Source organism: Phoenix dactylifera, chromosome 2, assembly GCF_009389715.1.
Source record: "Phoenix dactylifera cultivar Barhee BC4 chromosome 2, palm_55x_up_171113_PBpolish2nd_filt_p, whole genome shotgun sequence".
Lineage (NCBI taxonomy): Eukaryota > Viridiplantae > Streptophyta > Magnoliopsida > Arecales > Arecaceae > Phoenix > Phoenix dactylifera.
The window spans coordinates 25,754,468-25,897,475 of NC_052393.1; the positions used below are offsets into that span (position 1 = coordinate 25,754,468).

At 43.0% G+C, this 143,008-nt stretch overlaps 8 protein-coding genes and 1 long non-coding RNA gene across 10 annotated transcripts; 7 read left to right on the forward strand and 2 right to left on the reverse strand.

Moving 5' to 3' along the window:
• The first annotated feature begins 13,712 nt into the window (after nt 1-13,712).
• LOC103722918 lies at nt 13,713-24,164 on the forward strand. 2 transcript variants are annotated; one of them, XR_003382810.2, is made up of 8 exons: nt 13,713-14,895; nt 15,019-15,386; nt 18,640-19,854; nt 19,948-20,127; nt 20,280-20,369; nt 20,506-20,619; nt 20,698-20,768; nt 20,858-20,877. XR_003382810.2 is itself a non-coding variant. In XM_008813649.4 (8 exons), exons 1-8 carry the CDS (start codon nt 14,046-14,048, stop codon nt 23,791-23,793), a joined length of 3,513 nt encoding a protein of 1,170 aa, XP_008811871.2. In that variant the 5' UTR covers nt 13,716-14,045; the 3' UTR covers nt 23,794-24,164. The 2 variants fall into 2 exon arrangements, 1 of the variants encoding a protein (XP_008811871.2); XM_008813649.4 differs by adding an exon at nt 23,428-24,164 and having other exon boundaries at nt 13,716-14,895; nt 20,280-20,619; nt 20,858-20,980.
• A 3,178-nt stretch (nt 24,165-27,342) lies between these two features.
• On the forward strand, nt 27,343-30,582 carry LOC103722925 (pentatricopeptide repeat-containing protein At1g05600). Its single transcript, XM_026799900.2, is given in 2 exon segments — nt 27,343-29,054; nt 29,056-30,582. Coding segments are annotated over 2 exon segments (1,521 nt in total). The 5' UTR covers nt 27,343-28,810; the 3' UTR covers nt 30,333-30,582.
• Nucleotides 30,583-36,350: 5,768 nt separating this feature from the next.
• Nucleotides 36,351-58,822, forward strand: LOC103722919 (ubiquitin carboxyl-terminal hydrolase 9-like). Its single transcript, XM_008813650.4, has 13 exons — nt 36,351-36,833; nt 40,050-40,274; nt 41,097-41,241; nt 42,769-42,828; nt 42,927-43,022; nt 43,931-44,329; nt 44,468-44,608; nt 50,032-50,202; nt 52,500-52,757; nt 52,841-52,989; nt 56,732-57,298; nt 57,390-57,666; nt 57,895-58,822. Exons 1-13 carry the CDS (start codon nt 36,685-36,687, stop codon nt 58,060-58,062), a joined length of 2,805 nt encoding a protein of 934 aa, XP_008811872.2. The 5' UTR covers nt 36,351-36,684; the 3' UTR covers nt 58,063-58,822.
• A 4,861-nt stretch (nt 58,823-63,683) lies between these two features.
• Nucleotides 63,684-68,597, forward strand: LOC103722920 (alcohol dehydrogenase-like 4). The gene is given in 12 exon segments (XM_039123764.1): nt 63,684-63,850; nt 63,925-64,037; nt 64,039-64,065; nt 64,256-64,305; nt 64,392-64,674; nt 64,676-64,736; nt 65,928-66,010; nt 66,122-66,197; nt 66,756-66,817; nt 67,163-67,258; nt 67,857-68,018; nt 68,206-68,597. Coding segments are annotated over 12 exon segments (1,236 nt in total). The 5' UTR covers nt 63,684-63,744; the 3' UTR covers nt 68,323-68,597.
• An 8,317-nt stretch (nt 68,598-76,914) lies between these two features.
• On the forward strand, nt 76,915-78,720 carry LOC120104483. Its single transcript, XR_005506879.1, has 2 exons — nt 76,915-78,305; nt 78,409-78,720. It is a non-coding gene; the product is annotated as an uncharacterized LOC120104483 (long non-coding RNA).
• A 1,841-nt stretch (nt 78,721-80,561) lies between these two features.
• On the reverse strand, nt 80,562-82,121 carry LOC103722926 (NAC domain-containing protein 43-like). Its single transcript, XM_008813660.2, has 3 exons — nt 81,919-82,121; nt 81,541-81,821; nt 80,562-81,450 (listed from the first exon to the last, which is right to left on the reverse strand). Exons 1-3 carry the CDS (start codon nt 82,088-82,090, stop codon nt 80,815-80,817), a joined length of 1,089 nt encoding a protein of 362 aa, XP_008811882.2. The 5' UTR covers nt 82,091-82,121; the 3' UTR covers nt 80,562-80,814.
• A 13,311-nt stretch (nt 82,122-95,432) lies between these two features.
• Nucleotides 95,433-96,765, reverse strand: LOC103722921 (small heat shock protein, chloroplastic). The gene is made up of 2 exons (XM_008813654.3): nt 96,345-96,765; nt 95,433-96,248 (listed from the first exon to the last, which is right to left on the reverse strand). The coding sequence occupies exons 1-2, from the start codon at nt 96,607-96,609 to the stop codon at nt 95,803-95,805; spliced, it is 711 nt and encodes a 236-aa protein (XP_008811876.1). The 5' UTR covers nt 96,610-96,765; the 3' UTR covers nt 95,433-95,802.
• Nucleotides 96,766-118,783: 22,018 nt separating this feature from the next.
• LOC103696898 lies at nt 118,784-120,368 on the forward strand. Its single transcript, XM_008778618.4, has one exon. The coding sequence runs from the start codon at nt 119,537-119,539 to the stop codon at nt 120,086-120,088; it is 552 nt and encodes a 183-aa protein (XP_008776840.1). The 5' UTR covers nt 118,784-119,536; the 3' UTR covers nt 120,089-120,368.
• A 15,890-nt stretch (nt 120,369-136,258) lies between these two features.
• Nucleotides 136,259-137,502, forward strand: LOC103696897 (uncharacterized protein At5g39865). Its single transcript, XM_017840542.2, has one exon. It carries the CDS (start codon nt 136,427-136,429, stop codon nt 137,396-137,398), a length of 972 nt encoding a protein of 323 aa, XP_017696031.2. The 5' UTR covers nt 136,259-136,426; the 3' UTR covers nt 137,399-137,502.
• The last annotated feature ends 5,506 nt before the right edge of the window (nt 137,503-143,008 follow it).

Consider the following 143,008-nt stretch of genomic DNA (forward strand, 5'->3'; position numbering starts at 1 on the left):
GGGTCGGATTGCTGGACCAAGGGGCAGCCGACTCGGGGTCGGGCTGCGGAGCCGAAGATATCCGACCCGAGGTCGGATTGCTGGATCAAGGGGCAGCCGTAGTCTTCCTGGGCGCGCGTGCCGGTCACGTGGGGCATGGTGGCTAAGTTCCCCCGTAACAGTAGCCCCCCACTTCCGAGCCTGGAACCAGGAGGGGAACGGGTGAAGGGAGTGATGCTTCGAGATTGCCGCCATCCCTCGGAAAGGCGCGCGCGCTCCGAGCTCCCCGCCTTCTTTATGGCGTATGGCGGTTGTCGCTGATCTGGCGGTCTGCGGATTTCGGCGGACATCCTTCCTTAATGGCGTCGATTCGCCTTTGGGGCGCGAACGATCCTTCGGTAGCCAGGTGTCCTCTGGCGTCACCGAGGCGTCACCCGCCTTGCTGCCGTTGCCGTCGGACTGTTCGTTCGCTCCTCCTTTGACGCTCTCGGAGCCGTTCTTCCTTCCCTTCCGGTGAGTTGCCCCACTCTTCAATTTAGGGCTCTCCGTACTTTCTCCTTTCGTATTAGTGTACCCCAGTCGTTCCGGTCCCTTCTCCCCTCTTGACCCCGTCCTGACCGTAGATTCACTGGCCGTTAGGGATGGACGAAGTAAGAGCGGACCGCATTCAGTCGGAGCTGGTCCCCGAAGACCTAGATAGGTTCGTGGCCCGGTACCACCTTCCCGAAGCCTGCAACGTTACGCTTCCGGGGCCTGAGAAGAGGATGTCCCATCCTCCTCCAGGAAAGGTCGCCATCAATGAGGACATCCTTCGGGCTGGGTTCCGCTTTCCCCTCTCGAACTTAGTCGTGCAGGTGCTTCGAGGTTTAAGAGTTGCGCCGACGCAACTGGTGCCGAACTCATGGCGTACCCTGACGGCCTTCCAGGTTCTCTGCCGCATGCACGAGGTTCCCGCCACCCTGAACGTCTTTTGGGAATGCTACGGCCTGAACGGCCACCCCCGGGACAGAGGGTGGTGGTGCTTTGCGGCGCGGCGAGGGTGCGGCCTCGTCAAGGAGGCTCCTTCCTCCATTCATGGCTGGAAGGAGCGTTTCTTTTTCATCGACGTAGATCCCTCTTGGGGAATCGGGACAACCTGGGAGACGCCGATGAAATCCCCGATCGGCCTATCGAGGTTGTCGAGGGAGGAGTCCGATGGCGTCGCCGTCTTGAGGGGGTTGGTTGCCGAGGGCCGGCTCCCCCCGGTGGCTCGCCTTATTTCCGAGGATGCCTTGGTGAACGTCGGTCTGAGCTCGGTCCCCGCCGACCGTGAGCCCGCCACTACTTCTTCTTTTTAGCTCTTTTCTCCTCTTTCATTTCTTCTTTCCATCAGTTTCTCGGTTTCTAACCATCTCGTCCTTTTTGCAGAAATCGACGACGTCATGCAGTCGGACAAGGCAATGGCTGTTAGTAGGGCGTCCCTACTGGAAGCGGTCCGGAGGAAGAAACGGACTCCTCCGAGCGGGGTCCCACCGGCGAAGAAGCCCCGCCAGCAGGCGACTCCGACGCCGACAGACGGGTCCGGGCCCACCGATCAGGGGGACGCCGCGGGCTCGGACCGACAGTTGACGCCGCATCAGCCCTCCGGTGATGAGACTACCGTTTTTCTGGAGGTGTCATCCGGGCGCGCCCGAGACGGCCGGGTCGGACGCGGTCGGTCCCCAGCCCGTCCTTCGACTCGGTCAGCTTCGGATGATACGGGAAGGAGGGGCGCGCCGAGGCCCCGGCCGAGCGGGACCCTGTCGATTTCTGGCGCGGCCCCCGCCCCGAGCGCGGTCGGCATGACTCTCCCCCAAGCGATGGGTAAGGGTAAGGCTGCAGAACCACCATCCGGCTCCAGGGCGAAGTCGGGGTCGGCCTTCACTTTCGCCGGCGCCCGAAACCTCGTCGAGACGGTGCTGCTGGAGGGGGACCGTAGGCAGGTCCGGCAAATGGGTATCCCTGAAGTTGGAGCTGCCAGCTGCGTCTGTCTCATGTCGGTGAGTGTTCTTTTGGTCGCTTTCGTCATTTATAGGCTCTATTAATCCCCGTCTGACGCTCTCATTTTTCCTACCTCTTAGCTCGCCCAATACATGATCCGCCTGGAGGAGGGCCACGAGGAACAGGCGAGGCTTCTGGCGAGGGCCGAGAGCCGATTGAAAGCTGTAGAGGAGGGAGGCCGGGCTGCGGCGGGGAGGACGACCAGGGACCTCGAGACGAGGCTCCAGGTGGCCGAAGAGCGGGCACTCGGCTTCGCCGCCCTCGAGAGGCAACTGTTGGAGGCTCAGGAGCAACTCAAGGTTGCCTCGGGTCTCGAAAGCGAGATCAGGAAGGCAGAGGAGCGGGCCGAAAAGCAGTCCCGGAAGGCTGCCGACTTCCGGGAGAGGTGGGAGAAGGCCCAGCAGTCGGCCGACAACGCCCGCAACCGAACCCGATCTCTTGAAGCCAAGCTGGCCGAATTGGAGTCGGCCTTTGAGGGGACTCGTGCGAGCAACCAGGAGCTTCATTCGCGCCTGGAGGAGGCTGAGGCTGCTCGCGTCGCTGCCGAGGCGAAGCACATGGAGGCTCGGGCCGATCTGCTGAGGGTCTCCTCCGAGGCGGACGACCGGATTGTGGCGAAGGTCATGGAAGCGAAAGCTCAGATTACGGAGCGAGCGGAGGCGGCGCTGGCCGAGAAGAGCGCGGAAATCGGGCGTCAGGCGGTACAGGCCTATCGTCAGTCCGCCGAGTTCATCCGTGACATGTCGGACGCGGGGTCCGACTCCTTTGCCTTAGGCTTCGATGAAGGCCTGGCAAGGGTGTCCGCTAAATACCCCGGAATTGACCTGAGTGGGGTCTCCCTCCTCGACTCCCCTCCGATGCCATTGCCTGCCGATTCTCCAACCGTCTCCCTACCCTTCGCGGACGCGCTCGCCGTTCCCGACCCAGGGGTTCCTCCAAGCTGACTCTCTGTACTTTTCTTTGTTCTTTTCTTTGTATGTTGGCGTTTTGCCACGTTGTATGGGTCTCGACCCTGATGCAACGAAAGTTAATGCAAACAAAGTGTTTCCTCATTTCACTTTCGTCCTTCCTCTTTTTAACTCCTGGTAGCGCCTCGCCGACTCCTGACTCTTGAAGTTCTTCCGGCGCTAGGCCAGGCATCCGAGGGTTAGGCCTCAGGAAATTCTTCCGGCGCTAGGCCAGGCATCCGAGGGTTAGGCCTCAGAAAATTCTTCCGGCGCTAGGCCAGGCATCCGAGGGTTAGGCCTCAGAAAATTCTTCCGGCGCTAGGCCCGGCATCCGAGGGTTAGGCCTCAGAAAATTCTTCCGGCGCTAGGCCAGGCATCCGAGGGTTAGGCCTCAGGAAATTCCGCTCGTTGGTCGGCCAAGGCTGCGGCAAGCCGAGGCGACCGGTCGGGGCTTCAGGCTAGTCTGCTCCCGGGATGATCATCGGGTTAGCCTGGCATCCGAGGGCCGAGCCTCGGAGAATTCTGCTCGTTGGTCGGCCAAGGCTGGCGCAAGCCGAGGCGACCGATCGGGGCTTCAGGCTAGTCTGCTCCCGGGATGGTCATCGGGTTAGCCTGGCATCCGAGGACCAAGCCTCGGGGAATTCCGCTCGTTGGTTGGCCAAGGCTGGCGCAAGCCGAGGCGACTGGTCAGGGCTTCAGGCTAGTCTGCTCCCGGGATGGTCATCGGGTTAGCCTGGCATCCGAGGACCAAGCCTCGGGGAATTCCGCTCGTTGGTCGGCCAAGGCTGGCGCAAGCCGAGGCGACCGGTCGGGGCTTCAGGCTAGTCTGCTCCCGGGATGATCATCGGGTTAGCCTGGCATCCGAGGGCCGAGCCTCGGGGAAATCCGCTCGTTGGTCGGCCAAGGCTGGCGCAGGCCGAGGCGACCGGTCGGGGCTTCAGGCTAGTCTGCTCCCAGGATGGTCATCGGGTTAGCCTGGCATCCGAGGGCCGAGCCTCGGAGAATTCCGCTCGTTGGTCGGCCAAGGCTGGCGCAAGCCGAGGCGACCGGTCGGGGCTTCAGGCTAGTCTGCTCTCGGGATGGTCATCGGGTTAGCCTGGCATCCGAGGACCAAGCCTCGGGGAATTCCGCTCGTTGGTCGGCCAAGGCTGGCGCAAGCCGAGGCGACCGGTCGGGGCTTCAGGCTAGTCTGCTCCCGGGATGATCATCGGGTTAGCCTGGCATCCGAGGGCCAAGCCTCGGGGAATTCCGCTCGTTGGTCGCGCCCCTATCACTTGCCGCTCGACGGGGTTTCTCCGTGGCCAGCTGCGATCGTGTTTCTCCTCCTCTCGAAGCGTCGCCTGGGGAACACCAGAAGGCCATTAAATGCTAATTGAGGCGTTACCTGGGAAATCGGACCGGCCAGTTGCTGCTTGCGAGGAGTGCCAGTTAAGCGGCCGCGATACGCGTGTTCTTCGAGGCGGATGCGGCCTGGACGCGTGCGGAGATATGTGGGCCGCGGGATACACGCCGCCCGGAGTGTCCTGCACGAAGAATGCAATTAAGGAGAACGACGCTTAGAAGATCGTGGGGGGATAAACCTCGAGAGCCGGAACGGCTCCTGATTCGATGTGCCCGCATTTATTGGAGCCACCCGCATCGGGACGACCAGGGGGCCACAGTTTGGCTATAAATATAAGCGCAGGTGCGGTGGAGCCTGCCAAGCCGGAGCTGTTCAGGTTGCCATGGATCGTGGACCTCCTCTCCGGCGCGTGGCTGGGAAACCCCCGCCGGAGGAACGGGAGGCGCGCCCCTCGCAACTTCCGCCAACTAGTCGTTTCATCTAGGATCAACAGGGAGATTCTCTCCGGTGGAACTCCGCTCTAGGCGTTTCATCCGGGATCACAACCCCCTCTTTTCAGTCCCACCTCCCGATTGAGCTCTGCGCTAGACGCTTCATCCGGGATCGCGCCTCCTCGCGCTCTTCTCCCTTGTATTCCTTTCCTCCCCTTCTCCAGGGGAGGACCGGAATATCCCTTGGATGTGGCGTTCCTCTAGAAGCAGTGCGAACTTCTTCGTCCGCGCCGGCTCTTCGTCTTTTGCGTGAGGCGTCGATGGCGCCTCCTGGGGGAAGCACCCACGTCCGGTGGGATTGCAGCTGCTTCGGATGGAGGGCTCAGGATCCCGGATCTTCAGCTCCACGGAGTCCCCACCTCTTTCTTACTTTCTTTACTCCCCAATTCCCCTCCGGAAATTCTTTGTAATCACACGAACACGCCATTGTAACCAGGAATTATTAAGATGAAAAGGACTATACATTTTTTGAACTGTCTTTCTGGCTTTGTCTTTCTACTGGCAATATACCCGCAGGTTAGCGGAATTCCAGCTCCTTGGAATTTCTCGACCATCTAGGGCCTCCAACTGATAGGAGCCAGGTCGGTTTATCCAGCGAACCCTATACGGGCCTTCCCAATTTGGCGCCAGCTTCCCACCTTCCGCGGGTTAAGATGCTTTGGCCCGCCTTAGCACCAGATCTCTGATTCTGAAAAGTTTTGGTCGGACCTTGGAGTTATAATATCGGGCCACCCTCCGCTGATACATCGCCATCCGGACCTGCGCCATTTCCCTCGCTTCTTCCAAGAGGTCCAGGTTCCCTCGGAGTTGCTCCGAATTGGCCTCGGGTCGGTGCGCAGCCACCCGGGGCGAGGGGAGTCCGAGCTCCACGGGGACAACCGCTTCCGTGCCATAGGTTAGGCTGAAAGGCGTCTCCCCGGTAGGGGTCCGATGCGTGGTCCGATACGCCCAAAGGACGTTCTCGAGTTCTTCGACCCAAGCTTGCCCCGTCCGACCGATTCGCGCCTTAATTCCTTGGAGGATTGTCCGGTTTGTCACCTCGGCCTCACCGTTGGTTTGGGAATGCGACACAGATATGAACCGATGCTCGATCCCGAACTCCTCGCAGAAGTCACGGAAATGCTTGTTGTGAACTGTCGACCATTATCCGAGATGAGGACCCGGGGTACCCCAAATCGGACAATGATGTTTTTCTTCACGAACTTCCGGACTTGCGCCTCCGTGATAGTGGCCAGCGGCTCTGCCTCCACCCACTTGGTGAAGTAGTCGATTGCAACAATCAAGAATTTCCGCTGGGCTGAAGCGACGGGGAATGGTCCGAGGATATCCATTCCCCACTGTGCGAAGGGCCAGGGTGCGGTGATTGGTGCCAAGGGGACAGAAGGGACTCTCTGGACGTTGGCGTGGCGCTGGCAGGCGTCGCATTTCCGTACATAATCCTTTGAGTCCTCCAACAAGGTAGGCCAATAATAGCCTTGCCTCATGATCTTGTGCGCCAAGGACCTAGCCCCCGAGTGGGATCCGCAGACGCCCTCGTGGACTTCGTCGAGGACGTAGGCCGCCTCCGAGGGGCGGAGGCACCTTAAGAGGGGGGCGGTAAACGAGGCCCGATACAGCCTCCCTTCATAGAGTACGTAGTGAGCGGACATCTTGACAAGTCACCGAGCTTGATCTTCGTCTTCAGGGAGGATCCCTTCGGCGAGGTAGGCGACGAGCGGGTCCATCCAAGACGGCTCCGGATCAATCACCATCACCGCTCCAGCCTCGCCGATGCTCGGGGCATCCAGGGTCTCCAGGTAGATTGCCCTCGACAAGTTGTGCGCCTCTGCGCCCACCAAGCGGGACAACCTGTCGGCCCTGGCATTTTCGCTTCTGGGGACCTGCTGGATGTCGACACCGCCGAGGTCGGGAATGAGTGCTTGCACCTTCCGGACGTAGTTCTGCATGGTCGGGCTCCGGGCCTCGAACTCCCCACGGACCTGCCCGACCACCAGCTGGGAGTCGGTGAAGACCTTCAAACGCCGGATGCCGAGCTCCCCGGTGAGTTTGAGTCCCGCGACTAGGGCCTCGTATTCCGCCTCGTTGTTGGTAACTAAAAATCCAAACCTCAAGGCATACTCGGCTATCACTCCATCAGGACTGGTAAGGACCAGCCCGGCCCCTCCACCCTCGGGGTTCGACGACCCATCGATGTGAAGCGTCCAGGTCGGGAGGTCGAGGCTGGGCGTTTCCGGCGGTCTAGGTTCCGCCTCCTGCACCGTGCACTCAGCGAGGAAGTCCGCGAGCACCTGGGCCTTGATGGCGGGTCGAGGCTGGTAGCGGATGTCGAATTCACCGAGTTCTACTGCCCACTTCACCAGCCATCCCGCATTCTCGGGGTTGCTGAAGATCTGTCGTAACGGTTGATCAGTTAAGAGGGTGACAGAATGGGCCTGGAAATAGGGGCAGAGCCTCTTGGTCGCGGTCAGCAGCGCGAAGGCGATCTTTTCAGCCTTCGTATACCGCGTCTCGGCGTTCCGTAGGACCCGGCTGATGTAGTACACAGGCTTCTGGAGCTTTGCCTCTTCCCGAACCAGCACCGCACTGACCGCGGTTGGGGAGACCGCCAGATAGAGGTAGAGCATCTCCCCTTCCTGCGGCTTGGATAGCAGGGGAGGAGACGCCAGGTATTCCTTGAGCTGGTCGAACGCTGCTTGACATTCGGCCGTCCAGAGGAAGTCTTTCGGACGTTTTAACACCTTGAAGAATGGTTGGCAGCGTTCGGCCGATTTTGCCACAAATCGTCCGAGCGCGGCGACCCTTCCAGCGAGCTCCTGAACCTCCTTCACTTTGGTCGGAGGGGACATACCTTGGATAGCCTTGATTTTGTCCGGGTTGGCTTCGATACCCCGCTGGTTGACAATGAAACCGAGGAACCTCCCGGCCGAAGCGCCAAAGGCGCACTTCGCTGGGTTCAGCTTCATGCGAAACTTCCGCAAGGTGGTGAAAGTCTCCTCCAGATCCACGATGTGCTGGTCTGCCTGGCGGCTCTTCACCAGCATATCGTCCACGTACACCTCCATGTTCCGGCCGATTTGCTCTTTGAAGATTTTGTTGACAAGGCGCTGGTAAGTGGCGCCAGCGTTCTTCAGACCGAAGGGCATTACCTTGTAGCAGTACAGCCCCCGGTCCGTTATAAAGGCAGTTTTCTCCTCGTCCTGTGGGGCCATCATTATCTGGTTGTAACCGGAGAAGGCGTCCATGAAAGACAGCAGCTGATATCCGGAAGTCGCGTCGACCAGTTGGTCTATCCGCGGAAGCGGAAAGCTATCCTTAGGGCACGCCTTGTTCAGGTCGGTATAGTCGACGCACATCCTCCACTTCCCGCTCGCCTTCCGGACAAGTACAACATTTGCCAGCCACTCGGGGTAACTCACCTCCCTTATGAATCCTGCCTCCAAGAGTTTGTCTACCTCCTGGTCGACCACCCGGATCCGATCCGGGGCACAGTGTCTCTTCTTCTGCTTCACTGGCCGGTGGGTCGGGTCGACGTTGAGGGCGTGAGAAATGACCTCCGGGTCGATCCCAGGTACATCGGCCGCCGACCAGGCAAATACATCGGCATTGGCTCGGAGGAATTCCACCAACCGGGCCCGAGCTCCCGGGTCGAGATTGGCGCCGACCCGGACCACCCGGTCCCAGCGGCCTTCCTCGAGGGGAACTTCGACCACACCCTCGACCGGCTCCCCCTGCCGCAAGGCCACCTCGTCTCTGGCATCAAGGGACTCGACGCTTAGGGCTTCTGCGGGCTTCTTCCCTTTGAGGGTCGCTAGGAAACATTGCCGTGCGGTCGGTTGGTCGCCTCGGACCTCCCCGATCCCGACCGCCGTGGGGAACCGCATGAGCAAGTGGTACGTAGAGACCACCGCGCGAAGGGCGTTCAGTCCGGGTCGTCCGAGGATAGCGTTGTAGGCCGAGGGAACACGGACGACCAAGAACCCGAGTCGCACCGTGGCTTCTGCGGGTGCGACGCCCGCAGTCACAGGCAGCTCAACGACACCTTCCGCCGGGACAGCGTCACCGGTGAATCCTATGAGGGGGGTGGATATTTTGTGCAACAATTGTCTGGACAAGCCCATCTTTTGGAAGGCCTCGTAAAACAAGATATCAGCTGAGCTTCCACTATCCACAAGAACACGCCTTACATCATAGTTTGCCATAGTGAGGGAGATCACCATGGCGTCATCGTGGGGGGTCTGAACCCCCTTTACATCCTCATCACAAAAGGTGATTACATTGCCGACCCTCTGCCTCTTTGCGACGGCCTCCCCTGACGCCTCCGTCGAGCCCCCTGCGTTCCTCACGGGCCGGGGGCAGCCCCCAGTGATAGTGTGGATCACCCCCGCAACGGGTCGATTCTGCTCCCGAGGCTCCGGAGGAGCCGGGTCGGCCGGACGCGGGTCTGCGGGGGGACGTCGGTCGCTCACATATCGACCGAGACGCCCCCGACTGATGAGAGCCTCGATCTCGTCCCGAAGCTGGAAGCAGTCCTCTGTGTCGTGGCCGTGGTCTCGGTGGTACTCACAGTACGCCCGGGAGGGCCTCTTCCCAGGTATCCTGTACATCTGTCTCGGGGCCGGGAGGTCCTCCCGCCCCTTGATCTCCATAAGGATCTAGGCCCGGGGAGTCAGGAGAGGGGTGTACCGGTTGAAACGTCGGGGCGGAGAACGAGGGCGTGGGGCGCCGTGGTTCTTCGCCGGCGACGGGCTTCTGCGCCGACGCTGGGGCGTCGGGCTCCTCCTCTGGCGTGCCTCTTTCCGCCTTTTCTTCCCAAGCTTTGGAGGGATCTCGACGGCCTCCTTGCTCCGGTGGGCGGCCGCCTCCTCGGCGTCCGCATACTGGTTCGCCCGGGACAACAGCTCTGGGAAGCTCCGCGGCAGGCGTTTGTCCAGGGAGAAGGTGAGTCTGCCCTTCCGGAAGCCACGCTTCAGGGCTGAAAGAGCTACCTCCTGACTCAGGTTCCGGACCTCCAGCGTAGCCCTGTTGAAGCGGGTAAGATAATCCCGCAGGCTTTCTCCCTCGTTTTGCCGGACATCAAAGAGGGAGTCGGAGACCAGTCGCCGCCGGCTACTGACAGCGAAATGAGTGATGAAGAGGCGGGTGAACTGGTCGAAGGACCGGATTGAGTCAGCCTCCAGCCCGGCGAACCACGCCCTCGCCGGGCCACGGAGGGTTGCCGGGAAAGCCTTGCATAGAAGGGGATCTGATGCTCCGTGGAGGAGCATAAGGGTCCTGAAACTCTCGACGTGATCCCGCGGGTCCGCCGCCCCGTCATAGGGCTCGATCGCCGGCATTTTGAACCCCGGCGGATTCGGGGTCCGCAGGATCCTCAAGGCAAGCGCAGGCTGGGAGGAGATCTCTAAGTCGGCGAAGGGATCTTTGGAATGGCCCTTCAGGACCTGGAGTTGTCGGTGGAGATCGTCCACCCACCGGTCCAGGGAGCGCGACCGGTGGGTGGGAGACAAGGAGCGGCGAGAGGGGGACCGACTGGAGCGCGGGTTCCTCGAGGACTGGGGGGTCTGGGAACGCGCCCGGGCCCGCCTCTCGTACCCCGCGCAGCTCCGGTGGGAAGGTCCCGGCAGAATGGAGTGTGCTCGAGAATCCTCCTCGCGCCGGCGCTCCTCCCCATGGGAGAGGAAGGAGCGCGGGTTGAGGAGGACAGGCGAACGCTCAGGCAGCGGCGGCTCCTGAGCCCGCTGCGGCGCCCGGGACATCGCACCCTGCAGATTCTGCACCGCCTCCGCGAGGGTGCGAACCTGCTGGGTTAGCTGGTCGAACTGGGCGGCTTCGACCGTCTGAATGGGCGGTGGGGCGGTGGAGTGTTGCTGAGAGTGTGTTGGAGATGCAGCGGCCTCCCGGCCAGAGGCGCGAGAGGCCCCGCGACCGGGAGCATTGGAAGCTCCACAACCACCTCGCCGTGCCATTACGATCGCTCTGAGATCCGGTCCCTTCATCTAGCGCCAACTGTTGCTGGGGGTCCAAACCGAGAACGATTGGCACAGCGGTGTGAATGGGGTTCCCTTGGAATTACTTCGGTTGCGCTCCGCCTTCCGCCGGGAGACCTGCAAGCAAGCCTCGCACCACCACCGGGGTAGTGGGGGCCCTCCGACGATCAAGTTAGGGGAGATCGAAGGAGAAGAAGAGGTAGCAGGTAAGATAATACTCTGAAAAATCTTGCTTACCCTCCCCTTCCCCCCCAGCCGCATATATATCAGGCTGGAGGGTTTTTTTGGGGATTGGTCATCGTGTGGCACGATGGGGTTGCCACTGACATGGTCGTTACAGGGCGTCGTGGGGCAGCGCCGGGTACGGCCATGGCAGGGCGTAGTGGAGCTCCGCTTTGTACGGCTGTTACAGGGGATCGTGGGGCAGCGCCGGATATGGCCGTTGCAGGGAGTAGTGGAGCAGGGGGCCGCGGCGTGCCTCAGAGGAACAGTCTGTTGTTGTCAAGAGATTGCCGACTTGGGGTCGGATTGCTGGATCAAGGGGCACCCGACTCGGAGTCGGGCTGCGGAGCCGAAGATATCCGACCCGAGGTCGGATTGCTGGATCAAGGGGCACCCGACTCGGGGTCGGGCTGCGGAGCCGAAGATATCCGACCCGAGGTCGGATTGCTGGATCAAGGGGCAGCCGACCCGGGGTCGGGCTGCGGAGCCGAAGCTATCCGACCCGGGGTCGGATTGCTGGACCAAGGGGCAGCCGACTCGGGGTCGGGCTGCGGAGCCGAAGATATCCGACCCGAGGTCGGATTGCTGGATCAAGGGGCAGCCGTAGTCTTCCTGGGCGCGCGTGCCGGTCACGTGGGGCATGGTGGCTAAGTTCCCCCGTAACACAAACTAATTAGACCTTTCTTTTCTAATCCCACTATGGAAATATATCTTTTTTAGAATTCTGCCGTCTTTCATTCTAAGTAATCCTCTTGAAATATCAAATAATAAAAGAAGAAGTATATAACTTACTTTTACTTTCTATTTCACAAATAGAAGCTAGAGATAAAATTAGGATACTAGAAGAGGAGGATCACTATATATAATACAAAATTTCTCCTCCAATTCTCTCTAGTTGAGCTTCTCAATCTATCATTATACCTCAAGACATAGAAACACTTATAATTCCCATTCCACCTAAAATTATAGGAATTTGTTGATAGTTGGAATAAATTCGTAAATTGGGTCGATCAATAAGCTTTATATTTAATCAGAAGTTTCATTTATCCAAAACTCTTCTAATCAAAACTAAGCTTTTATGATCAAAAGATTCATTAATTAAAAAAAATATTTTTTATATAAAAATTTTAATCCTTGCGTACTTGCACGTGCATTGCACTTGCAAAATGCTAATATTATACTAAAGAAATGACTGGAATTGCGCATATGAAGAGGAACTCTAAAAGAAGCGGAGCCCCTACAAGTTTTGTTTTGTTTTTTTTTACTAGGGCCTATGGTTGCTGGAACTATTTTCTTCCTAGGACTTGCACTCTAAATATATGAGAAAAAAAAAATCAATTGAGCATCTCCATTGCATACTTCAGTTTTCAGACTTTTATCATGAGCTTGAATTTTCTTTGGATCTTGAATCCTAACCTTTCAAGAGGATAGGGTAATCTAGGTTTTACTATTATGAACATGTGAGATTGTATTTCACTCTCAGTACTCAAGAGGATATCAGTAGGACCATTTTAAACTTTAACTAGGATGTAAAATGTGAGAGAATCACTTGGAGGAATCAAATTATAGCACAAGTTCTAATTTTCTTTCCATTTAGAAATTCTTTCTTTAGACATCTCAAATGACTTATGTTACTTTTTCCAATTTTCCCACCCCCTTTGATGCCACAGTGATAGCGATGAGAGCCCCATAATGATAGTGATGAGAGCTATAACTAATGCCTTATACTTGATGTGGGCCAGATACTCGGAAAGATCTTTGATAGCTAGGAAAATTCAAGATCCCATACTTGCAGACCTTGCGATTTATATGGTTTACTTCTCTTAAAAACCTCTATTCTTCAGCTTTTTCAAAATCAACTTCAATGGCAATTTGAACAACAGAAGTTATTCCAGTAGAGAAAGCTTTGTTATGTAAGATTTTGTATCGTCATCGGTGGCGGCCGGTGGAGCGTCACTGTTTGATATAACAATTTCTTTTGTTCAATTGGGGCTGCGTGGAAAGGACTCATTTATGCTATCTTTGGTTTACGGGTGGACATGTTGACTCTAGAAGGGGACTCTAAGATAGTAATATCGCAGATAAATGTAGAAATGGAGTATTGTAATATCTATCTTCTTTACTGATTGACGTTCACAAACTCATAGCTAGATACACTTCTTGTTGGGCAACCTATATCTACTGAGACACCAATAATGCGGCCAATTAGGTAGCATCCTTGATAGCAAAGTATAGTAGCTTGGTGCTATGGGAGTTCTCGGCAAAGCTTACTCAAGGGCTCCGTAAAGTAGTTGGTTCATAAAATAAAGATGCCAAGTAATTTGGATTGGTGGGGCTTAGCTTGGAAAAAGAATGGTCTAGGTTTAGCTCAAAACTAGATGGACCCAGCTCTATATTTTATTTTCTTTTACTTTTTCTTTAAATATTTTTTTAGTATAGGTATATTTCCGAATTTTTAAACATATTATTAAAATATAATAAGTAAGGTATTGTTATTTATATTTTTAATAAAATTTTAAAATTATATTTTCACGTGCATACCACGGACCAATGACCAGCGGGTTACAAATATTTTCCTGGGCGAAACCGCGTTCTACTAAAGCGGCCACCATACCGGACGCCAACACCGTCGTTAAACCGGAACCGAATGTCCCTCCGAGTCCGCTCCTCCGTGTGGGGGAAGCCATCTTACGCGTGGATAGACATGAACCGGCCGCGCTATTCTTCCCCTGTTTCCAAACCGTTGAGAAAAAAAAAAAGAAGGGAAGAGCGAGCCGGAAACGAGAGGGAGAGAGAGAGAGAAAGAGAGAGAGAGCGCCCCAGAGAACAAAGAACGCGCACCCTCGCCCCGCCTTCCCCTGTTCTCCAAAATCCCAAGCCATTTTCATCAGATCCCTCGCCCAATAAGCAGAAACCTCCGCCAAAAAAACCCCTTTTTTCTCCAATTAGGGTATTCCCTACAAAAGCAAACCCTCTCAATTTAGGGCTAGATCCAGAGACCAAGATCCTCTTATAAAGGGAAATTAGGGATTTTCTCAGAAGCCAAGAATCTTTGACCGGCATGAAGGGGCGCTCGCACCGCCTGCCGCCGTCGGAGCCGCCGGACGACTGGGGCGACGGCTCCTGGACGGTGGATTGCTCCTGCGGCGTGACCTTCGACGACGGGGAGGAGATGGTCAGTTGCGACGAGTGCGGAGTCTGGGTCCACACCCGCTGCTCCCGCTTCACCAAGGGCGAGGCCTCCTTCGCCTGCCACAACTGCAAGGCCGCCGCCGCAGCGGCCAACAGGCGCCCCCGCCGGTCGCCTTCCTTCCCTTCTGACGATACCGAGGAGACCGAGGTCGCCCAGTTCCTCATCGAGCTCCCCACCAAGACCGATCCCTTCCTGCCGCCTCACCGCCCCCCCTTCCGCCTCTGGACCGACGTTCCCATCGAGGACCGGGTCCATGTCCAGGGGGTCCCTGGCGGCGACCCGGGTCTCTTCCAGGGCCTCTCGTCGGTCTTCACCTCCGAGCTGTGGCGGTGCACCGGGTACGTTCCCAAGAAGTTTAATTTCCGGTACAGGGAGTTTCCTTGCTGGGACGAGGAGGACGGCGAGAACCAGGCCAGCAGGGGGGCGGACGTGCTGTTCTCCCTGTCGAAGGAGAAGGAGGCTGTCCCTTGTGTACCCGTGAGGACTTTTGAGAGGAAAGTGTCTCCGGACAGGGTCAGGAAGGCAGAGGGAGAGAAAGCTTCAAGCGGTGGCGGCTGCTCGTTGAGTTCTGGGAAGAAGGAGAGGAGCAAGCTTCGCACTTTCGGGGCTTCTTCGGGTAAGAAGAGGAAGGAAGAGGCAGGGGAGGGGAAGGACCGGAGCGCAAAGAAGAAATCTAGGATTGATGTCGACAAAGCTTTGGGTGATAGTAAGAAGAGAGGTCAGTATTGCATAAATTGTTTGTAAATTTTGAGAAAATGTTAAACTGTTCTTGATTTTTTTTATTTGTTTATTGATTATTCAAGAATTTGGTTTTGTTGTTTTTTGGGGTTTAATGTAACAGGTTCTGTTCCGATCATTGATGTGAACAAAACTGAACTCCGGGAGGATGGTGATTTCCAGGTTGCAGACTCTGGTATTCCAGATAGGAAGAGCGGAGATAGGAAGGAAGAGATGCCGATGGAGCCCAGCTCTACTGATCACCCGGAAGGTACAGATAATGGCGTTGATCACAAACACCTAATTGATGTAAAGGCTTCTGTGGAGGCATTTTCTGGACAGGGGATGAAACAAAAGAGTTCAATGGAAATACCCATGAAGATCGAGAAAGCTATTCAGCCAGATCCCGTAAGAACTGAAATTCCTCAAAAAACTGATGTTGGATCTGACGGGAAAGGAAGTGTTCTACCTGAGGAATCTGTGAAGGAAGAGGTATGTTTTCACTTGATTGTTTTTACTGTATACATCTGCATGGAGAAATTGTTTTATTCGGAAACTATTACTTACACAGCATTACATGAGGTGAATTCTGAAAGGACTACCTCTATATCAGTCCTATAATCTTCAAAGATGATGGAAGCTGTAAACAGAATGAAACTACGATACCCACTTAAACAGAAAGTAGAGCCCTCTTAGTAGGTCCATGCAACTCGATCTAATGATAAAGTGTTACCGGATTCTTTTCTTTTCCTTGTGTGTCAAACAAAAGGAGAGTGATAGAAAAAATGTGCCATTTGATTATTTAACAATCTTAAAAGAGGAGCGGGATACTCATAGCTAGCACAAACAAAAATAGGAATATGATCTGGTGTGATGCATATATAGTGGTCTAGCAGAGTTCTTGGTAAAAGACAATATGGTAAGATGGTGATCTTATTTCTGAATGTGAAGACCTAGATTGGTGTAAATCTATAATTTTGAGTGGTAAAAGTTGAGATAATTTTATAATTTAGACTAAAAGAAAGTTGTGGTGGCTTCAGCAATGATGGAAAGAGATACTACAAGGCATATCAATTCAAATACATGCATAATACATAGACATATACATGCAGATATACTTATGTATGTATATGTAGATAATGACGAAGCAAGCTTCCTTGGATTAGATAACAAATGTATATCTAACACCCCCCTCTCGGCGCGCCCAAAAAAGAAAGTATATTGTTTCCTAAATACTGATATATACTACAGAATTTGAATAAAGGTATGCTTCTGAAAAGTAAGAATAAGATGATGCAAAAGTGGGTAGAATACCATGAAATCTAAATTATAGGTTATGCTGTGAAGCTATTTTGGTTGTACTACAGAATTTGAATATAGTACAAAAATGTAAGAATAAGAGGAAGAAAAAGTGGGTAGCATAACATGAAATCCAAATTATAGGTTATGCCCATGAATCTTTTTTGGATGATAAAATATTATTTGGTAAAAGTATTAGGGATGTCTAAAACTACTTTGGCTTCATAATAGAATGATGAAGTAATCGGGCAATTTCTTGCCTAGCAATTGATTGGAAATTTTAATCTGATTTGAGAAAGGTTAATGATGATACAAAGAGAGCATTTATGATGGGTCATGAGTTAGGCAGCTTGGATGGCATATTGACTATCAGCTTGAAAGCAATGTTAAGTATGCAAACCATTACTGGAGAGAGGAGGTAGTTCCTAGCAGTCATATGTGCTCACCATATGTCACTTAGCCTAAAGTTCAGCAAATGCTTTTTGGTTATTATTTTAATCACCATCATTCTTATATCTATGCGTGACAGACCTCAGCAAAGATCATTTTGAGATGTGTACCCTATGTAGTTCTTGTGGGTACCCAAAGTTTGGCTAATTATTTGTCATATTCATTGATTGAATTGTTTTGACATATTCTTATAATATTGAACTAACTATATATGAATTATTTAACAATTTAAGATTGTTTCAGTGTATTTATTGATTATTCAAGAATTATAATGAGATATCCATTTGTTAATTCAAGGATTTGCAATTGCACTGATTGTTGTGGGTGACTAATATAGGTAAAACTTGAAGTTGTCCATACTAACCTTTTTTTAGAAATCTCACTTTGATTGCATCCTTGCTTTCAATAATTTTTCAGTTATTTTATATATAATTTTCATTTTCAACCTCAAGATCATGACAATAAAGTTTTTTGGTAGCAAAACTTGACTATGAATCTGTTCACTTCCAGATGCCTTATTCTTAAATCAAACAGCGTATGTTGCTGCCACATCCTATTAAAGCATCATTTTATTATCAAACTTTATATATTCTATTTTTCTGTTAAAATTTAATCATTCTTTGAAAAAAGGCACCTTGATGTGTTCCATACAATTTTAACTCCTTAGGTTTACTAATTGCTATACATGAACAATTCATTAGTTAAGAATGCTTGAATTACATACTAAAACATAGCCACAATACATTTTATGTTATAAAAGATATTTTTGGAATTGGGGAATATTGTACTCTGACTCCATCTATCATATTTTCTGCGAAAAATGCCCTTCAGATTTTCGTATAAGAAATAACTGATCACACCAAAATAAACCCAGCCATTTTAAAAAAAAAGAAAATAATTAAAATGCTCATCTCTTGTTGATCTCTCCTCAAATTTTTGTCCATGACAACTCTCCACCCACCTTTTCTCTCTCACCTCTTCTTATTTGGGTGGAAAAAGGTAAGGTAATCCTGATTCAAGATCCAATGGATTTTACTATCTATTTTTTAAGGAAACAAATTTCTGGTGCCCTTTCTTCACTTTGATTCGAAGTTAGATTGATTCCACATCCTACTTTTAAAGGAGACCAAAAAGGAAAATATAAGAGAGATCCCACTATTCTCTTATGCAAATTCCGTACAACGCAAAATTTCTGGCACCCCCTATTCTTCTTTGATCCATCTAGCTTTTAAAAAATAGAAAAAAATCCAATTGGATTCCAATTCTTGTTCTTTAGGCAGACAATTAAGAACCAAAATGTAAGAGGGGCTTTCTTTTACAAATTTTACCTGACCCAAAATTTCTCTAGCTCATTCTTCCTTCTTATCTGAACCTAGTTTGATTCTAATTGTAGCAAAAATTCAAATCTATCTAAGTAACAAATGCCTTGCTTTTCTAGAGAATAGATGTGGGTTATATTAACTAAATTAAAGAGAGGTACTTGAGTTTGTGTTGAATGTTGTAAGAAAAGAAGAGGAAGAACTAAATTAGCATAAATGGATGTGAAGAAGGATGTGGAGAAACTTGGAATAACATTTCAGGTGGCTTAAGATAGGAATACTTGGCAAATGAGGATCCAATCCAAAATATTTGGGAAAAGGCTGGATGATTATGAATATGATCATGATTATGAGTATGTTGTGCCTCATAGACCATCATGTACAATTTTGAACATGAGGAATTTGAGCTATCAAAGGATTGATTAGGCCAGAACCAAATCACATTTCTTCTTTCAGTTGATAGGTTTTTCTTTATAATTCTTGATTAATCTGAGAAATATTTCTTTTCTAAGTTGAGGAATTATTTGATCAACGCAACTATACTTGATTATGCTTTTTAAAAGGTCCCAAAACTGATTTAGGTGAAGTTAATGGACAATCCTTTCTTCTTGTATTTCTGTTGCAGAAAACTTATGTCTTGTGAATAACAATTTTTTCTCCTTCATACATTTGACTAGGTTGTTGGCAAAGCTGGACATGTTTTGAAACAACCGAAGGATGAAAGCCATTTCGAAGGGGGTGTAAATGGAAGTGCATGCAGTATAATGTTGGAATTGGAGAATTCAAAGCCTGCTACTGGTGATCTCACGAATAGTCATCATGCTGTGCTTGAAACTCCGAATCTTTCTGAGTCAAGTAGTTTGATTTTACCTAGCTCAAAACTGGATAAAACTGAAGTGAAGATTGAAATGGGTGATCACCAATCTGCAGGAAACTCAAAATCACCATTTTATCCTGTTACTGATGGGAAGTTGCATAGCATGGATCACTTGCCCTATAATCTTCAAAAGCCACCTGGTCAATCATCTGAGAGTCTTCGGGACATTTTAAGTGTTACTGCTTCGCCATTTGATGAACCGAAAGCACATGATGTTAAAAAAGAACCAGAACTAAGTCATCAAGGTTGTGACAATATGACAGAAGCAACATTTGCTAGTTTTAATGACCATAATCAATGCGGGTTGGAAGTAGAGTCAGCAACATCTCCACCAGAACAGGTTTCCTCAGAACTGAGGCATTGTTTAGTAAATGTTGATGGAACCATGAAATCTGATTCTCAAAATCAGAGCCATTCAGTGTCTGGTGGACGGAAGTTGGTGTTAGGTGCTGGAAAAGCCTCTTCAACTTCATCTGTACCTGTCATATCAAGATCTGTTTCCGGTATTTACAAGTCACAGAGCATCATGACATCTTCAACATCTAGAAAGGCTGTTCATTTAATTAAACATCGAGTAAAGGTGAGTGCGTGTACAGTCAGCAAGAAAGACAATGCAGCAACCGCTGTATCTTCTGAAGAAAGCACGCAAGAGGTTTCAAGACAACCAGCAAAAGGCCATCCAAAAGGATCAATATCTTCTGGATCTAAATCATCTCAAACAAGCAGAACTTTTGTTTCTGCTTCTAAGCATACTTTATCAGATTCAAAAGAACAACTACTTTGTCCATCATCAAAAGCAGAAGAGACAACAGTTGTGTTAGGCTCTGGTGAAACAAATGAATCATCACAGACTCAAACTGCCTCTGTTCAAATCAAGATGTCTTCAAACTCAAGCCAGAAAAATGAAAAGACCCATCAACCAATTCCCCTACCCTCATCAAAAGTGTTCAATAGTTCAATGCCTATGCATCCGCCAGCACCTGTTAATGCTACCACAACATTAAGTGATGAAGAGGTGAGAGTGAAACTGCATTTGCTATGTAACATATTTGATAAAGGAGAAAAATGAATTGTCAGGTTTCTCATATTCGCTACCTCTGTTTGACAGCTTGCACTACTTCTGCATCAAGAGCTAAACAGCTCTCCTAGGGTTCCTAGGGTACCACGTGTGCGGCAGGCAGCTGGCATGCAGTTGGCTCCAACTACGAGTGTGCTTTCAAAACGCTCTTCTGGGTCTAGTGGAAAGGATCAACGTTCTTCTCGGTCTGGTGGAAAGGATCATGTTTCGGTAAGACTAGTTTCCCATAAACTGTCCATCTAGAAGTATCGCCTGCAGTAACGTCAGTTTCCTTTGCTCTGTGCTACAGTATCGTTATTTAGATGATCTTTTTTATTGTATTTATGTGGGTTAATTGATCTGGGCTTTAGTGCATTTTGTAGGGTTCTAAAAGGAAGGATAAAGAAGATGCATCCAGAGAGAGTTCCCGTAATTCTCGTGAGATAAATGATGAAACCAGAAGGATCTGCAAGGTACAGTCTTCACCTGAGTGGAAACATCAAGAATCTTCCTTCATGTCCGATGGTTCTGCCAAGAAGGATACACAGAATAGATCTTCTGATACTGTGACATCAGTGAAGAAAAATATTCCTCTTGCCTCCACTGTAGGTACAAACAGTGGTCCTCCTTCATCTGAGGCCACTGGATCAACTTCATCAATACGTAACTCACCTAAGGATGTTCCGAGTGATGATGGTACTCTTGCTTCACGCACTTTGCCAGGTACGTCCAGTTTTGCTTAAAGTGCAACAGATCAAATCATTGGCTCTATCACAAATATTTCCTATACTTGATTTTCAGGGTTAATTGACGAGATAATGAGTAAGAACAGGCACATTACATATGAGGAGCTATGTGACGCCGTTCACCCTGTATGACTTTACCATCCTATCAGATGCTGCTAACCTTACGTGTTTGCTATAGTTCTGATCTTGTCTGTTGCTTTGTGTGTTATTTGCAGTACTGGAATGATCTGAGAAAGCCAAATGGGGAACGTTATGCTTATCCTAGTCATTTACATGCTGTTCATGATTGTCTGAGAAACAGGAGTGAATGGGCTCATCTCATTGATCTAGCCCCGAAGGTATGCAACCAATATCAGTTCCATCTGTATTGATCTATACTATTTCATTCTTCTTTATTTTTCTTTGGCAATACCCTTATTTTAGGCAACCAGCCTTACTAATGGATTAGTTTATAGCTTTGACGCCTGATTATTAGATGCAGTCGTTATTCTATTATGTTTTTCTATTTCAACTAGTAATACTACAGGATAAGGGGTACCCATATGCCAGGTAATTGTGAGAATAATTGGATTCCATTGCAAGTGTTTTGCTGTTGCTTCCTCCTTCGATGACCGCCCATTCAGGCGGGATTAAAGTTGGTAGGTTGATGCAATGATATTTATTCCTCATTGCTGGAGACCTTGAAATAAATGACAAATGACAGTGAATGCTTCTGTGAATAGAAGTATATTAATGACTTGTTTGTATGCCCAAGTACTCTAGCGTCTATCCATGACTTCTTCCTTGCAGGTGGGGCTGCTAAGTAGTGAAAGGGAATGAATATACGAATAGGAGGACTCAGCATAGGCTGTTTTCCTCAGCCATGAATGTCTTCAGGATACTGGAATGCATCTAACAAATTTTTTTCTTTCTTTTTTTCTTTTTGTGAGAATGGGAAGGGCCTCTACCACCACCCCATCCCACTCTAAGGAGTGGAGAAAAAAGAAGACAAAAAAACCCTCCCCCCACCCCAAATCCCCTTAGCTGGCTGAAGCCCCGATCTCCAGGCAGACTGAGCCTAGCATTCATGATACCAGGGAATTGACTTAACAGGCACTGAAACAGGGAGGACACCCTGGTTAATCGAACCCCTGCCTGTTGCCTAAAGTGGCAAGGGATTGTACCATCCGAGCTAAAGTTTGGTGGTTTAACAATGTGCTTCTAGTCTTTCTAGTGGGTCCTATAGATTCCTGCATTGCCTCCATCATTTTTATCCTTTTGGCTTGGCTCTTCACACCTTCCAACATGCATTTATCATATAGATAAATGGGTTGGCTGTCCAGACAGGCTGTATATAGAATTAGCGAATGTGCATTTTTTTTTACCAAGCCAGAATTTTGCTGTCCAGTTTACAAGTGGTCCTTGACTGGAATATAATACACCTAGCAATTAGTTGAAAGCCATGCAAATCTGAAAGTTGGGTCATAACACATCATAAAGTGCTACAGCCAAGAAGTTTATGTTATTCATTTTTAGGTTTTTTTGTATGTATACCCTCCTAAATATATGAAATTGCATGAATATCCTTGTAAATTTATTATTTGCACTTATATCTTTTTTTTTTTGGCATATGTATCCGTACCATCTAACGTCGTTAAAAAATAAATAGTTAAAACTAAAATGACTGAAATACCCTTATGGGTAGATATGCAAAATAAAGTTATAAGGGTATACAAAAATAGTAACTTTATGAAGGTATACATTCAAAAAATTCATTAAAAAAAAGATCCGAACTTGGTTGAAACTTGCTAAGTCTTTTACAATTTAGTTGGATTGACAAGTCAAAAAAAAATTAAGCCACATTGTCAAAGTTCTTTTTTAAGATCATGATTCAGTCAAATTGGAATATTAGGTAATCATTTTGGTAATGCTATTCTCCATTTGATTTTGATATAATTATCAATATTGAATCTATGATTTCTATATATTCTTCATTATTTTTAAAAGATTGAAGTATATCAAATTTAAATTAATTATAGATGCTTAGATTAGTAAAATACTTTTTAGTGGTTTGTAAATATTGAGTTATTGTTTGTTTTTGAGGTGAGAATTTTATAAAAACAGCATGATTGATTCTATAAGAGTTGATATTAATATGAGATCATGTGATATAATATGATAATATTAGTTTTTTTTTTGCCATCTTTTTCTATTAAGAACAACTATATTATCTTTACTAATTTTTGATCATTTTTTATTGGATGTTTCTAAGTGTATACCCTCCTAAATATGCGTAATTGTATGAATATCCTTGCAAAATTACTATTTACATGTGTATTCTTATAAAGTTTTTTTTTTGCATGTCTATTTGTAAAGGTATTTCAGTCATTTTAAATTTAAATCGTTTATTTTTTCAACAATGTTGGATGGTATGGGTACATATATACAAAAGAAAGAAAAAGAAGGGCATACAAGCAAAATAAGTATTTTATGAGGATATACATATAAGTAGCAATTTTATGAAGGTATTCATACAATCTTGTATATTTTGAAGGGCATACATGCAAAAAAAAAAAATTCTTTTTTTGGTATGGTTCTGTTGTCCATCTTAGATGACTGATCGGCTGTTACTGGTTCCTGAAACATGGTCTTCGGCTGCTGTACATGGATATTGTCATTGCATCACATTCTTTTTATCAAACTTTATGATCAGAGCTGCATTATCAAAGCCTGTTATGAATCACTTGGTTAAATTTTTCTGCACTTGGCTGCGTAAAAGATATGAATAGAATAGTATCTGTTTCAGACCAATTCCAGCAAGAAGAGGCGAAAGCTTGATTCTGACATGCCAACCACAGAATCAGAAAATGAAAAGGCCAAGAACAAGGCATCCGGGAAGGTAGAAGATAGGGGTGCGGAGTCACATCATGAAGATTTCCCAAAGGGCAAGCGAAAGGCCCGAAAGCGGAGATGGCTTGAACTGCGAGGCAGGGGTGTGAAGGAGGCCCGGAAGAGACGCAATCAGGATGCTGCTTCCGATGATGATCCTGATACCTTCTCTCATTCTAGCAACGAGGGTAAAGAAAACCTATTTAGCGAGGATGAAAGCCCGGCAGTTGGGTCACATGCTGTTGGAGCCGATCTCTCCAGTTCTAGCTCCGATGATACTTAGTGAAGCAATGCTGATGTTGTTTTTTTTTAGAAACACATCATCAAGAACATGGATACTTAGTTGATGTTTGGTTTGCAGACTCGTTGCACTGCCCACCCACAAATTTACCCTGGATCTGTCTCAGGAGATGCCGATACCACAGGTGTGAGAAAGTAATTTTGACAGCACCTCCCTCTGACAAGGAAGAATATCACCCAATTTTTGGACATTAAATGTTGTATCGTGGGCTTGGGACGTCCGTCTGCGAGTGTAACATTAGTGTATATGTAAAATTGCATCTTAAACCTAGTTGCTGCCAGCTTTCGCAGCAGTGTAGTGAACAGAAGAGCTTGAGTTCTCTCAATAATAGCAGCAATCCTTCTTTATGACAATGGTTGGTACTCTTCTTTTTCCTGTACCTTGTCTTCCAATTTTAACAGCAGGGAAACAGCAAAGAACTTATGCAAGAGCAAGGTGCATTATCAGCAAAAATGGCTCTCAATTTGGCTGGCCAAGGAGCATGGTCCTATCACTGATGATATGAATGTCTTTAAATCCAACAAGAAGATTGATGCGGTCTTGAAACAGGGTATAGAAGTTGAAGGGGATAAACTCGCCCGTCTGATAGTGTATGGTAAAATGAGATGATCGCTTTCAATCTCTACAGTAAGGTTCCTGAGTCATTAGGATTCTTCTTGTAACATCCAACTTTGGGGCATCTTATTCATGATTACTTGTATGATGATCTGGATATTTAGCAGCTTATATCTATGTAATCTATTTAATATTGGACGCTGAAAGATTTGTCTAGCCGTGTCGTCCTTGTCAGGAAGAAAAGGTGGCAAGAAGAGTGTATGAGCCCGTGCTCGTACCCAAGAGACCGTGGGAAGGCTTCTCTGTGGATTTAGTTAGTCTTTGGACTACCAACGCTATGATTATTATATAATAATAATAATGTTAGTAGTCGATCGATTCCCCTTCATGGCAGTCAAATATTCGCGGATGATCGTGAATGATGCAGTGGAGCCTGGTTTTTTTGGGATGCAGGAGGGAATAAGATGGCAAAGTTCCGGTGATTCTTTCTAAAATGAATTGGTTGACAATAGGTTTACTTCAAAAATCCGCTCTAAATTTTTGTCTTTCTACACCATTAATGGATCGGCTTACCAAGCAAGATGTGTCCTTTGGTGCATCCTATTTGCTGATGTTATAGTTTTAGCTGACAAAATTAAGATCAGAGTTTATCATAAGTTGGAATTACGGAAGGGTGCATTAAAATCTAATGATTTTAGGGTAAGGAGGCTAAGACAGAATATATGGAATGTAGTTTTAATAAAATTTAAAATAGAGAATAAGATGTAATGAAAACTAATTGTTGTAAAGTGTCTAACACTGATTATTTTCTCGATATTTAGGATAGATTATTAATAAAGAAGTGAAAATTTAAGAGGATATTATCGATAACATTAAAGTAAGACGGATAAAATGAAGTATAGTTGGGATATGATATGATGGTAGGATTCTTGCCAAGTTGAAGGGATAATTTTATAAGATAGTTATATGACCAAGAACGTGGCTGAAATGAGAATATTGAATTGGATTCATAATAACAAAAGAAAAGATAAAATAACAAATGAGGTCATCCATAAAAAAAAGAAGTAGAGATAGTACTAATTAAGAATAAAATACAGAGAAGGATGACTTGGATGGTTTGGTATATACATCGTAGGCCGACAGATGTACCGGTAGGAATGATTTGATACATATAAAAGAAAAGATGGGTAGAGGTACACTAAAAATTACATGGAATAAAGTGGTAAGGAAGAACTTGTACATCTTTTAAAACTTGTGATTCTAAACAAAGCAGCATGGATGAAAATGATTCATGTAGCTGATCCTAGCTAGCTTGGAATTAAGGCTTAGTTGAGTTGGGTTGTATGTAATCTATATAGAAGTAAATTTACTTATGTAGGCTTATATTAAAGATACAGATGATGCATTAGGACTAAAATGTTAGTGCAACCAAGACCCTAAGTATAATTAAGAAAAATCCAAGGGCAATCATAAATATCCAATAGTTAGACCATCTCAAGCTTCCTAGTGAGCTACCATATCATGCATGGGATTGAGATGCTATCTCATGCTTCTTTGGTGAGCTACTACTTCTATCTTACCTATTAAACAACCACCTCATACTTGTTGGCACCTCATGCTTGCTTTAGAACTACCAACTTGAGCTTTCTAATATGTTGCCATCTCATGCTCTTTTGCTAAGCTATTACATCATGCTTATCACTATTAAAATAGCCACCTTATTTACAAGTGAATCACATAGCTTGCCTTAGTTTGACACCTAATTATTACCTTATAATATTTGGACACTTGATCAAAATTAACCTCCTAGAAATAGGAGGATGTAGCAATCCCTCAATATTTTTTCCTACAGCAAAGAGCAATAACAACTATAGAGCAAAGTAGTGAGAGGATGTACCAAAAAATAATAGTAGTGAGAGGAAAGAGAGAGCAAAAAAGACAAAATAAAAAATGGGTAATCAGCTAGAATAAAAGAAGACGATTTTGATCCAAGACTTTTAGGCCTCTATAAGTAAGTACCACTGCACAATTAATATAATATTTTGCAAGTGATTGTTTTATATTTGCATATATTAGAATGTGTTTTCTCAATCTCTTTGTTTATAATCAGTTTATACAGCTTTGTCTTATTAGAAATGCAATTACTGTATAGGCTTTAATTCTAGAAAGTTATTTGGTTAAAGGGCATTAAGGCTGCATTTTTTTTAGCATAAGGAATGAAATAAGGCTTATGCCTTCCAAACAGTCTTAAAATTTCTGGCATAAATGAGGAATTGTTATGCCAGTCAAAGTTCTTTAAGACAGGCATAACTATTCTAAGAAAACCCTGTCATAAATGATGTAATTTATGTATGTCCTATTTTTACAACAGACGAAACTACACTCCTCTCCTTCACCACATTCTACCCAAGCTTGCAATTTTCTCTTGACACCCCTTGATGGAAGGTGGGTGCCTCTTCATTCTCCATTCCATCGGGTATGTGTTTATCTTAAATTTGAGAAATAAGGGGCATGTGACATAGGTGAGCATGCAATTACACATCTCGTTAACATTATTGCTATTTGAGATCATGGAAAGCTAATTACTATTTTCAAAAATTATTTTTCCTTTAACTACGAGCAAATACATAATTTTTCGTTCTTATATATGCATATTATTGGCACATTTATTGGTTGCTTGATTATTTATTTAAACAAAATGCTTAGAAAGCATATATATACAGATACATATATACATACTAAGTGAACATCTCTGGATCAGACTTTTGGCGTGGGCGGAAAGGCTTCAACCGAAGCCTAAGCCAGCTTGACCCCAAGCCTATTAAACATCCACCTAGCCCCATGCCCCCCTCATTTTCCCCACCTCTCTCTCTTTCTCTATGTCTTTCTATCTCTTCCTCATGATCTCTCTCTTCTCTTTCCCCTAATACCCCCTTTCTACCGATCTCTCTCCCTCCCTCCATGTCTCCCAGTCTCCTCTTACTGTCCTTCTTCATGTTCTCTCCATCTCATTATCCACACACTCTCTCCCCTCTTTCCTAGAGACTCTCTCACGACCTCTCAATCCTTACCCTTTCTTCATGATGTCCTCTTTTCTCTCCATCTCTCTCCTCTTTTTTTTTTTTTGGTACATCGGTGACTCACACACAACGAGTGTAGGTGCTACCCATAAGATCAAGAAGGAGAAGAGAATATAATGGAGACGAAACCGAGGAGTGGTTGTCCCAAATAAAGCCTCCGGAATACTGAGCCATAAAGGATGCCACCCAATCTGATACATTATTTGTCTCTCTGTAGGCATGAGCAGTTCGATAGAATGCGCACTCACCCAAAAGTTGACAGGTATCGTGAATCAGCGGCATCCCACCGAGGCCTTCTCTTCTCTCTTTCATACACGTTTTGCATAGTCCAGCAGGAATGTAGTTGGATGGCACAACGGTGATTTACTTTTGTTTCTTAAATGGGTTAGGTTTGGGAATTGTGCCGTGCCAAGCTTTTCAGCCCGGTCGACTTACTTACATTGGAGTCATCCAGGTTTCAGGCTAGTCTTGGCCCAAGCCTAGTCCAAAGCCCAAAATATCTTCTCGAGCTGGGACTAAGCGGTAGAAGATCCCAACCTAACCGTTCCAACCCTATGAAACACTAGTTAGATTTGGGTGGGGTGAAGTAGTTGCAACCATGTATGAGGTGCCAAGAATACGTATGATGGAATGGAGGTGAAGTGGCCCAATCGAGTCCTTTTTCTCTCTTCCTTCAGATCCATCCGCTTCCTCCTCTTTCTTCTTCTACTTCATCTTTCTAGAGTGAAATCCAGGACATGGGGAAGTGAGGCGATGCATGGGGAAGCAAGGAAGATATGGTTTTCTTTTAGAAAAAGTCCAGAGAAGATATAAGTTTTCTATGATCGAGATTAGGAGGCCGCAAGGTAACATTTGGTATCTGGTCCAATTGTGATTAATTTGCAATTGAACCAAAAACTCATTCTTAGCCACCACAGCATTATGCATATATTTTTAAAAAATAACATTGGTTAATAATTTGTACATATATTTTTTAAAATAAGACTATCTTAATATATAGTTTTCATGCATGCAGCCACACATCCATAACAAGGACAAACACACATAAGAGAGAGAGAGATTTGGCTACATTTTCTTGCTTTTGCAATATTTCTCATTGTGTGGGATCGTTGTCTCATTGTTTTTTTTTTTGATGATATTTCATGTAAAACTTTTGTAATCCACTCAAACCAAACAAAAAAACTTCCTGAATATTGTTACTTATGCTCGTGTCGTTAGGCCACTTTATATGAGTTCAATGACCCCAATGAAATTGTTATTTGCCAAAGAAAACCTTAATTATTTTATTTTTACCAAAGAGAAAATAGAAGGCTGTGATGAAGATTGTACCTTAAAATCTCTCTCCTCGTCCTCCAGTCCCCGCCATGGCTACCGTCCGGTGGCCGCGGGTCCTGACGCCTACCTACCTCGCCCAGCTGATCCGCCGGCAAAAGAACCCCGTGACCGCCCTCCACCTCTTCCGGACCGCCCCTCTCCGCTACCCCGCGTACCGCCACAACTCCGTCGTCTACGCCGCCATGGCCGACCAACTCCTCTCCAACTACCCCCTCCCCGCCTCCCCCTCCTCCACTCCCTCCTCTCCCAGATGGCCCTCGACTCCTCCCCCGTCTCCGATCCCATCTTCGCCCGCGCCATCTCCTCCTCCCCCTCCCCCGCCGCCGCCCTCCCCCTCTTCCGCCTCCTCCCCTCTCCAACTGCCCCTCCTGGCCCCTCTCCTTCCTCGCCCTTCTCCGGCTTCTCCTCTCCCTCAACCCCGCCGACGGCCTCCCCCACGCCCTCCGCCTCCTCGCCGCCTTCGCTGGCCGCCGCGAGGCCTCCCTCGGCGCCCCCGCCCTCAACCTCCTCGTCGCTGCCCTCTGCCGCGCCCGCCGCCCGGACCTCGCCCTCCACGTCTTCGCCGACCTCGGCGCCCACTGCTGCTACCCCGACCGCGACACCTACCGCGCCCTTATGCGCGGCCTCTGCGACGCCGGCCGCCTCGACGACGCCGTCCACCTCCTCTACTCCATGCTCCGCCGCATCTCCCAGAAGGGCTGCGACGCCGACGTCGTCGTCTACCGCACCCTCCTCGAGGCCCTCTGCGCCGCCGACCGCGTCGCCGAGGCCGAGCACCTCCTCGCCAAGGTCCTCTTGAAAGGGCTCCGGTACCCCCGGCGGCGCCGCGCGTTCCGGCCGCCGGAGCTCCAGGGCCGGAGCCTGGAGGACATGAAGAGCATCATCGGCGACGCCTTGGTGTCTGGCGGCGTGCGGAGCCTCGCGAGCTACAAAGCGATGGTCGTTGATCTGTATGCCGAGGGGAAGCTCGGGCACGCGGATAAGCTGTTCGATGAAATGATTCAGAGAGGGTTCCGGCCACCGGTTTCGGTGTTCGTGTCCAAGATCGCCGCGCTGTGTAAAGAAGGAAGAGTGGAGGATGGAGCGAGGGTGGTAGAGGTGGAGATGATGGAGAGGGATTGCGTCCCGACTGTGAGAGCTTATAATTTGGTGATGGATGGGCTCTGCAAGGGAGGGAAGGCGACGAGGGCGGCCGGATACTTGGACAGGATGGACAGGCAGGTGGGTTGTGTTGCGAGCAAGGAGAGTTTTGAGCTTTTGGTTGATGGCTTGTGCTCGGAAGGCCGGTTTCTTGAGGCGGCTCGAATTCTGGAGAGGATGCTGAGGAGGAGGTATTGGCCTCAGAGTGCCATCTTTGATAATGTGATTCGAGGACTTTGTTCCAGTGGAAGAAGTTATGAAGCTGTGCTGTGGCTGGAGGAAATGATCAGCCAAGGGAAGATCCCTCAAGCTGATGTCTGGACCTCATTGGTGTCCATGGTATGTTTGGTTGATGACTTGGTGAAATCTTCTTCATTTTGGGATCTTCTGGAACATGAGCCTAGCTGTTGACTTTGCCGTACCAACCATACTATACCAGTATTAAACTGGTAAGTAGTATGAAGGGCATACTGATACTCGGTATGCTGAATCAATCTCTGTGCCGGACGTGATAGAATGATATCGGCACAGAGTCTGGTACCACGACGGCGAACTTTGACTATAAATATTTAATACTGCTGTAAAAAACATAAATGTAATTATGAAAAATCCATATGATTTATCAAGAAATAAGATGACAAGTTTTTTTTTCTTTTGGTTATGAAAATAAAATTTTGTTTGGTAACCCGACAATTATTTGCTTTTGAGGATCTAGTAACTGCCTTGAGTGGTCTCTTTTGAATTAAGGCATGCTCAGCTTTTCTGACTGACTTTAGAGGTAAGTGACATTCAACATATATGATGTTAATTGATTGGGAATTTACAGGTATTTAGGTACCATGTATCCCTAGTACTAACATAGGTTGTCATTTTAAATTGCCCATATTGATTTTGCATCCAGCGCATTGAGGTATAATGCTCTACCAACATCTATATATGGGAAGAGATGGTCTACTCTTTTCACAAAAGGATTGAAGCCATGTATAAGTAAAAATATTTTTTCTTTGGAAGCCTTGTATCTATGTATCAAATGTGAAACAGAAAGAAAAGAATGGTACTACTGGTGCTAGTGTGGTAAATTATATAAAATGATATACACAATAAAAACTCATACCATTGATCGTAAATACGTTGAATGCAGTGGTAGGTTGAAATCCAACAAATTTGGATGAGGGTGCCAACTGCTATCGGTTGGTAAAATCACTAGAGGTTGGGTATTGATGGCCTGAGTTCAGGTCCCCAAGTCTCACTTCTACAGCAATTCATCTTATTGAGCCATCAAAATAGTCCATTTTTGGACCTTTTAGATATTTTTTATAATATAAATTATGATTAATGATGTGGAATCTCCATTCAGATTATTCATCAATGATTTTGTATTGCTATGTTTGAGACTACAATCCTCTAGATGCATCAAATCATCCTAGAATAAATAGACTTTTAATTTCAAAATAAAAGTTTATATCTTGGAAGACTTGATGTATAAGCAACTTTAATCATTGAATTTCATAATAAGTATTCAAGGAAACAACATTCTTTTCTAATCCACTTAAATCCATTTGCATGAAAAGATCTACTAGGAGAGATCTCTACCTTACATGTGACTTTCTTATACTATGCCTGTGCATCAATGGTCAAATTCTTTTCTAACATGTGAGAGAGCACTGTATCAGAACAATAGAGGAATTTATCTTACGTTTGAGAAAAAACAAATTATAGCTTCATTTTTCTTTCCTCCTTTGATCACTGTGGTAAATATGGAGGTTAACGAAGGTGAAGTTAGTGGAGAATTACAATTTCAGTGTAGTATTTTGACAGCAATATGTTTGGTTGCAAGCAGAGATCTGGAAAATGAAAAGAAAATGGATCTTTTTTAGTGGAGAAATCCCAGTTGAAAGTCTTTGGTTTATAAAATAAGAAAATTAGAAATTTAAAAATATTTCGATTTTACTTTTCTAGGAGGGCCTTAATTCTGTTTTTCATTTGTTAAATATTTTTGATAGAAAATGAAAAAGACTAGTTATGCCCAAAATCCAGGAAAAAATGTTTTCTAAATATTTGCTTTTCTATTGAACCAAATATATGAAATTTTATATTTTTTGAAAAAATGTAGTTTTTAGTTATTTTCCTTGCAACCAAGCAGGCCCTATTAAATTATTTAAATTCATATGTTCCTTTTTTTCAAAAGTTGTTCTTTGATATTGGCATGGACCCTTGCTGCTACTACTACTAAGGTGTTTTTCAGTTGATAATTTTCTTTTTTCTATTTCTTCTGGTATAAATGTTGATTATTAAAAAAAAATTCTTCTTTGGTTAAAGGGTAACATCTATATCTGCCCCAGTTAAATTTTTTTGTATCTCTTAGACTATGCACCTGAAATATCAAAATACAAAACTTGAGTTAGCTCAATATGATTTCTATTGACCAATTTGAATCAAAGGCCAACTCACTACCAAATAATAGGAAGCAAAAGCCTAATGTGATTTATAGCATTGTAATTCCTCTAAGGAATCCTCTTCTCCCCTCTAACAATGAAGACAAGGGTGAGAGAAGCACTTCCGACGATGAGCTCAATGGATGTGCAGCTCCACTACTTTCTCTAGAGCTGCTATATTTATATGTGCTTCAGCTAGAATCCTTCTAGTCCTTGTAAAAGGCAATTGACCTAGGGGCGGAAATCGGGTCAGGTCGGATTAGATACAGGTTGTATTGGATATATAACGGGTCAAAATTTATCCATTTGAATCTGACTTTTTTTATTGGGCATGTCAAAAATTCAAACCCTAACTTAATATTTTATTAAACTGGTAACCTCGAGATTTTAACTTTGTCATGGAAAATTTTGCCATTTCTTGGCTTCCATACCATCAAAAGCAAACAAGATATATAGGCCAAGAATAATCATTTTCCGTTGCCATAAAAAAGAAGCCAAGCTCCTTCACTCCAATCATTGCGGCTAAGCTCATGTAGGTCCGGGTTGCTTCTAAATTTTTCACAAACATTCCTGACATATCTAAAAGGACCATTACCTAATTATTGTTCCGACAATCGGGGATCTGAGGGGTAAAGTGAAGACAAACCTAATCTTTGGTGTTTGTTTTGTATAAAGTGGCTGTCCCATGACTCAAATCTATATTATTGTGCTTCTAAGTCTTTTGCTCTTGCATCAAACAAAGGCCACTCTTTTTAGCATGCTTGCATTGGAGAAAAGATGAGGAGTGTTCTCCTCATCAAGGTGACACATATAAGATCAGGTCGGAGGTGCAAATTATGAAGGTCCTCATATGTGGAAAGGCAGCCCTAAAGCAATTTCTAAAGTCTACTCTCTAGGTGGTACAACGAATCTTCCATAAGATATCCCAACTCTTCGACGAAGACATGCAAGTATACACACTTTCCTTGCTGGAATTAGGGATGGCAATTGGATCAGATCGGATACAGGCAAGGTTGGATGTGGGGTGGGTTAAAAAATTGTGAATTTGAACTTAGCTTGTTTATTAAACATGTCAAAAATCCAAATCTAAATTCGACCTGTTTATTAAATAGGTAACACGATCCAATTTACATAATCCGTTTATTAAATATGTTAAGTTAAGCAGATTTTAAATATGTTAAGCATGTGTTAAATGGGTCGGGCTATGATTCAATGGGTAAAAATGGGTTAAACGGGTTAAAGGTTTAAATATGAATCCAGCTTATTTATAAATAGGTTTGGAAGAGTTGACCCATTTACGATCCAAACCTTTTTATCTATGTCAAATCTGAACCTATTTAAAATAGGTTGTTTGTGAGTCGGGTTGACAGGTGGGGTCATAAATTGCTACCTTTGATTGGAATCTTAAACCCACACCTCCCTTTCCTTCACGCTACAACCAGAAATGGAGCAATAAGACAAACAAATGATGGAGCCAAAATCAGCTTTCAACTTATAGGGTTCCATGGACCCAAAAAGGCAATTAGCCACCCTAAGATTTTGATCCTCAAAAGTTAGGTTTGTAGGATATGGGATTTTTGAGGCCCATGATAGGATCCCTATAAGAAGACCACTTCAATTCTTAGGCAGCCTCGGAATATCCCAATTAACATGATCCATGCCCCTTCTAGCATCATTTTTCCCACAAAAATCTATGGACAAGGTTGCTAATCAACAGAAGAACTGAATTGAGCATCCAAGAACATGCTGGTCAATAGTTAAAGATCAAGTTGAGCAATGAGTTGGCAAGGAATCATGTCCCTCTTCCACCTAGCAAGTTTATAGTTCATCTTGACAAATGAGAATATCATGATCAAAACTAGATATCTAGGCACTTGAAAGTTTAACACACCAAGGTTAGTAGGAGGAGAAAAAAAATGGCATCAATATCAATTTTTTGAGCCTTGGATAGAAGCAGTTGGGGAAGAAAAGCTGTGATTTTTCATTTTTTCACTTGTTGTTGATGGCCTCATAATTACAATAACAACATCATCCAAAAGCCAAATATCTACCAGCGTACATCATATGATTAAAAGATTTGCAAGCAAAGAATGAACATATAGATGACACATTTAGATTAATCATAGTAGAAAAGGATACGGTAGAATGCATCTAACCCATTCTACACGTTACCTGAATGACGACCCCTAGATTAGTCTCCTGTATATCCTCCAAATTCATCTTTGTAAACATAGTTTGGTTCCTTCCTTTCTTGTTTCGAAGAGAATAGGCAATGTCATTAGGTAATGGAATATATTCACTCACACTTGCCAACAAAACCCCGCTCCCTTCCAGTGGTAGAATTTAACCAAGGGTTGCATTAAGTTCCTCAATAATAGAAAAATAAATGATTAGTCTTGAAAAATCCAGTCATTTGGGAACAAATTTAAGTCTTCATTTATGTTTGATTTGATTGAGTGTGGGAATTGAAATGGTAGGGGACAAAACTTAAGAAGACCATGTGTGAAAAAAGGGAGTCATTCTTGATCCTAACACGACTTGTTTTCGTGATTAGGTCTAATCTTGGACCGAGACTCAGGCTCACGAAAAATATCTTAGAGTTAATAGGTCATTCGTATCATGGAATGATTTGGAGCCAACTCGAGATGCTCATGTTAGAGTCGATTGGTCCGGGTCTATAGTTTGGATCAAATATTTAGCTATTCTTTTACGACTAAAAATATAATAATTACTAATAAATTATTAAAATTTAAAAATAAATCTACATGAAAGCCATCTTAAATATGAATGTTTATTTAAAAAGCTTTTTGAATTTGTTCCCAAGATACTAGTCATTCTTAAAGTACAAGTTTATAAAGTATAAATTTTTATAAAATAAATATTGATATACTTGAGAATATTATAAATAAGAATATATTGAAATAAATAATAAATATTTAAATATAATTAAATTAGAATAAGTAAGAGTAGATGAGGCTTTTTGGATGAGCAAAGAGAATTAATTTAGGTGAAGGCTCACTCGATATATTGGAAAATACATTTAGAAAGAGAAAGAGTACTACATGATTTGGATATTTGGATTTGATTGGGCTGAATTTGAGTTGAGTTCTTGACCCAATTTTGACTCTTGACGAAATGTGAGTTGGGTTTTAGTTAGAAATTATAAAATCTAGAACCAACTCAATTTTCAAAATGGGTCCGGTTTTTAACCCCAATCTGGCCTATAGGTCTCTAAAAATAGATTTAGAGGGATCCAATTAGGTCGAGCGGCACGTTGATTAACCCATCGGCAGTCCTATTCTTATTGAAAACTATATGATTGTATTCTAATTTTTTTTCTTTTTCTGAATAATAAATGATCCATTCACCATCTGGTTCTCCCTTTTTCTTCTAGCTTTCTTTCTCCTCGACTCTTTTTTTTTTTTTGGTTTGTTAATTTCTTTCATTATATAGTTCGATCTTCTTTTCTTGCCACAATACCATACCTGCAGCATAAACAGTGCGCATTCCAAGGAATAGTAAAAGAAGAGTTCTAAGATTTGAGGGGCAGGAGAAATGAAATATATAAATAAGAGAAAGAGGATCTTTTAAATTTTAAATAAATTTCAATTGGTTGGGATTAAATAAAGGAGTAGTTTGATACGAGGATTATGTATCTAAATTTTGATTACATTTTTTTAATCCAAATATTGGTTAAAAAAGGAATATTTATAATTTTTTAATAATATATTATAGTTACTAATATGTTTTTAATCCCATCTTGGACAGTGGTGTCTTTGAAAAGTCCATGCGGTCAAATTGACTGCTCTTCGAGCATTCAATCCATGACCTTCCCCACCTACTAAAATTTTAAAATAATCAAGCTATTTAAATTAAAAAAAAATTACATCGTTTTTGTGGTTCCGGGAAGCATGCAAGTATGCAAGAAACCCCCCCACTTATTCTTTCCAGATGGCCTCCTTATACGCAACAATTATCCAACTTTCTTGTTTAACCTGACCGTCTAGAGGGATCGTTGGTTCCGGGTCCGAAGCGGCTTCCTCTTTCTATTCCGCATCGGCTTCGCTCTACCCGCGCCCCTTCTCTTCTCTCGATCTCTCCGTTCCCAAATCCCTCCGCCTTCCCTTTTTTATTGCCTTCGATCTAGGGTTTCGAATCTTGATCTCTCCCCATCCCTTGCCCTTGATTTTTTTTTCAACGTCTCCCAATCTCTCTCTGTCTACTGATACCTTTTCGATTTAAGAAGCGTTCTTTCCTGGCTGGAATTGGAGAGCTAGGGGTTTTGTTTGATTGGATTCTTGTACCGAATTTGGTTTTGGCTGATAGGGATGACGATTGCCAATTCGGAGGGCTTCCTCTCGGTGGGAAGCTGCCTGCCGTGCACTCCCGAGGAAGAGAAAGAGATTGTATTGGAGTTGACGAGAGTCGCCGAGGCTAATCAGAAGGAAGGGGATCTGTACTACGTTGTATCTCAAAGGTGATTCTTTTGATTGTTTTCTTCGGCAATGTTTGATATCTCTATAGCTTTTGTTTGAATTGGTTGGATTGTTGATTGGGATTGGAACTTTGTCAAAATTTTGTATCTTTACGTGAATATGGTTAATGTAGTCGAAAATTCATGTGATTTTAGTTTCTTGTGAATAATGCAATGCGTGCGCCTTAAATTTGGTATGTATACATTCTTACGATGAAAAATGTGTGATAAAGCTTTTTTTTTTTTTTGTTTCTTTCTTGTGCCAATTAATTGAGATGCTGGCGGCGTGCCTGTGTCATGATGAATATCTTCGTAATTGTTGAAGGAGAGTGCTTTAGATGAGTTTCCTTTGCCTGATAGTGACAAGTCTAAATAAGATAAGGCAGCCTGTGAAGGCAGCTTGTGGAATAAGTCGTTGGAAAGAGGGAGATAATATCCGAGTGGTCATATGTTCATTGGATGGAATTGGATCAGGTTATGCAAATCATCAGATCATGTAGAATAAAGTGTTAGAAAAAGGGTGGCTCATGCGATTATGCTGGATGTGTATCGGATGGGATTGGATGATGTTATGCAAATAAATCCGTTCTTTGTAGAGAATGAGAGGAGTGGGATCTAACATTAGCAGTAGTGCACATGGAGAGACAGTGAGAAAAGGTTTTGAGAGAGAGATGTACCCATGCTTCTACTCTTTCATAATCTATCCATCCTTATTAAATCCTATTAGATCCCTTCTTCATGCCCCCCACCCCCCCCCCCCCCCCCCCCCCCCCCCAATTAAAGTCTCCATATGTTCATTTTGAGTTTTTCCTTACTAAGGTTTATTAATTCGTGGAGTACTTAATAAGAGGGGTTAGCAACGATTTCAAGAGTGAGGGGGCTAGGTGACATGAAGTACGAAATCATTTAAAAGACTACTATGATATACTAATTATATGGTAACTTGGTAATCTAAATTGGGTGTGACCAAAGGAGGGGTAGGGAAAAACACTACCAAACATTCTTTTTTCTTTCCCCTTTTAAGAGTAGTATAGACTAGCTACTACATGTGAAATACACATGGGCAATCGGTAGATTATACAAGATCTAGGTTCTATCATGTGAAATGCATCTTAAAAATATTACGGATGGCTGTCATTCCCCAATGGTGACAAATGAGGCAAGAAAATGCATCACGATGAGCTTTCAGTCTGCATTTTCTTCACCATGGTAATGATGCATATTAAAGCTAGAAGCTTAAGTGGCCGGAATAAAGTTTGAGCAACTTTCTCAGTCCACCACTGGCACACAATCTGATGTTACACTTTCAATCCAGCAGATAATCTTAACAAAAAGCTGGCATTTGTTATTTTTGAAGAACACACTATTTGAAACCCGAGGAAGAAAGAACAGAAGAAAACACATGAAAAAAATGAAATAGCTTAGTTAGGGATTTAGCTTAAGTTCTAAGCAACCTATTTCCTTTTCAAGACTCTGTTATAAAGTTGCCTTTGATTTAATTTTGAATATTACATAATAGATAGGAAAACCACAAATTACCCCTTGCTTATCTCCTACTTTACACTAAATGTGTCACTTCTATTTGACCATATTTGATAAATTAAAAGGTTTGCTAATTAAACTTAGAAAGGAATCTATTGCCCGCTTAAATTCTAATTCCATCATGATATAACTATTTTTAGGCTCTAGATGTTGGAGGAAATGGGTTTCAGCATAATTGTCATTGTGGAGACTTTATATAGGCGACATTTTACCCATGGTGCTTATGCACCATTAGTGCCATCAGTTTCCAGCTTGAACCTCAAGAACTGCAAACAAGCTATTCAGGAGAAATGAAAGAAGCGCTGAAGTTGTCTAGCTTTCAATTTGAAGAAGTGTGTTGCTTGTATGAGATGTGCCTCAGACATTCGCTGTAGTTGTCTAGCTTTCTTTGAAGTAGTGGGTTGCTTGTATAAGATGTGCCATAGACATTGTCTAGTAGCCCTGGGTTATGATGGAAAGAAAGAAGGAAGCATGGAAGGCTAAGTTATTTAGCATGCCAACTGTAAGGAGCTGTTGATGCTGGACAATTTTTTTATTATCTGATGAGGATAAGGAAATAAAGCTGCATTTTTTGTTGTTGATATTGCATTGTTTGCTAAATATGGAAGTTCAGTGAATCTTCTCTTCAAAGAGCTTGTGTGTAATGTTGATCTTTTAGATATCTTGAGATAACCTTTCTAGGTCCTCATTTTAATTGGTAAGGCCATCGTACTTGAGAAGAAATCCCGGGAATCATGAGAGAAAGAGGAGTTAGCATGTCCATTGCAGGCCTTAGCTTAAGTCTGCAGGTGGTTTGCTTGGCTGTAACCCTGCTTCCTAATTTTCTTTGGATCATGAAACCATCTCATGCAATATTTTACTTTCTTATTGAGGAAACTTGACAAAATATCCTTAAAAAGCGGTATTTTAGAGATTCTAGATGGGACATTTAAGGTTTAGAGTTTTTTTTTTTTGGGTAAACTATGCTTTTGTTGATAAACAAGCTTCAGGCTCTTTTACTGTTTCAATTTCTAGGTTTTCAAGAAGACATAATTTCAGAAGGACATCTAATAATTCAGACGTTTCTCAAGTTTTCAAATTTGGGCCGAGTCATCCCTGAACGATTGTGGAAGTTAATCTACTCCGGGAATCTCTACTAACTTCAGATTCGAGTGATGTTTATTTTGATTTCCAAATCAGGTCTTCCTTTCAATGCCTTATAGTCTTTGATACAAAGTTTCAGGAAGTGCCGAGTTCTATGGTTGGCATGATAGGATGCAGTCAATACATATTCGGATGAATTTTCTTCTGGTAGTTAGGTTTTTTCAGCACTTGTACTTAGATATAAATAACAGGTTTATGCTTGAATTTGACTTGATAACAAGGGTTGCCTATGCTCTGGCTTCAGAGTTGAGAATATTTTAACAGCAAGAGGAATAATTATGCTTCTTACTGATCAAACATCTACGTAGGATGCATCTTTTCTTTTTCTTTAATCATATTGTCAAATATTTGGAATGTATATTTTTTCTTAGCTTGAGAGTACATTGTTGCTCTTTTTAGGTTATACTAGTTATATAACTCTCTTAGTCAACCATATTTTTCCCCCCTTGTTGAAAAAAAGCAACTAAGCAAATTTTTTACTTAGAAGTTTCTGTTGCATGATTTCATTCAAATATGTGGCTGTTGCTTGTGCAGATGGTGGAGGGACTGGCAAGAATATGTGGGGTTAGACAGTTTCAGTGAGAATTCTAGCCAGGGCAATCTAAGTGCCCTGCCAAGACCTGGAAAAATAGATAATTCTAAGCTTGTATTAAATGGCATCGATGCAGAAGGTATTGAACTTGATCTTCAGAGGAATCTGCAGGAAGGAGAAGATTATACTTTGGTGCCCCATGAAGTTTGGAAGAAGCTCTTTGAATGGTATTTCATAGTGTAACCTTTTTTAGGAACAGTTTGATTTTTGTTATCAAATGCATATTTGAAAAATGGACATCTTATACTTTGTTTCATCAACTTGATATACATGTCGAACTGTTGAGATTTTGAATTTTATCGGAAATTCTTTGACATGTCAAACTGTCAATCTATTGTTCAATCCAGTGATGATTGCAGTGTTATTCCATACGGCTTGCCGCTGATCCCTAAAAATGATGAATTCATAGAAAAACAGCTCTAACTCTGAAAATGAACTTGAGATATCTCAAACAATTATGGAAATCTATCAAAAGTTTCAGAAATCGTGAAAGAGACTTTAAGACATAAAATCTTGAAAGGGATGTAAACAAGTACACGGAAGAAGTTCCTGGAGTAAACTGAAAAAATCCAAAAATTCTTCTTTAGTTCTTGAGAATTCTGAGAATTATTAAAATGCATGGATGTCCAGTAACTTTCAGAACTTAAAAAAAAGGTTTTTTTGGTTAATCATTGGAACTCTGTGTGTTTTTTTAAATTTGCAATTCGGTAATCTTTATTGGTAAGTGATGGGTGTTGTAATTAATGTGATTAGTAGTCTGGATTCTATAAGACATACTCAATGTTGCAGATTTATTTATTTATTTATTCATTCATTCAATTCTGTATTTTGCTGAGATCCAGCTTTCATATATTATGATTGGTGTTATTAAGCCTCATATTAACAGTCGACAATTTACTAATTTTTTCTCCTATAATCTATGTTAATGTATTCTTATTTTTTCTCTCCATACACTTATTTATTTTTACTCATTCTGGGTTTTATGACAGGTACAAGGGAGGACCAGAACTACCTAGGAAAGTTATTTCTGAGGGCATTATTGTCAAAGAATTCAGAGTAGAAGTTTATCCCCTCTGCCTTAAATTAACTGATGCAAGAGATAACTCCCAAAGAACAATTAGGATTAGCAGAAAGGTACTTCCTGAATTTTTTCCTTCAGCCTTGATGTATGCTACCTAAGATGTTTCAATTCGTGCACTGTGGCCATCATGCGCAAGAGGTGTCTACCTTTTACATATGGGGACCTCAGACATACTTTTCTAAAGTGGTTCTTGTTAGTTGTCTTTTTCATATTGTAGTAATTTCATGTACTTTGGCGTTCCTGTGAACATAATTCATTAACCTCTTATGTGTGTATATTGTGTTTGCTATATTGCTCTAAATTCAGTTCTTTGCTATTTCTTATCTTATTAGTTAAATTCGTATCTGATTTTTGATAACCATTTCCTGCTGTATCAAAGAAAGTTCATGCCACTGACTGAATAGCAACACTTTTAAAAAATTACTTTTGATATCTTCATCAATTTTATACAGCATCCTAAGCTTTATCAATTTAGTTATCTACTTACCTCTCTCACATATCACCGTCTTTTATCTGTTCAATCAATGGGACTATCTGTGTCATAACCGTAACAACAACCAATCCTTGTCCTAAATATTTTGGGGTTGGCTTTGTGAATGAGCAACCAAACTATCATTTCTGACTAATTGTTGTATCATGTGCAAATAATGTCTTGCCCACTACAAGCCTTCCAACAAAAACCATCAATTAGGCATGCCATTTTTTTCATTTTGCAGGAATAATCAGGATTGCTGCTATAAATTGTCTGTTATAGCAGAACGTCTTCTTTCTCCTTCATTCTTTCTTCTCTCTCATCTAAGCTGGTTTTTTACCTTTTAAGTGGTGTTGCTGATTGCCCTTTGTCCTGTTTACTCTTTTTTTCATCCGTTCTATTGTTCATAATTTCTAGCTGAATCATCAGAAACCTTACAAGGGTGCCATTTGCCTTTGGATCCAGGGATTGTGTTTGATGTACTTGATAAGAGGGCCTATGACTCAGTGATTGACAAGAATACTTTTAGCTTTTAGGTTATGAATCTCAGGCCATATAAAATAATTAAGATAATTAAAGATATTATACAGACCCTGTAAGTGCTCACTTTGTCGTGATGGCTTGTGTATCAAAATATTTTTGCCATTTGCATGTGGTACTAGCAGCTTGAGCTAGCAATTACAAGACATTGGACACATTTAAACTAATGCATCTTTTCATCTATTAAATTCTCAGTTCCAGTTCTATTATTGGTGATAATTCACGAGTCTCTTTAGTACGTTATGTTTTTTCGCTTGTGATATATATTTTTACCATTCGGAGTTTGTGATTTTCTGGGATCACTGAAAATTGAAAGAAGTTTCTTTCTTTTACTTTCGGCAGGTTTGCTCTATGGCTTTCAATTGTAACCCAGACATGCATGTACCCTTGTGCGCAAATGCATACACAAACATGCATTTAACTACCATCTAATGCCTCATAATCATGTTACAAACTGACTACATAGTAAATGAGCTGAGATTTTCTATAGAATGAACTTTCTTAACTCTGATCAAACTTGTAGAATTCGCAAATAAAATGTCAGATACTGATGATCTGTTTGTTTCAGGCTACAGTCAGGGAGCTTTACAAAACTGTTTGCACTCTCCTTGAGCTAGAACAGTCAAAGGCATGTCTCATGATTGTCAAACTGTGAGTTCACTCTAAAGTCTAAACACATATGAAATCACTTAAACTAATTTTACTCTTTTTTTTTTTCAATTTCAGGCCTGTATTTGGGATTATTATGAAAAGAGCAAAAATCATATTTTGAATAGCTTTGATCAAACCTTAGAAGAAGCTCAGTTGCAGATGGACCAGGAGGTAAGTATTCTAAGTTATGGTATATTTGGGGACTTATTGGGGTTGTAACTCATTGTAGAAGTAACCAGTATTCTAGGGAATGAACTTAGAGACTATAAATATTGCAACATACTTTTTCTCAGATAGTGGATCACTGCTGAGCTTTATCACAGCTCTATCTCTTTTCCACATTTACTTGTAAACAAGAATAACTCATTACAGCATTTAAAAGAAATAACTACTCAGGTCCAAAACTACATCTCTTTGGAGTTACTAAAGCACTTTGTCCTCCTTCAACATCATTGGTTAGATATTTTCTCCATGTCTATTCTTATGATAATTCTATCCTCCCAACAAAATTACCAGTTCTTTCTTTTCTTCTTTTAATATGTTTTGATACACCAAGAGTATTTGATGAAGATTCACTGTGCTGTTTTCTGAAAACATGGCTTGACTTGTCATGTTTAGTGCTATGTTAAGCTACCTTTAGAAGGAGCACCCATATAATATCATTACCTGTATTTATATAAATGTTAAATGGGTTCAACAAATGTTTATAGCATGTCATGTTTTGAGTGGTCATTAAACTCAAATCCCAATTTGTTAGGCCTTATGACGTGTCCAGTTCTGGTTTAAATTTGTAAATTCTCTTAACCGTGGTAAAAGTTCTATCATGTATCAAGCATCTGAGCTGCCAGTTAGATTATCATAAGGTTAATTAATCTTAATGTATATTCTACTCTATATGCATTCGGAAGTCCAATTTTGCAAATTATTTCTTTAGATGGGTGAACTCAACTTTTATATTTTATGTTTCTGATATGTGATTTATAACTAAAATTAGGCAATATAGATATGCCAGACTTTTTAATGTTCTGACATAGCAAGTTTGTCTACATGTTAATCTGCAAAGGCATTTACTTGTGCAGATTCTTTTGGAGGTGCAGCCTGATGAGCTTTGGCCTTCTAGTTTTGACACAAATACAACAGGAAATGAATTTGCTTTGGTCCCACTAGAACCTTCCAGGTCATCTATTACAATAGCTGGAGGCCCCACTTTATCAAATGGTTATGCAACTGGTTTCGGCACTCATTTGCTACAGGGGAATAGTTTCAGTTTGCCACTAAGGGATGCAGAGGATGGTCATGACAGTTTAAACAATGGGGCAAAAGTAGATGGTCGCGGACTGACAGGATTGCATAATCTGGGTAACACTTGTTTCATGAACAGTGCCATTCAATGTTTAGTTCACACAGCCCCTCTGGTAGAGTACTTTTTGAAAGATTCCAGCGAAGAGATAAACAGGGAGAATCCTTTGGGAATGCAAGTAAGATCCTTTATCATTTGGCACTTAGTCATTTACTTATTTCGTATTCAGTCCATCAGGGAGCTATTCAAAAATTTATTAGGAGATTTCTTATGGGGCACCTCTATTACAAAGTTAAGAATTTCTGATATTGTGCAGGGTGAGCTTGCAATTGCATTTGGAGAGTTACTAAGGAAATTATGGGCATCAGGACGGACATCTATAGCACCACGTGCATTTAAAGCAAAGCTAGCTCGGTTTGCTCCCCAGTTTAGTGGATATAATCAACATGATTCTCAAGTCAGTATTGTCATTTCCTTCATATGCTTAATTATCAATAGAACTTAATTTCCTTTCATTATCGCAGATTATATGGCCTTTGCTAGTGTATTGATGGTCTTGAATAACTTTTCCATATGATCAAATTAAACTTGACGTTAGTGGAGAAATTGAAATATAGAATAGGAAGTTGCATGCATATTATATGTATGAAATGTCTCTAATTTGTGGCAAGGATATGAGACTAATGATTTGTTCAATTGCAATACTGGATCTGCTGAGTGCTCAGTGAAACACAGTTGTGTGTGAAGATTCAATGCTACTTGTTCATATCTTTTTTGTCAAAATTTTGTATGTGGGATGTGGCTTGCACTCTAGAATATTGCTCTTGTTCATTTGTTTGTCATTATGAACCTACATACTAGGTCTTGTCGAAGGCTACTGTAATGAGGATAATGTTTGTTCAATTCATCTTATTCATCATTTTCTGAATCTATCCATAAGTGTACTCTAAATTTGTCTACTGAATTAACTAAATTCATTATCATAAAATTATATAAAAGCCATAACATTCTCCAAATTTTTATGCCTTTCAGTCCAAGTATTGTTGTATTGGTATCAGGATCCAAACCAGTTGCCTGGAGATATAGTATGGTACGGTACCTTACCGTGCTGATCCGCGGTGCACCGACAAGGCGGGAGTCAAAGAGGGAGGGGGAGGGAGAAGGAGAGGGAGGAAAAGAGACGGAGAGAAGGGGAGGGAGAGAGAGATAGGGAGGAAAGGGGGGAGGAAGGAAGAGGGAGGGGGAGAAGGGGAGGGAGGGAGAGGGAGAGGGAGGAAGTGAGGGAGAGAGAGGGAAGGGGAGGAAGGGACGAAGGGAGAGGGGGGCAGAGAGAAGTCGAGAGAGGTGGGGGGGGGGGGGGGCAGAACTCTCAAGTTCGAAACAGGGGCTGGGCTCTTTTTTTTTTTTTTTTAATTTTGTCGATTCAAATTGAAGTTGTCAAGTGCTACCTCCTTCCCGAACGAAACAGGGGAACCCGAGGGTTGCAGCTCCCCCTTTGGCTCTCTCGCCCCCTCCCTCTCCCTCTCTCTCCCTCCCACCCGTCCTCCCTTCCTCCTCTCCTTCCCTCTTTCTCTCTCTCTTTTTCTCCCTCTCCTTTTCCACGTCGGATTTCTTGTACCGAGGGGTGTAACCGTGCTGGTTTGCACCCGGTATGGTTCAGTATGCCCCGAACTGGATGGTTCGATATGCCCCGAACTGGATGGTTCGGAACGGCACTGCCTTCCTTGCTTTAGTCTCACAATGTTTCTTTTTTAGCAATTCCCCTTAAAAAGCCTAGCACTACTTATGTCCTTAAATTATTATTATTTCTTAAAAGCTGAAACAGATCACTTTGAATAATCTAATGCTTAGTGACTAACAGGCACTCCTTTTACTCCATTTTGATTTCCCTCTATTACTAGGCTAGGACTCCCATGCCTAGGCCTCTAAAACAGGCTTCTCTTATTAATCTTTTGGCTTTCGTATAAAGAGACTGACATTATATGTGAGCTGTATAAGATCTTCCACCAACCATTGTGTTCTTCACATGCCAGGTCGCCGATGTGCAGGGAACTGATGAGCCATGTGTCTTTCATTGCATTCATTTTCTTGAGTAGCTGGAAAGCTCTCCAGAAGTATGGAACATGAGTTGCTCTGACCGGTAACTAGAGAAAGGAGAGACATGAATTAGTTTTATATATGTTATGTTTCTTAAAATTAAATCTTTTATTTTTATGTCTGCTTCCTTAATTTATATAAGAATTTTGTTATTCTTTCATAATCTCTACTTTAAAGGGATTATGGTCCAAATTTTTTGTTTTGCTTATTTAATAATGATTTCTTATACACGAGCTTGTAAACAGTAGGTATTTCAAGTTTGAATTTGTAAACAGAATTTGAAGTTCAGATTTTCTGCTTCAAAGTCAAATTTAGTTTTTGATTTGGTCATTCTTTTTCTCATACTCTATAATGCTTATAAGGGAACACAATAATATTTTTCCTATGTTTTATGGAGTCTTGAATCTTGATAGTTAAATTCTGTTTTGAGTTCTCTTCATCCTTCACAACGAAAACTTACACTATCTTTTAATACCCGTGCTACTTCATTTCTCTGCTAAGACTCCTCTTTCTCTCTCCCCTCCCCCTTTTTTTTTTTGAAAGATGGGTGCTGTGCGTGTATGTAATGGGCTTCTTGATCTGGCTCTCATCAATGGGAAAGGATGTGCATGGAATCTTAGTACACTATCTTTCAATACCCGTGCTACTTCATTTCTCTCCTAAGACCCCTCTTTCTCTTTGTCATGGAAGTTGAGGGCTATTTGTGTATGTAATATGCTTGTAGATCTGGCTTTCATCAATGAGAAATAAGGGTGTATGGGATTTTGCCTACCGAATTCTTTTAATTGATGAATTTGACAACTAACAAACTGACTAAGTCATCTAATTACCCAAGAGGCTCTAAACCACTAATTTTTTGTCTTGAATCATGGAATTTATATTTATCATTTCTTTTGTTCATAATAATATGTAGACGTGCATGAGCACATGCATCATAAGTAAACACTTAAACTGAGGTTTCTTTCACGTATGTAATCTGTCATGATGGTCATATGATTGTAAAAGTTCCAGACATAGTATTTGATCAGGTATTTATATAGCCATTTTTCTTAAGGTTTGAGAAGCTTGATGGACTTGTGATGAACAGCTCATCTCCATAATGGAGAGCTGAAAAATGAATTATTAGTTTTTTTTTGCTACCCCCTTCCCTTTCTAGGGGGTTTGTGTTTCCTCCTTTTCTTCCTCCAACATTTTATCATACGCTTTAAGCCCATCATGTTATAGCTTGTAAGGTTTACATAATTACCTCTTTTTGGCATTAGATTTGAATATTCCTTCATATGTATGGAGTACATGCCAATCATAGAAGTTGAAATCTAACACAACAATGTTTAGCAAGTTTAGGAAAACTGTGGTCAGAGAGATTAAAAGCTCATTGGTCTTTATAAATAAATTTTAACCACGAGGTATGACAATCTACTTGCCTAGCTCATGACTGCGTGCTTTGCTAGAGAGTCATTTTTTGCCTATGAATTCTTCCATCTCGTCTCCAGCTTTACTCCTTTAGATTTGATTAATTGAGATCCACATCACTGAAACTCTTTTCATATGTCATGATGTTGCTTCAGATAACAAAAAGGTAAATACATCATGCTCCTATATAAATATGTACATGTGCATGAATGCATGTACACCTGCACGAGAAGAAGGCATTCAAGATTGTCCTAATCTTGAAGAAAAAAACATATAAATATAGTTTTATTAATTTCGGTTATCATATTACCTTATTCAATGATTGAATCCTTGAGCTATGATCACGAGGATTCCTTCACAAGGGACATCATCAAGGAGCTAGTGGAGACATTCTTTGTTACAGCATCATCTGTTGCTCCATATGCTTCTGAATGATCTTTTCTTAAGCCATTTGTAAGTGACATCTGCTGTCTGCATCCTATTTCCCAACAGCACTAACAGTTTATTTTCATCTCAGCAAACAGACCGATATTGGAGGGGCCAGGATAGCCCATTAATCCTCAAATCCTTATTCTTTCAGGGATTAAGTGAATCCAACATTGGTGATTTATACTATCCCTAATCACTGGCGGATCAATAGACTTCCCCCAATCCTCTAGCTTCTCCATTTTCTAGCCACTTAAAAGTGTTCCTCCCACCTCTTTTGGAGACATCACCTGGGTGTGGGCTTCTGGCATGTAGACAGATCTTGAGGATATGTTATGTACCTCTTTATAGCTTGAGGGGGATCACGATTCATAGTCAGTTCTATCCATGATCCTTATGAAAAACTGATGCTTACAAAACCTTTCTTCAGATCTTTCAGAGAACATGATTGCCAACATTTTAAAGGGACATGATTGTCAAGAGTACAGCAAGGTTTTGTTTTAGTTATCCCTTATAATCACAGCATGGATGATTTGAATGGTTCTTTCATGAGTCCCAAGTAATGGTGAGGATGAGAACCATGCATTAGAAGCAACTGATGCAAAATCTGTTTGTAAATCAAGAATATGAGTTCTGTTGCCTTGGAAGGCTAACTTGATGGATACTTGCATTAGTGTGCTACTGCTCCCTGGGTAGAGAACTTTTAAATAACATATTTGAAGCTTTGGGGTTCCTCACGTTATTTGTATTTGGGACCCAACATTATTTAAGATTGAGTGATTAACCTAGGACTTTAGGTCCGGGAAAGCTTGATGTTGCATTTATGGCTAGACAACTCACTCCCCTGTCCCCTTCTCCCCTTTCTTTTTGGTGGCAATACTGCTTTTGTACTTGTGCACCTGGTCTATCTCTGCATCTGCTCTCTTTTCAAGCAGCATAATTACTATATCTGACTATGAGGGCATTGCAGTTGTTTTAAGTAAGAAGTAGAACTTTGTTGTATCCTTGGGTTTCATGTAAGGGAAAAAAATTATATGCTTGATGTGATTTTATGTATAGCATTGGCTGTTTAAAGCTCTTTGTAAGTTTAAGTTAACTGCAGCAGACTTAACGACATGATATTAGATTTCCTACATTCTGAGAAATTTTTTTGCCTTCCGTCACTGCTTATGTCTTGCATTTGATGAGCAGCAACATGATTATCATGCCATCTACAAATCTTTATTAAGAAAATTGTCCCATTTGAATCAGCTGCTTATGTTTGCTGAACAGGCAGTGGCAATGAGGCATGGAGAAGGCAAAAATCTAAATAAGGAGTGAATTTGTGATCTTGAAAATCTTTTGTAGTCAATGTTCACGTCATGTCTCCAATTCTATAAATTCATTTATACCTGTTCAATTTGGCTCTGCATCTTAAAAAAAATGTCAAGCATACTTTGTTTCTCCTGTGTAATTTTTCATTTGTCCTGTGAATACATGTAGCGTAGTCTAGTAGACACTAATATTTCTCCTGTAGATCTTGTCTATTTCACGATTGTGTTATGATCTGCCGTACCGATCGGTATGGGCCGGTACGTACTGGTACCGGACGGAACCGGTATGGTACATATATATTTTTTGGTTCCGATTATTCGCAACCCACACCGGCCCGTACCGATCTCATTTTTTTGGCTTTTGGCCCAAACCAGCTGAATCGGTACGGTACCGGTTCGGTTCGATATGGTACCGGTACTGGTGCCCACCGGTACGCCGGTACGGTCGGTACAACGGATCTTAGATTGTGTAAACATTTACATTGGGCACTTGCTTTAGTAATAAGCCTAGATACATCCGTCTTGGCCTTTAATAGCAAGTTTTACAACTGCTATTGTCTGCACAGGAAGATTTCTATCCATTTCATTCAAAAATAATTTCGACGTTGACAATTGGCATTTCTTTTCTCAGGAACTTCTTGCATTTCTATTGGATGGGCTGCATGAAGATTTAAACCGGGTAAGAAACAAACCCTATATCGAAACAAAAGATGCAGATGGTCGTCCAGATGAGGAATTTGCTGATGAATGTTGGAAGAACCACAAGGCTAGGAATGATTCTATTATTGTGGATTTTTGCCAGGTAGGTTCTTGCTTCTTTGCTGTTTTCTGTTTTTGTCCTCACAACATTGGGATTCATGTTTCTTGGCTTCTAAAGTCGAAGATTTCTTTCAGTTCTATGTCCACTTAGTTCTCATATGTTATTATAAAAGTTACCTATGCATTTGTTCCTTTTCGATAAATGAAAGAGGGGATGTTGTCCTCGTATAGTTAGACATACTTCTGGCTTTAGGGTGGATCTCATCTGTCTTTTGTCATATTCAAACGTAAGGGTGTATTTGGTGTTGCTTCAGTTACCTCTGCATTTGTTCCTTTTCGATAAATGAAAGATGGGATGTTGTCCTCGTATAGTTAGACATACTTCTGGCTTTAGGGGGGATCTCATCTGTCTTTTGTCATATTCAAACGGAAGGGTGTATTGGTGTTGCTTCTGCTTCTTATAAAACTCATTCTAAAAATCAGTTTCATTTGAGTTCTTAAATAGTACTTTTTTGTATGTTTGATGTTTGATAATCACATAATATACAACTAATTTTTATGGATAAGCATTACCATATTTGAATGACGTGGAGCAATCTCATTAAAAAAAAATAGAAGCTAGTTTTTATAGCTTCTCCTAGAAGTGCTTTTTGATTTCTGCTTTTTCTAGATGTACTTCCAAGTTCCAATGATGCTACCAATCTTTTACTTGGTTTTACTTTAAAAGCTGCAAAAGGACTTTTTTTAAGCAACAGCAAACCTTCCCTGAGGCTACTTAAGCTGAACTCTTTTGCTATAGTTAAGTTTCTTTTATTTTTTAAGTATTTTTTTCAAGAAAGGTGCATAGGAACAACTTCCATAACTGCATATATGCTCAAATTATTTGAAATAGTGTTATCCAGCATTAGTAAAAGTTAAACAAATACTAAGAGTCACATGATTGTAATCAGTTTTACGATAGACTAAGATCAAATAAGGATAAGCATGTGAGACATAGTTATGCAACCGGACATAATTTTTTTAATATTTTCACTAATTTGTGCCATTAAGATATTTTTATGCAAATGATTTTTTTGAAAAAAGTTGATGGCAATTTAAGTAGTTAACTTGATAGATGCATGCACATAAAAACACAACGCAGACACAGACCCACATACAACACATGCACACACAAACACAGAGACAGGCACAGGCATAGACACAGACACAGATAAATACAGAGAGAGAGGGTCACGTCTTGAGTGTGCAGCTGCGCACGCTTCATCCAGTATGCTGCTGCTCTCCACCGACACTTGGATAATGGACACGAATCTGCTAATACATCTCTTAACATCTTGCGAAAATATTAAGAAAAACAATCGGTGGATTTAGGAAAAGGAGAGAGGGAAGTGATCACTGTCCCCACCACCTCCAATTTATTGTTGCTGGAGGCCTAACGGCACTGCCAGTTCTTGACACAGTGACACTGAGTTCATTGGACACTTTCTTCTCTTCCTTTGTTTTTTACTTTATTTGTAGTTAGTTTTATAAATGTATAGAAATCTGTGAGGAGGGGATGTATATTAGTGTATTCATCTTTGAAACTTTGATTTTGACTAATGTCTCTTTACCAGTGGTGCCACATTTGTTGTGATCCCTATTATAGAAATATTATAAAGGGAAAGAAGTTTGTATCTTAACTGATAAAGGGAAATAAATATAATAAAAATATTAGAAACAAAGAGAAGAACATTGCCACCTCTACTGGCTTTGCCGTACTGTCCATTGGTGAATGCAAACGGCATATGGGGACAGACTTTTTTCTTAACCTATTCTAACTAGGGTTTAGTTTCAGCCTCATCGTGACCTCTTAGTTTTGTTTTGTTGTTATTTCTAAGCATTCCTAAAAACACATTAATAAATGAAGTTAGGAAAATAGTGATAGGATGCTTTATTTTTGTGTCATCCATGTGTCAAGGGAGCGAGCCTTGCACTGGTTGAAGTGTGCACAGCCAAGCACTGGATGAAGCGTGCACAGCCGAGCACTGGATGAAGTGTGCACAGCCGAGCACCCAACACGCCTGAGAAAGAGACTCCTACTGTCAGGAATGGAACCCCATATTCTAATATTGCAAATCACTGTCAAATAATCTTATATAAATATACACTTGGTTGATGGTTGCCTGCAACTCAGTGCCTAGAAACAAAAATAGAAATATGAAGTCTTGAGGTCTCTTTCTTATGTCTTAAATGGACACGAGGATAAGTAGTTTCAATGCTGTAATTCAATGTTTTGATTTGGTTTACGGTTTAGAAGATTTTCACAAGATTATTAACAGTGATAATGATGGAAATCTCCAGGGTCAATACAAGTCAACATTGGTATGCCCAGTTTGCAGCAAAGTTTCTGTGACTTTTGACCCCTTCATGTACTTGTCATTGCCACTACCTTCAACAGTTACACGGATGATGACTGTTACTGTATTCAGTGGTGATGGGAGTGCTCTCCCCATGCCTTTCACTGTAACAGTACCAAAACATGGATGTTGTAAAGATCTAATTCGAGCCTTGAGTACATCTTGTTGCTTAAAGAGTTCTGAAGCATTATTGCTTGCAGAGGTAAGATATTGCGGTTGTTCACCATCTTCAGCCTTTTCAGTTGTAATACAACATAATTATGGCATCTACTTTCTGCTTTTCAGGTTTATGACCACCGTATCTATCGCTACCTAGAGAATCCTTTTGAGTCACTATCTAGTGTAAAAGATGAGGAGCATATTGTGGCCTACAGAGTTCCCATAAATCATGATAAATTACTGAGACTAGAGATAATGCATAGGAAAACAGACAGGTAAAGTCTTCAGGATCATGTTCAATGATAATCCATACTACCTCTGGTGTTTTACTGATGCCTCATCTTTAATCTTTATATTAGTAAAGTTTTTACTGATCACGCTTTATTTTTATCTTGAAAATTTTTTATATTTGCCAACATGTGGAATGCTAACTAGGTTTGCTTGTACATGCATGCATTCTGATCCAACCTGCAGTTTCTGTTTTGTTTGTGATGTCTTTTACTATCTTTTGATGTCTTTCGGAGCAAGAATGGTTTTCCTCTGATGTTTTTAATGCTAGCTAGCTGCAATTGTTTCATCATGACTTTTTTTTAACAATTTATGTCTTCTCCAGTTTTCCTAAAATAATTCTGGTTCTGTAATTCCGCCTGCCTGCATGCATGGGCACATATGGATGGACTCATGTGAGAATGCGGCTGATTCATATTGTTGTGCACTTTTATCAGACCAGTAATCATGGGTATTTTGATCATTTAGTCTTGAATTCCGAAATCTTTGATGCATGGTCATTGGGTTGCAACCATAACTGCACCATCAGATGGATGAGATCATCACTGCCCATCTTATAGTCCTTTCTCTTGAGTCAAGGCATGTGAATGGAAATGTATGGAGAACTCTTAGCATTTTATAGACTAGATACAGTAGTAATCATGCATGTGCATATTCATGTGGATATGAAGGTAATTTTTTTCCCTGAATATCATGAATGGTGTTCATTATTAATTTTTTAAGAGAGAGAGGGGGGGATCCACTTGCACTATAATGCAGCAATATTTAAATATGCTTGTGTGTGTGTGAGAGAGAGAGAGTTTTAAGTATAAATATCTAAATAAAGATTTGGAGGAAGATGACACAATTGCAACTAATAAATCTTTCTTATGATCTAATCCAAACTATTTGTTTGACTCTATCCGTTGGGCTCAAATGACCCTTTAGACATATTGCAATGACTTGTGCAAAGGCTTAAATATAATCCACACATGAAACTTGAAACAAAGTTAAAATATTACTCATGCATTGTAACCTTTTTAATTTTACCCTCATTGTATTATTCAATGTATTTTACTGGCTCCAAGGGAATGGCTATGCGAATATTGATTATTATTTTGCAAAAGAGAAGTATAGACATTCAGAATAAACTTTTTTTTTTTTTAAATATGTTTCTCTTTTGCATATATACCCTTATGAGCTTAGATCTTACATGTTTAATACCTTTGTGAATTGTCTTTTGTTGCAGCTGAAACACTGTTATCAGCATTTGTGCTATAATGTTGGGTTAATCTTCCCCACAAAATTACTGCTAAATGCAATATTGAAATCTAATCATTCACGATATCTCTAAAATTATTTATGCAAATGTAGAAAGATAAATTAGAGCTTTATGGGTTCGATTCTTGGGTGGTTCATCCAAAAATATCTAGACCAGGGTAATTATAGTGCGGGTATGTCTCCCTCCCTCCCTCTCTCTCTCTCTCTCTCTCTTAGAAAAAAAAACAAGAAAAGATTTTATATATTGTCAACTCTTATATCTTATGACCTAACTCAACAGATATAAGCCTGAAATCTTCTTACTGTATCTAATAGGAATAACTTGAGGCAGGTTTCGCATTGCTGGCCTCCACGACATAAAGCCACGCAACTCTGAGTTTTCTTTTTCTTTGTTTACCTTTTGTTAAGCGAGTATGGAAACCTTCTTGGAGTTCTTGTTGGACTCCTGTATTATTTTTCATATAGAACTTTGTCTCCTGTTGTAGTCTAAAAATTTCTATTCCATGTCTTCCTTAACCATTATGCGAAGGAAATTACAGTGGAGCCAAACTTTTTTTTTCCCTAGAGGTTCTATTTTGCATGTGCATTGCAGGAAATATAATTAATACATGAAACATGAAAGAACTCCATGACATACTGTATCAAGAAAAAGAAATACTCGAAGACATTATAATTTGTGGCAGGCTTCACATCGCTGGCCTCTATGAGATAAAGCCATGTGAGTCCGAGTTTTCTTTTTCCTTGCTTACCTTTTGTGTGACAGAGTGTGGAATCCATTTCGGAGTACTTGGTGGACTCCTCTATTATTGTTCATATACACCATTGTCTCTTGTGTTAACCACCATGCCAAGGAAATTACAGAGGAGCCCCCCCTCCCCCTTCAGGAAAAGGTTCTATTTTGCATGTGCGTCACATGAAATACAATTAATACATGAAACATGAAACAAAACTCGAAGTATAAAAAATCTGAAGCATTAAAAAAAATCTGAAAAGAAGAAGAAACATGGAAACAAATCATTAAGCAGTAATCTTTTCTTAAATAGAACCCATAATTTACCAACTTTAACTAAAAAAATAGAAGCAAAAATTGCCATGTGTATATTTCTTGTTGCTTCTAACTCAAATCTCTTTGCCCTTCTTTTCCCATCTCAAGGATCGCATCCAATGAATCTTAATATGTCCAACATATCAGTTGTGGCTGGGAATTCTCAAATAGCCAGGACTTATTGCATGGAGGTTTTCTTTTTCTTTTCATGCTTGCTAATCTATTAGGAAGAGTGACAAAAATAGAATTTTGTTTGAGGCCAAGTTTTTTAAACATGTGATCTTTGCCACCTTGGTGAGTGGCTGATATGAGCAACCTCCAATTAATTAAGCTCATCAAGTCCGATGCAACATTTTCAGTGGAAAATATCAGAGGCTTAAGATTTATCCACACACATACATACATACAATGAACCGAGGCAGCTAAGAAATTTTTATGAGCAAACTTTTTAAACATGAGATCTTTTGCCATCTTACCTGTATTGATACAACTCAAAATCTTGGCTAAGATCCCAGCAAAGGTTAAAAACTTATTCTTGACCTGTGAAGGGCTCCATGTTAACAAGAAATACAAAATTACTTTGGATTTGGATATGCTCTATAAGGTTGGATTTTGACATGCTCTGTTGGTTGGAGAGGAGTTCAGGATTTATTCTTTTTTTTTCTTTTGCATTGAGGTTTCCAAGACCTCCAAGGAATATTTTATACCGCTTGGAAATTTCCAAGATGTCCAAAGAATAATATATAAGGCTGAGAAGTCCATTAGCATCAGTCATGTACTTCTTTTAAAAGGAATCTTATGAAATGTTATATGATATATATTTCCACATATAACAGGAGAGTTGGAGATGGAGTGAAAGCCTTATGTATGACGTTGATGTTCTTGTTATTTTGACAGTTCTGATTAGCTAATTAGATCAGATGGTCATAAACGCTTCTGGACAGAAATTATTGGTGTTTTTGTAATAGTTAGAACATGTTTCATGTTGTTGTTGACTGTTTGTTTTTTCAAAACATGTGCCTCACTTTTCAAGAGCTACAAACATTAACTGCATTTTGGTTAAATAATTTCATACTTGCTAATTATCTTTTGAGCCTTAAGGACATTCCATGCTTCTGTTTGCCGATTCATACACCGGCATGGCATCAAGGCACTGAATGTAGAGAGATCTCCATTTCCATGGTCTTCTACTTCAAATATTTGTGTTTATTATTGATCTTTTTAGATTTCAATTTGAGTTCTGTATTTGTTTAGTGGATCTGTTGGTGCTCTTAAGGGATTTTGATAGCTTAAGCTATCAAGTTTTGAATTTTCTTGTGCTTTCTGTCTTTTTGTTTTTATACCTCTTTTCAAAATGACAATATTGTGATCGAATGTTCATGTATGAGCTCGCTGTAATACTCATCTAGCACTTTATAATCCAGATTCTTGTCGGAGCCTCAGTTTAATGTTCACCGGAAGCTTATCGGAACTCCATTGGTTACATATTTAGCCAAGGACTCTAGAACTGGGGCAGACATCCATGCTGCAGTAAGTACTATGCTTGCGCCATTGCTGCGAGCAAAAGCATTTCCTCCTACAAATCGGGCCAAAATTTGCAAAGAGAATGGCTGTGGACCAAGTCTGGATGCTATCGTTCTGACAGAAAATGGTACTTGTTCAAGCGGCAAGGACCTATCCACATCCATTATGGAATCAGAAGAGATTGCTAATGGGCTTCCATCCTTACAGCTTGCCCTAACTGATGAGAAGGGTGCCAGCAGGACCTCTATTGTTACTGATTATAGTATGCTTTCTGGATCTTGTGTGAGGGTATTGATGGACTGGTCAGACAGAGAACATGAATCGTATGATTTCAGCTTCCTTGTGGATCTACCTGAAGTGTTCAAGTCTGGATTTATGTTGAAGAAAACACACCAGGAAGCAGTCACTCTGTTTTCATGCTTGGAAACATTCTTAAAGGAAGAACCTCTAGGCCCTGATGATATGTGGTTGGTCTCTTTGCCTTTCAATGTGCAGGACCACGTGAGAGGTTTGATTTTTAATATTTTCAATAGTTATGATTCTTTTTCATTTTTGTAGGTACTGTCCTAGCTGCAAGGAACACAGGCAAGCAACTAAGAAGCTGGACTTGTGGAGGTTGCCTGAGATCTTAGTTGTTCACTTGAAACGTTTCTCTTTCAGCCGATACTTGAAGAACAAACTTGATACCTTTGTGAACTTCCCTGTTCACAATCTTGATTTAAGCAAGTATGTGAAACACAGGGCAGTTGCTCCCCATTCCTATGTATACAAACTTTATGCTATCAGCAACCATTATGGGGGCTTAGGTGGCGGTCACTACACTGCATATGCAAAGGTATTTACCATTTATGAGTTGCTTTATGTTTTCTTTTCTTTTCTTTTCTGGGAGATTCTTCAAGTGTGCAGTGGTATCGGATATGTTAGCATTTTCCGACTAGTGCATTTTTCCATTTAAATTTATAGAAAATGATGATGATTGTATTTGGCAATTTATACTTGATCATTGGACATGATTGGAGAAGAACATATGTACAATTATTTGATTTTTTTTTTTTAATTACAGTTAATAGATGAGGACAGCTGGTACCATTTTGATGACAGTCATGTTTCCCCTGTGAATGAGGATGAAATCAAGACATCAGCAGCATACTTGCTTTTCTATCGGCTAGTTGAAGTTGATTCCAAGATGAACCTCGAGGAAACATCATCCTCCAACTCACCAAGTTGCTGAGCATGGAATAGCTTGGACTTGAAGATTTAAAGTCACGATTCCATTGTTCTGATATTGTTAGCAATGATGGCCAAGTCACATGAGTTAACTGACTCTGCTGCTATGGTGGTTATGATGGCTTTAGTAATGGGGTGCTATGCAGGCGATTTGGCTTGTGAACTGGCCATGGAATATCTATTACTTTATACATGTTGATAGGTGGGGATTGGTGTCCAAATTCTAGTTAAGTGGTATGGCTGATTAAGGGGCCCTCATTCCTTTGTATTAGAAATTTTGGGTTTGATCTTTTTTATATTCATTAGTAGCTGTCATCATATGAGGTTCTATTTTTCTCTCTTCCCATCTAGTGGTGAAATTGAGTTATTATGATTGTGTTCTTGATCTGTATCAATTTTATACCTCATTGTGGAAACGTTTTACCCATGGCCATGGGTTACTAGGGTTAGCTAGACTTCTTGGTTTGTAACCTGCAGAAAGTTTAAGTTCAGGCAACTTTACATTCCCTTGGGCTACATTTTGTTGTGGTATAGGCAAAACCTGGAAGCAAAACTTGAGCAATGAAGTTGTTTCGGGTGGAATTGTTGTGCCTGGTCTTATCTGTATTTGTTTGGTCTTTGTTAAAAAGAGTTATTTCTGGTTAAAGGAAGAGATTTTTTTTGAATGGGTGATGTGATGTGATGTGGGAGGGCGATTGTTCTAAATTTGATTTGAACAATTGTTAAAAAATATACTATTATGAGTAAGGTTCACAATTTTGGTATTGGATGCCGTATCGGTATTTTATTAGTTTGAAACGGCATGGAATGATATACTTTTGTATCGAAATAGTTTTTTAATTATTTTTTTTAAATTTTTATTTTGGTGCACCTTGGTAAGAATTTGTATGTATCTTGGTTTGTCTCAATATAAGTCGGTACATCTTGGAACAGACAGTACAGAGGTTGTATTGATTTGAAGGTACGTATCGTATCGATTTTTTTTGATATAGTACAGTCTAGTATGGTGTGGTTATTATTTTTTGTTGTCGAATATATCATACGAGATTAATAGAATAAGCGGATTGGATAGCTGGATGATCAACGTGTGGCCAAATTGGTTGCTTGCATGCCTATGCCCATGCAATCAATTGCAACTTTGGTCTCATATTCTGGAATATGGTTCGTACATTCTGCAAAAAATTTCAATAATCAAATGCAGGATAAGTTTGGGCTTCTTGTCACTGAGTACTTTGTGCAAGAACCTGTTTTGATCTTTCTGTATGAGAAAGGCAAGAGGGGTCTTTCCATGGGTCTAGACCTGTTCTCTTTCTAACTTGAGATGCTTAGCCGCTGCGCCTGCACTTTGGGAGGGTTGGATAAAGAAATGTTCATGTGAGAATGTTTCAATTCTTATTTGAATATCAACCTTTTTAGTACTAAATGAAAGTAGACGGTGATGGTTATCTTGCTAGCAAATCGATAAAATACGTGTCGATATGTATTCTGTAAGATAGATGAGAGTTTGATCTTATGTTTGTTATACTCTTTGGATTAACATTATTTTTGAAAAATTGATTTGAGTTTACCTAAAAATAATTCGAGAAAAGGTTACCACCTGTTAAATGTCTCTCAAGAGATGAATGGATGATCGCTTTCATAACATAAAGAAGGGTTATGCAACGGATATTGAGACACGTAGAAGCAGAGTAATTTAACATAGTCAATTGATGATTGTAGTTCTATGGTTGGTCAGCCTATTTAATTTTGGTTCAACATATTTGCAAAGCTGCAGCTAAATTGCAACAAAAATAGTGAAATTTTGTTGAGCGAGGGCATGCAATACATAATTATTCAATTTATCAACTGACTTCTATAATAGGCCAGGTTATTTAGTAAGAGCCAATGACTAGGTGACCATATAAATTGATCATGATAGTATTAAATCTAATACCTATAGCATTAGCAGTAAAAAATAGAACAGGTGGCTCTCACAATTTTTTTAAGGTGGTGTTCATATAAAAACACCATAGAGATATCATATAAGGATTATATGAAATCATTTTTTCATGTTCACCAAAATTGGCCATCATGGCCGGCGAGCGATTATTTTATACCCTTTTAATTGAAAATTTTTAAATGATATATCAATCAATATTTTGATGTTTATCATTTTGTATCCTTAAGGATCAATTTTTTTTTATATAACATAATGGTAAGGCTTTTGGAATTATCAATAAAGCCCGGTCAACTCAAAATCTCATCCAAAATAATATTAGATGTCCAATCAAAGTGTCTTTCGTAATAGCATACATCACTGGCCACCATGCTTCAGTTAAGTATACCTCAAATGACATTGCTGCCACCACCACCACCACCATCACCATCGTAGACATATGTGGACAAAAAGTAACCCTAGGATTCCATATTGAAAAAGAGAAAGACAACAAACCCAAGGCCCACTTGTGATGAGAGTAATGTTTCAACTAATATAAAGAAGTATTAAGAAACTCTATAATGCAATGTACCTGCACTGCATTTCTACAAAAATAATATATGAATATGGTATCATTTAGCTGAGTGCATAATTTATGACACCGACCATTTTATCTTTCTGCATTCATTTCTTAATATTCTGGACATTCACTGGATTCCAGGTTGGATACAGGCAGCTTAGCCCCGTGGATGGGAACATGACCATATGACCTGGGATTGCAGCCAGCTTCGAGAGAGACACCACGAGGCAGATGAGATGTACGTAGGCTCGTGGACCTCCATAATGAATGCATGAAAACAGGACTTGGGTCATAAATGCATGGTAGGCCCGAAGATGGGAGACCCAAAAGGTTTAATTATATCTTCTAAAATTTTAATTGATCTGCTAAGTAGTTAAATAGACCTTCTGAACAAAATTTAACAGACAATTGCCATTGATTTCTCAGAAATAAACTTACTATGTAGAAGACGGCCTTTCTTCATGAGAAACGACACTCGCGCTTATTGGACAATTTCTTTTAAATCGCAATACCTTGATGTATTTTTTAAACATAGTATAAGTTCAATAGGTGCATAATTGCTGACTTATAGTTATTTGGAAGGGGTTGTATTTTTTGCGTGGAAGAAGGATTTTATTTTTCTATGAATTTGGCCGTTCCGAGATATTGATGAATAAAGTTAGATCCCCGCTAACCAAACACCTCCGGGGCGATAGTTAAGCAATATTAATTAGTCTTTAACTATCTTCACTATATTTTTTTCAAGAAATAAAGTAGAATCTTCATTTAATATAATTTATCCTTCCAATATTATATTAAATAGAGAGAGAAAATAAAAATAATAATCATAAAAATAACTAGTTATTAAGAGAGAATAAAGAAATACTTCCATTTTTTTTCATTTCCTACTCTGCCCATTAAGAGAGAATAAAAATGAAATGGCAAGTTTCAGTGCATACCACCATGATTGCTTTTGTGCCTACTCTGCCCATGGTGACATAATGCTATTTTAGTCATTTTTAATTAACAAATGGAGATACACCATTATAGCCAACAAATACTGTACTAATAAGAAAAGAAGGATTGGGGGCAACTATGTGTAATATAATTTGAATCCCACTAATCATCCCAGGTTAAGGGATAATAATTAATCTCCAACCACTTTTATTATATTTTCTTCCAGCTGCTTTTTAGAAACAGTTAATATCCTTGGAACAAGCTGTCTTTTTTGGAAGTAATTAATATTTTTGGAATAAGCTGCTTTTGGAAGCAATTAATATTTCTGGAATAAGTTGAAGCAATTAATATTTCTTAATCATTGCCCCAATGGCTATCATTTGCCAATAAAGTTTGGAGTATTTTGAGAACTGTGCAGGATGTGACCCCAATAACTAGGGCTGTCAACGGGCCGAGCTGCTCGGGCTCGGCTCGGGCCCGGCTCGGTAAAAGCCCGGCTCGAGCTCGGCTCGTTAGTCAAACGAGCCCGAGCCCGAGCCCAAAATGAGGCCCGTTTAAAACTGAGCCCCGAGCCCGAGCTCGAGCCCGAGCAGCTCGCGAGCCCAAACGAGCCCAAAAGAGAGCTCCAGCCTCCAAGCCTCCAACCTCCAAAATCGAATTGGATTGGGACTTAGCCCGTTAACCCAAACCCACGTTAATCCTTCCCTCCCACCTGACTGGCTGACCACCTCCTCTTTTTTTTTTCTTTTTTTCTTCTCCTTTCTTCTGGGTTTCTCCAGAAGCTTCCGGTGCCCTCCCCTCTTCTCTTCCGGGTGTCCCTCCCCTCCTCCCTCCGGGTGTCCCTCCCTCCCCTCTCGCCTTTCTCCTCCGCCGCCGATGCCGAGCTCGCTGCCATGACCGCCATTTCCGCCATGCCGACGATCCACGAAGACGTCTGCACGTGGCCGACGACAAGGCGTCTCCCTCCTCGTCGTCCCCTTCCACAAACACCGGGCTGCGGCGGTGACGACAGCGGCCACATGGAGAACGTGGGGCCCGGCTGGCGGGCGGTGAACCAGAGGGTCATGAAGGAGGCTCCGTGCTCCGTGGCCGTCCTCGTGGACCGAGGCTTCGGCGGGGGCGGGCAGGTGGGCCCGGCCGAGGTGGCGCATGGCGTGTGCGTGCTGTTCTTCGGAGGTCCGACGACCGGGAGGCGCTCGAGCTGGCCAGCAGGATGGCGGAGCACCCCCGGCGGCCCGGCGTGAGGGTCACCGCGGTGAGGTTTCGTCGTCATGGACCGCAAGCTCTCCAGATCCGAGCTCCCTCCGCCGCCCTTCGTTCGTCTCAGAAGAAGAAGGTGAGTCATTCTTCTCCTTTTTTTTAATTTCTTTCTATCCTTCTTTCTTCTCTTCTTCTTCTTCTCTTTCCTTCCTTCATTCTTCTCCGACGAACCGCCGGAACTGAGCTCGGCTGGCGGCTGCTCGTTCTTCTCTCCGACGGTCGACGGAGACAGGGACGGGGATGGCCGGATGGGGCTGGGGATGGGGCGGGCTCGGGCAAACGAGCTTCACGAGCCCGAGCCCGAGCCATGCCGCCCGAGCCCGAGCCCGAGCCCGAGCCCAATACTGGGCTCGGTACCGAGCCCGAGGCCCGAGCCCGAGCCGGGAAGTTGGTGAAACGAGCCGAAGCCGAGCCTGCGGTGGCTCGGGCTCGGCTCGGCTCGTTAACAGCCCTACCAATAACTGATATTTTTTTTATGCAAGAGATACAACTTGAACGTTGGTAATTTCGCCCTCAACTAACTCGTCATTTTGGTGACAAGTCCATAAATTTGGCAGGAGAATAGTCCATGGGAGCATAACGGGAGCTACCAAAGCATTCATTACTAATAGCTAAAGAAAATTAAATATTATCTGTAGAAGGATGGCGAGTGATGTCAAAAACGATAAGAAGCATCAAGTATTATCATCCATTGTTAATGAATGTTTTTCTCGGAAAGATGTCCTTGGGAGGTACCCTTCGTGTTGTGACAGCGGTGCAAGAGCCGGGCTCCTTCCTTCGACTTGTAACTTTATTTAATAAAATTTATTATTTTCTCTCTCCAATTTTCTTTTTCTCTATTATCATTTTCTAAAAGGATATATAAAATTTAGAAGAAGACAACATTGCCTACTTTTTGGCTATAAATATGCGGTCTATTTCCGTGCAGCTCTTCCCACATAGCCATATACCGACAGTCTCATCCGAGAGAGAGAGAGCGAGAGAGAGAGAGAGAGATGGGGAACACCAGCCAAGAACATGCTAATGGATTTCATAGCTTTAACGGTGGCTGCTCTAATGGTTTCCATGCCAGTGATACAGCCGGCAAAGTTATCACTTGTAAGGTATCTACTCTCTCTTCTCTTCTCTCCTCTCTTTCTCAAATCTAAATGGCTTTTGATTTTTTTTACTGTGGGAAGCTGCCGTTGTCTGGGGTCCAGAAGAACCCTTCGTGATGGAGGAGGTGCAAGTGCAGCCCCCTCAAAAAATGGAGGTCCGGCTCAAGATCCTCTTCACTTCCATCTGCCACCACCGATCTCAGTGCTTGGAAAGGCCTGGTAAAACTATTACAGAATACCTCACCTTCTCTTCATACTAATTTACCATCCAAACTCTATTTTTCTTGAGCCAACCTATCAACACTTTCTTCTAATCATATTACATATTTCTCCTCTATTCTCACTTCCTTCCATTTGCTCTAACTATAGTTTCCTTGTTGCTTGTGTCTCCTTCCTACCTTGACACCAGAACGACATGCAACGAGTCTACCCTCGAATACTTGGCCATGAGGCAGCCGGGTAAGCAAACTAGCAACAAACAAAATATATATATATATATATATATACACGTAACGTCGTAATATATCTTGGATTCATGCGGACAGGGTGGTGGAAAGCGTAGGGGAGGGCGTGGAGGACTTGAAGGAAGGGGACCATGTGATCCCAATCTTCAACGGGGAGTGCGGGGGTTGCGTCCACTGTAAATCCCACAAGACGAACCTCTGCGCCCGGTTCCGGGTGGATCCCTTCAAGAGCGTCATGGCCGGCGACGGCCAGCCCAGGTTCTCCGTCCTGGATCCCGCCGCCGGGGAGCGCCGCCCCGTCTACCACTTCCTCAACACCTCCACCTTCGCCGAGTTCACCGTGCTCGACTCCGCCTGCGTCGTTAAAAATCAACCCCGCTGCGCCCCTCCAAAAGATGTGCCTGCTTAGCTGTGGCATTTCCACAGGTACATATGCCACCTAAAATTTCTCACAAACTTAGTTTCTTTCTTTCTTTATTATTAAACAAAAGACTACAAAAAGACTCTTGGCACAGGTCCACTGTCTAATCAGATAAACCCACCAGAATGATTAGACCCACTATCTAAATAAAGAAGACAATCCAATCAGCAATTCCATTTGCCTTTCTATAGATGAAACTTAGTTATTCTCTGTAAAAAATATAATATATATAAATAAATATATTTTATTTATCAATTTAAATTTTTGAAATAAATGGTAATTTAATATGGTATTAAAATCGAGGTTCTAATTTCGAACCTGTCTCCGCAGCCGGATAAGTAGTGATTTTAACATTTTCTTTGCTCTAAACTTAGTTTAGCATGGGTAACACCTCAACCTGCCAGGGTTCTCTCTCTCTCTCTCTCTCTGTGTTTTTTTTTAGGTAAATAACCTACCAAGTTTTCAAAGATTATCAAGTTAGTCCAAATCGCCAAAGCTACACTGCATGTGGCTTCACATGCAAACCCCGTGATGTGGGGTAACCCTACTAATTAATTAAGATGATATATTGTTTCCATGCGAGTAGAAGAAAAAAAAAACTACTGGTGCTCGGGACAAGATGTGGGACAAGTGATTTGACTCTTCTTATTAATCTGTAAAAAAAAATCTTCCATTAATGTAGCTTCCAAGATTGCATCAGCACCCATGCACCAGAGACTTTTCAGAAGATATTTTAAAAGTGATTTCTTTTGCGGCTATCTACACAAAGAAGCATCACAGGAAGGAAATGATATGGTGCTCCATGTTTAAGCCTACTTCTGAATCATTGCAAGATCAACTACTTACACTTTTTCTCTTGATGTAAATGTCATACGTCATGACTTACGCTTCATGCTAGTTTTTAAGCATTTGTTGAGTGAAAGCAGGCTTCATATTATATAACATTAATTAATTGAAGTCAAACTGACAATAGAACTCTAATCTCCTCTCATTATCAACAAAATCATATCTATACTCCAATTCTAATCAATTCCTGTTATTTTTTGTCATTGAAGGCTACTTTTTTTTTGGAAAACAGAACCTAATTAAATCAAATATATATTTCTTGTTCCATTAACTGTTTCTGTCATTTCCTTTTTTCTTCAGTAATATTACTTTTAATCTGTTTTTCTTTTGACCACTTGTTAAACTGGAAGGAGTGGGAGCCGTATGGAATTGTGCAAATGTAAAAGAGGGTTCAACTGTGGCAATCTTCGGCCTTGGGGCTGTGGGCCTCGCGGTTCGAAATTTTCTACCATATGATCTATTATATAATTTATAAAGGCAAAGACTTAGTAGTCAATTTTATCTTTTATGGTTGAAATATCTCTAATTGTAGAATATTTCTCAGGTTGCAGAAGGTGCCCGACTGAGGGGAGCTTCCCAAATTATTGGTGTTGACATCAACTCGGAAAAATTTGTGAAAGGTGTGGTTTCCTTTGATGTGAAAACCTGGATCTTTATGCATGTGTTTCATTTACTAAAATTTTTTACATCATTACTATTAGTCTGCATTAATTAGAAACAAACCAAACATCGTTTTGTTGTGTTACTTCTGTACCCCATCTTTAAGCAATAAGTTTTATATGTTGCAATTATATTTAGGAGCATAATGCCAAGACTTTTAACATGAAGCTTGCAGTTGAGAAATCCTTAAAGTCATTACCATGTTACATAACTAATTGACAAGTCAACGAGGTTATCTTCTACTATTTAAACTTATTTAGATGATGTAATGTACAGGTAGCGATCTGCCAAGCTTTCAATTCCTTCACAGTGATTCTCTCGCTAAAGAGAAAGAGAGAGAGAGAGAGAGAGAGAGACTTTTCAATAATTGTGTATAGATTGTTATTGCATATCAAAGACACCGATGAATAATAATCGCCTTGCTCTTGTTTCAACATGAATTGCATCCTAAACCTTGTTCCTTGATTTATAAAGCAAGACTATGAGAGGCTTCTGATGTACCATTGCTTACCATGTAGGGCGAGAAATGGGCATCACAAAATTTGTCAACCCCACAGACTGCGACAAGCCTACGCATGAGGTATAATAATTATTTTATTATCTAACCAGTAATGTCCAAATCCCTTTTTGACTATAATGGTAGCAGGAATGGGTTTATCTGCTTGCAGTTGTAAGATCTGCTTCTTTTCAACCCTCTTGTTCCAACACTTCAGAGGAAGATAAAACAAAGAATTAAGCACTATACATAGACTATATAAATTTATGTGTACGAAGTCTATTAGAAGAAAATTTAAAATTTTCAATATCAAATTTTGAAGAAGACTGACCAACTTTAATGTGTTCAAATGTACAATGTTATATAATGGCTTGCATCAGTGCATGCATGCTTGCTTCACCCATGTGGTATTGATGGCAAGATGTGCAGGTGATAAGGGAAACGACGAAAGGTGGTGTTGACTACAGCTTCGAGTGTGCAGGGAATCTGGATGTACTCCGCGAAGCTTTCTTGTCAACCCGTGACGTACGTTTTCGGCTGTGCCTTTCTTTTTGATGAATCGACTTCTGCTTTGTTCTTATAAGCACCTTTAGGATAGCCATTGCGTGACCTTGTAGGTTTCAGAGCTATTCAAGGATAGGGATGCCCAAATAAGCCCTAGTGACTTCAATTACGTGGGACAAATGGTTTGATGTCATCTCTTTATCTTCATTTAAAGTTTCCTATGCTCGACAGTTGAGCACGCCACCCTAATTTGACAATGTCATAAATATCTCGCCTTGTGTGGCGTTTAGTTTACTGCCATCGGCATGGACCTGACATCATGGAGCCAATTGGCCAACATTAAAGACTCATGGAGTAGGACTATACATAGACTTTAAGATTTGTAAGAAAAGAAAATGCTGGGGGAGGTGACCCAAGAGTCACGGGAGCTTACTAATTAGTATTTGACATGTGGCTCCTTTTATATTCTAAGATACTTCTACTCATCACTGCATGGTTGCAAATGATAAAGCAATGAAAAGCTTGATATATTTCTCAGTAGTGTTTTGAGAATTTGTGATCTTTATAAAATTCTTACATCTCTCACAAGCTCGCTTAATTATTGTTCTTGGACGAACAGGGATGGGGTTTGACAGTGATTTTAGGAATCCATCCAACCCCAAGGTTGCTTCCCTTGCATCCAATGGAGCTCTTTGATGGCCGAAGGATCGTTGCAAGTGTCTTTGGAGATTTTAAGGGGAAATCCCAGTTGCCGGATTTTGTGGACAAGTACATGAATGGGGTAGGTTTCCAAAGCTACATAAGAATAATATATTCTTGTTTTGTGTCATACATACCATATAACAAGTCAACAATAGAGCAGCTCTACTTGTTTCATTGCACATATACTAGTAATTTTCGGTAACAATATTACAAAAATTTTCAACAACAATATCCCTTCATAATCTTGCTTATCCCCACTCTTGCAGGAAATCAAAATTAATCTGGATGGATTCATAACACATGAGATGCCTTTTACTGAGATAAACAAAGCTTTTCAGCTTCTGTCAGAGGGAAAGTCCTTGAGGTGTCTACTGCACCTGTGATACATATCTTAATTCCATTTGGAAAGGATTTCTATCAGTGAAATAACATGGAGAGACATCTTCGACGTTGCATGCATCTTTTCAACACTATAGGATGTCCAACTAATTATCTAAAGGTAAGGGTAAAAATTATAATCTTTTTCTTGTTTTTCATTTAGCAGTGGAAGCTCCGCATGTCACTGTTTTCTGTATTAATACAAACATACTTGAAAAGCACCCATATTTAAGACTTGAATACAATCCCGTCAGATGAAAGAGGTGTACAACTTGTGCTACTGCAACGTAAACTTACTGTTATATTTCCCCTCAAATATATAGATTCTGTGAACTGCTATAAAATCTGTCTCTGTCAGTCCTTCAACAAAAACACGTAACATTTCATATTATATATTCCATCTCAACATGTAGACTCTTGGGATTTATTGCTTGTCTTGGGACAACGACTGCTATCCAATCTATCTTTCATACTATATATATATATTGTTGTTGTTGTTTGTAGATCGATTGCTCTCACACAAGCATAATCAGATACATCACTAGTAATAAAATTATATATATATACTTTTTCTTTACCAACTGTGCTATTCTATAGAAGCAACGGAGCAAGCTATTGGAAATAATTAATCATGAGTAAGTAAAATCAAATAGTTTGCGATGTTTTGAATTAAAAAAGAAAAAGAAGAGTAGTATGTCATAAAATCTTATTTTTAATTAAAATAATAAAATGTCTTATTTGACTTGCTATGTATGTCCACAAGTGGCCGTATTATCTGCCTTGTAATGTATGTTCAAATGTTTTTTTTTTGTTTGTTGGAACATGGTGATGAAGCGTCTTATCTGCCCTGTTAATGGATGTCCATATGTTTTTTTTGTTGTTGGAACATGGTGATTAAAAGAATGAAAGCGTCTTATTTGCCTTGCCATGCATGTCCACAAGTGGCCGTATTGTCTTCCTTGAAATGTCTACAAGTGAACATATCACATCATCGCCTTCTTATGTGCGACCACAAGTGGCCATCATACTATGTCATATATATTATCTGTCTTCTTATGTACGTCCTTTAATGGCCATCACATGGACAGAGAGCGATGGTTAGAAACAGAGAATTGGTTGTAATATTCGAATGGATGATCCATTCTACATTAGACGATAGAAATTCTGTATCAATGGTCTCAGATATTAAATATGATCTACTCTTTTTAAATTATAATTTAGATATTTTTATTCTACGTATTAAATGATTAAATTAAATAGTTTAAATAACATACAATAATATGTGTTTTTGTATTTTTTGATATGTTAGCTTTTTAGGTAATAAATGGTATCTAACAATTTAGATTATTGATATGGAACTCTTATTTTTGGATACCAATTCGACCCAATCTAAATGGAGATCCATTCAAGTGTTGCTGTCTCTCTCTCTCTCTCCTATATATATACACAAACATATAATAGTTAAAGTGCAAGGGTATATACAAATGAAAATTATTTGCGCTATAGGGAGAATTAAGTTTCTAATAAAAAGTACTAACTCCAAACATATAATTAAATCTAAATAAATAGTTTTACCAATAAATATTCACTTTGATAAATATGCTATTAAATGGAGATTAGTGGCCTCTGATTATATTTTTTGAGAGGTTTATGAGTCTTAAGTTCCATCTAAATTTGATCTCGGCTTCCATATTGAATGGCATATTTAGGTTCCAATACATTACCAAGTTGACACCCAACCTAGCCCATAATAACTAGTGGACTAAGGCTCGGTCCAGTTTGCATGATAAATCAATATGGATTCAAGTAGGAAGCTAATTTCTGCATGGCAAACTATGGGGATCTGCATGAGAAGTTGGTTGTCCAAGAGCCCAAAAGCCATCCTATTGGTAAAGACTTGACATGTGAGATTAGCACCAAGAATTGATAGGCCTTTAAATCAGAGTGTAGAGCATCCATCACTAAAACAAAAATAAGATATCCCGACTCTTATGCGCCGATGCAAGAAAGAAGCGTTGGCAATTTTGTGAGCGCGCCAAAATTTGCCGATGCCTTTTAGTAGCGTCAGCGGGGATGAAATTAAGACGATGCTTTTTAGTGTTGTCCAAACTAAATTTATAATACGATACTTCTAAGCGTTGTCGGAGGCCAAGAAGAAAGAGGAGCAGACAACGCTTAAAAACGTCGTCGGAATTCTATTCACTAACTCTCCACTTAATATTAATTTTTTTCTTAAACACTAACTTAAGACGACGCTTTTAAGCGTCGTTGGACACCATTTGGATCAGACGACGCTTGAAAGCATCGTCGGACACCAGACGATGCTTAAAAGCGTCGTCGGACGTACACTAGACGATGCTTAAACACACCGCTCCACCGCACTTCCACTCCAAAATCCACCTTATAAAATGCCAAGCGATAAAACCCTAGCCACAATGGCCTCGAGCAGCCCCAGCAACCCGACGCTCCTCCGCCTCTCGGAAAATCATTTCCGTCTCTTCTTCCCCTACCCTTCGCCTCCCCCCTCCTCAAGCAGGATAAAGTAAATATAAAGCAAAGATGATTAAAGATAAACTAGATATATTGATGTGTCTAAGATTCTTTTTTAGCATTATAATATAATATTTATAAGTGATCCTCATTAACTACCTTAATATTTGCCTTTACAATTATATGCCACATGAGCCACTATTGCCAAGAGTGGTAGGTGGTGCTCCCAATCCACTAGCATCCTTGGCAGTAGTAAGATGAATCCTATTAATTAGTAATGCTATTTGTACTTATTAGCGCTTCATATGGCCCACTATTTTCATGCATGGTAGGCGTGCCACAATTCTTTTCACTTCTTGGATTGTTTGACTATTGTGCCCACTTCATTGATATGGCAAAAAACATTCTCGGACTTTGCTCTACTGGAATCCTCATCCTAGGCTGAGAGCTTCTATTCCCTTAAGTTTATTCCATAATCATTTAGACCATACTTTTGGTGTTTCAACTTGTATTCTTAGTCCGCACAACCCACTTGAAGATCTACTACTCACTTTATTCTGGTGGTGTTTTAAGGCTTATTATTTGATCAGCCTTTGGAACACCATTGTCAGTTTGAATTTGGTGTAAATATAATCTAATGATAATTTAATAACAACATTTTTTCTATTATAATTACAAAATTAATATGAAAAATATTATACTACAATTAAAGATTTAAATAGTTCATTTTTTTAGACTTTGTTTGGCATTGCTTTTAGAGAGCAAAAAAGCACCCCTTGGAGGAGTAGAAGCTCTTTTGTGTGATTTTGAGGTATTTGGTAAAATTTTGAGATAGTTTTCTAGCTCTTCAAAAAGTTATAAAAAAACTACTAGGAAGAGCTCTAAGGATGTTTTTTGCCCTCTAAAAGTATGTATACCGCGAAGCCAATGGGGCTGCGGATTGGGTGGCTGCTTATGTAGCTTGTCACTCCGATAGTACCCTGTGGGCTGGAGATGAAGAGTTGCCCCTGGCACTCTAAGGATACTCGTCAGGTTTGATCCACCCATCCTAGCAAAAAAAAAAAAAAAAACCTCCAACATTGAGCTTTAGCATATTGGTAACCATTCAGGACAAGTACAGATAAGAGTTTTAGCATCTAATATCTATATTCATATTAACTGAATTTAATGAAAAATGACATTTTATGGATGTTTTGATATTCAATCCACACTGATCTACATTTTGACCTACTGAATATTCAATGGTAGTTTCTCGATGCCTTCTAAAGACACAAACTACAAATTTGCTTAGCTCTTTTGTAGTGGATACCTCTTTTCCCATGACATAAATAAATTTAATGTTCAATATACATTTAACAAAGCTAGGGTAGCAATAAGATCCACGCTTACCCAATTTTATGAAAAAAAAAAAGTTCCATAATTGTACTCAAGATATAGCATCTGACAAGAAAGGAGATACAGTGTATTTACTGCATGCGTGTATGTTATTATTGGGCACTTTCTAATCTTTTTACCATATGATCAATCTTCATGGTATGGTTGATAAATGATACATATCCATTGCTCATGGTTTCTAAGGATTAAAATTAATGCTCTAGTTTATTGGGAACAAAATATTGTTCAGACTAAGATCTTGTAGACATAACAATTTCAGCAAAGTTTCTCTAATTTGCCAATACTTGACTGCAGAAAGCAAATGTTACAGAATTTTAGGCATTGAAAATGTCCTCAGTGACTTCTATTTCCCTCAATTCTCAATTTATGATTCTGAAAGAAGGGGAAAAAGGAAATATAGGTAATGACAAAACCTGAACAAGTGATACTGTATGCTGATCAATGCTCCAGATTTCTGCTGATAAAATGGCAATTAGGCTGCAGCTATGCTTTTAAGAAAACTTGATCAAACTTTTTTTGATGGTGTTACCAATAAAATGTGGCCAAGAAATTCTCCATGAGTATGCAAAGCAGTCTTGTAGTATAAAATTGATTTGGTGCAAATGATAAAAACTTAGAAAGCAGTCTTGTAGATGGATAGTAGAAAGTCCTATTTGCCAACGATTTGTGTCCCTTAATTTGCATAATGATGAAGCCTAAAGTCCCTGAATACAAAAATCTGACCTTTTCCACTTTTTTGAACTTGGAAGGATTCCTTTTTGCTTGAGTAGGTTGCTAATATTATGAATATAAAAAGACAATACAAACCTTCCCTATGTAATTTTAAAGAACGCTAAATGAACACATAGCTTTGAATACATTCATATAATTATTGTTTCATCTGCCATTTCATTCATTTCTCTATGACGTTATGTAGTAGAATTTACGTGGCTCACAGTATCCTTTTTTTCTAAAGTTGGCATTATTAAACTCCTCATATATGGGGATTGTAATTTTACTCTCTAAAATTAGTTAAAGAAATACAAGTTGAGATCTTGCATGTTCTGAATGCTAAACTCACAACTTCAAAATAGTGTAGTAAGTAATGAACCAATAACAAGTCATCGAATCTCAAGATGCTAGTAACTGTACAAACCCACTCCAAATGATCAATGCAAACTTGTGTAAAGGAAGATCAAAATGCTTAATGTAGACATATAAAGAAGCATTGATGTATTGTGGTATTAATTTTAAAGCAGTAGTACTTGAGAAAATGATTATCGAAGGATATTCTACAGATCTTCGATTTCCAAATTCACAGAAGGCACGAACTGAAATTTAAATCTAAGTCTAGATTATTTTTATATTATTGTATGTTACAAATTTTATGTATTATGTTATTTAATATGTAATGGAAACGTCAAATGACCAACTACATGTCAATATCTCTCTCATTCAAGGAACAACTAGAGTAACTAACACCATTTCGGACACAACTGGTACATTCCAAAATAACTCCGACTCTGACTCTTTACCTTTGGCCATGAACCCCTTTTGATTTGGATCGACTTAACTTCTTCTATTTTTGACCTGAACTGAAGAAGAATAAAAGAACAAAAAAATAAATAAGAAAATCAATAGAAGTAACTAACTTGAAATTCCATTTTCATTTCTAAAGGATTACCCAGAGAGCTCAAAAACTGGCATTGCATTGGATGACATCTTATCTCAAATCTTATGAGCAGAAAAAAACAAGCATGTTCATACCCTAGGACTTGGTCCCATCCCTAGAGATTTTAGACAAAGTGAACCTTGTAGCCAACTCGATTGCAAAAGGAAAGCCTTCTCTTGTTGCTGAATTGATGATAAGACTACAAGCTGTCAAGAGGAGGAACCATAACAAGCGTACACCTAGTGAAAGAAGAGAATTATGTGAGCCAGCTAATGCAACACCAACAGGTGCTTCCCTAGGTAGTTCTCCATTTTGCTCCTAATATTTCTTAAATCTCACTTTATGATTGAATTTTGTGGTTCATGTTAGTTCATGATGTTGCTAACCTACACGAATATCTAAACAATAGACACACTAGTCCTCTTCATGCAGCCACTAGATTTTCAAAATTGGGTTACACTTGTTAAATAAATAATGAATTCTTGAATAACATAGTTTTATTTTTGTTTCTAGTTTTTTTATTAAAATGACAATTTAAAAAATATAAAAAATTACGGGATAGTCGAACAATAAGAGAAAAGGGCTACTTAATGAGTGAAACAAAATAATCCCCTAGGTACAAGTTTTTTGTTCTTATTATTAGAAATGTTATCTCTATTATGAATTTAGTATATTAACAAAATGGTTTCTATTGTAAGATGGACATGAGGCGTATTTACCAAGTCGCAAGAGGAGATCTAATCCTTACTTTGTAGAAGGGATTCTTTTTAGCAAGAGGCCTACCACAATTGTGTGTAGCGGGTAGACTTGGGGCTTAAATTCTAGAAAGTACTAATTTTGCTTTATATCATAGTCTCCTTCAAATTCTTAACTATGACTTATCCTCATGCTCTAGAGACAAAGTCATTTTAGAGATTACATTCCTCTCAAGTTTTCAGTGTCAATTTATTTTATATATATCTTAATGTTAGTGGTAAGTTGGATCTTAATTTATTTTGACTCTTAATTTGATAGAGTCAAGGATTTTCCATGTTTAGTAGCCAAAAAAATAAAAATATTAATGTTTGTTAACTTGAAGAAAGGAAATTGGCTAGCTCCCCCATTTTGTGTTTTATGTTATTCTGCTATTGAAAGTTCTTCTCTTTTATTTCGGAAGAATTTGAGATTTTTTCAAAATTAGAACCAAATGGAGAGGACAATCTTCTTTTATATCTTAATCTTGGGGAGTTTTGAGACAAGAATTTGAAAAGAAATTTGTGAGCTGGTTGGGATATTCTCATTGTTTTCTATTTGATGGTTTATTTGGAAATAGGGGAACTCTGGATTTTTAGGTTTAAAGATAAAATAGATTTTATTCCCATTTAGGAAATCTGAAATTGTTGAAAAATTCTATTCCATCTACTAAGTTATCAGAGCAAGTTGATTCTTTTGAGATTATTTGTTTTTTTTGATATTTTCTTTCTAGAACTCCTTTTTTTTTGGACTACGTAGTATTAGTATTTCATGAGTTTGATGGAGTAGTATTCATGGGTCATTTTTTTCTTAATCTTATTGAGAGAAGAAAGAATTTCCTCAACCTGCTCAATTTGAATCTCTCAAAACTTATTGAAAAGTAGTAAAAATTAATAAAAGTAGGAGGGTTTATATCCCTTATTGTTTCATTGATGACTCAAAAAGTGATATACATAGCCTTTATTTATAATAGCGAGGTTTATCCTAGCATGATTCAGTTTAGATTCATCTCCTAGTTTGAGCATAACTATCTTTTCTAAAATAGACATGATTAGTAGAGATAAACATAAAAAAGCTAAAATCCTTCAGAAAATAGATTTGGATTCCTACATCAACATTGCCTTCCATTGCTTTGCTTAATTCTTTCTAGATTGAAAGTTGTTACAACCCATCAAAATCTTTCTCAAAAAGAAAATTTTTAGTTGGAGCGGCCTGTTTCGGAGTCCAAATAATGGAATTTGACTCTAACCGCTAGTTGTATCACATTGTAATCTCAAAAAGTTACCTATTTTTTTCTAAAAAAATGATCATTTCAATTGGACGACGTATGACTAAGTTATGACTTCTGAATTAAGAGGCATCAAACAGATTAGCAAAGATTTCCTTTAACTATGACGCTAGACTGGGTGACTGCAAGCAAGAGTGCGAACTTAAAAGAGGAGGATCTTGGATGAAATAGGAAGGAGAATGTTAGCTTGGGTGACGTAGTGGGTTTCTCTTACAAGCTCTATAAAACTCATTTGGTTCGCAGAAAAAGAAGAGGAAAAAGTGTGGTCAGTGGGAAAACAAAGAAATGCCTCTTGTTTGGTTAGAGTTTTCAAAGGAGGGAGATATATAAGAAAGTAGCATTCCCATAAAAAAGAAAAATCTATGGGAGACATAGAAAAACTACTTTTCCACCAATTGAAAATTAGGGTTCTTTCTTTTTTTTTTCAAAAGTATCTTTAAGACTTCAAAATCTATGGGTAAGATTTTTTTTATTAAGGGTATGATAGGTATTTCATACAATCTTCTGAGGAAAGTAAATGTTCAACCCAACATAAGCCACGCTGGAATTTGCTATTTTATATGATCAACCAAATATGCTCAGACTATTTTCTCAAAAATTATATTTTTAAAATTATTTTTTTTAAAAAAAAATTTGGTGAGAAAAAAATTTTCAGCGAGCGGAAGGAGTCCATAATATCAACAAAATGATGGGAGAAGGGCAAGAGTTTTTTTATTCTCTCACTTCTTGTTGGTCACATGAGAATGACTTGTAACATACCTTACATGGTTACATTGTGGCTCTTGAGACACCCCTTGTACAATCGTACTAGAGCATCCCAAGATGCATATGGAATTCTAGAAGGCATTGTATAAAATAATAAAAACAGTACGTAGATAGAATTAGGGACAGTCCTCAGACTTTACTCATGCACTAAGAATTTAATTAACATAGTAAATCGTACATATGCCTAACCACCCAAAGGGGACAATTTGGGAAGGGGATGTACTAGTCTGTGTGGTCCATTTACACCGCGTTTAGGTGACAAATGCCTACTTGCAAGTGCACGTGTACCGCCACTCTATTATAATAGAAAGGAACTTGTCAAACTCCTACAAGTTTTTGCTCCTTAATCCCAATTTTGTATTGTTTTTCATTTTTATCTTCCAACATCCAGGAAGAAAATTAAACTAAAACAAAAACACAAAAACAATAACAACAACAGCAAACTAGCCAAAATTTTAACCTTTTATTTTAAATGAAAAATAAACATGGCTTTGGCACAAGCTTTTATCTACACTATAGAAAAAAAAAAATATTGCTGACTCTATATTGCTGGTGCTAGATAGAGGCGTCGGCAATTTTTTTCCAGCGAGAAAACTTGCTGGCACTTCTAAAAAGCGTTGGCAAGTAATGGGCTCCGTCGACGCTTTAGTTAGCGTCCCCAGAAGCCGCCAATTACCGACGCTTATAAGCATCGAAAGGGTTAATCACCTCCCACCTCTCAGATGCAGCAATGGCTTCTCACATATTTTCTATGTTTAAAAAGCAAAATAGGTAAGTTGCTATGGGGTGTGGGCGAAGAAGCAGACGCGGCGATGGTAGGCGGTGCCATCCTTGCACAGTTGGGTCCGATAGCGGGACGGACGAAGCCAGCATTCGAACACCCCGTGGGTGAGCTTGCAGGCGTCGCCCCGCTTGTAGTTGCCCTTCTGAAAGTCTGGGCAGGCTGTGCTGGAGTAATGGTACTTCCGGGGGTCCCTTTGACGAGCCTTCTTGGGAATGCCCCCTCGCACACCGCCGCACCGTGAACTCGTACATCTGGAACTCGTCGCACGAGTAGGCATCCACCGGCGTGTCTGCCAGCATCGACTCGCCGGAATCCTCCCCCGCTGAGTAAGGCTCATTGCAGGGGAGATAGCGCTGTAGCACGGCCAGCATCGCCTCGCCCAGTGCGTAGGGGGAGTAGTGCTCGCTGTCGCTGGTGACCCCGCCCACGAGGAGGTTATACGCGACCCCCGCTGTCGGATTGTCGAAGGGGGTCCACAACGAGATGTGAACCGTTGGATTGTAATGACTCCCTTCTCCCAATTTGGGAGGATTCCTGGAGTCGCACGTCCGGAGCATCCAAGAGAACCTGGGTTTCAGCCAGAGAGGGAAAGGAGCGTCGTCAGAATTATCCAACTGACTGATTAGTACTAATTTTTCTTAAAGTTGGGCCAGATGACAGACGCTTAACCACCCTTGAGGGTCACTTGGGCCAGACGATGCTTTTAAGCGTCGCCGGACACCAAACCACCCCCCAACTGCCCCTATAAAAGGCTAAGGCGATGGAACCCTAGCCACGGTCAAACAGAGAGAGAGAGAGATGAGAAGGGGGCGTTCAGGATGATGATCTTTGCCGCTGCCGCCAAAGGGGACGCCAAGCGGGGGGACCGGATCGCAGTTTGGTGGTAGGTAGAGGTTCTCTTGTGTTTCTTTTTTTTTGGATTTTTTCTTTATTACTGGTTCTTCTATGGTTCTTCTGTATTCTTTCCATGTTTTCGGAAATGGAAGATGGCACTGAGGAGCGGACGGAAGAAGGGAAAATAGAGTCGAGGTGTTCTCTTCACGACAATGAAGGAAAAATGGAAGAAGAGATTAGGAGTTGAGGAGTGGACTGAAGAAGAGATTTGGGATTCCGAAATCCTTTTTGTAATTTGTAATTTGTAATTTCTTGAAGAACGGAACACGGAGGTTGGAGTTCAAGTTGGGGTTGGGGTTAGGAGATTACTCTTTGTAATTTTTGGGATTATTTTTATTGTAAAATTTCTGGGGTTATTTCTATTGTAAAAGATAATTTGACAGTAGGAAAACATACATTATGTTTTTCTTGTGTTATTCCTTTTTTAATTTTGTTATTTTTTAATTTTTTGGGCTATCTATCTTGTGCTATTAGAAGAAGAATCAGAACGAACCGGTAATGGAGAATGTCCGGGTTGTTTTTGTTTTGGCCCAAAAAAATTAATTAGGCTTTTTATTTTTTAAAAAAAATATCTCTAACGATGCTTTAAAGCGTTGTTAGACTAAGTATTGCCGATGCTTATAAGCGTCGGTCTCTCTTTGGATTTTGCGGACGCTTATTAGCGTCGGCGGACTCCAAAATAGGCCAATGCTTTCTTGCGTTGGCATAGCTTTCATTTTTGCCGACACTTTTAAAAAACGTCGGCAAAAAAAATTTTCACTTCTACCTACCCGACGCTTTTGCGACACTTTTGAGAGCATCGATGCAAAAATTACCGACGCTTAAAAAAAAAATTTCCACTTCTACCTACCCGACGCTTTTGCGACACTTTTGAGAGCATCGACGCGAAAATTACCGATGCTTATAAGCGTCGGTACGGGCTCTAAAGAGCGCCGGAGAAGGTTATTTTTTTTGTAGTGCCAAAAGGTAAATTCTCCATGAGTTTTAAACTACACATAAAACTAATTTGAAAGATAAACAATTTTTCTTCTTATTAGATTCACATTTAAAGATATATTTTCGTTTGGAGCCAAACATAAAGTGTAAACTGACACGCCCTCTCTTTTTTTTTCTGCTAAGGCGGGCATGTCAAACTACACAAGACCAGACACACCCAACAAAGTCAGAAAATAAAACATCATGTAATGTCCTAGGCAAATCTTCGACCTTAGTCCACAGGGTACCACCTGTATGGTTAGCCGCATAAGCGGCCATCCAATCCACAGAACTGTTAGCCTCTCTAAAGACGTGCTTGGCCTCAAGAGCCACTCCGTCTCTGCCCATCGACCAAATATCACGCAGCAGGGGGTGGTCCCCTTCCAAACCACTCGGGCCCCCTAGATCTAGCCTATCTTGGTGATTTTAGTCCCCCTCCACAATGATGGAGATGGCCTGCAGCGCCTGTCGGGCGTAACAAATGCCCGTCCATGCCGCTCGCAACTCAGCTCTGAAAACAGTTATGTCCAAAAGCTGATAGCCACCAGCCGTAATTACTCGTGAGTACGAGTTCCTGAAAACGACGCTTTAACTGACACGACCTTCGCCAAACTAATTTTCCCTTCTCTTTGCAGGAAGGAGGATAAAAGAAATGCTATATTTTACTGTTGGATCTTAGGGTGATGAACACAGCTTCATTCTTTCTCTCGTTTTTTGGGTTATAAAGCCTGATCCTGGAAAATATCCATCAGTCAATTTATGTCTACATAGAGATTTATGACCGAGAATCCCCCCATAGAGATCTATGGTGAAAAAACAAATTTAACTAGTCTTGATGTAGAGTGTACGTACCCCTGGAATTCTATACATCATATCCAAGTTCTCTTTTGCAAAGTTTTGCAAAATCCTACAAGGGATTGGCTGTCATCACTAGTATGTCATCACATTCTAGATATTATTGTACATGCTTGTTATTTTTGGGTCTCATAGACTCATGTGCCAACGTGATATATCACATCATTGCTCGTAGGTAATTTTATTCCTTATGGTGTAATCTTTACGTAGTCATACTACGAAGCTTCGGTAGGTTGGACTTTTCTCCCCATGCAATTATTCAAGAAGCAGCTGGAAGCCATGCGGATTTTGCTTACTTTTCCAATTCTCAGGCTGAGAGCGAAATCTACGGGCCCTTGCTTGCCACGCTCATCTCTTTTCTATTACAACAAACAAAGATAACGACATCAATGTTTTAAGAGAAAAGTAGGGATGATATGATATGATATGATATAATTCTCTCACAAAAAGCGACCAATAACTCTTAGCTTTAACAGAACTTTCTTTTCCGACGACAACATCAGTGAGAACGAGAACACAGGATCCAGGGATATAATGGTTTCCATAATGCCATATCATTCCCATATCCTCCCATGTCTTGTTTACGGTCTACATACTTAAGTTGGGTGACCAGATTCATATCTTGCAATAATGCCTATACTGATAAGAACCGTAGTTCTATCCACTTTTTAGATATTTCTAGCAAGTTCTTGGGTTGTGATGTTACAGCACGCGTTCGGCATGTAGCTGGTGCGGTCCGAAACGGATGGCACCGATGGCATGAAAGTCCATGGGTCACCAACTCCAAGGCGATAGACTTGCGAGTTGCTGAATTGTCCATTCGAAGTGAGAAGCTCAAAGCTGGGGTCATCAATGTAGGGGAGCTGCTTCTGTGCCTCCAAGTAGCTTCCACTGTGGGATACATTCTCGTAGTACAGTGATGTCCAGTCCATGTCCATGATTGGATCGGCAGGCTCAACTTCTGGTGCAAAATCTGGCAGTGGTGGGAGAATTGGACTCTCCATAGCGAGAAATTTCATGTTACCTAAGGCAGTTTCAACTGGCCTAAGATAACCCTTGTTGTCTTCCATGGTGTTGATGCTGATGATTGCATTGCTTTCTTGCTTGCAAGATCTTCCCAAGTTCTGTAGGATTTGGTCCAAGGCCTCATCGTTGCATGAATGCGACGTCAGGGTCCTGGCGTCGCTAGCAGTAGATAAATTTCTACGAGGAGTAATAAAGGAAGTCTGACAAGTTCTCTTCTTGAATACGCGGCAAACAACCCATCCTTCCTCCTGTGCTGTTTCACCAGCAGGGCTACAGTCCTAAATCACAAGAAACGTTACCATATTCATTATATTTTATGGTACTGGCCAAGTGATCAGGATCATGAAATAAAACGAAAGGAGGCTCACGTTGGAAGAGGAGTTGGTATAAAGGGGGTGGTCAAGTCTATATTCATGCATGATCCAGTCGGATCTCAAGCCATGGGGGGCTCTGCCTTTGTAAAAGACCAGTGTCTTCCTCATGCCAATCCGTTTGAAGCTGGCGGCGTAGATGACCTTATCACGGCCAGTGGCTTTCCAGAACCCGGCTGCCGTCGCTCGGTTAGCGCGCATGCCTGTTGGATACTTCTTGTCCTTGTGACTGAAGAAGTACCATTCGTTTTGTGGGGCTGACCCTATTTTGCAGTTGTCTGTGGATTTCAATGGCATCTAGAGGAATCACTATGGGGACATGAGTTTGAATAATTGATGTAGGAAGTGAACAGTGGATATGGATCATGATGATACCTTGGATGTCCCATGGTTCTATCTTATTGAGATCGATGTCACGTATGACATCCAAGTCTATCTTCTCGCAAGCCACCTTCTTCTTCAAATAATAGTTCAAGAGCTCCTCCTCGGTTGGATGGAAGCGAAAGCCCGGTGGAACGCAGGAATGACCGTTCGCTAAGATGCTCATCTCTCTGTGTCTCCTGGTTACAAGTGGGAACAAGAAGTTAGTAACCTTAAGTTGAGAAGGAAGAAGAGCACCTTGATGGGAAGAAAGGTGTAGGCCAAGTAGGATATTTATATTGTTGTTAAATGGCATGTAGAAAAAAAATTGAGGAAAGGAGAAAGGTGCTATTTTTCCATTGTTCTTGGCGTACTTCTTAGTGGGGTTAGTTTCGTTGGAATGGACAATAGCCACCTACCAAGAGTTGAAGAGAGGGAGAGAGAGATGGGGCTGTGATCCGAACGGATCGAGTGGGGGGAAATGAGATGGAGAGGTAGCATTGGCAAGGAAAAGCTACATGAAAAACCATCAAGCCCCACCTCAAAATTCTCCAGAATATACACACTCGGAACTACCTCAAAACGCTGGAAGAATTCTCACTTTTAATTAGCATCATCACTCGCACTACAAAATAATAATAATAATAATAATAATAATAATAATAATAATAATAATAATAATTTTTTTCAGTGCTTTTTAGAGTTTGTACCGATGCTTATAAAAGCCAGTAATTTTGGCGTCGTTTTCAAAAGCGTCGCAAAAGTGTGGGATAGATAGAAGTGAAAAAGTTTTTAGCCAACATTTTTTGAAAACGTCAGTAGAAAACAGAAGCTATGCTGACACTTATAAGTATCGACCTATTTTGGAGTCCGCCAATGCTAATAAGCATCGGTCTTTGCTGAGCAACTCCATATATAAAATGCTTTTAAGAATTGGGAGTCTATTGTCAATGAAGAAGCATAATCATGCTTAGAAAATTCAAGCCCAGGCGCTTATAAACTCAAAACATTCAAACTTGGAAAACCTAATAATATCTTTTTTTATAAATTACAATAAATTACATATAATCTATGTTTATTTTACAAATTATAATAAACTGTAAAAGATCCCTTAACCCCATCGAGGTTCCACTTACAAATTACAAATTTACAACCCCTTAAATACATCCCCAATCTAAGGATATTTCTTTTCCATTTACAAATTTACAAAATTTACCAACAAAAAAGAAGAAAAGAGACGGTTGATGAAGCTCGTCCCCAATCTAAAGCAATCTGAAGCTCATCTAGGTTCCTCATCCAAATCTGAAGCTTGAGCTACTGTCAAAATCGGTTGATGAAGCTCGAGATGCTGCCGCCCTCCACCTTCTTCTTCCGCTGCCCAGTCCTCATCCTGCATCGTCCTTCTCCTCATCCCGCGTCGTCCTCCTCCTTTACCTTCGCCTCCCACCGCCCAGTCCTTGGCCTCGCTTGCCGACTTCTTTATCTTCACGGCCAGCTTCACCAGCGCCTCCCCTACTGTCGGGTGTGTATCCGACTGGATCTGCATGAAATAGGGGTGCTTCTCGCCGGCGAGATTGGCCTCTGGGACGTGGATCGCCTCCGCGGCCTCGGAAATGGCGGGATTCGGGGCTAGGGTTTCTATCCTCCTCTCTCTCTCTCTCTCTCTCTCTCTCTCTCTCTCTCTCTCTGAGCAGTTAGATTTCCATTACTAGGGGAGTGGGTTTTTTGTATAAGAAGACTTGGCAGGACGTTGTGGGAACTCCGACTACACTTTTAAGTATCGTCTCCCAAGTATCAGTAGGTTACTATTTTGGCCTCCGATGATTCTTTTAAAAGGGTCGTTTACGACTCCTGGCCTCCGACGATGCTTAAAAGCGTTATCTTATATTTTGCTGCCTCATGTTAGTTTTATTTTTTTCGACATAATTAAAAAGCCTGAATAAATTTTGACATTAGAGATAAAATTACTTTCACTTCTATCTAGCGTCGGTATATATACACCGGTATCACCTCTTTTTCTGGAGTGTCGGTTTTTTCTTGCAACCCCCGCAACAACAACTACACACACATACCCAGAGAGAGAAAGAAACATTGGAGTTCGGAAGCATTGCTCCATCACGGGCCCTACCACGTCATGGAATATCACCTCAACTGCTGGTAGAGGCAAATCATAGGGATAACGAACAAGGCTTCCATTCTTGTGCGTGCTGCTGTACATTCTGTCTTATGTTATTGATTAAGGATGCTGGGTAGGTCCGTTCACCAACAACATCACCTGAAATGTAAATTATTAAAGAAAAAATTACTCTAATTTTGAGACTTGCACATCTTAGTATAATTGTATAATCAAACAGATGGCTGCAGATATTGTATATATATTCTGCATTCTGAAAACAGCACTTCCAAAAATTACCAACAAAACACATTTCTTAAAAATAAAAAATGATAAGATATAATGTTAATATCTTTGTTTTTTCTTTCACTTGCTTGCTTGACGAAAACTATATATTTATTTATGTTCTAGAAGAAAGGCTAGCGACACCAACAAGTTGGCTAGCATTTTTAAATGTTATGATGACTACTCTCGTGTCATAATCCAATATCGGTTTACGCATGTCAAATTTTAACTGGCCACAACAATATATACTTTTAGTGGTAAAAAATTGCCACTAAAGAATTATTAAGGAGTGGTGTAAAAAAACTTCTATAGGCATTGTTAGGAATGTAAAGGGGCCGCAAACCCCTTTTTTTTTTTTCTTTTTTTTTCTTTTTTTTTGGTAAAAGCGGCTACTCATCTCATATAACTCTAACGTGAGTACAACCTGCTAAATTGCGGGAAAGTAAAAGTTGTAAATCAGGATGAACGTCTGCTACAGACGTCCAACAAAAATTTCCGGAATGCCGGGCAACAAAAGAGGCGATCCAGTCTGCAGCCCTGTTCGCCTCCCTGAACACGTGCCCTATCTGGACATCGCTCATCACCCACGCCACCCTACGAGTCTCCCGAATGAGAGGGTGACCATCCCCAAATCGATCCGTCCCTCGTAACCAGTCGATAACCACAAATGAGTCTCCCTCAAGGCAGACCCGCTCCACTCCAAATACCTGCCACGCGTAGGATTTGCCCTCCCAAGCAGCCCGCAGCTCTGCCCCGACCACTGTGAGTCCTGGCGTGCGCCGCCCTCCTGCTGCTATCATCCTACCAAGGTGGTCCCTGATCACAAATCCAACCTCTCTAGCCACGCCATCCAGTGACCGACTGCCGTCAAAATTTACTTTGAGATAGCCAAGGGGTGGGGGTACCCAAGAAACAAAGGCAAACCGGGGCGCTGAAGCAGCGTGGAAAGTACCCCAGATGTCCCTGACTATCTTAGAAGAAAAACCAATGGTAGCCGCAAAAACCTCCCTCGCATATAGCGTCGCTCTGTCCACCACCCTCCTCGGGGATGACCTCCTCCTCTCAAATAGGCCGGCATTCCTATCCAACCAGATGTGGTAGGACAAGTATGCCACCAAAATCCCTATCTCAGTAGATCGGGGACTCTGCATGGAGACTCTCAACATCTGAACCATATCCTGCACAGAGACTATCGAGTCGGGTAGTAGGACCGGAGACCTCCTCCATATCTCTCTGGCTTTGGGGCACTACAAAAGAACATGCTCGGTCGTCTCCTCAATATCTGCACACTCCTCACAGCACTAAGAAACCGCCATGCCACGCCGGACTAACAAGCTCCTCGTAGGAAGGTAGTCCCGGCCACCTTCCAGATGAGTAAAGCCACCCGCGGATGAATCCGCAACCTCCATATCCAACCACCCTCAATCTGACGAGCTGGCTCCCTACCAATCAAGGCATAAAGGTCTCTAGCACGAACCCTCGTCCGTCCCGTCGGGACCCATACTAGCCTGTCGCCCCCCCCGCCCCCGCTGGGAACCGTAAGAGACAAAACCGACTCCGCCAGTTGCTCCCCAAAAACCTCCCGGATCATCGCCTCCCTCCATCGACCCCCCTCAGAAGTCAACAGCTTGCTAACTCTGCAGCCTGCTAATCTCATCGAGTCCACCATGGTCGGCATGCAACAGATCGGCAGCTCGGTCGCCCAGCTATCCTCCAGCACATCAATAGATCGGCCGTCACCTATGACCCATCTGGTCTCTGGAAGCACCACCACTGCTCTAGTACATATCTCCCTCCAGATCGGTGAGTGGTGGCGGCCAGCTCGCGCCCCGGGAACCAAGGCGCCATACTTGGCCCTCATCAGCGAGGACCACATACTCTCGAGCTCGAGCACTAATCTGACTGCATGTCTAGCTGCTAGGGCCTCCCGCATCGCCACCAGGGACTGTACCCCCATACCTTCGTAGCTAGTCGACTGGCACACCACATCCCATGCCAATAAATGGACTCCACCTCTGCCCCTGCACCTCCCCCAAATAAAGTTCCTGAATAACTGCTCAAGGGACCTCAGGACTGTAACTGGAATGAGAGTATTGGAGAGTAGGTAAATGGGAACTGAGGTAAGAACTGATCGAACCAGAATAATCCTACCCATCATAGATAGTGTATGCATCTGCCACCCCTCTAATCTGCGTCTGATACTGAGCTCCAAAGATGTACAGTCCCTATGCCGCAACCGCTGACCGGACAGAGGGACCCCAAATATGTCATCATGCCCTCCTGCTCTCCCACCCCTAGGATCTCCAATATAGACCGCCTCACCACTACCTTGGTCTTCGGGGTGAAAATAACAGCTGACTTGGTCAAATTGACCCTCTGTCCTGATGCTGCACAGTAATCCTGAATAATATGGCGGATAACCCGGGCCATCTGCCGCGACGACCTGGCCAGGAGCAAACAATCATCAGCAAAAAGCAAGTGGAATATCGGAGGAGCCCTCACCGTCGGCCTATAAACCTCCAACTCCTGACTGACCACTGCCCGTCGTAAGGCTCTAGACAGTGCATCTGAGCACATAATGAATAATAGGGGAGATAGGGGGCATCCCTGACGCAACCCTCCTGAAGACAGAAAGAAACAGGACGACGTCCCGTTCACCAAGATAGCAAAGGAAGGGACACGCACGCAGCCCATCACCCATCTGATCCAAGTCTCATGAAATCCGAACCCCTGCAAGGACTGCTACAAGAAATCCTATCTCACCCTATCATAGGCCCTCTCCATGTCAAGCTTGATCCCCATCAAGCTCCTCTTCACCGGAGCCCTACCGAGATCAAACATGAACTCCTGGGCAATAAGCACATTATCAGATATGCTCCGCCCCTCCAAAAAAGCTCCCTGCTCCGGGCTAATAAGCCTAGGAAGAACAGCCCTCAACCTGACAGCAAGGATCTTCGCCGTAGCCTTGTACAAGGTCGTACAAAGGCTGATCGAACGAAAATGATTCGGCTCCGTGGCGTCCTACCGCTTCGGAATTAAGGTAATGAAAGTCCTCTGCCAATCTGCTGCCATCACTGCTGTGCAAAAAAACTGCTGTATAGCCGCCGTCACATCTCGTCCTACTATCATCCAATATCTCTGAAAAAATAAAGGTGGGAAGCCATCCGGCCCTGGAGCCTTGTCCCCCGTTAGGGACCTCACTGCCTCTCTAATCTCCCCCTTCGAAATCGGTCGGATCAATACTGCTGTCTCCTCCTCTGACACCCCAACCAACGGCAAAGGTATATCCGCTGGGCCTCCACCCGTGGGCTGTTCTGTCCATCTAGCCCTGAAGAAGCTCTCCATAACCCTCTGAATCATCTCTGGATCCTCCGACAGCTGCCCTTCCTCATCCCGAATAACTCTAATTCTGTTCTGGTGCCTCCTGATAACTGTCGCCTGGTGGAAAAATCTAGTATTTCTGTCCCCCTCCATAATCCACTGCACCTTCGATTTTTGTTTCCAAAATGTCTCCTGCTGTCTGAGAAGGCCGTCATGCAGTGCTAGTAGTGATCTGAGCTCCCCCATCTCCTTATCTGCTAGGCCCCCCCTCTGGTCCTCCTGAGCCTGTAACCTAGCGATAGCCTTCTCAGACTCCTCAATCCTCCTGAAATATCTCTCACCTCCTCACGGTTCCACCTCCTCAGTCGTCTCCTCGTCAACTCCAATCTACGAGACATCCGTTACATAGCATCTCCTCTAACTGGTGCACTCCATGCCTCCCTCATCATCTCCCATGATCTCGGATAACATAGCCAAATCTTCTCAAATCTGAAGGGAGGCCGAACTGGAATATAAGTGTCTGTACTCACCAATAACGGACTATGATCCGATGCAATCGTGGGTAAGTGGCTCACACGATAATCCGGGAAGCACTGAACCCACCCAGCGGTCGCGCAAGCTCTATCAATTCTCTCCCATACTCTAGCCTGGCCCTGCTGATTGTTACACCATGTAAACCTAGAGCTCGAGAACCTCAGATCTGTCAAACCATTTGATGTCAAAAAATCTTGGAACTCCTTTACCTTCCTCTCATATGAGAAAGGCCTCCCCCCATCTTCTCCTGAGGATCAACAATACAGTTGAAGTCACCAGCCACCATCATAGGATACCCCTGATTAATCAACTGAGACACCTCCTCCCACAATATCCGTCTCTCCCTGAAGTCAGTACTAGCATTCATTGCAGCAAGGACCTATGAAACCCTACTACCTTCCAAAATCACTATAACCACCTCCTGGTTACATATATGGAACACATCCAACCTACAAGAGCCCTGCGCCCAAGTGACAATGATGCCACCCGACAACCCCTGGGACTCCACTGCATAAAATTCCCACGAACGAGGAACCGCTCTCCTAGCCTTCTGTAGACTCCTCCCCGATAGTCGGGTCTCAAACAACACACATATATCCGGACTATGCTGCTGCACAATCCTACGGAAAGCCGGAGCAAAAGAAGGCTTCCCCGCGCCACGACAATTCCATAAGATGACCTTCATTGGTCACCTAAGGACACATCACAACCCCCTACCCCAGGGCTGCAATCATGGAACACCGCGTCTTCAATAGCCCCTCCACTCTCCAAACCTGCAGACCTCGCTCCCTGAGCTGCAACCTTCATCTGAGACACTATTCGATGGTGAGCCCTTCCATCATCGAGTTGTGCCAAATGGCACGGTAAGTCTCCAGTAGCTTCCACTGTTGCCGCAAGGCCTTCTGTCATCCCCCCTCTTGACTCTATATTGAGACCATCCAGGCGCTTGGGAAAACATAAATCACTCACAGCCTTTTTCCCCATTCCCAATTCACAGACAGAGCCACTGTGCCCCATGCCATATGGCACGCACTGATCTTGGAGTGTTCCCCCATACCGGCTGCACCCTCTGCCCCCGCACCCGGTCTGTCGCCGCTACCTGCTTCGCCATGGCTCTCCCCCATCGGAGCATTGTCGGCACCATGCGATCCCGCCGCCTCCAGCTCGGATGAGCTCGCCGCTGCGAATAGTATCGGGGTCGAGCGCCTTCCAACCGACTCCGCCTCCCCGGACAGTCGCAGACCGAAGCTCCCACCTCTGTGCACCTGCTCCCTCCGGGGAGGTCAACCGCGTGCCGTCGCAAGGGGCGGGGGGGAGCTTTTGCACCTCCGTCGGAAACTAGCCCCCGGCCGCCCTGCCTTCGCCGCAGATGGCACCGTCCCTCCTTTGGGGTTGGACGGGCCTCCCATCGCTTGGCCCGCCGCCTTGGGTGTGCTCCTCGCTCGTTTCGACGGGCTCGGGCCCGGCCAGCCCGAACACTACCCACTACTGGGAATGGGCCTATCCGTAGCCCGGCCCAGGTCGTTGTTGGCCCGGCTGCCAGAGCTCTCGCCCAACTCGACTCCCGACCCGGGTCCAAGCGCGAGTTGACTCGGACCGCCCGTGGACCCGCCCACTGCTACAGAGACTTCCTTCTCCGGCGTCCGCCGACGAGCCACCTTGATCGGCTTCTGCCACCCCTCGAGATCCGCCGGGGAGGTCGAAGAAGACGACCCATCCCCCTTCACACCTGACCCGGGGGTGGGGATGTGGGCACCAAGCTCTTCCGTACCTTGGGCTCGTTCACCTCCTTCCTCCGATTCGCCGACACCGGTGCCCGTCGGAAACCGAACCGGTTAGTAACCAACCATGGATCGTAAGCCCTCTCCTCCCCCCAGACCCATCTCCCTTCCTGGCCTCCTGCTAAAGGCCACAAACTTTTAGTCACATACTACTTGAGTAGTGAAAAAGATTGTGCTTATAAGGAGTCTCTATCCCTTTTCTCTCAGAAGGCACCTTTTGGACAAAGCCGTGAGGGATATTTTCAGTCCTGAAAAGACGGAAGGCCTTCCCAAAGCGGACAATACCTCTTGGGGGATGCAACCCCTTTTTCTGCTCTAACAGGCATTATTGCTAAACATTTAGTGAAAAATTCTGATGAAAATAAAGTTGCCAGGGCAAAAAGAAAAATTTTGGGTACATTTTCTACCACTATATATAGATCTATATGTTTTTTAGAGAGCAATTATTTTTGCTCTATATATATAAACTATTTTTAGAAACACATTATTTTCTATTATAAAAGGTGTTGCTCTATAAACAAAGAGAAATGGAGGAAAAGGATTCATGTAGCTGATCCCAATTAATTCGAAATTAGAGCTGAGTATTGGAAAGTATGTGTAGTCCAAAAGTATCCAAGGGGATTTATATGGAGCTTCAAGTGATGACTAAACATGCACATGGTGTATCACTTGCCTCTCGTATGTGTTGAGGATACCAACAAGTTTCAAATCCACCAAAAGTATTACAAGTAGAAATTCAAGATGGATCCACTTTTGTCATGTCCATCATCAGAGTTGTCATTTCAGTGCAACATGAATGGTATCGATTGGAGGTTGGATGAGGAAGTTGAGGCCAATTTATTAAGGATCTCCTACTGTTAATGTAGTTCGACTTATTCATAAGAACAATATTTCACAATCACTTAAACTAAAAGCATTTGTCATCTTTATAGTTAATTTTTCTTTTTTTTTTTCTTCAAGAAATACTTGCCAAATAAGCTGGAAATCCTACTTGACTAATTATGAAATGTCGTTTGTAATTATCCTTTTACAATGCAAATTTGAAAAGGCCAGAGCCATAGAAAACCTCCACTAGGTATACCTCATGTACTCTTACCTTTTCATCATAGTATAAATAGAATTGAACTTTTGAGTGTTTTTGGTGAGTATTATTAGCGGTGTTAATATGCTTTCTTTATGGTTCGACTCTATAGCAATTTTGGTAAGTATTACATCCCAAACTCACTGCACAAGTTGGGCTAGCTTATGTTGCACGGCTACATATCTTAGCGGGTGAGGTTCCATAAAGTATGCAATACCTCAATCCTATATAACAACTTAATAATGATGACGACGACAACATATATGCTATTTTAAACAAAAAAATTGATTGTGGCTCTTAAAATAAAAGCAATCCACTCTTCTAACATGAAATATTATGTTAGCCACAAAGTCTGAGCACAACTGCCAACATCAAATCCATATCAAACCAAAGCACAATATTGTATTTAGTTTAATCACTAAAGTTCTAAAATCTCTAAATAGCTAATGAATCTGGAAACACTACTAGAACTCTCTCTCTCTCGCTCTCTCTCTCTCTCTCTCTCTCTCTCTCTCTCTCTCTCTCTCTCTATATATATATATATATATATATATATATATATATATATATATATATATATATATATATATATATATATATATATATATATAACGAGCGGCTGGAAATAACTATAGGCATCTTACTCCTCTAAAAGATATTAAAAGAGAGGGTTTGAGGTTGATGGCTCAAAAAGTATACCTCCAAGCATGTACAAAATATATCCTGGAAGTATATGAATGCAAATCACGAAATAAACAAAAGGAAAATTAAAATACAATTGTCATAAATTGTCCATGCCATATAAACATATCCTTAATGGCGCTATCTTTTTTTTTCTCATCTCCTACTCCAACTTGAACATCTGAACTAATCAAATGGACTTAGCCTTATTTCTTATTAGCTGGGCTGGGTATCATATCAAATATTAAACATAACTTTATTATCTTTGTAATACTAATATAAGGTAGATTCACATGCTGATGCCATGTCTTGACTAGTATTATACAAAATGAGATATTTGATATACTTTGATTGCCCTAGTATCCAAGACCAAAGAAAACCTAATTGCCCATCCTTTCTAGCTTGATTGCTCTCCATTATTATTAGGCATTGATAGTGTGTGGTAGATGCAGGGGCTAGCCTATCTTAGTTATCTACGTTTAGCGTGGTACGTAGTCTATCTAAGTTATCTACATTTAGCATGGTACAATGATGGAGGCCAGAGAATGTCATGCACAAGCATTGTTACTTTCCATGGCAGAGCTACAATTTACTTGGGTATGGATATATAGTCTATGTTGTGGAGCACTTGCCAGCTTTAAAGATTTGGTTTGAGGGAGAGTTGCATGTAGTCATCATCTAGATTTCATGCTTGGAGCATCTGCATTGTCACAACCCAGGACCTCCTTATCCAAAAAGGCTAATCAAAAAGTATTATTTGAGTTTTTGGCCTTGTATGAGTATCTAAGATCTATCTAGTGCATAGTCGATGTGGGACTAAACATTCGCCTGTATAAATCCTCACTTACTTCTTCCATTTGAGCCCTAGCATCCTCACCCATCCTTGCCAGGTTAAGGATTCAGATCTATTTAAATCCAATAACAAATACCATTATCGGTCTGTTAGTCCTAAAGGGCCCGTATTATAATATTCTCTAGTTCATACGGGCCACAAGTCGAGTCTACTTTGATATCATTTGTAACAACTCAAGATCTCATCTAAAAAGGCTAGTTAGAAGGTATTATTTGGTTCCTTGGTCTTGTAAGACAAAGCCGATATAAGACAAAGCATATGCCTGCCTGGTCCTCACATGCATTCTTTAAAGATTTGGTTCGAGGGCAAGTAGCATGTCATCATCACTTAGATTTAAGCTATCCCATTTCGCCTGCTGATGTTTACCTACTAGTGCTTGACGTCTGGAGATTGACTGTCCATGTTTACCCCTATGTTGCTCAGCATTCTATGGACTGCTTGTGAGGGGGTCTTTCCCTCAACATCTTAGTGACAAATTATACTATCGCATTCCCTTTACCCGAATAAGAAGAAAAGGTTTATTGCTTTCAACTCTAAGGACATGCTGTCTATAAGTGAATTGGCAGGAAGTCACCTCACGCCTGTGCTTTCAGCTCCCAGCCAGCCAAAGTCACTTTCTATATTTTCGAATTGGGATTCTCTCATGGTGGAAACTCACTTCAAGCCACTTGAGGACAACGAAATGCCCGACCCGACTTCTCTTACACCCAAAGACGCCTTAAAGATGAGGCCCTGTCCTTCTTTCAGTTGTTGTTGCTGCTAATTCTTTCACAAGCAACTCCTAATGCTCAAGATGTGGCCAACAACATGTGGTTCAAAGATTAGGGGAGAAGTATGGCTCGGAGGTAAGATGACAATAGGGCATCCTGGTAGTGGAACTAGAATTGGGCTTAAGTGGAAGCATTTTGAGAGAGATTAGATCTCATTCCTTTCACTCTTAATTTGATGGTTGACTCATGGTCAAAATGTTAATTGATGCAATCCAGAGATGCTTAACCCTATGGTTTCCCTTAATTAGATGATTGACTCTAGACCCACCAATCAGTCTCGATTAAGTCATAGTTAGGAAATCAATTATGTATTTGGTTATAGAAATAGAAACTTATACGTCCAATACTTATCTCTTGGGTAAGATATAAGCTTTTAGATCCATTGAATAATTGGTCAACATAAAGCGATGGTCAAGGCCCCTACGGAAGATGAAAAATGGCGAGCACTGAAATGAGAAAGAAACGAGTGACGCAAGACGACTTCAGTTCATACGTGAAAGTGCTTCGAAAGGCGTCAGCAGGTGCGCGGAGCCGGAGCCCGGCATGTTTGCCCGCTGGGCCGAGTGGTCGCCCACTTAAGAGAGGAGGTTAATAAAGAAAAAAATGTTTTTTTGGAGCCCCAAGTAAAAGGTATAAAATTTTTGAATAAGATGTTTATACATGTACTATGACTTCATTTTAGTTGCTATTTTAAGTATTGAGATAACCAACTAACCTCTGATACTACTTGCCTAGTTGGCTAAATAAATAAATAAGTTTTAAAGTCAATTAGATATTTACTAAAGGACATAAGACCTAGCTTGAGAAATAGATATGCAATCTAGATAAGCAATTTTAGGATATATATATTTTGGTTATCTTGGAAGGGTATTGTCGACAATAGGAGTTGATATAACTTCTAGTTATGTTTAACTTATGTTTTTTCACCTAAAAAGAGCTGTATTTGGTTGCCCATAAGTGGATGTTCGGGAATTCTTCAGGTCACTTCATGACATACAAGTATTGGAACTAACTTCTGCCGAGTCAAGTCAGAAACTAAGGATGCAAAGTTAGAAGTCAAGAAAGTTGGGGTAGTATTAAAAAAGAGCAGGTTTTATGGCTCAATTGAATTAACGAATCAGAAAAAGATTACCTGATATTTTTTTTTAATTTTATGTTTGCTCGAGACCTTAATTGAATCAAGTTAGCTAAGTGATCATCGAACTAGACCAAGTTATTGCCAAGTTTATGAGACTTGATGGATAAGAAAGTGATGCGGAAACATGATCTTGTTTCTCTATCAAGGACAATGAGAGATGGTCGTGATCTTTTTCTGTATATGTGAAGACTAGTTTACTGTAAGTATCAAGTAAAGAAAATTTAGTGTTTCTCTTTTTCATATTTAAAGTATATATATTTTAGAGTAAATAGCTTGAACATAATTGACTTCCGCAGTGTCCGATAGCTTTTTTGACAACATTATTCCTCTATTTTGATTTTGTTTTCGCATGTAAATATATTTGAAATCATGATTTCATAAAAAACATGCATAATATACACATGTAATATAGATACATACATATATACATACATGCAGATATTATGGGTATGTATATATATGGTATATATGTATATATAATACATGACTCATTCAAGTCACCAAGTTGACCCTTTCCAGTCAACAAAAAAAAAAAAAAGGATGAGCCGAGTCTGCCATGCTTTCTACACGCCCGAAGTGATTTTGGGTGGCCACTTGTAGTAAAATATTTTTTATTATTCTCATCTCACCAAAACAAAGTAAGTAAAGAATTTCACTGGTAATTTTGTAAGTAAAGAATTTCCCTGGCCCAGCGCGTCCAAGGCCTGCGGCCCTGTGGCGAGTCGGGCCCGCAGGCCGGGCGACCCAAATCCCTTATATTGCTGACTACATTTGGTAACTAAAGAATTTCACTGGTAATTTTTAAATATATACGTGGTATAAAAAGGATGGGATTGCTAGTCTCTAATTATCCCCAACAAGACCGAGCTATCCCAATTGTAATTGTACCTCCTTAACCCGAGAATAATTAGGACAAACTATCCAAATAAAACTTTCACACGTAACATTGCTCTTTATTAAATACTATAAAACTTTAACATTTACAAGAGAAAGTACTTTTAATATTAAAACTGATAATAAATAACATTACATGGCACTTTTAATAATTGAATAATGACCTAAAACATATAGATGGTTGAACCCACCATATAAGGCTAACCTGAATAATTAGCAATGGTCGAGCAGCTTAAAGCACAACAGCACTAGAATATCTATAGGCCAGAGTTGCAGGCCTCGGCCAATGATTTCTCGACATGTAGACAAAGATGGAACAACACAAACATGGACTCCAAACAGATCAAAGAAACAAAAACCCGTTCTCTTTCTTTTTCTTTACATAAAGATAAGAAGTTCACCAAGATATAATAGACTCGCAAAGAAAACTAAAGAAAAACTAGGCGTTTCACTGGATGTTAATGTCAATGACCTTGCGCTCGACCTTGGTCTTGGGGATGGTAATCAGCAGCACCCCGTTCTTGAGCTCTGCCTTCACCTTGTCCCTGTCGCAGTTGTCCGGCAGCAGCATCCGGGTGTCGTACGAGCTCGTGCTCCTTCCCCTCCACCACGTATCCTCTCCTTTGCTTCCTCCCTCCTCCTCCTTCTTGTGCTCTCCTCTGATCACCAGAACGTCATCCTCCACAGACACCTTCACCTCCTCCTTGGACAGCCCCGGCATGTCGAACCTCATCTTCACCTCGTTCTCGTTCTCCATGATGTCCCACGGCGCCCTCACCTCCCCCACCGACGTCCGACCCGATCCCGGGAACGACATCGCGTCCTCGAAGATCCGGTCCATCGTCTCCAGCATCTGCCTCATCGTCTTCATCGGCGACAGCGGATCCACAATCCCTACAAAACGTATTCGAAAAAGTCTGTGACCACTTTGAAACCAAAGTGTATGCGAGCAACTTATAAAAAATCTTAATTAGATTTGTTGCTGCTTACCGAAAGGAGAGATGTCGAGAGTGGAGCGGCGGGGCCGCCGCTCGACGGCGGCGCCTTTCTTGTTGGCGTTCTGGTCGACGTGCACCTCGACGGCGGAGCCTTCCTTGTTTTCAGGTGCGGCGGAAGCGACGATGGAGGAACGAGGGTGCTTCATTGGGAAAGATACCACGAGCCTGTGGGGTCTCAAGTTCTGCCTGGAGAAAAGGGACGACGAGGGAGTGGAAGGAATGAGATTTGTGACGGCGGACGCGGCGGCAGCAGCCATGGTTGGTAGAAAGCAAAGGTTGAGGACGAGAAGATTGCTTGGTTGCTGAATTCAAGCTTGAGTTTGGCCTGTTGGGAAACAGAGGCTAAGTGGCTGAAGGTTATAAAAGCAGGGGAAAGAGGAGTCCGGAAGGGCCTGGGAGACCTGAGAAGGTTCTCTACTTGGATCGCAAGATAAGGACGTCGGATGCCTTCTCGCTCATTCAAGAATGCCCGAGGGTATTCGAGACGGATCCTTGGCTTTACCGTGGGGCCACGAGGTCAGGGAATGAGCCAAAAGTGTCCCCGACTGATCGCTTTGAGATCCGTGTACAAGATGGATGGAGAAGTTCGCAGAGCTTTGTGATATGTGCGCAGGGTGATCCAACGGTGGATTCGTGCGAAGACCGCTTCATCAACATTGCCAATATCCTAACCAAGGCCGGTGGAGGGTATGCAAGTCTTTGACGCCTCAAATTTGGGAGATGCATCTATTAATTCTTAATTTCAAAATATTTTCTTGTTTTATTACTTTATTTTAGAGTTTGAGTCTATTAATTCTCAACTTCAATGTATTTCTTCTTTTTTTTCCTTTAGTTAGCAACGAAATTAGATGCAGCTTTCTTGATGCTTAATGGGTTTGATTAATTCTAAGGCAAACAAAGATTAATTTGTAATTGAATAAAGTTACCGCATCCCTATCTTATAATTACACACACTATATTAAAAAAAAGAGCGTTGGTGGATCCCTTTGGGCCGGTGAAATTTGCTCAAGGGAGATATATTTTGTAGTTCACAAAATAACTTTATTATAATTATTTTTGGAAAAAAAAGTACAAAGATAACTCATTTGAATTATTATTATTTTTTTGCTAAAGTGGATGTATCATATATGGCGGGTACAGATACATCCAAAAAAGTCACAAAATAACAATTTTCGGAGCATTTCGGGTAGGTCCTCTCCCAGCCAAAGAGTCTCTCCAGAATGGTTAACCACGTAAGAGGCTACCCAATTTGCAGCCGTTGGCCTCACATTACACATGCTTTGCCTGAACGGTCATCCCCTTATATACCATAGCCCGAATATCCCTGAGCAGCGGTTAGTTATCGCCCACACCACCCGCTGGCCTCAATTTTTTCTTTTGATTTCACATTCCATATCTAACTACTAAATCCTATTTTAAAGTTTATTTAATATTACCTGTTATTTTTGTTCGGTGTTATATCTTTTGTTCAAAATCATAATATTTATTCATTATTATCTTTTTCAATAAACGTGTATTGCATATACTTGTATGGTAGTCTATATATAAAGAGAGGAAAAAAAGAGCTGATATTGCTTATTCGTATCTCTCAAACTTGTTAGGTTATGCAGGTTGTTTTTTAAGTTCATATTTTATTCACAATAACATATTTCCTTTGCAGCAGTATAATAACATATGCATTTGAAGGATGGGTGTTAATATTAAGATCTTATGATGAATTAGCACACGCCACATTATCAACTAGTTAATTTGGTGCCTATTGACAATAGAGTTTTGTAAGCTCATGATTTAAACATATTGGCAAAATCTAAAGGCTGAAATGTCAAAACTGAGCAGAAGATTGAAAATAGCAGGTTATACCTTGCAAGATTTTTACAGTGGGCGCAGGAAGGATGATCTGAAAATCTAATTAACTTGCCAACGGAAGTTCTTTCCCATTCCAGTGTGCACAAGGAAAAAGAAGCTGCTTCAAAATACAATCATAATAAAGGCAAACACCAATTCCCACGGTCTTCTAAAAGAGACTATACTCAATCTACACAACAGGATTTGTAATGTAGAAAATAGCTCGTAACATACTGTTGCTGGAAATTGGACCCGGGGGCGGCCGCGAACCGAGGAGAAGGAGGAGCTCCGGCGAACACTGGCGGGCGGCGATCCGTCGGCGGGCGGCGTCCTCCGTGGGGGGCCTGCAAGAAGCCGGTGGCCGGGCTTTTCCGGCGCCGGCCCTCCGATGCCTAAGTCAGAGGGGGGCTTAATTTTGGAGAAGAGAGAGGGACTGTATGTGAAGTCCGAAAAATTCCCTTGGGAGGAAGAAGCCTCCAGCCCCCTTTTTAGAGGGAGAAGCTCCCCTTTTATAGGGAGAGTGGCAGGGTTACCTGTGATGTGACTGGGCGAATTAATGGGTTACCGTCATGATTGGACGTGGGCGTGGAAGTAATGAGTTGCCGTGGATGGCCCGTTCCCATCATGGGAGGAGATGGCGTGCAGCCAGAGCTTGCTTGAGGCGCACAGTGCAGTACATTCTTGGGAATGATGAGGCGTTGACAGTCGTAGCAGAGTATGGTTCCTGATTAATATGTCGTGGCGTGGCCGGCAAGTAAAACATGGTGCGGTAAGGCTGCTGCAGGGCATGGCCGCAGCATATAGATGACGAGGCCGGCCTTCTGAGGTCAGCTCAGCCTTCTGGTCTCGTCCTGCTGGTCTTAGCCTTCTGTGCTCGGCCTTCTGGTCTCGGCCTGCTGAGCTCGGCTCGGCTTTCTGAGCTCGGCTCGGCCTGCATGAGCTCGGCCTTCGGAGCTCGGCCTTCTGTGCTCGGCAGCATGGATGAGCTCGGCCTTCTGTGCTCGGCAGCATGGATGAGTTCGGCAGCCTTCTGAGCTCGGCTTGCATGAGCTCGGCTCGGCTTTCTGAGCTCGGCCTGCATGATGAGCTCGGCCTGCATGGTGAGCTCGGCCTGCATGGTGAGCTCGATCTTACTGACGGATTTGGGTGCTATAATTGCATTTTTGGGGTGGTCTATTTTTTCCCCAACACTACCCCCCGACTTCCGAGTTCGAGCAGCTTTTTGGCTCGGGCGAAGAAAGTAGTCTAGTCGTCGATCATCCTGTAACAGCCAAATATATATGGAGATGTGCGTGCCAAGTAGGGTGTACCTCTCATGTAGTTGGAGTTAAGTGCTCCAGATTGACTCAGCGACCTTCTTTGGCCTTGTCTGTTGACGATCAAGCCGAGATCGAGCCGAGCTCGATTAGTCGATGGAGATCGAGCCGAGCTCGATTAGTCGATGGAGATCGAGCCGAGCTCGATTAGTCGATGGAGATCGAGCCGAGCTCGATAGTCGATGGAGATCGAGCCGAGCTCGATTAGTCGATGGAGATCGAGCCGAGCTCGATAGCCGATGGAGATCGAGCCGAGCTCGATAGTTGATGTAGCATGACGTTAATCCTTTAACTGGGGGATCCGAGCTTGGTCGGGAATCCGATCTTGGAGACATACGGGAGATGGACTTCATTCGTTGGCGATCGTGCGCCCTTATTCGGAGCGGGGCGACGTTGGAGATAGAGATACCCGTAGGTCGTTTTTTGGATTCTCCGACCTGAAAATAGATAAAATATTGAAATTATTTGAAGCCAAAATGGCGTCCTGTACCTTTTGGAGATATTTTGATGGCTCCTGAGCTCCAAAGTCCCTCAGGACTTGGCTCAGCACCGGCCTTCTTTGGCTCGATTTTCTGGGAGGTGTTCTGCACTCGGGCTTCTGAGCTCGCGCTTATGAGCTCAGCAGCCTTCTGGTCTCGGCCTTCTGAGCTCGGCCTGCATGAGCTCGGCCTGGATGAGATTGCTGCAGGTCGTGACTGCAGCATGTGGATGACGAGCTCGGCCTTCTGAGCTCGGCTCGGCCTGCATGAGCTCGGCCTGGATGAGACGGCTGCAGGTCGTGGCTGCAGCATGTGGATGACGAGCTCGGCCTTCTGAGCTCGGCTCGGCCTGCATGAGCTCGGCCTGGATGAGACTGCTGCAGGTCGTGGCTGCAGCATGTGGATGACGAGCTCCGCCTTCTGAGCTCGGCTCGACCTGGATGAGCTCAGCCTGGATGAGACTGCTGCAGGTCGTGGCTGCAGCATGTGGATGATGAGCTCGGCCTTCTGAGCTCGGCCTGGATGAGACTGCTGCAGGTTGTGGCTGCAACATGTGGATGACGAGCTCGGCCTTCTGAGCTCGGCTCGGCCTGCATGAGCTCGGTTTTCGGAGCTCGGCAGCATGGATGAGCTCGGCAGCCTTCTGAGCTCGGCTTGCATGATGAGCTCGGCTCAGTCTTCTGAGCTCGGCTTGGCTCTCTGTGCACGGCCGGGGCTTCGGTGATGGCGACGCTCTGAAGGAGAGCAACGTCACGAGCGCCGTCGTAAGGACTTACACCCATGAGGAGGGAGTACATAACTCTCCTTCTCCAGACCTCAGCTTTTATTTCTCTTTCCCTCCAACTCGTTGATGTGAGACTTGGGCTACTACTTCTCACTAGTTGCCCCCACGTACGTCGTTGTAGCAGGAGCCATGCCTGATTCGAGATGGCTCGGGAGAAAGTTTCTTCCTCTGCTTAACATGAACCCGTGGAGGCGGCACAGGAGGAGCCTCCACTTGTTGCAGGCTTTGGGCTGCAATGGCTAGCGCTTGGACTTGCTGCACTAGCGCGTCGAAGTGCTCGGGTTGGACTTGTGGAGCTTGATCTGCAGGAGGTCTTGGTGGTGGATTCTGGACTGAGCGCCCGGGGCTTGGAGCATGATGCCGGGAGGTATCAGAGACTCCTCTGCTCCTTAGTTTCATGGCCACAACTCGGGCCCTTCCTCTAGCGCCAACTGTTGCTGGAAATTGGACCCAGGGGCAATCTTCGGTCGAGGGAGAGGGAGCTGCGGGTCACCACGGCGGGGCGGCGACCAGTCGGCGGGCGGCGTCCTTCGCTGGGGTGGCCGGAGAGAGGGAGCTGGGTGTTGGGGTATGTGGAGACCTTTAGTGATGAAGAGAATTGAAGGAGAATCAATTCTGAATAGTTCCGTCTGGTGAACTGTCGGAGTCGACTCGAGCTACAGTCGAGTCGACTCGGGAACAGTCGAGTCGACTCGAGGTCTGTCGAGTCGACCCGAGAGGAGAAAGCCGCAAAAACCATGTTTCTGTCTGGACTGTCAGAGTCGACTCGAACTACAGTCGAGTCGACTCGGAGCATCGTCGAGTCGACTCGAGATACAGTGGAGTCGACTCGAGATCGTGCCAGTCATACTGGAAGTTGTCCAGACGTGCCCGAGTCGACTCGAACTAAAGCCGAGTCGACTCGAGCTCGCGGAAATCATACGGATGAGTTTTCTTTTGGTGTTTTGTTGGCGTTTCGACGGCTATGATCATCTGAAGGTCTTGAGACTATATATAGGACTCATGAGAGCCCTAGGGTAATAGGATTGGCCGTATATTTGAGAGAGACTCTCGTTTGTGAGGCTAGGGTTCTAGAGAAGAAGAGGATTGGGATCCTACTTCTTGTGTTAAGGGAATTCTGTGTGAATCTCTTGTAGATCGATCGCTTGTGATCGTTCGGGTGTGTGCTATCTCTGTAATCAGTTCATCCTTATTGAGATTTGGAGCGGTGGAGGACGTAGGCTATTTGTAGCCGAACCTCGTTACATTTTTGTGTTTGCTTTGTTATTTTCTTTCTTCTTCTTCCTTTGATCTTTGATAATCCGTTGCGGTGCTCAAGTGTTTTACCCTACTGATACCACGGGGTAATCTTTTGCCCTTCGTAGGCGGAGCGAAGAGGTGATCCTTGAGTCCGGAGTCGAGGGAGCGAGAGAGTGCTTATCCGTTTGTATCTCTCTTGCTTGTCCGACGTCGGTGGCGGCGCTGGTGTGAGTGGGTTCCGGCGTGGGGCGCCGACAACAATTGGTATCAGAGCTATTGGTTATTCTGCAATGGCGGATGAAGGGAAGTTGCGAATTGAGAAGTTCAATGGCACGAACTTTGGGTTTTGGAAGATGCAAATAGAAGATTACCTTTACCAGAAGGATCTCTATTTACCTCTTGGAGGTAGAGCAAAGAAACCAGAGAAGATGTCCGATGAAGACTGGGAGGTCTTCGATCGGAAAACGCTCGGCACCATCAGATTGTCACTTGCATCCCAAGTGGCATTCAACATCAAAAACGAGAAGACGACGATGGAGTTGATGGCAACATTGTCGCGGATGTACGAGAAACCCTCAGCATCAAACAAGGTATTTCTTATGAAGAGGTTGTTTAATCTTCGTATGAAAAATGGCGGCAGCATAGCAGAATACCTCAACGAGTTCAATGGACTCACGGCCCAGTTGGAGTCAGTGGAGATTAGTTTTGACGATGAGATTCGGGCATTGCTAATCCTCTCCGGATTGCCTGATAGCTGGGAGGGCCTGGTGATGGCGGTGAGCAACTCTTCGGCAACGGGGAAGTTGATTTTTGATGACGTTGTGGGAGTGCTTCTGAGTGAAGAAGCAAGAAGGAAATCTTCTGGAGCTACGGAGTCGTCTGGAAGTGCACTAAACACCTCTGACCGGGGAAGACAAAAGAAGGACGGTCGATTTCGAAGCGACTCGAAGTCGAGATCCAGCAGGTCTCGAGCACCTCAGAACAAGGGAGCGAAGTGCTGGAACTGCGGGAAGACGGGGCACTTTAGGAGGGATTGCAAATCTCCTAAAGGGAAGCAAGGCGACCATACCGAAGGAGTCAGCAAGGATCTGGCAAATCTTGCTGAAGACGGTGATATGGATGCCCTCGTTCTATCTTTGTCTACCTGTGACGAGTTTTGGGTGATAGACTCGGGCGCGTCTTTCCATGCTACATCCCAACGGAAGCTTCTTGGAGGATATGAGAAGGGAGACTTTGGCAAAGTCTACCTAGGGGATGGAGAGCCTTGCACCATACAAGGAAGGGGAAGCGCGGAAGTGAAGTAGGTTTCTAGATCTTCACTTGAGCTTGAGGACATACGGCACGTACCTCAACTGCAGAAGAATCTGATTTCTGTTGGACAGTTGGCGAGCCAGGGGTACAAGGCTACTTTCACAGCTGATCAGTGGAAGATATCCAGAGGTTCGTTGACGGTGGCTAGTGGCAAGAAGGTTGGGACACTTTATGTCACCAACGGCACGGAGAACTCTATTGGAGTTGTTGCAGCAGATGTGGACACCAAGTTATGGCATTGTAGACTTGGGCACATGAGTTATCAGGGACTGGAGGTGATGCACCAGTTGGGAAAGCTGCAGGGTCTCAGGAGTGTTGAGATGGACTTCTGTGAGGATTGTGTTCTCGGAAAGCAGAAGCGTGTTTCATTCAACAAAGAAGGTAAACCTCGGAAGCAAGAAAAGCTAGATCTCGTGCACACGGACGTATGGGGGCCTGCACCAGTTTCTTCCATTGGTGGATCTCAGTACTATGTTACTTTTATTGATGATGCTACCAGGAAGCTTTGGGTGTTCTTCTTGAAGCACAAGTCAGAGGTATTTGGGGTCTTCAGGAGATGGCAGGCGATGGTAGAACTCGACACAGGAAAGAGGTTGAAATGCCTGAGATCGGACAACGGTGGTGAGTATTGTAGCAGGGAGTTTGAGGACTACTGTGCAGATGCTGGGATCGTCAGGCAAAGGACAGTTCCAGGAACACCACAACAAAATGGAGTTGCTGAAAGGATGAACAGAACAATTAATGAGCGTGCCAGGAGTATGAGGATACATGTTGGATTGCCACAGCAGTTTTGGGCGGAAGCAGTTAACACTGCTGCCTACTTGATCAACAGAGGGCCATCAAAGAAACTTGAATTTGGGATTCCTGAGGAAGCATGGACAGCGAAGAAGATTGATTTGGCGCACTTACGAGTATTCGGTTGTACCAGTTATGTCCATGTTGATTCCAGTCAAAGAAGCAAACTAGACGCCAAATCAAAGAAGTGTATTTTCGTTGGATACGGAGGTCAACAGTTTGGGTACCGGCTTTGGGATCCCGAACACAAGAAGATCATTCGTAGTAATGATGTGGTATTCAATGAGAAAATGCAGCAGAGCACTAAATCAAAAACAAAACCTGTTGAGCCGTGTTTTGTGGATCCTGAAGAGGAGTCTACAAATTCTGGTCAGAAGACTCAGTCAGAGCAAGAACCTGAAGCATTGGCACCCCCTCCACAACTAAGAAGGTCCACTCGTAGTACTCATGGGAAGCCTCCTCAAAGGTATGATGGGACTCTTAGTTATTTGCTGCTCACAGATAATGGCGAACCTGAATGCTTCACGGAGGCATTGGAGGTTGATACCAGGAAGGAGTGGGAGTTGGCCATGGATGATGAGATGAAGTCATTGGAGCAGAATCAAACGTGGGATTTGGTGGATCTGCCCAAGGGGAAGAAAGCACTGTCAAACAAATGGGTTTACAGGCTGAAGGAAGAGCAAGGCGGGAAGAAGCGATACAAGGCCAGACTGGTTGTAAAAGGATTTCAGCAGAGAGCAGGTATCGACTTCACAGAGATCTTTTCTCCTGTAGTCAAGATGAGTACTATTCGAGCGGTGCTGAGCATGGTGGCAGTAGAGGATCTTCACTTAGAGCAGCTTGATGTGAAGACGGCCTTTCTCCACGGAGATCTCGATGAGGAGATATATATGTAGCAGCCGGAGGGATACATTGCAGCTGGCACGGGTGACTTAGTCTGCAAACTAAAGAAAAGCCTCTATGGTTTGAAACAGGCACCCAGACAATGGTATCTCAAGTTCGATAGCTACATGCTTGAGATAGGATACAGGAGATGTCAGGAGGATCACTGTTGCTACTTCCGGGACTTCGGTACATCTTACATTATCTTGCTATTGTATGTTGATGACATGTTAGTTGCAGGAGCTAGCATGCATGAGATTGCAAAATTGAAGCTGAAGCTGTCAAGAAAATTTGCAATGAAGGATCTAGGAGCAGCAAAACAGATCCTTGGGATGCGGATCAGCAGAGATAGGTCTAAACATATCCTCAGACTATCTCAGGCGGAGTACATCAGCCGAGTACTCAGGAGATTCTGCATGGAGGGTGCCAAACCTGTTGGCACACCGCTGGGTGCCCATTTTAAGCTCTCAAACGGGCAAAGTCCGAAGACGCGGGTGGAGGAGCTCAATATGTCAAAAATCCCGTATGCATCGGCAGTGGGGAGCTTGATGTACGCTATGGTGTGTACGAGACCAGACATTGCTCAAGCAGTGGGAGTTGTGAGTCGCTTCATGAGCTGCCCAGGCTTGGAGCATTGGCGCGCGGTCAAATGGATACTGAGGTATCTGAAAGGCACTGAGCACATGTCATTGTGCTATGGAGGTTCTGAGATCCGGTTACAGGGCTATGTGGACTCAGACATGGCAGGGGACTTGGACGGCAGGAGAAGCACGACAGGGTACTTGTTCACCTTGGGCAGTGGAGCCATCAGTTGGATTTCCAGGTTGCAACCAGTTGTTGCATTGTCGACTACGGAGGCGGAGTATGTGGCAGCCACAGAGGCGTGCAAGGAACTAATATGGCTTCAAGGCTTGATGAAAGAGCTTGGGAAGGAACAGAAGGATTGCATGTTATATTCAGACAGTCAAAGTGCAATTCATCTGGCGAAGAATTCAGCTTTTCATTCAAGGACGAAGCATATTGACATACGGTACCACTTCGTGAGGTCATTGCTCGAGCAGGGACTCGTCAAGTTGAAGAAAATTCATACAAGTCAGAATCCTGCAGATATGTTGACGAAGGTCGTCACGGTGGAGAAGCTGAGGAGCTGTTCAGCTTCTGCTGGTCTTCATGCTTGAAGACGTTGAGGAGGCATCGTACCGATTTCACTAGGATGATCCAGTTTCAGTGGGAGCACAGAGGAGAACCAAGTAACAAGAGAATATACCCAAGGTCTCCAAGTGGGAGATTGTTGGGGTATGTGGAGACCTTTAGTGATGAAGAGAATTGAAGGAGAATCAATTCTGAATAGTTCCGTCTGGTGGACTGTCGGAGTCGACTCGAGCTACAGTCGAGTCGACTCGGGAACAGTCGAGTCGACTCGAGGTCTGTCGAGTCGACCCGAGAGGAGAAAGCCGCAAAAACCATGTTTCTGTCTGGACTGTCAGAGTCGACTCAAACTACAGTCGAGTCGACTCGGAGCATCGTCGAGTCGACTCGAGATACAGTGGAGTCGACTCGAGATCGTGCCAGTCATACTGGAAGTTGTCCAGACGTGCCCGAGTCGACTCGAACTAAAGCCGAGTCGACTCGAGCTCGCGGAAATCATACGGATGAGTTTTTTTTGGTGTTTTGTTGGCGTTTCGACGGCTATGATCATCTGAAGGTCTTGAGACTATATATAGGACTCATGAGAGCCCTAGGGTAATAAGATTGGCCGTATATTTGAGAGAGACTCTCGTTTGTGAGGCTAGGGTTCTAGAGAAGAAGAGGATTGGGATCCTACTTCTTGTGTTAAGGGAATTCTGTGTGAATCTCTTGTAGATCGATCGCTTGTGATCGTTCGGGTGTGTGCTATCTCTGTAATCAGTTCATCCTTATTGAGATTTGGAGCGGTGGAGGACGTAGGCTATTTGTAGCCGAACCTCGTTACATCTTTGTGTTTGCTTTGCTATTTTCTTCCTTCTTCTTCCTTTGATCTTTGATAATCCGTTGCGGTGCTCAAGTGTTTTACCCTACTGATACCACGGGGTAATCTTTTGCCCTTCGTAGGCGGAGCGAAGAGGTGATCCTTGAGTCCGGAGTCGAGGGAGCGAGAGAGTGCTTATCCGTTTGTATCTCTCTTGCTTGTCCGACGTCGGTGGCGGCGCTGGTGTGAGTGGGTTCCGGCGTGGGGCGCCGACAACACTGGGGATCCTCACGGCGGGGCAGCGATCCGTCAGCGGGCGGCGTCCTCCGTCTGGGTGCCTGCAGACAAGCCGGTGGCCGGGTTTTCCGGCGCCGGCCCTCCGACGCTCAAGTCAGGGAGGGGGCATATAGCGTAAGGAGGAGATGAACAGTGCTTGTAAGGCGCGGAATTTCTCAACCCCCTCCTGAGAAGCTAAGGCTCTCTTTTATAGGTGGGGGTCGGTTTACCTGTGATGTAACAGGGCGAGGCCATAGTACGGCTCGGCATGTGGCTCAGGTCGGCGCACGGTCAGACGAATCATTGTGCTGATGTCGGCGGTGAGGGCGTCGTACGACCCGAACCAGTACGCTACCAGGCGAATCATTGCATTGGTGTCGGAGGTATGGCCGAGATCAGAGACTTATCATGGTTGACCAGACTCTGCTGGGCTAACTTGCCGTGGAGAGCCGAGGATCCGTAGATGTCAGGAGCCATGCGCATTAATTGTGGAGTAAGCCGGAGATCCGCATTAATGGTGGAGTAAGCCAGAGATCCGCATTAATGGTGGAGTAAGCCGGAGATCCGCATTAATGGTGGAGTAAGCCGGAGATCCACATTAATTGTAGAGTGAACCGGAGGGTTACAGCGGCCATGCGCAATAAATGCTGAAGCAGTGGCAGGGCATGGTCCTCAGTTGGACCTCGGATGAGTACGGCCATAGTAGGTGGCTGACAAGGGTAGACCTTGAGCGTCAGGATTTTCCTAGGTCGGAAGTCTCGAGGTCGGATGTCTTGAGGTCGGGCGTTCCGAGGTCGGACGCCGACTTCAGCTGTTCAGGGTCGGCGATTGTGCGGCTTCTTGGGGGCATTTGTGTCACTTGGGGGAAAAAATCTTATTCCCCCAACACTACCCCCCGACTTCCGAGTTCGAGCGACTTGCGGGCTCGGACGTGGGAAGTAAAGTCTATCATTAAAGTTGGGGGGCGAATCTCGTCTGCGCCCTCGTGTTTCTCGGAGTGTTTATGGCGAGACCCGCGCCCTTGGGCGTTTCGAGGTTGCTTTATTTAGCGAACTTATGGTGGAGCTCGTGTCTTTACGTTTCTCGGAGCGGGTGTAGCGGGGGTGGCGTCTCTTGGATCGCCAAGATCGCTTCGTGCGGCGGACTCATGATGAGGGTCCTTGGGCTCGACGAGGCGACGCCTCGATCCCGTAATCGGAATTCTCCGCTCATCAATGAGCGTGCCGTTACGGGGTTCAAAACGGACACGCGGCATGACCTAGGATCGGACGCTTCCGATCTCGTATTATTGGATCATGGATCCGGCGAGGTGAAGGCTACGTCGGGGCTCCACGTGCCCCAGGGCCTTATTAAATGAGGGGAGCGGAGGTGCCGTCCGTTCGTTGTTCAAGGCGATTCGATTCTGCGGACCCATAATGAGGCCCCGAGATCCGATGGGACAGGGCTTCGATTTCGTACCCGATTTATTGATCCGGAGTGAATACGGTGCCTCGGTCTCCGAGGTCAACACGTGGCGCAATCCGATCGGGGGATGGGAACCGACCCTGCCGATCTGGACCGCCGAGGGGGTCTATATAAACCCCTTGAGGTTGCCCTAAAGGTTTTATTTGGCTGCCTCTTATTTTTGTTGTCTTTCTCCCTTGCTTCCTTCTTCAACCGAACCTCGCCGTCGGTGCCCGGAGCGATTTCCGGCAATGTCTAGTAGGTTCCTACCCTACAACTGCTAGGGTTCTCCTTCCTTTTCCTTCCCCAGTTTTCATTCTCTGTTTTCGATTTCACTTCGCTCTTGTAAAATGGGTCTTGGTCCGGAGGAGGTAGGGTCCAGCCTGTCAGAGGAGGAGCTGGAGTTGATCCGCTCCCGCTTCTTCTTCCGGCCCAGGTTTCGCCTTGAAACCGCGGGGCCGGAGGACAGGGTGACGCAGCCGCCCCCAGGTCGGATCGCGGTCTACCGCGAGACACTCTGGGCTGGTCTGCGGTTTCCCGTTCACGAGTTCGTGAACAACCTGCTGGCCGAGTACCAGCTCGTCCCGGCGCAGTTGGCTCCGAACTCGTGGAGGACGATAATCGGGTTCTTGTCCCTGTGCCTCGGGCACGGGATCCCGATCTCAGTGGGTCTTTTCCGCCGGTGTTTTCTGTTGAAGAAGAACCCGGCGGATGCAGGGTGGCTATACTTTGCCTTTCGGGGCGGTATGTCACTCTTCCAAGGCGCCCCTTCCTCGATTCATGAGTGGAAGGGGAAGTTTTTCTTCCTGGCGTCCGAGGCGCCTTGGGGGTTCGACCCGAGGTGGGGACACCCTCGGTTGAAGGCCCTCAACAGGCTCTCCGAACCGTCGGGGAGGGAGCTGAGGACCCTAGACTCTCTGCGAGCCCTCGGGAGGGGCAACGACCTGACCGAGCTCCTGCGGGAGGGCGCCCTGGCGAGCGTGGGTCTGAGCTCGGCGCGCCCCGAGGGTAAGGGTAGTTATATTACTTTCTTTCCTTGTCCTTTGTTTTCACTGCTACTGGTCTGACACTTAGTGAAATTTTTTGTTCAGACATTCCCCTCATGCCGACCAGCAACACATCGCTTTTTTTCCGCCTGAGGAGGCGAGAGGCCGAGGCCGGCGGAACTATGCCTCAGCCTCGGAAAAGGGCGAGATCAGACGGCGCCTCGACGTCGGCCGGGACAAGTGGCCCCGAGGCGGGGGCCTCCACAGCCGACCCGAGGCGGGCACGGGTCGTCAGCCACGTGGGCCCATCAGCCCCTCCTTGCCCTGCCCCCATTGCCCAGCGGGGGGAGCCATCCACGATCCGGCAGCAGCGCCCGGGACCTGAGCCGACTCGAGGCCCCGAAGCGAGCGGCTCCGGGACCTCGAGCTCGGGCATGCCGGGCCCTTCCCGAGCTTTCCGGGAGGAGTCAGTCGAGCCGGACTCCCCTATTCCCGAGGGGAGCTCGGCCATTCATAACGCCGAGGTCGCACGCTCCGTGCTTCGGCGTGCGATGCTTCCAGCGGACCGGGCCGAGTTCCGGAACATTCCGCTGGAGGTGGTCGTTGACAGTGCTTTCTGCAACACCGCCCGGGTAAGTCCTTTTTTCGATTTCCTTAAAGTTGTTAGTGAATCCGTATGTTTTTAACTCATGATCATTTTGTCTCTTTCTTTGCAGCATGTTCACGAGCTCGACACCCTGGTGTTCATCGCCCAGGGATGCCAGGAAGAGACCCGGCGGGTCTGCTGGGAGTTGGAACCGGCCAAGAAAAGGATCGCCGAGCTGGAGGCGGCGTTGGCCGAGGCCAAGGCTCGGAGGGCGGCCACCGAGGCCGAGCGCCTCGCTATGGCGGAGGGGCTCAAGGAGGAGAAGGCTGCTCACGCCCTAACCAGGTCGGCCTTGCGCGCCTCGGAGGCGCGCCTGGGGGAGGTCCAATCCGAGGTTGCGGGCCTCAAGTATGAGGACGGGGTTTCCCGCCTCCGAATCGAGCAGCTCGAGGCCCGAGAGAGGAGGGCACTCGAGCGAGCTGATCATGCCGTGGAGCTCTTCAAGGGGTCGCAGGAGTTCCGCGACATGTTAGAGGAGGAGACGGTCGACGGGTTTCTCCGGGGTTTCGAGAACTTCCGGCTGCAGGTGACCCGGTACTGCCCCCAGTACGACTTTTCGACGGTCCGCCCGAGGATGGACGCGGGCTACGGGTCCGACATGGAAGACCTTCCTGCCATTTTGACATCCGAGGGATGATTGTACGAACAAGACCCCGCCGAGCCTTCGACGAGGGCGGCCGAGACGGAGGTTGTCTCGGAGGCGGCACCGGCAGCTGAGACGGTCGACGTCCCGGAGGCGGCACCCGAGGCCCCTGCCCCCGACCCCGAGCCTGTGCCGGCTGAAGATCCCGAGGTCATCACAGTGCCAGACGATCCCCCAGATGTAGCTGCCACCGCTTAAGGCTTGGCGTATTTTTTCATGTCAGCGGGCGAGATTGTGGAGGCACAGGCGGAGAAGATGGATCCTTCCCTAATAGAGATGCTAAAGAAGCGTGGGCAAGACAAGTCAGGGAGAAAGAAAGGTGCTGACTTGAAACGAGAAGGGGGATGGCATGATCTGGGAAGTGCTAAGCCAGTTGGAGAAGACCCCGAGCCTGTGCCGGCTGAAGGTCCTGAGGCCATCGCCACAGACGACCCCGCGGATGTTGCTGCCGCCGCTTAAGACTTGGCGTATTTTTTCTTTTTCACTGTATCCGAGGTCGGCTCTTGAATGGCCGACCTCCAATTTTGTAATTGGCTTTCCGGCCCTTTGTCAGTGAAAAATACTTTTGTCATTTTGTGCTCGTCTTTCCCTTTCTTGTCGTGAATGAGGCTAGGGTCTTAGCTAACTGCCTCGACGACCTCTAACTCTGTATTTTAGTTCTCGGGCCACTTAACGAAGTTGCCCTTTTCCTGAGTTATACCTTAGCCTTCTCGGATCTTAGTCATTCCGAGCAAAGGGAGCTCCGAGCTTAAGTTTCCAGAAAATTTTCTAAGTCCTATAACTCGGATCTTAGAATCGCGAAAGTCGTCACGTTCGGCCTTTAGGAAAATCCAAGGCATTGAGGTCGGGCCTTAGCCCTTCGAGTAGGACCGGGCTAGGTCTGTTCGTGCCGCTATTCGGGGGAGTCTAGTCGGGTTTCCGAACTTGACTTTCGGGTCCTTTGTAGGGAGCGCGGGCTAATAGTCGAATTATCGCCGAAGGTTTTCATAGTTATCGCTCTCGGACTCTGCCGAGATTTCAGTGAGTAAGGCTGGAATCTCTGAAGATCGCCTTAGTATCTGTGTTCGGCTGGTGCACTTGCGGCCGGGACCGCTTTCTCAGCTAGACATCGGAGTCTATGTATGGGGGCCGAGTTGGGCCCTAACTTACGGAGACTTTGTTCAAGTTGAGACTTGACTTTGGGGCGAACGGAGCATGCATAATGTAGTTAGAAGATCGGTCTTAAGCCGACCTATTGGAGTAGCCCGACTTTGGGGCGAGATAGGACTCCAACGTTAGATGATTAGCGGTATGTAGATAAAATTTGACAAGAAGGGCATCGAGTTGGATGTACCTCTTGCATTCTCGGAGTTGTGTTTCACATGGCGGGGTAGGTTGCTTCCCTTCCTCGTCATCCTCCGGAGTCATTTTGACTTGTAAAGGGGGCTCGGGCTTCTCACGGACCCGACGACACCCACCGAAGTTGAGAGGATCTGGGGAGGCTTTATCGATCTACAGTTCTTTTCGAGGCCGAGGGAGCTTGAGACCCTCTGGTCGGACCCCCGGGGCGCCTCAACCTTAGTCGAGGAGTCTTGTGTCAGGTCGGCGGGCCTGTGGGCGCTCTACCGAAGTAGGGTGCGCGCTAGTTCAATGGCAGAGCTCTGCTTCAGAAAGTATTGTCTGCTTCGGGGATCGGGGATCGTCGACCGCTCCCGGGGGTCCACTTTGTGGCGCCCCGAGTGGAACCACCCTTTCCACCCCTCACGGCTTCTTCCCGAGGTCGAGGGAGTCTGGTTCTCTACGGTCGACCCTCGGGGCATCCCGACCTTAGTCGAGGGAAAGTATTGTCCGCTTCGGGGATCGGGGATCGTCGACCGCTCCCGGGGGTCCACTTTGTGGCGCCCCGGGTGGAACCACCCTTTCCACCCCTCACGGCTTCTTCCCGAGGTCGAGGGAGTCTGGTTCTCTACAGTCGACCCTCGGGGCATCCCGACCTTAGTCGAGGGAAAGTATTGTCCGCTTCGGGGATCGGGGATCGTCGACCGCTCCCGGGGGTCCACTTTGTGGCGCCCCGGGTGGAACCACCCTTTCCACCCCTCACGGCTTCTTTCCCGAGGTCGAGGGAGTCTGGTTCTCTACGGTCGACCCTCGGGGCATCCCGACCTTAGTCGAGGGAAAAGTATTGTCCGCTTCGGGGATCGGAGATCGTCGACCGCTCCCGGGGGTCCACTTTGTGGCGCCCCGGGTGGAACCACCCTTTCCACCCCTCACGGCTTCTTTCCGAGGTCGAGGGAGTCTGGTTCTCTACGGTCGACCCTCGGGGCATCCCGACCTTAGTCGAGGGAAAGTATTGTCCGCTTCGGGGATCGGAGATCGTCGACCGCTCCCGGGGGTCCACTTTGTGGCGCCCCGGGTGGAACCACCCTTTCCACCCCTGCATGAGCTCGGCCTGGATGAGACTGCTGCAGGTCGTGGCTGCAGCATGTGGATGACGAGCTCCGCCTTCTGAGCTCGGCTCGACCTGGATGAGCTCAGCCTGGATGAGACTGCTGCAGGTCGTGGCTGCAGCATGTGGATGATGAGCTCGGCCTTCTGAGCTCGGCCTGGATGAGACTGCTGCAGGTTGTGGCTGCAACATGTGGATGACGAGCTCGGCCTTCTGAGCTCGGCTCGGCCTGCATGAGCTCGGTTTTCGGAGCTCGGCAGCATGGATGAGCTCGGCAGCCTTCTGAGCTCGGCTTGCATGATGAGCTCGGCTCAGTCTTCTGAGCTCGGCTTGGCTCTCTGTGCACGGCCGGGGCTTCGGTGATGGCGACGCTCTGAAGGAGAGCAACGTCACGAGCGCCGTCGTAAGGACTTACACCCATGAGGAGGGAGTACATAACTCTCCTTCTCCAGACCTCAGCTTTTATTTCTCTTTCCCTCCAACTCGTTGATGTGAGACTTGGGCTACTACTTCTCACTAGTTGCCCCCACGTACGTCGTTGTAGCGGGAGCCATGCCTGATTCGAGATGGCTCGGGAGAAAGTTTCTTCCTCTGCTTAACATGAACCCGTGGAGGCGGCACAGGAGGAGCCTCCACTTGTTGCAGGCTTTGGGCTGCAATGGCTAGCGCTTGGACTTGCTGCACTAGTGCGTCGAAGTGCTCGGGTTGGACTTGTGGAGCTTGATCTGCCGGAGGTCTTGGTGGTGGATTCTGGACTGAGCGCCCGGAGCTTGGAGCATGATGCCGGGAGGTATCAGAGACTCCTCTGCTCCTTAGTTTCATGGCCACAACTCGGGCCCTTCCTCTAGCGCCAACTGTTGCTGGAAATTGGACCCGGGGGCGGCCGCGAACCGAGGAGGAGGAGGAGCTCCGGCGAACACTGGCGGGCGGCGATCCGTTGGCGGGCGGCGTCCTCCGTGGGGGGCCTGCAAGAAGCCGGTGGCCGGGCTTTTCCGGCGCCGGCCCTCCGATGCCTAAGTCAGAGGGGGGCTTAATTTTGGAGAAGAGAGAGGGACTGTATGTGAAGTCCGAAAAATCTCCTTGGGAGGAAGAAGCCTCCAGCCCCCTTTTTAGAGGGAGAAGCTCCCCTTTTATAGGGAGAGTGGCAGGGTTACCTGTGATGTGACTGGGCGAATTAATGGGTTACCATCACGATTGGACGTGGGCGTGGAAGTAATGAGTTGCCGTGGATGGCCCGTTCCCATCATGGGAGGAGATGGCGTGCAGCCAGAGCTTGCTTGAGGCGCACAGTGCAGTACATTCTTGGGAATGATGAGGCGTTGACAGTCGTAGCAGAGTATGGTTCCTGATTAATATGTCGTGGCATGGCCGGCAAGTAAAACATGGTGCGGTAAGGCTGCTGCAGGGCATGGCCGCAGCATATAGATGAGCTCGATCTTGCTGACGGATTTGGGTGCTATAATTGCATTTGTGGGGTGGTCCATTTTTCCCCCAACACATACAATCTGAAATTCTTACAATTCCCACTAAAAAGTTTACATAAAAAAACAAAACCTCAATTTTTTGAATGCTTCACTTCTAATTTATAACTGCTATCCCGATCTTACAATCTTGAGTAGGGCTGAAAATGAGCTCGTGCCAACCCGAGGTCTTTTGGGCCCAGCCGATTTCAAGTCGGGCGACCGACAAGGTACGAAAAATTACATACTGAGTTTGGGTAAATATAAAGCTCATTTGTTTTTGAGTATATCATTAGCTCAACTCGGGCTCGGGCAAGGCTTGAAATTGAGTCCAAATTCAGGATTGGACAAGTCTCAAACCCTTCATCATCCTGAGATTCAAGACATCTTAAAATAATCAGAATTTTGAATTATCAGTGAGAATATTGCTTGTGATTCAATGGACCATAGTCCACCTTACAAATTTGGCCCGGCCCAATTGGGTCCAGATCAAGCTTGAGCTTGGGCTCGAGCCGGACTCAAGATTGGGTTTTCCAACCCCCCCCCCCCCCTCTTCAAAAATAAAAATAATAATAATAATAATAATAATAATAATAATATAAAAATAAAGGTCGGAATTGGGTAGGGATGTGGCCTAGCCCATTTCTAGCCCTAATTAATCTTGAGAACCTATGACATAACTTTTACCTTGATTTTTAACTTAGCATCCGAACTAGTCACTATCTTGTGATTCAAAATCACAAGCATCCCTTACAAATGCATAATAATTGTACCAAGTTGGATGCTATCCATTCATATATGTTGCCGTTGAATTCAGATTGAGATTGGAGCGCAGCTCGAATAATCTTGAGGTCGGCTGGAACCGAACTCAGCAGGCTGGTTGAGGTATTAGGTGTTGGTCTTCTCCGTTGATGGTTTGCAAAATGTCTGCTTACCGGAATGCTTCCAGTGGGGATCCTTCAATGCCTAAGTTAAAATACAGAGACAATAGTATGGAAGGGAGATAGTTCAAGAGAGTTTTGTTCTTTGTGAGTAATATTGCCTATATGTGTGAGGCATATTATTGCATGCAAATTGCATACCTGAGGTCCCCAATGCTGCCCCCTTTATATAGAGGAGCCTGCTTTGTCATTACCTGGGCCAACATGGCATACAATGATGGCCAGAAAACAGCCGATAATACGGCCATGACATGCGAGTTAGTCTGTGTAGGCGGCGTGTGACACAGGTCTAGCATAGGGCATGGTGCTACCACGACTGCGGGTTGCAAGGACTGTCGGTTGTTGGGGTTATCAGCCCTTGTCAAAGCGTGCTGATTGATCTCCTCGGTTGGTGGCTCCTCGGCTGGGGTTGAAGTTATTCATCTCGGTTTAAGTTCAAGGTCAAGGAGGTCGGTTTGACCCTCGGTCGAAGTGTCTAATATTTCTCCTATCACTTTCTCCCAACTTCCCCAAGTGCAGCGAGTTGTTTTTGCATAGTAGGTTCTGGGCTCTACAACAACCCTTGGGAGGTCGGAGCGTGGTGTTGTGAACCACGCGATGCGCCGCAGGCTCCTCGCAATCTCATGCAGGTTATCTTTCCCTTTGATTAATGTTGATATAGCTGGGGAGTGGCTTTTCCTCTAGTGCTAAGTTGTTGCTGCCGAATCCGGACCGAAGTCGGAGCGCAGCTCGAACAACCCTGATGCCGGCTAAAATCAAGCTCAATAGGTTGGTTGAGGTGTCAGGTGCCGGTCTCCTCTATTGGTGGCCAGTAAGAAGTCCGCTTGCCGGAATGCTTTCGACGAAGAACCCTCCGATGTCTAAGTCGAAATAGAGAGGAAAGAGTATAAAAGGGAAAGAGTTTAGCATAGTTTTGTTCCCCGAGAGTAACATTGCCCACATGTGCGATGCATATTATTATGCATATATTGCATACGTCAGGTCTTTGGGCTGCCCCTTTATATAGGAGAGCTTATTTTGTTGTTACTTGGGCTGACGTGGCGTACAATAATGGCCAGGTAACGCCGATGATACGGCCACGCATGCGGGAGTCAGTCCGCATGGACGATGTGTGGTGTAGGTCTGGCGTAGGATGTGGTACTGCCACGATTGCAGGCTACCGAGTCTGTCAGTTGTTAGAGCTATTAGCCTTTGTCGACGTGCGCTAATTGTTCTCCTCGATTGGCAGCTCCTCAGCTAGTCGGCTTCTTGGCTAAGGCCGAAATCGCTTACCTTAGTTTAGGTCTGAAGTCAAAAAGACTGGTTTGACCCGAAGTCAGTCATGTCCAATATTTTTTTTCAGCATATCCAAACGAAAAAGAATAAAAATGATCGTCAATATTTTTTCATGCTCAGTCCGAAAGCAATAGATAAATGCTAAAAACACCAGCCATCCATTCCCAATTCTCCAACACTTAAACAAGTCATTTCAAGTAAAAGACATTAATAAAGCTTTCTGCTACTGGATAAAACCCTGGCAATAGTATTTATGCTTCGTACCGTCACATGAAACTTGACTGGTCAAAGAACCCAAACAAGTTTGAAATGCTAAACTACAAACAAGTTTCCATCACAAACAAGTCTCCATCACAAACAAGTCGATGGAATCAACAGTACGAGAAATTCAAATCATCAATGAAATTCAAATGCCACATGCATTCGTCGCAGAAGGTGGAGAGGTCATGAGGAAGCAGCGGCGGCGGAGGGCGATGGAGAGGGCCTCGCAGCAGTAGTTGGGGGCCGCCATCGCGGAGGACAAGGGACTTGAGCGTGATGACCCAGTTGCTGGTGCAAGCGATCCGATTGAAGAGAGCCTGGATGCAGGTGGGGCAGCAGCCGTGAAAGAGGACTTGGTGAGGAGGACAACCTCGTCGGCGGGGACCTCGTCGTGGAGGGTGGCCTCGAGTTTGAAGGAGCCCTTCACATGGTCGGAAGGGGTAGATGCGTGCAACGCTTTGGTCTCCAACAGAGAGGGGATGGTGGGAGAGGTGGGACCGGAAGAGAGGTTTGGAGTTTTCTCATGGGGCTTCGGAGGAGAAAGGGGAGCCAACGTAATAATTTCTCCTCAATTTAAGTTATGGTGATACCGACCAGATGTCGAAATAGGATTGATGCGGTGGACCGCTGACATGGTGTCCGTGGTGTAGGCTATAATTTTTTTCAACCAAAAGGTTGGGGTGGGGTGTGATTGATTCCTATTCGTATATTTCTTGAGCCCAATATTTTCCAACCAAAACACACCCTCAATATTTGCCTCTTGACTGTAGTCAAATTTGCAGTGAGTAAAACTCTCCCTATTGCAAGCACTTTTTTGCTCAAAAAAAAATCTCAATTGAACTAGTCAATAATGACAATGGAGTCGCACTCCATTCACATCCCTACTTGGAGACCATGCAGAGGATACTGTTGGCCTTTGCATGTGGCTCGAAGCTTAGCAGGACTTTTATGGCGTATAAAAGTTGCAGCAACGGTGATGATGAGGACCTCATATTATAATCCCTGACAATGGATTTCTGTTGGAGATCAACTTCATGTATTAAATCAAATTGGTTGGGAGCAATAAATTACGAGAAAGGAGCTTCCGAAGGTTTTCATATCAATAATTAGAATAATAAAATAGTCAATCAGTGCATTAAAAATTTATATATTGTACCATCACAAGGAGACAAAGAGGAGAAGAAAATAATCTAAGATGATCGAGACATGTTTGGCTTAAGCCACAGATAATCCTGTAAGGAGGGGGCCACAAATACTGTTTGTAGAGTCACCGAACAAGGACGACCAGAGAAGACTCTTGGACGAAGGAATTGATCACTTAGGAAAAGCTTTTTGGGAACATGCCATATAGAGATATCTAAATTAGAGGAATGAAGCTTGTTACTAGTGTTACAATCGCCACTCATTTTCTTAGTAGATTGTTTTGGAAGAATTTCTTTTTTTCATTTCCAATATGATCTTAATTTTTCATACCTAAACATCAAACAAGTGGGATGGAAAGTAACCTGATTTTACAATACTTTGAGCTTAGCGACAGAGGGAAGAGACCAAAGTTAATTTAATATACAAGCAGATCAAGCCTCATGAACCAAGTTTAATTCAAAAATGCTCCGAGCTAGTATTGGATTGAATCATGGCGAAGTCAGTGGTCCTCGGCACCGGGAATTCCACTGCAACTTCCCACTGATCACTCCCTCCCAACAGTTTCTCTCCCCATTACTACCTCCAAAGAAATCCACCACTAGAGCTCATCCTCTAGTTTTACCCACATGAACTATTGGATTGCAACTGCTCTGAAAGTTCCCCCTCTTCGTTTACTTGTTTCACTCACCAGATGGCCTGTGCAAGAAGAATCTCCTCCCTTTAATGCATCAACAGTTCCCACAGTGCTGTGGGTGGGCTAGAGGCTCCAAAGGTTGGCCTCTATAAGCTCTAATATTTTAGGACAACCTTGAATGTTCTTTTCCTCTCTTTTGACCCTTCCTTTGTTTGTAGCCCTCGTTTGTCTTTCTTAAGATTCTGCACGCTAAAGAGACCCAAAGCATTGAGATCGAAAGACCTACGTATTCCTTTGAGAGCCATCGAATCGCTTGGTAGGACCAGAACAAACGCGTAAATCCCGACCTACAACCCATACATTAGTAAGGAGTCCGACAACGGGAAGATGACTGCTAACTTTTCTCTAACCCATTGTTTTCTAGAGAAGAGAGAGTGGGAAGGAGGAAAAAAATGGGAAACTGCGTGTTCAGAGGTTTTGGAGAGAGAAGTGGATTGATGATAAAGGTGGTAACGTGCAACGGCGGCATGATGGAGCTCTATCCTCCGGTCACCGTGGAGTGCATCACCAATGGGTTTCCAGGCCACGGCATCTTTCGGAGCCGCGACCTCTTCTCCAAGCCGCTTCTTCACAACGAAGAGCTCGTCGGAGGAGAACTGTACTATCTCCGCCCCCTCAAAGACTGCCACAAGGGCCTCCCCTCGCTCGTCGCCGCTCCTTATCGCGTGTCCTTCGACCACCATGGGTTCTGGAGAAGGCAAGACATGGAGATGGCGCCCAAGTTTCATGCCAATGGTGGCAATGGAGGTGGGGTTGGAGGAATGTGGAAGGTGAAGCTAGTGATAAGCCCAGCCCAGCTCAGTGAGATCCTGTCTCACGAGTCACGCACGGAGGCATTGATAGAAAGCATGAGGACGGTGGCCAAGTGTGGCAGTGGCGCGACATCAGTCGCAGGCTCGGATCAGTGGAGCTTGGCTAGCAGTTGGAAGGCTGCCATGGATTAGTAGGCAGAAGAAAGATTTTTTTTTTTTTTCCTTAGGCTTGTGCTACTAATAAAGTACCTAGAAGTTAATGTTCATATTCCGACTGTTTTCCTTTCTTTCATGTGAAAGAAACTTTTCTTTTGCTTTTTCCCCTTTTTCTTTTGTGGGGTTGTCGTTGGTATCATGGGTGCAAGTATAGCTGTCCCTTTTAATTATGTTTTCCTCTTTCCTTTTTGTTTTCCTCTTTCTTTTCCTTGGGAAGAAGAATGGAAACGTAGAGACTGACGAAGGCATCATAGAAGATGGCTTGGCTTTTTAATTTTTTATGCTGAACGGTACGGTTCAGCCTTCTGATCTGCAAGTTTCTGGTGAGGGATTTATAACTAATCCGAAGGGCATTAATTTGTAAGCTTAAGAGGGAAACTTTGAGTCTTTGAGATTATAACACCCCAGTAAATACCAAGATTTTCTCAGCAAGCACATACTTTCTTTGTCTAAGCTATGGTGCCCTCGTCAAGATAAAAATCTAAATCCATTCAAATCTAACCACAAACACGATCGGCTCATGGTCAGCCTTAATGAGTATATACTATAATATTTTCTAGTCCATATCAATAATAGGCTGCGTCCTTGCTATAGTCAGCCTATAGTCAGCCTCAATGAGTCTGTGCTATAGTATTTTCTGATCCACATCGGCTATAGATTAAGTCCGCTCTGATATCATTTGTAACAACCTATAATCTCACTCCAAAAAATTTAAAAAAAAAATTATTTTTTTTGGATTATTTAGTTCTATATAAGTATCCAAAATTTTATTGATGAATAACCGATATTGAACTAAACATCCGTTTGCTTAATCTAGTGACCTTGTAAAACTGTTGGAAGTATATTCAAATTCGGTCTTTGGATAGCTTGTTTGCTTTGGTTTTTCTTCTGCATATTCCCATTATGATATCTTTCTATTTTTCTTTTCATGAACAAGTATATTTGGAAGCAAAGGATCAGAACCATTAATGCAAAGGATGGGAAGGCCCGAAGGGTCGCAAGGATTCCTATACCATCTTGGTTTAATATCAAAGCAGCATAAATAACAGGGATAAAGTCTGGCTGTTTCCCTTGGCAAACTGTAGATTGTGAAGGAGCTCAACAAAATTCTGAAAAGGAGTTCATAAAAAAATTTGCTAAACTGCAAGACTATTGAGTGTACTCGACGGTCATAACACTCTCAGTATAATGAGACAGGCGACTGTGAAAGCGTGGATGAACAATAAACTTTTGAAGCGACAATGGTACACGTACAGAGTGCAATCGTACAATAATTGCAGACTAGCAATATTTTTGGTTTGGATCAAGTATGGCGTCTTTTAATAAGAAAACATATAAAACTACCATCTTTTTTTCATATCAAAGCCTTCTACTGTTAAATCGTAAACCCTCGCCATGACCCGAAGCAATTAACATAGGACATGTCTGCAGTATCCTGCCATCATGATGTGGATTCACAGCATTTCAGAGTAGCCCACTGAATCTTTTCTAACATCGCCTGATAATAAGTAAATGTGAATATTGTTAAGGTATGATGATGTTTTTTTTTCCTTTCTTTTTGCAAAGAACTAGATAATGGAGTGATGATGTAATTATTGATATGATTAATTTAATAAAAATTGGCCATTTTCTTCTCAAAATAATTGTTTCACACAATTTGGCAAATGCATAAAACCCCGTACGAAGTAAGGCACGCTAATTTTTGACATTTGTTTTCTCTTTCTCCACCATTGTCCTTGATTGCTTTATCTATGTAGTTTGAATTAATAAAACCTCCCATCCAATGTAGAACACAAACAATAAGATATAAAAGTCTAACTATAGCCATACGCCGTTTTTATTTCAGTGCATATAAAATTTACGAAGTATATTCTGCCCAATCAACTTGTTCATTTTCAGAATAACCTTCCGATTTAGCTTCCTAATCTTCCTTCCATTCATCATTCCAAGTATCTTCCATATGTATTATCCTAAAACAATATTTCAAAAAACAATTAATTATTTATGTAAAAACAAGAAACGTGAAATATCTTCCAATATAATCACCTAAACCTCGAATTATATTCCAAAAATTCTATTCTGATATTCAAAATATTCAAGAGTATATTTATAAATGGAAAAAAAAGCCCACTAATAGTTCACATGTGAGTATATATACAAAACACCGAAAACAAAATGAAGAAATCCGAATCCAAAAAAAAAAAAGATCATAGAAGACAAGGAAAAAAAGCTGCAGACGCTTACCACACTGAGAGCAAAATAAGGAGCCGAGCAAAAAAAGGTGAATGTTGGTCACAAACGAAAAAAGGGATAGAGGTGAGTGATGGTGGTTCTAGATCAAAAAATTCAAACCTGAAAAAAAGCTTCAAACTCCAATCGAAAAAAAAAAAAAAAAGAAGAAGAGAAAAAAATACAATAGTTGAATAATCATACCCAGACCGAACGATGGCGTTCAGACGGAGTTGAAGGCTGGTAAGGATAGCGGCGATTGGTGTTGAGGAGAAGAGGGATGATGGTGGGCTAGTAGGCTGGTGGCATTAAGGAGAAGAGGAACGATGGCTCAGCTGATGAGGTAAAGTGGAGGAGAAGAGGGTTGGTGATGGATGGTAGTAGGCTAGTGGCGTTGAGGAGAAGAGGGATGGCGGTTGGAGTAGAAAAGTATCATAATTTTATTAAAAAATTAATGAGAAGTAATTTTATCAACGTAGAAGCCCACCCCTTACATGCTCTATCCATCATTCCTTAATCCTCCCAATTGGAGGGATGCAAATTGGTGGGTTAGAATGGATAGACAATTCCTCCTTTTCATCCATCCTTCCTAAGATTTTCTAAGCCAAACGGTGATGGAGGCCATTCATCCGTCTGACTCTATCCATCCTCTTTCTTAAGACCCCAACCCAACCTAAGGTTAAGATTTTGTTGCCCAAGGTGACAATCCAAGAGGGGGGGGTGAATTGGTTTCTTCTCAATTTTGGTGTTTTAGAGGCTTTCTTAATTAAGTGCGGTGGTTGCTTTCTTAGATTATTTGAATGAGTTAAACTAGAACAAAGATGGAAGATAATGCAAGAATAAATGTAAACACAAGCACAACACAAACACAACAATATATAGTGGTTCGGTGCTCTCCTTAGCACCTACGTCCACTCCCCAAGCGACCCCTTGGGAATTCACTATAATCTCGCGGATTACAGTTGGATTGTTTTCCGGGCTCACAATCCAAAAAACTTTGTTGGTTTTACGGGCTCACCAACGAACCTATACACCTTAGTTTTCCGGGTTCACCAAAAACCTTTGTTGGTTTTGCGGGCTCACCAACGAACCTATACACTTTGGTTTTCCGGGTTCACCAAAAACCTTTGTTGGTTTTGCGGGCTCACCAACGAACCTTTATACTTTGGTTTTCCGGGTTCACCAAAAACCTTTGTTGGTTTTACGGGTTCACCAACGAACCTTTACAAATAGTTCGACAAACAAAAAGAAGGATTCAAACTCCTAAATGAGTAAATGAAATAATATTAACTACAAAGAAGAGTTAGAAAGTATTTATCGCTTTGAAGTGGCTTTGCTCTTCTTTGTCAAGGATGCTTCACTCTTCAAGGGAGGATGGAGCTCTTGATGACTCTTTGAATCTGCTCAACCCCTTTCTTTGATTCTTGAATGAAGCACTTGAATGAAGAAGATTAGGGCACTTTTGTTTTTTTGTGTACTCTTTGATATCTCTTTCAAAAGTTGTTCTATCTGATGAATAGTGCCCCTTGAAATAGCTTCCCACATCCTTTGGACAAGCCCCAATGGTTAGATTTGAAAAACTAGCCGTTACTGACCTTGGGAAGGACAAAAAGTACATCTGCAGAACTAGCCGTTATGCTTCAGCCCGTGTTTGGGTCGGCTCAACCTGTCCTTGGGTCGACCCAACTTTCACTTGGGTCGACTCAAACATTCCTTGGGTCGACCCTCTCAGAAAACACAGAAACTTGAAATTTCAGCCTTCCTTCCCATGGGTCGACCCAACCATTCTTTGGGTCGACTCAAAGTTCACTTGGGTCGACTCAACTTCTTTTTGGGTCGACCCTCTCAGTAATTCCAGAGAACCATTTTCTGTCTGCCTTTCTGTCTTGCCTTTGGGTCGACCTTCTCAGGGTTTGGGTCGACTCAAGCTTGGGTCGACTCAGCCACTGTTTGGGTCGACCCTCTCAGTAAATCCAGAGAACATATTTCTTTCATGTTTTGAGATTCTTGAAGTTTGGGTCGACTCATGCTTACCTTGGGTCGACCCAACTCACTGTTCATCTGTGCCAATTTTGCAGAAGTGTGCCAAATGACTTCTTGATGTGCCGGGGTCGACCCAATCATCCTTTGGATCGACTCAATCTACACTTTGCTGCATCTCAAGGTTAGATTCATTCAAATGAACAAAGACATGTATCTATATCAATTCATACAAATATACTGAGAGTAATGAACTTATAAATGAAGTATCAATTTAACTTATAATATACTCTAGATAATTGCTTGTTAATTATCAAAATAACACTATCATCCTCAATCTCCCCCTTTTTGATGATTACAAAATAAAGAGTATAAGCCTATTGATACTTGTCTTTAAAAACAGTTTATAAAAGGGTTTAAATTGCTGAATTTCAGCTTTTCATATATAAGAGTGAAATCTCCCCCTATATTATTTAAATGTTGCCAATTTGACTCTTTGAATTGCTCCCCCTTTCATTTATAATTCATTAGCGATGAAACTTCAAAAATTTGAGATAAAATATGAGTTTCAGGTTATGTATCGGGGTGCGAGAGGTGCGTGCCAAATTCTGAATTTATATGTGCCAAATTCTGAGATTTGATAGAAAATTTTTGATTTAATCAATTTCATTGTTACAAATTGCTCCCCCTTAGATGTATAAGCTTTCTTATATGATTTTTAATTTGTTTGCCCAATTATTTCTCTTTTCTTGCATAAATTCTTATTTCTTTTTCTCTACTTCTCCTTTCTTTAACTTTCTTTACTTTTGCTCTTATTATTCTTTCTTTACTTACTCTAAAGATATCTTTACTTCTCCCCTTTTTGTTGCTTTATCTAATCTACACAAAATCTTTACTTCTCACCTAAGATCTTTACTTCTCCTCAAATAAATATTCTTTCTTTACATCCTAAAATAAATAAATACTCTTTCTTTACTTCTCTCCCTTTTTGTTATCATCAAAAAGATACATGGGAAAGATGCAATAAACAACAAACTTCAAACTTCATTGATCAAAATAGGAACATTTTCATACATTCATGTCCAAAAACAAAAAAAAAAAAACAGATACAATGTTCCTTAATCAAGATTTAAGGATACATGATAAAAACAAGATACATATGAGAACTAGATATCTAGCCTAGGCTCTAAACATAGATGCTAAGATCAACCTAGGGAGACTCTAACGGCTGGGATCTAGTCCTCATCCTCCTAGTGTACGTGGCGAGGGGAGGTCGAGCCTGGTGAGACTGTGTCTGGCGTGGAGCACGACAAGCTGGATGACTCTGTGCCGAAATCTCTGACTCAGCAGCCTATGGCACAGATGGTCCATGGGTCTCTCTCTCTCTCCGGAGTGCTCCTATCTGCTGCCTCAGATCACTGATCTCAGCAGACATGACATCCAACCGGGCGTCCAAGCGGCTCGTCAGCCCGTCAGTGATAGTCCTCGCCTGAGCTGACATGAGCTCAGTCATCCTGCTCCAGAACTCATCCGTATCTGTCGGAGGAACGGATGACGATGGTCCAGCCTCTGAGGGTGCAGTAGGATGATCCATATGCTCCTCATCCTCATCCTCTGGTGCATCTCCCTCTGGTGCCTCACCCTGAATGCCTGCTCCAGTGTGAATCCACTGCCCGTTCACTTTCTCATATCCCATGCGTATAAGTGTCCGTGCAGTGTATGTATCAGTATGATGTAGATTCTTGGATGCCTCCTCCTCGAGAGCTAAACCGTGCTGTCTAAAAATCAAGGTGAGTATCATACCATAAGGTAGTGATACCCTATTGCTGCACATCACCTTCCTCATCTGTCTCAGTATCATGGCCGGAACATTTAGGGGAATCCCCTGAATCATACACTCCATCACTGCTAGATCTCGCTCTGTGATGAGATCGAATCTCCCGGTCTTTGGAAATAAAATCCTATTTATCATATTGAGCAGTAATCTCATTTCAGCGGAAAGAGAACTAGCTATTACCTTCGTGGAAAAGTCGAAGTTCTCATTTTCCATGATCAACTGTAGAGCTCTCATTTTATTTTCTGGCTTTTCCGGAGTGGCTCCTATGCAGGGTAGATGAAGTAGCTCACTCAAGCTCTCCTCGGAAACTCGAATTCGAACCCCTCGAACTTCCAAAACAAGCCCTCCCATACCAGTTTTGAGGAAGGCATAGAACTCCTGAACCAATCCGGGGTAGATCACCACATCTAGGGAGCAAAGATACTCCCAACCTTGCCTTTGGATCCATTCCCACAACCGAAACCCTTCTTGATTGAAGAACTCGGAATGGATCCTTCTCTCCGTAGTAACCGGCCTCCCCGCAAATCTTGCAAGTATCACTGAGGGGGAAGGAGGAGGAGGGGCCTCCGCACGTGCCTCACGTCGTGGAGACACCGTAGATGGCTCGGTAGGTTGCCTTTCCTCCCGTTGGATCCGTGTGACTCTTCCGGATCTCTTGGCTACGGCTCGTTTGGGTCCCATTTCTCCAAGATCTTAAGAAAATCTACTGTTTGGAGGAGTTTAGTGGAGATTGGAGAGTGGGGACTAGGTTTTTCGGAAGAAGACAAAGGGCAAACAGTGCCCTAGAAATGCTCTCGGGTCCCCTTTTAACAGTGGGGTCCCGACGTTGGGTCGACTCAAGATTTTTCTTGGGTCGACTCAACGTTGGGTCGACCCTATTCTGGGTTGGGTCGACCCAAGTGCAGACTTTTTCTTTTCTCTTCCTTTTTGCTTCTAAAAAGTTTTCCTTGCTTCCAATCCTTATAAACTCTTTATGGGACAATGATACATGAGTAAGGAATCTATATATATAACAAATTTGACTCATGTTTCATGGGATTTTTGAAGTTAGAGGAATGTATCATGAGACTACTAGCTCCCTTTTATATTTCTTCAATAAAGGATCACATATGCCTAATTCCCTCCTTAGCATGCAGAATCTATCTTCACTCAATGGTTTTGTAAATATGTCGGCTAATTGTTTTTCAGTGCATATATGCTCAATGCATACATTTCCATTTTGCACATGATCCCTAATAAAGTGATACCTTATTTCTATGTGTTTGGCTTTAGAATGCTGAACTGGATTTTTAGTAAGATTGATGGCACTAGTATTATCACATCTAATAGGAATATTGTCTACCTTAACTCCATAGTCCTCTAGTTGTTGTTTAAGCCATAATACTTGAGCACAACAACTGCCAGCAGCTATATATTCAGCTTCAGCTGTGGAGAGTGCCACTGAATTCTGCTTTTTACTAAACCATGATACTAAGTTATTTCCTAAGAATTGACATGTGCCACTTGTGCTCTTTCTATCTAATTTGCATCCGGCAAAATCAGCATCTGAATATGCAAGCAAATCTAGACAGGAGTCTCTCGAGTACCATAATCCTATATTGGTAGTTCCTCTTAAATATCTAAGGATTCTCTTAACAGCACTTAAGTGTGACTCCTTAGGATCGGATTGGTATCTAGCACATATTCCTACACTAAATACAATGTCGGGTCTACTAGCAGTAAGATAGAGCAAGGATCCAATTAGTCCTCTATAGAGCTTAATATCAACACTCTTCCCTTTTTCATCTTTGTCTAGCTTACTAGTAGGATTCATTGGAGTGCCAATTCCCTTATGATTTTCATTCCCAAACTTCTTCAGTATTTCCTTTGTATACTTAATTTGATGAATGAAAATACCTTCTTTGGTTTGTTTGATTTGTAATCCTAGAAAGAAGCTTAGTTCTCCCATCAAACTCATTTCAAATTCTCCATGCATTAAATCAGCAAATTCTTTGCACAGAGTATCATTAGTGGCACCAAAGATTATGTCATCTACATATATTTGTACCACTAATAGATTTTTGTCCTTTCTTTTGAGAAATAAAGTTTTATCTACATTTCCTCTACAAAAATCGTTATTAAGCAGAAATTTGCTTAGTCGATCATACCAAGCCCTAGGTGCTTGCTTTAATTCATATAATGCCTTATGTAATTTAAACACATGATTTGGCAATTCATGATTTTCAAATCCTAGAGGTTGTTCTACATATACCTCCTCCTCAATAATACCATTTAAGAATGCACTGTTCACATCCATTTGATATAATTTGAAATCCATGAAACATGCAAATGCTAGAAGTAATCTAATAGCCTCTAATCTAGCTACAGGAGCAAATGTCTCATCAAAATCTATTCCTTCTTCTTGATTGTATCCCTTAGCTACAAGTCTAGCCTTATTTCTTATAACTAATCCATTTTCATCTAATTTATTTCTAAATACCCATTTTGTTCCAATTACTGAATTATGCTTTGGTCTTTCAGTTAATGTCCATACATTACTTCTTTTGAATTGATTTAATTCTTCTTGCATGGCATTTATCCAGTTAGTATCTTTTTCAGCCTCTTCATAAGTCTTAGGTTCTAATTGTGAAACGAAAGCAAGATAATCATTTAAATTTCTAAGAGATGATCGAGTTCTTACCCCTTGAGATGGATCACCAATGATTAAGTCTTTAGGATGTCCATGTGCATACCTCCATTCTTTTGGCACGTCTTGGGGTTGTGGTGGCACGCAATCATCTCCCTTATCTTGATTTGGCACGTCATCAATTTTCAACTTTTCAAAGTCGATAATTCCTGTATCATCATCAACAGTATTTTCTTTCCTAGCAGACTCACTATCAGACTCATCAAATATAATATTGACTGACTCTTCCACCACTAAGGTTCTTTTATTGAATACTCTGTATGCCCTGCTAGATGTGGAGTATCCTAAAAAGATACCTTCATCTGACTTGGCATCAAATTTGCTTAGATCCTCCTTGCCATTGTTTAAGATGAAACATCTACATCCAAATACTTTAAAATATTTTGCAGTAGGTTTCTTATTTTTCCAAAGTTCATAAGCGGTTTTCTTGGTTATTGGTCGTATTAAAACTCGATTTAGAATATGGCAAGCAGTGTTTATAGCTTCAGCCCAAAAGTACTTTGGAAGATTTGACTCACACAACATTGTGCGTGCCATTTCTGCCAATGTCCTGTTTTTCCTTTCAACAACCCCATTTTGTTGAGGCGTTCTAGGTGCTGAAAATTGATGTGATATTCCATTTTTAGTGCAAAATTTTTCAAAGTGTTGATTTTCAAATTCCGTACCATGATCACTTCGAATTGCTACTAAGGTGAGTTTCTTTTCATTTATGATATTATTATATAATTTCAAAAATTCTGAAAATGCTTCATTCTTATGTGCCAAAAATGAAACCCATGTATACCTTGAAAAATCATCAACAATGACTAGTCCATACTTCTTCCCTCCTAGACTTGTAGTTCTAGTAGGTCCAAATAAATCCATGTGTATGAGTTCAAATGGTCTAGTTGTTGATACTACATTCTTCGATTTGAAAGATGATCTAGTTTATTTTCCCAATGAACATGGTCCACATATTTTGTCCTTTTCAAAGATCAGTTTTGGCACATCTTTTATTAATTCCTTCTTAACTAGTTTTGATATTAATTCCATACTAGCATGTCCTAATCTTCGATGCCAAAGCCAACTAGTTTCATTTTTCTTTTCTTCATTAGTAATTAAGCATAAACCATTTTTCTTGCCTAACTCATGAAGATCTACTAAGTAAATATTTCTTTGCCTTTGTCCTACAAGTACAATGCTATTATCTTTAGGATTAGTGATTATGCATACAGATGCTTCAAATGTAACTTTAAACCCTTTATCACAAAATTGACTTATGCTAAGAAAGTTATGTTTCAAACCCTTAACTAATAAGACATTTTCTACAAAAATAGATGTGCAATGAAAATTTTACCCTTTCCAATGATATGCCCTTTACCATTGTCTCCATAGGTTACTACTCCACCCTTCTTTGATTCCAAGGTGACAAATTGATCTTCGTCACCGGTCATGTGTCTTGAACAGCCGCTATCTAGATACCATCGTTTTTCCACTTTATCAGCTGCAAGACACACCTCATCGTCATTGGCCATTATGACACATTTGGGCCGTCTCTTGATGATCTTCCTCCTCCGAACTTGATTCCTCACTTTCACTCCATTCAGCCATGAAATTCTTCTTTTTCAACTTTCTTGCCATCCACTTCAAATCTGGGCAATCTATCTTATAATGCCCGGGTTTGTTACACTCATAGCAAATGGGAGTTTCTTTTTCCTTTTCTTTGTCCTTACCCTTTTCTTTGCTTGAGTTACCTTTAAAGAAGGGTTTCTTTTTATGGAATCTATTCTTACCTCTTATGAATTTTCTGAATTTTCTCCCAAGCACAGCCATCCCTTCTTCATCAATTTCTTCATCATCATCTGAATCTTCCGATTCAGTTAGTTGTTTAGGGGTGGTAGTCTTTAGGGCAATGGGCTTTCTTCTCTTGACCTCATCTTCTGAATTTTGTCTCATTGTCAACTCATGGGTCATGAGTGATCCTAGAAGCTCCTCTAACTGCAGTGTGTTGAGGTCCTTTGCTTCCTGAATAGCGGTTACCTTGGCCTCCCAATTCCTTGGTAGAGACCTGAGAATTTTTCGCACCAAATCAGAGTTAGAATAAGACTTTCCTAAACTCTTAAGCCCATTTATAATGTCAGTAAAACGAGTAAACATATCAGTTATGGACTCGGTAGGTTCCATTTTAAACAATTCATACTTGTGTACTAATATGTTTATCTTTGATTCCTTAACTTGATTGGTCCCTTCATGTGTGACCTCAAGTCTGTCGCAAATTTCTTTGGCAGTAGTGCAAGTAGATATTCTATTAAATTCATTAACATCTAATGAGCAGTAAAGCATATTTATAGCTTTTGCATTTAACTGTGCTAGTCTTCTATCACTTTCATTCCAATCCATTTCTGGTTTGGGTATGATAGTGCCCTCTATGTTAAGTGTGGGTGTGTGAGGTCCTCTAGTGATGATTTGCCACAGTTCATAGTCTGAAGCTTGAATGAATATCCTCATTCTAGCTTTCCAATAAGTGTAGTTTGTGCCATTAAATAGAGGTGGTCTATTTGTGGATTGCCCCTCACTCATAGAGCATCCCACTTGGGTTGTCATGATCTTTAACTCTTGATTGTTAGATCAATGAGCACTATTAGAGCACCTAGCTCTGATACCACTTGTTGCCCAAGGTGACAATCCAAGAGGGGGGGTGAATTGGTTTCTTCTCAATTTTGGTGTTTTAGAGGCTTTCTTAATTAAGTGCGGTGGTTGCTTTCTTAGATTATTTGAATGAATTAAACTAGAACAAAGATGGAAGATAATGCAAGAATAAATGTAAACACAAGCACAACACAAACACAACAATATATAGTGGTTCGGTGCTCTCCTTAGCACCTACGTCCACTCCCCAAGCGACCCCTTGGGAATTCACTATAATCTCGCGGATTACAGTTGGATTGTTTTCCGGGCTCACAATCCAAAAACCTTTGTTGGTTTTACGGGCTCACCAACGAACCTATACACCTTGGTTTTCCGGGTTCACCAAAAATCTTTGTTGGTTTTGCGGGCTCACCAACGAACCTATACACTTTGGTTTTCCGGGTTCACCAAAAACCTTTGTTGGTTTTGCGGGCTCACCAACGAACCTTTATACTTTGGTTTTTCGGGTTCACCAAAAATCTTTGTTGGTTTTACGGGTTCACCAACGAACCTTTACAAATAGTTCGACAAACAAAAAGAAGGATTCAAACTCCTAAATGAGCAAATGAAACAATATTAACTACAAAGAAGAGTTAGAAAGTATTTATCGCTTTGAAGTGGCTTTGCTCTTCTTTGTCAAGGATGCTTCACTCTTCAAGGGAGGATGGAGCTCTTGATGACTCTTTGAATCTGCTCAACCCCTTTCTTTGATTCTTGAATGAAGCACTTGAATGAAGAAGATTAGGGCACTTTTGTTTTCTTGTGTACTCTTTGATATCTCTTTCAAAAGTTGTTCTATCTGATGAATAGTGCCCCTTTAAATAGCTTCCCACATCCTTTGGACAAGCCTCAATGGTTAGATTTGAAAAACTAGCCGTTAATGACCTTGGGAAGGACAAAAGATACATCTGCAGAACTAGCCGTTATGCTTCAGCCCGTGTTTGGGTCGGCTCAACCTGTCCTTGGGTCGACCCAACTTTCACTTGGGTCGACTCAAACATTCCTTGGGTCGACCCTCTCAGAAAACACAGAAACTTGAAATTTCAGCCTTCCTTCCCATGGGTCGACCCAATCATTCTTTGGGTCGACTCAAAGTTCACTTGGGTCGACTCAACTTCTTCTTGGGTCGACCCTCTCAGTAATTCCAGAGAACCATTTTCTGTCTGCCTTTCTGTCTTGCCTTTGGGTCGACCCTCTCAGGGTTTGGGTCGACTCAAGCTTGGGTCGACTCAACCACTGTTTGGGTCGACCCTCTCAGTAAATCCAGAGAACATATTTCTTTCATGTTTTGAGGTTCTTGAAGTTTGGGTCGACTCATGCTTACCTTGGGTCGACCCAACTCACTATTCATCTGTGCCAATTTTGCAGAAGTGTGCCAAATGACTTCTTGATGTGCCGGGGTCGACCCAATCATCCTTTGGGTCGACTCAATCTACACTTTGCTGCATCTCAAGGTTAGATTCATTCAAATGAACAAAGACATGTATCTATATCAATTCATACAAATATACTGAGAGTAATGAACTTATAAATGAAGTATCAATTTAACTTATAATATACTCTAGATAATTGCTTGTTAATCATCAAAATAACACTATCATCCTCAGATTTGCTACTCTATTTCTTAAAATATTAAATATAATAAGTGTTTTCTTTTTGTTTACCACTTATTTGATGATGAATGTGTTAATCCCATGGTTTTAATGATTTCCTATTTGATTTTGATGATAACAAACAAATGAATTTAGTTCATTATTATGATTATAGCAAATGAATGAAATTAGGAATTGAGATTTCTTTTGAAGGCAAATGCTAGAATTCTGAACATATGTTAGTATTTTTGGTATAATTTTTTATTCAAATATAATATTAATACAAGTCTTGATGATCTGGAAAGAAAACTTATTTATCTAAAACTTTTATATTCAATATATTTTTAAATTTAAACGTTAACTATGAGTAATAGGGTCTGCAATTTATCCATCCATAGCTGTACTTCAATCTGACATATGTTTACTCTTTTAGCTGTAACTTTTCAACCAAATGTCAATTTAAAATGATTAATATCAGGTTGGGAATAAAACTTAAAGGGCTACAACTTTTATATTAAATATATTTTAAAATTTGAATGTTAACTATGAGTAATAGGGTCTGCAATCTATTTATCTATAGCTGTAATTCAGGCTAACATATGTTTAGTTTTTTAGCTGTAACATTTTAACCAAGTGTCCTTTTGAAATGATTCTTATAAATTGGAAAGATAAATTAAAGGGTTGCAACTTTGTATGGAGCCACTAAATCAAATTCAACCTTTTAATTTGTCAAAAAAGTACTGCAATACAAAAAACCAAATCTGACCCAAATATGCCTACATTAAATGTGTTAAAAAAGGATTTCCAAAGCTTCAAATTGTTTCAAACAAGAAAATGGCTTCTCATGCCTATAAAAGGAGGTTCATACCTCTTATTGTAACAAGGAAGAGAGTTCCAAAGAGGATTGAAGAGAAATCAAGAGAGTATTGTGCTTACAAGTGAAAATCTTTTCTTGTTGAAAAATTGAGTATAGTGCTTTCATTCTTATTATTTTGATTAAGTATTGTAAGATAGTGTGAAGCTCTTGCTAGCTTGTGTGATAGAGAGTGATTGCTTAGGAGGATTGTACTTTAGATAAAGAAAAAAGTATTTGAGAGAGTAGATCAACCAAGGGTTAGCTTGGATATCACTAAGTATAAAGGTTGCTTGCACCTGGTAGACAAGCGGTTTGTAAAGCTTTGGATAAGCCTAGTGGATTAATCTCAAGTAGGAGTTCGAGGGGTGGATGTAGGCTCACAAGAAGACTGAACCACTATAAATCGTTACGTATTATTTTTCTTCTATTCACTCTTTATTTTTTCATACTTAGTTGTATATTTATGATTATTACTTGCTATACTTGTTGCATCTAATTAATTTTATTTGAGGGGATTTGATTTTATTTCTGCAAAATTTTATAAACCCAATTCACCCCCTTCTCTTGGGTTGCCTAGTTGGGCCAACAAATTGGTATCAGAGCAAGGGCTCTGTTTATAGGCTTAACCGTCTTAGAGTAGATCATGGCAACCATAGTAGAAATCTAGTTTGCTGAATATCAATCGACCAATATGCTACCTCATTCACAATCTTCCATAAACCTTCCCGATCAAATAAGATTTGATCCAGACCTTCCAATACACATAATTCGTATTATTTAATTTTTTGATCCCAATGCTAGAGATGATAATAGCTTCACCTATGATGATTCACCATTCAATCACCAAACAAGAATTCACATGCTTACACCACCGTACAACAAATTATTGAAAACTATTTACCCACGCCAAACTACAAACATCGAACAACCGATCTCTAAGTTTATGGCTCTAATACCATATAGAACGGTATGCTACACAGAGTAGGTCGGCCATATTGGCCCAAGATTTAGAACAAATACTAAACGAAAAATAGAAAAGCGACACTATAAGAAAAATAATTAGAAGAGAGAAAAAATATTTTATTAAAAAATGAGCCATACAAAAAGACTTCTTTTGAAGCATCACCGAGAGGGACAACTTTCACTCTCTTTTCTCACGCTACACACCAAATGTCTCTTTAAATATAGTATCATACTTGATAAGACCGTTAGAGATAAGACTTGATTCTTGCTCAAATTGCAAACCAACGTCTCGAAAAAGATAAGCCTTGATAATCACTAAAGAATAAAGATAACTATTATAGAATGAATAATTAAGTAAAACAAAACTAAGGATAAAATCTTAGCACAAGTAGGACGAGCAATAATTCTCAATAGTAGAGCGGTGCGGAATGGGAGGAGTCGACAGAAGGGTGGGTTGTGAGGAGTCATTGGAGATGGGACACGGAACAAGCCATGAGGGTGGCGTTTAGCCTCTGAAACAGATGGCTATGATAAATCTAAATTTTTTTTAAAAAAGAAACACCGCAGCAATCATCTTCTAACTTTTAGAGTGCCATTTACTAAGAATAACAATAATTAGTTATTAAGTTTTTTTTTTTTGGTTAAAACGTCAATTCATATAACTCTAACTTGAGTACATCTAGCCAAATCAAAAGAAAGTAAATAGAACAAAGGAATGCAACTATCAACTATAGATGTCCAATGTAGCTCTCCGGAGTGCTGGGCAATGTAGGAGACGACCCAATCAACTGCTATGTTCACCAACCGGTATACATGTGCAGCCTGAAAATCACCCATCTCCTGAGTCAGTCTCCGAGTCTCTAGGATGAGGGAGTGACCGTCACCGTACATGTCCACATCCTGAATCCGGTCAATCACTAAGAGTCCTCCTCAAGATGCACCCAACCCAATCGGCACCGAGAACCCTCCTTGCATAGGATAAACCCTCTAAAGCAGCCCGTAGCTCTTCTCCAACAACAGTAAGCCCTCATATAATTTATTAAGTTTAAAGCTACAGAAATTTCCCTATGCCGGTATTTCTAACGCCAGTTATTCAATCCAACGAGACAAACTCAAGAGCCAGCAATCTAGTCCCTTCATCAGCTTGAAACAAAGTTCAAACTCCAAACTTGTCCAGATTATTTTGAATTTCCCTGCCGCGAACACTGTTCCACTGCATAAAACCAAATGAACCCAACTAGGAAGAGACCATCTCGGTACGCCCAGTGGCCAAATGACCACCTTTCCCTTACTTCGTGAGTCACGCCCCCGTCCAAACGCGCCGCTTAAATTTCTCCCCTTGAAGCGTCCAATACTACCGTATGCTCCCTTCTTTAAAACAACCGGACAAAATACACAGCGGTCCAGCCTATTTGAAACTTTGAAATCTCCCTTCCCTCCCACCTCCTCCTCTCCATGCTGCCTCCATTGCAAGATACATAGAAAGCTAGCCACTTAGCCAGCCATGGGTTGCGTCTCCTCCACCTTCCTCGAAGACGAGGACCGCATCGTCGGCGGCCCTACCATCGGCCACCACATCGTCTCCCTCACCTCCACCACCTACGGCCACCTCACCACCCTCGACCAACCTCCTCCCCAAACCCCTCCACCACCACCACCACCACCACCTCCTCCACCGCCGTCTCCCCCCTCCTTCACCCGCCGCTTCCTCCCCATCCCCCGCTCCGAGCCTGAGGTCATCAACTCCTGGGAGCTCATGGCCGGCCTCGACCCCACCACACCCACCAAGCCCACCCTCCCCCCCTCCCCAAGTCCGTGCAAGGAGAACTCCCACCGGTCCCTCCCTTTCTCCGATCCACAGCGGAAGGGAAACGTCCTCCGGCCGCTCAACGCCGGCCAGCGGCCGGTGAGGTACTCGCTGGAGATGTTCGAGAAGAGGTGCCCGCCGGGCGGGGCGCAGGTGGCGGTGCTGTACACGACGACGCTGCGCGGGGTGCGGAAGACGTTTGAGGACTGCAACGCGGTGCGTGCGGCTCTGGAGGAGCTCGGGGTGTGGGTCCGGGAGCGGGACGTGTCGATGGACATGGGATTCCGGGAGGAGCTCCGGGAGCTGACGAAGGGGTGTGGAGTTCAGGGGCCGGCGGTGCCGAGGCTGTTTGTGAAGGGGAGGGACATCGGCGGGGCGGAGGCGGTGCTGAGAATCCATGAGGAAGGCGGGCTGGCGGGTTTGCTGACGGGGCTGCCGATGGCGCCTCGCGGCGGGGTCTGCGACGGATGCGGCGGGGTGAGGTTTCTACCGTGCTTCCAGTGCCGCGGAAGCCGGAAGGTGGTGGTGGTGGCGGTGGCGGCGGCGGAGAAGGAGGAGGAGGAGAAGGAAGGGGTGCAGGGTGGTGGAGGGAACCCTGGGAAGGGGAAGGTTGTGAGATGTACTGAGTGTAATGAGAACGGTTTGGTGCTCTGCCCCATCTGCTACTGATTTTTTTCTTCTTTTTTTTATACCTTTTTTTTCGAATTTTGTCAGGTTTTGGGAAAGGAATATAATAATGGAGAATGTGAATGAGCCGATGACTCTCTTTTTTAGAGTATGCGATGGTTTGCATTCTCTGTTACTTAATGTAAAAAATTGCTTGCTATGTCTCTTTAGTGGGTCAAATTCTTATAGTTACGTTCCAGGTAGGTAAGCTTAACGCTATTAAAACAGGGTGAGTTCCAGCAGGGGAAGTGACAAAAGAAACAAGTTTGGAGCCATTGGCTTTGTAAACTCAGCTCCTTGTGGTTTATTTATTTGAGGATAAGAACACTGATTGATAGGAGTAAATGGAACAGGTTGGAGGGAGAGAAAAGAGGATTAATCTGTTTCATAATTTTAGAGAAATAACTTATTTCTGAATCAAGCTGGCTAAATGGATTAGGAAGATGAAAGTAATTGTTCAGAAACAACTGTGTATCCTTCTGCAAAAGTGATTAGACTTAATGCTTAAAAGAGTGTGTGGCTGACAAAAGGTGCTATCTGATTTGAAGGAATCTTTATTCCTTCTTACTTTGCAACCACAAAGAGCACTTCCATTGATATTTACTTTGCAAACTAAGCCAATATTATTTTTCCATAAGTTCCCGAGAAATATTGGACTTGTACTATCGTTTAATAGAGTTGCTAATAAAACGAAGCTGTTCATGAATAGCTTTAGCATGACTGTTTGGTGGAGGATATTCCATTCGAAAACAAGAAAACGTAATTTAAATCTCAGATCACAAACAAGGCAAACCTTAATATCGGATTTGTCAAGACAAGTAGAAATTTAAGCTCAGCTCACTTTAGTTGAGCATCTATTTTGAAACTCAACTCGAGAAGTTGAGATCAGATGCCCATTTCATGTGGCGAGTGAGCTTGAATTGCTTAGTACTTGGCTTTGCTTAGCTTGTGTTCACCTTTACATTTTAGTTGTCCATAATCTGAAGCAATACTAAAAATCCATCATGAACAAGTGTTGCTGCATTTGAAATGGTTGTGTTCCACAAAACAATCTTCGTAACTTTTTCATGTGTGGCCCTTTGACTTAACAAGACGACCTGATTGCCTAATTATATATCATTTGGAGTGGATAATCAGGTTGGGTCAATTAACAATTATGCGTTTGTTTTTCATATGGCCCTTTGACTATCATTAGACTGAACTTTGCGAAAGACGATTTTGGTAGGCATTTCTTCTTTTCTAGCCAATCATGAAGTTTAAATAAAAAATTTAGAAGCTATTAATGATAAATTAAGTAAGGCACCCATAACCAATTAGATAATTATTAACATGGATACTTTAATTTTCAAATTAAGCCATATCTATACATGTTTTTTTTTTTTTTCTGTTTTTTGATGAAACTTTATGTGCCATTAGTACTGTAAGAAATCCTAATAAACTTGCCTCCAAAATTTCATTATGGTTAATGCTATTTGTAGAGTCATGTTGCATCTTCGATTACCTTCTCAACTAACTAAGATAACTTCAGAGTAAGAAAGGAAGGTCTTCTCTTAAAAGTTAAATCTAGTCCTAGTCTCAATAGAAATAGTAGTTGCAGGGTAACCTAGTTAAATTCTAATAAAGACAAAATCAAACTAATATTTAAACCACCAAATCCTAACTCAAAAATTTTATCAATTTTTCAATAACCTATCATCAAATGCTTGCTTGGATATATTTCCTCTTGCCATTTGAGAAAGATGTTATAGTTTGATTTCAAGTGGTACATACCCTCACTTTGTACTAATAAAAAAATGCCCTAGATTTCCCTGATAAAAAGTGGCATAAATCTACTTGGAATTTCGGGCGCTAGCTTATATAAGGTAGTTGGGGTACAAGGTAGAAAATTTCCTTGGTGGGTGGCTGGTGCTTAGAGTCCCTCCCAATCTCAGAAAGAAGGGGGAAAAAAAAAGGAAGAAGAAAAGGAGAGCTTTGCAATGACTTTAAGGCTTGCCACTATGAAGGTTCATCTATGTGATCTTACCTCTGGTGTTGAAATTGACAGAGCTTTCCAATAACTTGTAGGGTGAATGTAAAAGATATATTTGATTATATCCTAATGCTAGTTGAGTTTTATGAGGCTTTGAAACTCTCGACAATTTCATATCTTAGATCATATTGACAAGTATTAATTACCTTTAACCATGGTCAAATCTATCCCAATCATTCTATAAACTGTTCCCTCTACACTAAAATCTACACTTAAATTAGCCTCTCTTGCTTCAAGGAAGCAAAAGGTTCTATACTCAAGTACTGGCTATACCTTCGGACCATTTGAATCAATATATATTGGCTTTTTAAGGTCTCTTATATCCTCTCCTAGTGACAGTTTATTCTTTACATCAATGTAGTTCTATTAACTAAACTTTTGTCATTCCCGCTATTCTCTCCCCCATAATACTACCCATCATATTCTTTACACCCTGTCCTATATTTCCACTATTTAGCCGAGATAACCCTTTAGAAAGACAAATCTCAACCATTATCCATTCTTATCCATGACAACCCTATGCCTTCCAATCATTTCACTCCTCACATTTTAACCTCAAATCTCTTGACATTGTAAATACTCCAACCCCCCTCCTTCCTACCCACCAACCCTTTCACTATAGAATATAAGATATACATGCATGCATGCATATATACATATATATCTACATAAATATATATGTACATTTTTATGTACATACCTAATGGGGGGCGAAATATATCGTCATGCCCACAACAAAAGGGCCACCTAATTTCGACCCAATAGATACCAACACTAGCCGGATAGAACTACGGTCCGGCCCAGAACCAGTCTGACCTTGGACTCATTCGAAAGCTTCTTCGACCTCGGATATTCTTTGACTCGCCCGACCAAGTTCGGGGCATCTCCTGTATTCGCCGACTCGCCCTGATCAAGCTCAGGGTGCCCTCTCCAATGATATGCCCCGACCCATGAGCTCGGGGCACTCTGCCAAGTACACTTTGGAGCTCGAGATGCTAGGCTAACCTCAGCACCCGTCAGGTCATCCTCACCAAATGTATGATGTGACATCTCAACAAGCTCGGCCCTGCTAACGGCCGTACCCACATACGCGCCTACGCCCTCCTACGTGGCCCTACGTAGAGACGCCCCTATGCCATGCTTTGCTTACTGGCCTACAACAGCCAAGGACAACACCGTGCTACTCCGACCATACCCTGCTACGACTGTCAACACTTTACTGTTCCCAAGAATGGATGGCGCCACCAGCAAGCTCTAGCTGCACGCCATCCAACTTAGAGCCATTCCCTCTCATAATAAGGACGGGCAATACCTTCGCCACCTGGGCCTTTCTACAGTGACTATAAATAGCCCCGTTAGGTAATACCTAAGAGACTTTTGGCTAGACCAACTGAGTTCCACACTAACTTGATCGTCGGAGGGGCCTCACCGGAAATTCCGGTGAGGCTTTGTGTAGATACACCGCCGACCATAGGAGGTGGCTCTTATCCTCTTTCTCCACACTCCGGCGGCTCTTCCGACTCCTCCGACGTGGTCACCCTCAGGCCAGATTTGAGACACAACAATACCTATGTACATACATATATATAAGGAAAGAGAGAGAGTTGGACTTAGCAACACTCGAATAAATTTTCGCGTAGAATTTGTTAAGTTTAGATTGGACTATGGAGGTTACACATTGATGATTCGAGCGGTTTGGATGTAATGAACTATCAGTCGAGATCAAAAGCAAGGTTCTCGGGCCGGGCCTTATACTTAGCTTTGCATCAGGTGGTCAAAATTTTGACAATTTAAACCACACAAGTAGTATATATTTTTTGAGTACTCGATACATAAGCCAAGGGTCTATAAATCGTATGATTTTTTATGCAAAGCCACTTTAGAGATAGTAGATCATATTCAATAACTTAGACTATTGATGTGGAACTCCTAATGATGGCCAAATAACGGCCAGCAATACAATCGCGGCATGGGAGTCGGTCCACATGGCTGGCGTGCAATGCTGATCGGGTGGGGGATGTGTTGCTGCCACAACTGCAAATGGCTAGGACTACCGGTTGTTAGAACTGTCAATCCTTGTCGACACCTGCTGATTATTTTTCTCTACTGATTGGCTCCTCGGCTGATGGCTCCTCAACTGGTGGTTCCTCAGCTGATCGACTCTTCAATCGGGGCCGAAGTCATTCTCGTTGGTTTATTTTCATTTTCGAGGTTAAAAAGGTCGGTGCGAACCAAGGTCAAGTTGTCTACTATTTTTTTTCATGAAGTACAATTTGACTTAGGACACCTGTTCGAGTCCAAAATAACTTAGAATGCCGGTTTAAGTCTAAATTGACTTACTCTATTATATATATATATATATATATATATATATATATATATATATATATATATATATATATATATATATATTGTAACTGCAAGGGAAGAAAGTAATTGAGTATTCTAGAGACTGAGTGCATCGAGGGCTGGGGTTTAAAAAGAAAATCTTATACTTCGTAATTACAATTTTTTATAGTGAATCTTTTGCATATCATCTTTGCCCATAAGTATAGAACAATAGACCAAACTATATAAATATTATGTATTTTTGTTTTTTTTTTTCATTTTGCCCTTCTTATTTTGTTATCCTTCCTGCCAATAGCGGCATAAAATGATAGTTGCAGACTTCCCATCCTGTTTGGATGAATTAAAATTTATGATTTGGAAGAGGTTACGTGATGGAAGGGAAGTATCTACATTTTTCTATCGGCCAGGCAGGTTGGTATCTTGGACGTCAGCAGACAGGGACTCAAAGTAAGGTTCCAATAATACCCTTATTTCGCCATAAACAACCCAACGCCCCCATCCCACCGCTGTCAAAAGAGAAACAATAATAACAATTAGTATCATCATCATTTGCTCCTTTTTATGCGATTTGAAACTATTTCTCATTAAAATAACAAATTTTTATAGTGACTCTATAATGATATCACGGCATAAAATGATGCATTTAAATAGCCTCAACATAATAACTTCGTTTGGAAACACTAAAAATATAAATAACGATCATCAGCAGCAATGCAGTGGCAGTTCCTGAGCTATCCATTATTCCTGGATATCATAAAATAAGACTTATATTGACCCCAACAACAGCATAACTTGTAGGTCAGCCAATAAGATAAGTCTTCCGAGGGCCCTTCTTCATGTGGAACGAGCTGTTCCAGACGAATTAGTTGAGCCAATAACTTGCAGGCTCCGTCATCCGTCGAGCCCACAAGCAGTTCCATGGCAGCACCAGCCACCAGGACGGCCATGGATCACCTCAGCAGGGGGGGTGGGGGGCGCAGACCGCGCGCAGCGCAAAGGATGGCGGACGACGCCAGTCCCTGCTGGTGCTGGGCGCACGGCGCCAACGCTTACGGCGTCCCACAACGGTCACAAGATTTGATTTGACCCTGACATCTTGACCCCCAACCCAATGCCTCTGGGGAACCGGGAAGCCCATGTCCGCTTTCCTCCTTCCGAGAACGGAAGGCAGAAAACGGTCGCCTCGCGCCTTTGAATGCAACCCGTCCGTTTGCGGCCTTCTCTCGAGCCCGGAG

Excerpts from the sequence above, each read along its gene's own strand:
- LOC103722926 (XM_008813660.2), bottom strand. The coding sequence starts at position 82,090 with ATGAGCATCTTAGCGAACGGTCATTCCTGCGTTCCACCGGGCTTTCGC. Across the intron at positions 81,822-81,918 it reads AGAACCATGGGACATCCAAG|ACAACTGCAAAATAGGGTCA; the intron begins GTATCATCATGA and ends TGAAATCCACAG. Across the intron at positions 81,451-81,540 it reads ATACCAACTCCTCTTCCAAC|GACTGTAGCCCTGCTGGTGA; the intron begins GTGAGCCTCCTT and ends CTTGTGATTTAG.
- LOC103722918 (XM_008813649.4), top strand. The coding sequence starts at position 14,046 with ATGAAGGGGCGCTCGCACCGCCTGCCGCCGTCGGAGCCGCCGGACGAC. Across the intron at positions 15,387-18,639 it reads AGGAATCTGTGAAGGAAGAG|GTTGTTGGCAAAGCTGGACA; the intron begins GTATGTTTTCAC and ends ACATTTGACTAG. Across the intron at positions 20,769-20,857 it reads TATGTGACGCCGTTCACCCT|TACTGGAATGATCTGAGAAA; the intron begins GTATGACTTTAC and ends TGTTATTTGCAG.
- LOC103722919 (XM_008813650.4), top strand. The coding sequence starts at position 36,685 with ATGACGATTGCCAATTCGGAGGGCTTCCTCTCGGTGGGAAGCTGCCTG. Across the intron at positions 42,829-42,926 it reads TTGAGCTAGAACAGTCAAAG|GCCTGTATTTGGGATTATTA; the intron begins GCATGTCTCATG and ends TTTCAATTTCAG. Across the intron at positions 50,203-52,499 it reads TTATTGTGGATTTTTGCCAG|GGTCAATACAAGTCAACATT; the intron begins GTAGGTTCTTGC and ends GGAAATCTCCAG.
- LOC103722921 (XM_008813654.3), bottom strand. The coding sequence starts at position 96,609 with ATGGCTGCTGCCGCCGCGTCCGCCGTCACAAATCTCATTCCTTCCACT. Across the intron at positions 96,249-96,344 it reads TCTCGACATCTCTCCTTTCG|GGATTGTGGATCCGCTGTCG; the intron begins GTAAGCAGCAAC and ends TACGTTTTGTAG.
- LOC103696897 (XM_017840542.2), top strand. The coding sequence starts at position 136,427 with ATGGGTTGCGTCTCCTCCACCTTCCTCGAAGACGAGGACCGCATCGTC.
- LOC103696898 (XM_008778618.4), top strand. The coding sequence starts at position 119,537 with ATGGGAAACTGCGTGTTCAGAGGTTTTGGAGAGAGAAGTGGATTGATG.